The sequence below is a fragment of the Stenella coeruleoalba genome, assembly GCF_951394435.1.
Source record: "Stenella coeruleoalba genome assembly, chromosome: 20".
NCBI classification, from domain to species: Eukaryota; Metazoa; Chordata; class Mammalia; order Artiodactyla; family Delphinidae; genus Stenella; species Stenella coeruleoalba.
Window position 1 is genome coordinate 1,133,739 of NC_137166.1, and position 138,445 is coordinate 1,272,183.

Here is a 138,445-nt window from a genome sequence, read left to right on the forward strand (position 1 = left end):
ATCGGGGTGAAGCCCCACTATCCCCACCCCGGTCCCCGTGCCGCAGCCGCTCTCCCCACTGCTGGCTCGAGGCATGCCTCTGCCTCCCCGGGCAGCCTGCCTGGTGCCCCAGCGTGTGCCCTCAGCCCCCAGGCCGGCACCTGGCCCTCTGAAACATCCACCCAGGGACGGTGGTCTCGGGCCACCATCAGTGCCACGGGCCCCTGCTGTTCCCAGTCGCCACAGGCCTTTAAAAGCTGACGAGAATCACCTGCTGGGCTGTGCCCAGGTGGCAGGTCATCAGGGTAAGGCCAAGCCCCTGCCTCGCTCTCCGTGTCTGCCTCCCCACGCAGTGTTCCAGACCCTTCCTCTATGGAGAAGCTGGATCTCGTGAGCTCGACCGTGGCAGGGCTGGGCAAGCAAAAGTCTCCACGAGAGAAGAGTTGTGACCTGGGGTGCGTTACCCCGCTTTAGAACCCTTCGTAGGAGCCACTGGCCCACCCTCCCCTCTGACCACTCTGACCCCACCGGCCGAGGATGCCACCTGCCAGTCCTTTCTGCCGCCTTCCAGAAGGAGGCCCGTGACATGGTGCCTGGGGGGCCACCTGGGCCCAGCCTCAGCCTCCCTCAGGGCTAATGGGAAAGGAAGGATGTGGCTGAAGTCCCCCTCCTGCAGGAGGATGGGGGAGCTGGGACCTCGGCCACCAGGGAGGTGCACCTCCTGCCCTGCCCCGCCGACCAGCCTGCCAGCACACGGCCCCCAGCTGCAAACCCCAGGCCACATTCCCGGGCCTCACCGAGCGGGGAGAGGGATGAGGGCCCCTCAGCACCCAGGGGAGCTTCAGGGTGGCCTCGGCCAGTCCTCTGGGGCCTGGAGCCAGTGGTGGCAGCGCTGGGACAGCCAGGCTCCAGATGCCAGGTGGAGATGCCGCCCCGTCTCCTTTCCCCCACCCCCAGCTCAGCACCTCACTGCCCCATGACCCTCCCCTGCACCCGGCTGCCCTCCCCTTGTCCAGGACATGTTGCTTCTTCCCCCAGCACTGCCAGCACATCCCATCTGGGACATGCAGCGGCTGTGGTTCTGGGCTGTCACTCGGGCCCATCGCCCATCCCCAGCTAACCCTCCAGTCCTCAGAGCGCAGCTGGTACCAGCTGTCTGTCCACCACCTGGACACCAGCCAAGCCTGTCCGCTGCCCGCCCACCGCCTGGGGGAGGACGGTGCTACTCTCACACGCCCGTCACGACCCTCGGCGCCCACGGAGTCCTGGGGGCAGTTTCAGGGTTGTCTCGGCAGGTCCTGACCTCACCGGTGCCCTGAAGGAGGTGACGCCCAGTGACTGTCCCCACGCCTCACCCTGTGGAGGCCTCAGCGCCCACCACGTCACCACATCACCGAGGGCTCCTGGCCACAGTGGGGCCCCAGGGGGGGTGGAGCCAGGAGCGTCTTAAAGTTGCTGGACACCAGCACAGGCTGGTGGCTAGTCCCTTCCCCCGCCCAAGGACGCCTGCCAAGCTCAGCCCCCCCCAGGCGCCCCCAGAGGCCACGGAGGCCAAGAGCCACAGGGCAGCATCCACACATGGCCTTGACCTCATCCCTTCCACCCTGGGCCCAGGACGCACGGGGCCCTGGGCACGCGGACACGTGGTCGCTCGGTGACCCGGCGTCCAGGACGGATGCCAGGGCGGAGCAGTGGAGCGAGCCCCAACGCGGTGTGCGGCTGCGTGGGAGCTGGGTCGCGGCAGACGCCGCAGTGTCCGGCGAGGACACCTCAGGCTGAAGCCCGCGGGACGCCGCTCTGAGTCTGCATGAAAAGTGAGGTGGAGGTGGGAGGCCCGCACCCCAACCGACTCCAGGGCGTCCCTGACGGGAGGCTGCACACCCTCACCTCCCCAGTCACACAACGGCCTGGGGGGTCCGCACACACCCTGCCGCCTAGACGGCGCCGCCAGGTCCCTGGGAACCTGTGCCCTCGGCCATCAGGAAGGGGACAGGCAGCCAGCACTCCTGAAGGCAGGGTGCCCAGAGCATGAGCGCCTGCCCCAGGCCGCTCTCTTCACCAGCCTCAGGGCCCCCAAGGACTGGCCACAGGGGTCACCTCTGGGTCTTGCAGGAGCCGCGCCTCCGAGCTCTGGGCTCTGAGTAAAGAAGGGTGGACGGAGAGGCCAGGCGCGGCCATGCAGCCCCCAGCGGAGGGGCCTCCTGAAAGGCCCAGCCCCTCACAGGGGTTGCAGAGCAGCCCCGCCTTCAGGAAATACAAGTGTGCCCGGGGCCTGGCAGCCAACTGCGAACACGCGCGTCTACCCCATTTACCTCGTCCAGGGAGGCGTGGGGAGTCCACCTGCCGCAGAGGGCCAAGCCCACCCCTCACCCCTCGGGTGGGGCCTCGGGGTCCCTGTGACGCAGGGCCACCTCCTACCAGCTCGCTGCCCCCGTTCCACAGGGGAAGAACGAGGTTCTGAGCCCTTCGGACCAGTGGAGGGCCCCAGGGCCGCACCTCGACAAGTCCCCAGGCAGCCACGGGGCCTGAGGCCTGCGGTCCAGCAGGGAGGGCGCACCCTCGGGACACAGCGGACGGGCGGGCGGCGGTCCCCCGGTGCTGACGCCCAGGCCGCGGCGCCTCCTTCTGGACTCTCACACACCGGGGCTCCCCACACCTACCTGCGAAACACGCTCCCAGGAAGGATCCCTGAACTCACTCACCACAAGGCAGCAGGGACCCACAGGCCCAAAGGCGCCACCACACAAGTGGGCCTGAGGCCACGTCCCCAGCGGCGCACAATCAACCCCTGGCAGCAAAGCTTCCGCGCCCAGCGTTCGTGGTCTGTGTCTGTGCTGCTCCCACCCCGCCGCCAGGGGCCGGGACCTGACCTGGAGGTGCCGGCGGGAGCTCCGGGGACATCAGGCCCCTTCCGGTCCCGGAGAAGGGAGCTGCACGGCCCGTGACCCTCCGGGCTCTCCAACAAGTTTCTGGGAACGAGGGCCCAGGGCCACATGCGGACGGGGAAGAAGCTCCGGGAGGACGCTGTGGAGTTCGGAGCTGGGAACCGAGCTGTGCAGCAACAGACCCTCCCCTCTAGGCGCTGGGCTCACCCGCTGAAGCCTGACCGCTGTGTCGCACGGAACAGCTCCTGCGACCTCACACGCACACACAGACGCGTGCGCACACCCGTCTGCGTGTGCACACCAGGGCGCAGACCTGCACACACGCACATACCCGAGGCTGACACACATGCACACACGTACATCTCTCCTCAGCCCCCAGATCACCTTCCCGGGCTCAGCGTCTGGGACTCTACTGTGTGCCACAGCTGTGTGGGAAGGGTCAACGTCCCCTCCCTGAACCCCCATTTAAGAACCAAAATCACCTCTAACAACCAGGACCCAAGAGGGAACGGGCAGCTGTGAGCAGTTGTGAGTCCCCGTTCTGGGGGTGACCAAAGGCACACTGGCCACCAATCTGACCACGTGCTGGGAGCTGGAGTACTGGGTCCACGACCGTGGACAGCAACGGGGATGCTCCAACGCAGGATGTCCAGCCACACCCACCCTCCCACAGCAAACACACCACACACTGACAGCGGGGGCCCCTGAGTCCTGGGACGGCCGAGCGCCAGCTTCAAGGCCCAGCTCTAAGCGCTATTCCGAGTCCCAGAGCCAGGCCCACCACGGGGCCTTTGTACCTTCACCCACGTGTCTATACTCGAGAGACCCCCACGGGGGAGCGTGCCCGGGCCGCACTGTACGGGGACTCCTGACGCTTTTCCATCTGGTCCGGCAGGCACTGCTGAGCCTCTGCCACGGACCCAACCTCGTGCAGGTGCTGTGAGGGAAGGAAGGCGGTTCCCACCTGGCAGGCCCTAGGGCTGCATCTAACAGGGAAGCGGCGTCCTCGCTGGGCCATGAAACCCAATTAGTAAAAAAACCATGTATACACCGATGTGTATAAAATTGATGACTAATAAGAACCTGCAGTATAAAAACAAACAAACAAAACTACCAGACGCAAAAGGACACAGGTGCACACGTACACACTACGCGGACAGCCAAGCACGATCGCCACATAAAGCCCAGAAAAAGAGCACAAAAACACCCACAAAAAGAAAGAGGGGCTTCCCTGGTGGCGCGGCGGTTACGAATCCGCCTGCCAATGCAGGGGATACGGGTTCGAGCCCTGGTCCGGGAAGATCCCACAAGCCGCGGAGCAACAAAGCCTGTGCACCACAACTACTGAGCCTGCGCTCTAGAGCCCGCGAGCCACAACTACTGAGCCCACGTGCCACAACTATGAAGCCCGTGTGCTAGAGCCTGTGCTCCGCAACAAGAGAAGCCACCGCAATGAGAAGCCCGCGCACCGCAACGAAGAGTAGCCCCCCCTCGCCACACCTAGAGAAAGCCCTGCGCGCAGCAACAAAGACCCAACGCAGCCAAAAAAAATTAATTAAAGAAAGAAAATATCAACACAAGAGGAATTGTAACAATCTTACCTGGGCTCCGCTTGTTCAGTGTCTGATAGAGGCAGGCGGGCAGATGGCCACAAGCCGACGTCGCCAAGTGTCAAGGGGAGACCCTGGGGTTTCTGCAGGAAGCGTGGACTTTGGTCCCTGCAAGTCCTGCTCTGGTGGAGAGCCCGGTTCCAGGAGGCCGGCGGGGGGGAGCTGGTTTCCAACAGCGAGGCGCGGGGCTTAGCTGCAAGGCAAGGCGGTCGTATTGAGGACAGAGGGACGCAGAGCAGGTGGGGACAGCCCCCCGCCTCCCTGGGGCTGCACAGGTGAGAACAGGGCAGACACTCGGATTTTCCTCTGTGAGTGGTACCCTGGTCTGTCCCAGACACAACCCTGTGAGTCACAGCCCAACAGTGAGTCTGTATGACCACAGGAGGGCAGTTCTGAGCAGTTGACAAGGACCTCAAACTTCCCTTAGGGTCACTGGTTATGGCAGCCATCTCGGAAAGGAGCACCCCACCGCAGAGGTGCTCTAAGGCCCCCTGGGATCCCTGGGGCGTTTCCAGGATGAGATCAGCAGGTTCTCCACGGGAGTGCATGAGCGCCCCTCGAGAACACGAGTGTCCCTCTGGGGGTTAAGGAGGTCATCCTGGCCAGTGGCCACACCGTGGGTGGCTGGGCGAGGAAGGACAGCGTGGGTGCAGGGCTGGCCCAGGTATCTGCAAGTGTCACCTACGTCTGGGACGGGGAGAAGGAAGGGAAGGTACACGTTAAGCTTGGGAGGCCACGGAACAGGTGAACAGCAGAAGGCAGCCACGTGCACGGCGACACGTTGCCAGGCCCGGCCTGCGGGAGAGACGCGCGCCTTCCCCCGCCTGCGCACCACCTGTCTATCCTTCCGCACGCCCTAACCGAGCAGCAGACGCCCCTCGTGAGGCTGCAAGTGCCTGCCCGGGTCCCAATCCCACAGCTTCGTAACTTCTCAGAGCCTGTTTTCTCTCCCGCGAAACTGAAGGCACATAAGACCCTGTGTGACGCAGGCCTCCCTCCTCACGTCTCTCCGCGGTTCCTCTCAGACTCCCCACCACCTCCACCTTGTCTCCAGGCCCACAACTGGCAAAGAGCACCAGGCTGCACGTGGCACCTGGGCCTCTGAAGGCAGGCCTTCTGCACAGACATGGAAGCGCCTGGCGGCTCTCCGGGGCCTGGCAGTGTGTCCCCACCCCCCCACAGAGACTGACCCCTGAACTCATGAAACGTCCACATCAAAAGGGACCAGAAAAGAAAAAAAAAAAAAGAATCGGTCTGTTTATTTGGGGCTTCCCTGGTGGCGCAGTGGTTGAGAGTCCGCCTGCCGATGCAGGGGACACGGGTTCGTGCCCCGGTCCGGGAAGATCCCACATGCCGCGGAGCGGCTGGGCCCGTGAGCCATGGCCGCTGAGCCTGCGCGTCCGGAGCCTGTGCTCCGCAACGGGAGACGCCACAGCAGTGAGAGGCCCGCGTACCGTAAAAAAAAAAAAAAAAAAAAAAAAAAAGGTACCTGACACCCAGGCGTGGCTGGCTCTTGGAGGCACCGAGGACTCCAAAGGATACTGAAGGAGGTGAAGCTGCCCGGGTCATAGCCCAGGCTGCAGCAGCGGGCACATGCGCCGCCCTCTGTGATTACACTTCGCACACCGCCTGTCTGAACCCCTGGTAATTCCGGAACGCCAAGCGGTGCCCTTTCTCCCACAAATGAGCTTTCTGGAGGCCTGGGGCCAACTCCTGAAGCACGGCCTCCTCCACCAGGCCGGCCGACCCCCTGGCCACCACTCTGGCCAGTCAGACGGTTCAGGGCTAGTGCTCATCAAACCTACCGCTGCGGGTTTGCGCAGGAGGCGGGGCCGGTGTAACAGGCTAGAGCAGGGTTCTCCAAGGCTGGGCTCGGCGCACGCTCCCACCCCAGGGTGGACTGAGCCCAACTCGGCTTCCGCCCAGCCCTGACCTCCGCCCTTCAGTCCACGTCGAGTGGGCGCGCCAGGCCCCGGGGGCGGCGTGACTCGCAGTGCGCGCCAGGGAAGTCCCGTGGGGTGGACACGCAGCCACGCGCTCCCTCCCCTACGGCCCGCGCACCTGTCCTGGGCGTGGCCCGATGCCCCGCCCCGAGGCCCCGCCTCGCCCCGGCCGCGGGGCGCGCTGGTTGGCCGAGGCGGCGCGCTGTGTTAATGACCTGACCCTCCCGGCACCTGTGGGCCGCGCTGCCCGCGGGCGCCGGCGTAGGCACAGTGCGACCCGCGCGAGGGCACCATGCCGCGCTCCTTCCTGGTGAAGACGCACTCCGGCCACAGGGTCCCTAACTACGGGCAGCTGGAGAGGCAGAGAGGTAGGGGCTGCGGGCTCCCCTGCCCTGCCCAGGGCTCGACTCCCGCGGGGCAGGAGGGGCGAGAACCCCGGGAACGGGAACACCTGTCCCAGGTGGGAGGAGGGGCCCGAGACCACGAGGCTGGAGGTAGACAGGTGGCCCGCGGGCGTCTTATCCGCTTCAGGGACCCCAGCCTCGCGTCGGGCAGATTGGGTGGGGATTTTCTCTCCACTTAGAGAAGTTTCCAGGCCCCCAGTCACTCTGGGGCTCTCCCGCTATGGCCCGGCATGCCCATCCCAGCAAAGGGGACCCCAGGGCCATCTTCCTCCTGCAGGACGTTTGAGAGAGCCCCACGGATATTGCAGAGAGAGACGAAGTGAGCCCAGGCTGTTCTCCAAGAGCGCCCCAGAACATCCTGGGTTGGGTGGTGAGCAGAGAGGCCAGAGTGACCCAGGGGCCCTGTGGTGCCAGGGCCCAGCTCGCACAGCGTTCCGCTGTGCCCCCTTCAATGCCTCCTCACCCCTCCTGGGGTTTCCTTCCCTCCCGCCTCCCTCACCCCAGAGGAGGTTGCCCAGGGCAGGCTGGGCTAAGGGGCTGCAGTTGTTACCCAGGTGGGGAGACAGGTGCCCAGGAACCAGGACTGTGCACTCATTCCCACTCCCTGTCAGGGTCAGGGACACGCAGAGGTCCCGCGGCAAAGGCCTCTCTCGAGGGGTCAGAGGCGCCCCCAGCTCCACAGCTTCTTGGGGGGGGCACCCTCTGGGGGATGGCTCAGTGACTTAGAGGGGGACAGGGGAGCGACGCTACGGAGACCAGGGCACACAGTTGGTGCCCGTCCAGAGCCCTTTAGCCCTCTCAGGACTGGGAGCGGGGAGGGAGTCCAGGCTGGTGGGTCCCCGGGACTGGGCTGCCACCAGGGGGCACCTTCTAGGAACGGGATCATCAACTCCACATTTTGAAATCCAGTTCATGAGTCACCACCAGCAATTTTATAAAATAAAAAAGAACAGAAGCCATCAGAGCGCAGTGCTCGCGGTGAAGGAAACTTGTTTCAGATATACGTGTATGATAGAACATGTAATTCACACGGGTCGTGCCTTTGAACGTTTAAAAACTATTGTTTAGACTCCAGTCACACAGCGAACCCCTCTGAGCGTGCAAATCCTGGCAGCCGAGCAAGGTCCGGTGACTGTCAGGGAACAGCCTCAGGGCCATCAGTGCTCTGCTCCCCCCTCCTTGTAGCACCAGCTTCCTGAGGGCCAAATGGCCACGGCGATCCTCCTTCTGCCAGGCAGTTGCCCCAAGATAGGCCAGAGATGCTGGATTTGGGGTCCCCCACTCGTCACTTTTAAATAAGTGCCTTTTTAGGCCTCCCCAGGGAACCCCTGAAGCCAGAAAGGAACTTAAGTCTCTTCTCCCAGGAATCTGAGCTGCAGAATGAATTAAAAAAATCTAGCTAACCCAGGGGCTACGCGGAAGCATTTCAAGCTGTTAGCAGTAGCACCCGGCATATGGCCGCCTCTCCCCTGCCCTCCCACTGGAGTCGGCACTGGCCCCCTAGACAGGGTTAGGCTCGGAGGTGATGCCTGGGGTCAGGGTAGTGGCTCAGCCTCAAAGCCTTAAGGTGACTTTTTTCCCATACAAGGGCCCCTACTGGAGCTTCTGTGTGGAGTGGGGGGTCCTAGACTCTCCGGGCACCCCAGTGCTGTCTCCAGAAATTCCTTGGACTTCATCTCTTAGCTGGTCCAGCCTCCATTTCTGGGAGGACAGAAACCTGGCAAGCTGATTTTATAATTGGGAAGACTGGAGTGGAAAACGGTGAGGTCAGGAGAAAGTGGAGTGTGGGGGCTTCCCCACTCCCCTGCATCCTCATCAACACTTGTAATTGGCCTGTGTTTAATTCTAGCCATGCTAGTGGGTATGATGTGGTACCCATTACGGCTTTAATCTGCGCCTCCCTCGTGGCTCATGACGTGGTGCACCTTTTCCTGTGCTTAAGGGCTGTGTGTACATCTTCTCTGGAGAAACGTCTGTTCAGAGTCTTGGCCATTTGAAAAGTGGACCGTTTGTCTTTTTATTGTTGAGTCGCAAGGGTTCTTTATATATTCTGACACCAATTCCTTATCAGATCCCTAATTTGCAAACATTTCCCCCATTCTGTGGGTTGTCCTTCTCAACCCAAAGCCTTGGTGTGGACATAGAAATGGGGCCAGAGATTTATCTCAACACATATGCAATAAGAGATGGGTTGAGGGCTGGAGATCGGGTCTCTAGGGAAATGCAGAACTTCACTCTTGCTAACATGTTTACTTTGGGGGCTTCTGCCGTCTGGGTCAGGCGTGAGGCGTGGTGGCCCACACGTATGGGAGCAACAGCCTGACGGCGGGCCGGGCCAGGAGGCAGTGGACACCACCACAAACAGTCCCTCCTGAGCTGGGAGCGTCTGCAGGAGGCTGTGCGCACGCACGCCACGGCGGGCGAGGGGCGGTCGGGAGGTGGCCGGAGGCTGATGAGCTGTGAGTTAAAGCTGCGTGGGGTCCCAGGGTGCAGCTCCGAGCTGGCCCTGCGGCGGGTGGGGCTCAGAGAGGGCGGCTGGGGACCCTTCCTTGGCCCCTGAGGGCTCGTCTGGGACCCTGTGAGATGCTTCTCTTCCCTTGTTTGTAAGGAGGAACTGAGGTTCCTGCTTGGACGCTGTGCTCTCAGGCTGCAGCCGCCACTTCCGCAGCCCATGCCTGGCTCGTCAGACCTTCTCTTCCTTCCCGCGGGGCTATGGATGGCCTAGTGGTGGGATTCGGCCAGGAACGCGGGTTGGCGAACTCGCAGCGCTGGGACTCAGGCTTCACCGTGCATTGTCTCCCCTTCCCGCTTCTAGAAACCAATGGCGCCTGTTCTGCCTGCGGGGGGCTGGTGGTACCCCTCGTCCTCCCAGACAAGGCGGCCCCGTCCACGCCTGGCGACCCTCCCCGGCCCTGGGACTTCACCTCCGTCGTCGCCCACGTCTCCCTGCCCCTCCCCACCTTCCTGTGTAACGAGGAAGCTCGGGGGGCCTCGGGGCCAGACCCCCTGGAAGTCAGCCTGGCGGACCCTCGGGCCGGCCGGGCCCTCGGCGCACCTCTCAGAGACAGCCTGAAGCACCTCGGCCTGCCCCCGCTGCTGGCTCTGCCCACGCGCTGGCCCCCGGTCCTGGGCGCAGATGGGGCCCAGGCTCCGGGCCACCTGCCGGGGGCCGAGCGGGCCCCCTGCACCCCAGTGGGCTTCCGCACGCCGGCCGCACTGGCCAGGCACCAGCAGCTGCAGTGCCACCTGCAGGCTCAACGCTGCTTCACCTGCAAGTTCTGCGACAAGGAGTACGGCAGCCTGGGCGCCCTCAAGATGCATATCCGCACACACACGCTGCCCTGCCTCTGCGCCGTGTGCGGCAAGGCCTTCTCCAGGCCCTGGTTGCTGCAGGGCCACATCCGGACCCACACAGGTAGGCGCCGGGGCCCGTGAGGGATCTGGCTGGGGGGCGGGGGGTCCGGGCCTCAAAGGAGGGGAGGGGTTGGGTTCATAAACGAGAGGGTGGATGGGCACACACGGCGTCTTTGTCCTGGTGTCCCGAGGCTGTGGCACAAAGAGCCACACCCCGGGGGGCTCAAAACATCAGAAATGCTCACAGTCTAGAGCCGGAAGTCTGGAATCAAGGTGCCGCGGGGCCGGGCTCCCTCCAGATCTGGAGAGGGGGATCCTTCCCACCTCTGCCAGCTCCTGGGGCCCCAGGTGTTCCCTGTGGCCATGTCATGCCAGTCTCTGCCTCTGTCCTCACACGGCCTCTCCCGTGTCTGTGTCCAGATTTCCCTCTCGTTATGAGGACACCAGTCACACTGGGTTCAGGGCCCGCGTGCTCCGGTACAACTTAAACTGAACTTGATCACATCTGCAAGGACTCTCTCCAAATCAGGTCACACTCACAGGCACCCAGGTTTAGGACACGGATGTATCTTTCTGGGGGGACACGATTCAACTCGTAACACCTGGCAAAGCGTGGGATGCACAGGGCTTCCGCGGGGCCTGACTTCTCAAACAGTCCGTGGCCTTCCTCACTTCTGGAGCAGCGGGGGAGGAGGGTAGCCAGAAAGGCCTGGCTTGGGGGTGAGGACCCCAGGGCTCACACAGCCTGTCTGACGGGCTGCGGTTTACCCAGGAGCAATCCCGTCCCTGGGTGAGAGGGTGGTCACAGAGCACAGGCGATACAGGAGAGAGGAGCAGCTGCGGACAGGAGACAGGGACCGGAGGGGGGATACGGGGCAGGGAGCTCGCGGTCTTTCATTCTGTAGATTACAAACTACGGCCCAGAAAGAGTGCAAGGGCCGGCTCTGTCCAAGGGCAGCCAGGGGCTGAGCTGGACCCCACCCCAGGCCTTCCTCTTAAGTCTAGGACTTTGTCAAGCACGCGGTGAAAGGGAGACAGGAACAGGCCGGGCACTTACAACAAACACTCTCTGGAACTGGACCCTCCCTCACCCTCAGTCACGGCTCTGTGACTCACACGATAGAAGGGTTTTGCAGGAGCCTTTTTCCAGGCTGGAAATCCACCTGGTTTTCCCCGACCGCTCGCTGAGGATGTCCCCTGAGCGCCCCATCACAGCGCACAGTCAGGCGGCCAGGACGCGATGCTCTGGGCCCCGCGGGACTACAGGCTGCTGCCTCCCAGGGCCCCTAGGGCTGCAGGACTCCCCACACAGGCAGAGCTGAACAGATGACTCTCACTGACGCTTTCTTTTACACTTGGGGGGTCAGCCTGGAGGGCAAAGCCCCAACAGAAGGGCTTTGTCCAAATCCCTGGTCGCCCTGATTGGAGGTGGCCTGGAGGACACGGGAATCCTCACTGGTCCTGAGCTCCTGCCCTTGTATAGCCGCCTTCAAGGTTCCCACCATGGCTTTCGGGGGGCGGGTACAGCTGCCAGGAGGCCTGCAGCGCCGCTCCGTCCAGGGCTGGTGACAGAGCGCCCCAGGGGAGCTCCAGCAGAAGCCAAGAGCCATTTAGCCAAGATCTGTGTTTTAGCTGCTGCGGTCTCGCCCAGGTTATCAAGCACACGACCCCCTCAGCGGAGGGCAGGTGCTAAGGCCCCCGTCACTGACCCCGAGGGAGCGGGCGACACAGAGGAAGGCATCGGCCTCACTGTGAGGGCTCAGGAGCCTTGGGATGGGGGACGGCCTATGCGCTTGCAAGCCAGCGGCCACCCTCCGCAGGGCTGTCCTGGCCGCTGCAGCCGGTCGCTCACCTGTCGCCCTCCCCTCCCCCAGGTGAGAAGCCCTACACCTGCCCTCACTGCAGCAGGGCCTTCGCTGACCGCTCCAACCTGCGGGCCCACCTGCAGACGCACTCGGACACCAAGAAATACCAGTGCAAGCGCTGCGCCAAGACCTTCTCCCGCGTGGCGCTCCTGGCGCGGCACGAGGAGTCCGGCTGCTGCGCCCCCTGAGAGGCAGAGGGGCCGCGGAGCTGGGCGTCCTGGGAGGGCGCTGCCCTTCCCTGCCCACGTGAGGGACTTCTCTCCGGGCACGACTCTCGTCCGGTTGACAGCCTCGTCCACGCCGTTTCCAGCGAGCTCTGGTTCCGGTTCTGTTCCTCCCAGTGACAGCCGCTCGGGAGCCAGTCGTCAGCACGGAAGATCCCCACGTGAGGCTGACGGCGGGGCTGCCCTGGATGCCCTCCACTCCGGACCGGCAGTTTGACTTGGGCCGAGCACATCCGTGTGGGCCACCTGTGTGGGCAGAGCTACCTGGAGGCTCCCCTCCACCTGCCTTTGATGGCATCTGGGCCAAGCTGTCTCATGTCACACGTGCACAGGCGCACACACGCGACACGCACACACCCTCCCCTCCTCACTAGGCCGTCCTGAGGATGGGGCAGCGAGGGAGGCCCCGCGGCGGGTGGATCTGGGGCGATAAAGAGCCCGCACTCCTGCTGCAACATCCTCTGAGGCTATGAGGCTCACCCAGTCCCCTGGGTCCGCAGAGGAGGCCGAGCTCGGACAACCTCTGCTGAGGCAGCCGGGCTCCTGGATAACGGGACCCTGTGGCCAGACCGGGGCGGGGGGAGCTGAGGGGGAAGGGCCTCGAGCTGTGCGGTCCTTACCGGGTGGGAGCAGCAGGTGAGCAGGGCGCCTTCCCTTGGAAGGAAGGGAGCGGACGTGGGGACAGTACAGCGAGGACCAGCGGCGGGGTGAGGGTGCGAGAGGGGGACCGAGGCCGCATGTCTGTGGCAGGCGTTCATGCCCCCCCGAAGTCTAATTTAGAGGGGAGTCCCCCCTGCACCTGCAGCATCTCTACTGAACACCACGGACGCGTCGTCACTGCAGCCACCTCCCCGAGGCACTAGGCCCCTCACCCAGCGCCCCGGCCTCCTTCCTGCACGCCCTCTCCTGAGGCTGCAGCACCCCCAGCCCAGCAAGCAGCCGACCTCTGACCCCACCCAAGACACATACCTCCCCAAACCGACTCAGACGCTGAGAGCCCACTTCCTTCTCACAGGTGGCCTCCCCTCACCCCCAGGCCCCGGGCGCTCACACGCTGGGCTGGCCCTGCCCCTCGGCAGTGTCTGAGTCGTCTGCACCAGACCCCGGAGGGTGGCGTCTAGGAAGGAGGAAGGAGGCCTGAGTCTAACGGGGAAGGGCCGGATCCTCGGTGCAGGAGGGGACACCTGCTCCTCCCTGCAGCAGGGCTGGCCCCAGCCAAGGGACAGGGCTCGGCACCTTGGTCCTGCCCCCGGGATGGTGCCGCCCGGCAAGCAGCACAGGCCCCGTCTCGGCCCTGAGCCACCAGACCTGCTGGCCTCCTCCCCGTGTGACAGGATGCTGGGAGCGCCCACCAGGCCCACACAGCTGCCAGCTCTGCAGCCCCAACCCTGGGTCCCCACCCGCAGATCCCTCCTAATGCCGAAGTCGGGGGCTGAAGGTCCCTGGGTGGCTGGTTTGATAACGGCAATCAGAGGGGGCCTGGGGACATCCCAGAGGAAAACTGACCTTGACACTGGGCTTCCCTGGATCGAGGGCGACCCTGATGAAACTGACCACCCAGGAGAGCCGCTGCTCTAGCCTAGAGCAGACTGATCTACCTGCCCACAGAACAGAGAACCTCTCCAAGGAAGCCACGCTTGCACTCCCAGTCCCACTGCCACCCCCCACAGGGATCAGCCTCCCCCGAGGGACACACGGCGGGACCGGGAGGCTTAGCTAACGTGTCAGCTTGCTGGGGCGGCCGTAACAAACCCACAGAGCGGGGGCCTCAGACCACAGAGACAGACTCCTCCACAGCCCCGGAGGCCAGAAGTCTGAGACCGAGGTGCCGGCCGGGCTGGTCCCTGCCGGGGCCGAGGGAGAATCTGCCCCAGGCCTCTCCCAGCTGCCGCATCTGCTGGCGCCTCTGATGTTCTGTGGCTCGCGGAAGCGTCACGCCCTTCTCTGCTTCCATCTTCACGTGTGCGTGTCTGTGTCCGTGTCCAAATTTCCCCTTTTTATAAGGGCACCAGTCGTACTGGGTGAGGACCCACCCTGATGATCTCATCTTGACAGCGTCCGCAAAGACCCTGTTTCCAGATGAGGCCGCATTCCGAGGTACTCGGACGTTAGGACTTCAGTATGTGAATGGGGGCACCGCTCACCCTGTAACAGCTGATGAGAGCACACGGTTTGCCTAGAGAAACCTGGCGGGTCCCCGTGCTTGGACTTATGGAGAGGAGAGTGGAATGCCGTTCCCCCCAGGCCACAAAGGATCAAGGGGGCAGTGAGCCCATGACCGACTTACTAGAAACGCGTCCTCCAAACGCACTGTGACCCACCCGGACCGCCCTCCTCTCCGCTACCCTGGTCAGGGGCCCACAGCGGGTGGGAACAGGCCTCTGCCCTCCAGGGACATCCCTCCACTGTCTCCCGAATGCCGGGACCTCTGCTAAGCAGGGTGGGCAGCCCGGGGCTGGGGAGCCTCTCATCCCTGGCAAAGGCTAAGCTCCAACCGCGCTCGTGTTTGTGCCCATCGCACTGGAGGGCTTTTTATTTTAACGGCATCCAGATGCCTGAAGGAAGCTATATTGTAAATTGTGTTCTATTTCTGAGCACCAATATCTAAATGAAGCGAGGCACCTGTTGGGGATGGAGGAAGGGAATTTCACAGGCCTAAATAAAGTCCATGTTTGCCCTTCTGTGCCGGCCCATGGAAAATGCTCTTATATTTATATCTGGGCTGGCGGAGGGCAGGGGTGGCAGAGGGTGGGTTGGCAGGCGGGATGAAGAGAGGCCCGGGCACCTGCCAGGGAGTCGACGTGGAGCGAGTGGGGGAGATGTTCCCCTCCGAGGAGGGCGGCTGCAGTCAGCATGCCTCGTCCCCGCCGTGGGGCCATGTCCCCACCAGCCACTCAGGCCTCACAGCTTCCCACCCTCCGCTCCTCATTCCTCGTGACTTTGCCTGGTCGGCAGCATTGACCCGGGAGGCTCACTTAAGATCTGGGTTTTTGGAGCCCTCTGCCAACACCCACAGATGGGAATCAGGAGGGTACAAGCATCCCTCACACCGGCCCGGGTGAGGGCAGGACTGCTACCTGGGTCCCCCCAGCTACAGGCTTTCTCTACCCCAGTTTTACGCGTTACATTTCCCCTTTTCTCCGTAAAGAAGGCCTTCTGGCCGCACAGCTTCAGGCACGCTGTTGGTGCCTCTCTCCAGGGAAGGAGCCCCAGGACCAGGGGAGCTGGAGGCGGGTGTTTCAGAGGCGGCCCAGCTCAGTCTGGGCAAAAGCAGGAGCCTGAGAAAGCGCCAGGATTCTGGACGAGAATCGGAACGAGCCGAGGGCGGGGCGGCGTCAGCACCACATGAAAGTCGCTCCCAGGAGGCACGTGACGGGCAGCGGACAGAAAACCCGCGCGCGCTGCCTTCTGACTGGGATGCGAGCGCCTGGCCCCGTGGCTCGGGTCCCGGAACAGGTGTGAGAGGGACACCCAGCCTCTCGGGGGCCCAGCTCCCTGCCCCGCTCCCCGTGGAGAGACCTCTCTCCTGAAGGCCCAGGCACGCTAAGGTTATGGCTTCCCTTCCAGAAGCCCAGAGGCTTCTATAAATACCGTGCTGGGGGTTCTCTGGGAGTTCTAAAATAGGCGGCTCGTTACTATCTATACTCAGCGAGCCCACTCCTGGCCTCCACTTGGCGGCTAAGTATAGCTCCCTGGCAAAGTGCAGTGGAACAAGTTTCCAGCCGCCATCACCTTGTGGATGGCGGAGGATTCCAGGGAGAGCGCCCCGGCTGCCAGGACTCAGAGGTGCGGGGAGAGGCTGGAGCTGATGTGGGGCGAGGCGGCGCCGCTCCCCCAGCCGGGGTCTGTGGGAGTCTGCTGCGAACACAGAGCCTCCACCAGATCCAGCAGTGAGGCGTTCCGGCTCCAGCCTTTACAGTGGCTTCATTCCACTGTGAAGCCTTGGTTCCTGCTTCTGAGCACAGGGAAGTGGGCTGCCCTCTGTTCCAGAATTCAGGAGGGGCCCGGGAGACACAGCAGCAAAAGGAGACACGTGGCACACCAAACATAAAATACGATCGCTACCTCTAGGGAGACCCTCGGCCTTTAACCCCTCCTAGACTCTGCGTCCATTTCTCGACCACCAAGTTCTGGCTCCAGGAAACCTCTCCTCCCAGCTGCACCCCCCAGCCCAAGCCGAGCTGCCCAAGAGATGGTCTGGCAGCTGCCCAGGGTGTCCTCAGGTGCCAGCAGGGCGCTGGGGAGAGCTGACGGACAGGAGGGCAGAAGGTGTGAGGGCGGGGCTCCCACCAGGGTCCATCCTGCTGGGTGAGCACGGGCCATCCTTGGGTGTCACGTGGAATAGAGACCGTCCTCCCAGGCGCCAGTCAGTGCTCCCCACCACCCAGGGTTTCACAGCCAGCTGTGCCCAGGCCTCCCCCTCCCCACACCTCTGCCCCTCAGGGCTGCTTTTGCCCCCTATAAGGGTCACCTGTAACTGGTCCTCAGGCAGAGGCAGAATCACCTCAGTCTTGCTCCCAGCTCCAACACCTGCCCCCTTTCCTTCTCCCGGGAACAGGCCTGGGGCCCAGGACACAGTGACACCTGTACTTCTATAGGGAAGGCAGATCATGGAGTCACAGGGGCTCTCTGGGAATGCTGCAGCGTGACCTCTGACATGCAGCTGCTCTGAACTGGCCAGAAAGAGGCTGAGGACAGTCGAGGTGACCCTGCTGGGCATCGGGGAAGCATGGCCCGCCGTCTCACTGGCTCCGCTCACCCCAGGGGTCGTCTCCCTCCTCCTCCAGCAGAGTAGTTCTCACAGGTGGCCTGCAGACCCCTGTCCGGGGGGCCACGCGCAGGGAGACTCGTTACATTCCTCACAACATCGACGGTGCAAAAGCAGGGGGCTGCACCACTGGCGGCTCCGCACAGACCGACGCACCAAAGTTCACCACCACACACTCACGCAGAGCAGTGCAGCTTCAGGACGTCCTCCAACCTGAGTCCTGGTCCCTGCGACGTTCTGAGTGGAGATGTGGGGAGTGTGCGCGGCCCTCCACTGCCACTGGAGGGGGACCTGCCGTGTGAGGTGTGCAGGGTCCTCGCAGACGGCTTCTCAGAAAAGGACCAGTGAGCCTGCCACTTCAGGGAGGACGGACAGTATTTACTGCCAATGATAGCACTTGCGCTTTCAGGAGAAAACGGCAATTTTGGAAACGTCTGTCTTCCGTAAAAGCTTGGCAACTTCCCAATCTTAAAGACTTTTCTGATGAGGAAGTGAGTTTTTCATACTGTAAAATGAAACATGTCAGGGACTTCCCTGGTGGCGCAGTGGTTAAGAATCCGCCTGCCGGTGCAGGGCACACGGGTTCGATCCGTGGTCCGGGAAGATCCCACATGCCGCGGAGCAACTAAGCCCGTGCGCCACAACTACTGAGCCTGTGCTCTAGAGCCGGTGAGCCACAACTACTGAGCCCGGGTGCCACAACTACTGAAGCCCAAGTGCCTAGAACCCATGCTCCGCAACAAGAGAAGCCACTGCAATGAGAAGCCCACGCACCACAACGAAGAGTAGCCCCCACTCGCCGCAACCAGAGAAAGCCCGCGCGCAGCAACGAAGACCCAACACAAAAAATAAATAAATAAATTTATATATATACAAAAAAGAAACGTCAGCATTTGGAAGCTCTGTGTAGTCAGTGAAGCAATATTTTCCAAATGACGATGCGGATGTCACAAAGCCCCGCCTGGACCAAAGACACAAAGCACCAGACAGACCAGGGAAGCCAGTGGAGCAGACTGCGGGAAGCTCACTGCCGGCGCCGGGATCACAGCACAACGGGCAGAGTTCAGGTGCTTTCAAACAAGAGCCACATCGTCCGAAAGTGGTTCCAGCGCGTCCCCGCCACACGGCTAGGTTTCCTTCCCACACGTCAGCCAAAGCGTCAGAAGGAGGACGCTGAGGGGACAGCCTGGCCACAGACGTCCACGGGGCCGCACGTGGACACTCGCAAAGATGCGAACCACCACCACTGTCCACACTACAACTCTGCCTCAGAAAATGTCTATTGTTCACAAAACGTTAACACGTGATGGGTTTATCACTGATCATTTTCAATGAACTTAGTGAACGAATTCCGCAAATTGAACTTCCGAAGTGGGTAAAAACAGATGGAAGCCTCCACACAAACTAGCTCTCTGGGGCTTTAATCGTCTGGGCGGGCGTGGGAAGCCCCGACCCTACCCGGGACCCTCGAGTGTGAACGTGAGCCCTCAGGGCTGGAGTGGCAGGGGGGCCGCCCGGGGAGGAGCTGGGAGGTGGGTCCGCCGCTCCGGGGAGCCATCCACCGGTCACGGGGCAGCTCTGCCCTGACGTGTTTCTTGCTTTATCCACTGACTCCGGAAATGACTCTCCGAGGCCACGTGGTTTCCTCACACGTGCATCACGAGAGACGGGCCCTGTACTCACCCTCCCACCCCACAGTCAGCCAGCTGCACCTCTCAGGCCTTCTCAGACCAGCATCTTCACCTCGACCTTCACGGCCACCTCCCAGGCCGACAGTGGAAGGATCCTCCCGGCCCCCGCTGCCACCTCCCATTCAGCCTGCATCCTGTGCCCCAGGGGCGGCTCCACGACCTCCTCAGCTCACGCCGTTCCAGCCTCAGACAGGCTGCCTGCCCCGCAGTCTCAAGTTCAAGCCTGTCGCCCTTCGCATCGCACACGAGGCCACTTTCTCCCACGAACCCCCCACGTGGCGGCAGCCTCTGCATCCCACGTGCCTAACCTCTATCTGATCCGGGACAGGCCCTGGACAAACACCGAGGGAATGGGGGAATAAAGAGGGACCAGGGTGAGCCTTGGCCTAAACCAGACTTTCCTGCCCCTTCGATCCAGCTCTGGGGCTTGTCTCACAATCGCGGCTTTTTCCCGCCCTTGGATAAGGGGTCTGCTGTGCTTAGCACAGACGTGATAACCGTCGTCAGCCCCAGGAGGCCCGGCAAGCAGCCTCCTGGGCTTATCCAGGCTGCATGGATCAAGCCCCAGATCTAGGTACAGGGGCAGCCGGGCTGCAGGACCACATGTGCGGGTGTCTGGAAGCAGGTAAGCCGGGTGCACATGTCCCCTGATGAGAGAAATACTTTCCACGGCGGTTGGCTCGAACAGGGAGGCCAAGGAGTGTGGGCGGGATGCCAGCTGTCCACCCAGCTGGCGAGGCTTCCCAGCCTCGTGCATACAGTGGACGACGCCGGGTCTGGAGCCCTCGTTTCAGAAAACTGGAAGCTGCAGAGGCTGCGTTATTTACTCCTGATTTAATGAACAGTTTCTTCTGAAGGGCGACTGTACTCACTGAGAGCTTCTTTGGGGACCGACAGTAATCAACAGGCACTGCGGACGGACATGGCATGGCGCCGACACGACCCCTCTCACGGCTTCATCCCCGTGAGGGAGGACGTGGCACTGAGGGCCCAAGCAGCTTGTCCAGAGTGTCACGGCGGGTCCACGGCAGGGCTGGGATTTCTGGCTCCGGAGTCTGTAGTCTCGCCTCCTAAACCACGTTGCTGCTCAGTAAGCAATCCTGAGCTTTCCTTTCACTTGGAAACCACAAATAAGGCGCCAGATCAGGAGAGCAGATACGTTTTTGACGCAGGGCCAGGGCGTGGGGTGAGACGGTCAGAGGGCAGCCGGACGCGCAGGAAGGGGAGCTCTGGAATCCACATGGGAAGCGGGTCCCCTCCCACGCCTGGTGTGGGGGGGAAGATGGGCTGGAAGCAAGGAGAACGGCAGGAGACACTCACCATCTCAGAGCTGACCGGGCTTTGGGAAACAGGAGAGAGAAGCTGAGGAGAAAGAGGAAAGGGAGGTTGGAGCGCCTGGTCCACAGGAGGGCTGACGTGGGCTGCTGCGAGCCGGGCTTGGGGGCTAAAGGCAGGTAGGCAGCCCGCAGCCCCTGGTGAACAGCCCTCCGCACTCTGCCTCCGGGAGCCCAGCGCCCTGGGTCTCAGTGAGACCTTAAGCGTTTCTGTTGGAACCGTAAACGTCTCACGGGAAGCTCGGCAACAAGACGCTGGCAGACGCGGCCGGAAGGCACCTCTCAAGGTTCGCCAAACACCTGCAAGAGCGGGGATGACCCCGGGGCCGCTGAAGAGCCCACAGAGGGTCCCTGCTAACGGCTACAGTGACACACGCGGAGCAGCCTGCTCTGTGTCTTTGTCCCCAAGAGCTGGGGAACTGGTGTGTTACAACCCACGACAGAGTACACAGGCCCGCGGCCCCACACACCTTTCCTGTCTCAGCGTCCTGGAGACCGGACGTCCCAGACCCAGGGGTCGGCAGGGTGGCTCCTCCCGAGGCCGGCTTCTCCCCAGGTCCTCATGTGGTCGTCCGCCTATGTGTCTGGGTCCTATTTTCTTTTCTTTCTTTTTTTTTTTTTTGGTACGTGGGCCTCTCACTGTTGTGGCCTCTCCCGCTGTGGAGCACAGGCTCCGGGCGCGCAGGCTCAGCGGCCATGGCTCACGGGCCCAGCCGCTCCGCGGCATGTGGGATCCTCCCGGACCGGGACACGAACCCGCGTCCCCTGCATTGGCAGGCGGACTCTCAACCACTGCACCACCGGGGAAGCCCTGGGTCCTATTTCCTCATCTCTTTTCTTATCTCTGGCTTCACTTTAGTCTAATCCGCTCTGTAAAGATCCCACGTCCAAACACGGGGCCTGCAGGGTGATGCTGGCTCCCTGCCAGCTGTGTCATCTCCCAACAGGCCCCAAGAGGAAGGACTCTGTAGGGAATGGGAGCGCACAGAGGCTGGGACTGTGAGAGGCCCACTGGCCAATGGCAGAGCAGAGATCCAAACTCGGGTCAGACACAGCAGCTGGGAGTGGGATCCAGGGTAGAGTGAGCTGCTCCTGGGAAAACGTCACTCATTTCAATAGGGGGGGAGCAGGGGCCATGCAGACGGACGAGGTTAGGGCTCAGGCCATGGTGCTGGTGGAAACAGGGCCTCTGTGTCTCTTCACGATGGCATCAGGCCCCGCAGGAGGCCCTGCACTCAGGCGACGCTCCTGAAACTCATGCTTCTTGAACATGTGCATACGTGCGCTGGGCCTATACTCGAGGCCCGAGACGCAAACGTCAGACGCGAGGAACTTAGCTGGCGGTCCAGTGGTTAAGAATCTGCCTTCCAACGCAGGGGACGTGGGTTCGATCCCTGGTCAGGGAACTAAGATCCCACATGCCGTGGAGTAACTAAACCGGCGCGCTCTAGAGCTCACGCGCCACAACTAGAAAGCCTAGAGAGTCCGCACGCCACAACTACTGAGGCTGCGTGCTCTGGAGCCTGCACACCAAAACTAGAGAGAAGCCTGCATGTTGCAAAGATGGGCCCACGTACTGCAATGAAAGATCCCGCGTGCCGCAACAAAGATTCCGCGTGTTGCCACTAAGACCGGACGCAGCCAAATAAATTAATTAATTCATTTAAAATCCATACGTTAAAAGAAAAAAGAGACGCAAGCAGGAGGAGGGGAGGGGGCTCACCACCCACACCCCGCCCTCCTCCAGATGCAGCTTCATTCCCCACTTGTGGAACTTCTTCCCGCGCTGCCCTCTCGGTTCCACGACTGAAGGCAAGTACTTTTAGATGAGCAGCTGGGCAAACACAGCGCCTCTGACACCATGAGCGTGTTATCCTCAGACGACAGCGAGAGCCCTCTCCCACCCCCTCTGAGCCCTTCAGTTCAAAGTCATCCACCTGGGCCTCACAGAAAATCCTGCACAATCAAACTTGCTTCACTGAGAGGTGGCTGGCATACGCTCACTCGCACGTACGCTGGCGTCCACGTGTGATGCGCACCTGTGACACCATCGCCCCCACCGACGGAAGGGACATACCCACCCCCAGGAAGCTTGCTCCTGCCCCTTCCTCATCCGCCCACCCCACCCCCTCGGGAGCCACTGGTCTGCTTTCTGTCACTACAGATGCGATGGCGCTTTCTGGAATTTCCACGGGTGGAATTTGCCACGATTGCCCTCCCTCTGTCTCCAGCCCTGGGCCCTCGACACGCCCTGTGCTTTCTTCCCATCTCACTCCTCCAGGCCTCAGGCTCTGTTCGCTGCCACTCCCCTGCTGGTCCAGACCTTCCATTCCAGACTGGCACTGTCTGTGACACTTTATCTCTTAGCCTACGTCACAGAAGAGGACAGTGGCACAGACCACCGCGGTGACCTTTTAGAGGTCTCGCTGGCCACAGACAGCCCTCGCTCCAATGCATCCATGTCACCGACTGGCTTTGCTCTCAAGACACAGTTACAATCACATCGTTCTCCAGGCTGTCGCCACGCCCGTGGGACCACAGCATATACTTGCATCTCCCGGCGACCCACCGCTGTCACCTGTGGCCTCCCGTGCCACTCTCTCTGCTGTGCTTTTGTTCAGTCTTTTTTTAAAAAAATATTTATTTGACTGCGCCAAGCCTTAGCTGCGGCACGCGGGATCTTTAGTTGGGGCACGTGGGATCTAGCTCCCTGACTAGGGATTGAACCTGGGCCCCCTGCGTTGGGAGTGCGGAGTCTTAACCGCTGGATCACCAGGGAAGTCCCCTTTGTTCAATTTTTAGAAGCTGTCTCACCTCCACAAGGAGGTTGCCAACCTCCCCCCTCACCCGATACAGCCCCTGCTGGAGGAGGACCCCAACGAAAGTTCGTGAACGATCAGAGAAGCACGCACAACTTAGCTAAGTTTAAAAGGACTCCGAAGGCTTCAGAACTTCCCTTCTGTGATTACTAGAAAGTTACACTCTTCCCTCAAGACAGAGACAATGGAAGGTGATTTTGAAAGCCTGAAAGTATGAAGGCCGGGGTGACCTCCCACGAGTCTCCGCGCGGAGCGTGAACTGAGCTCTGTTTCTCCATTTCTGCTACCAACCCCACTACTCTGTCATCCTCACCTTCCCAGGATGTCAGCAGGTCCTCTGCAGCTGGGTCATCTTGACACTCAATTCATCCTATAAGGAAGAGTCAGGGGTCCTTAGAGACATAACTACGAGAAGAGCCAGGCTCAGACACAGGAAGTGCTGTGCAGGGACAAGACCTCACAGAAAGGAGGGCCACCCACCTCCTTGCATCTGCGAGTGGACCAGGATGGGAGATGCACCAGGTACTTGGGGAAACTGGTGGGAGTTCTCCAAGTAAGTGGTAGAGGCTAGGGCTTCATTTTTTGACGCTTTAAATGACCACGTGACCTGTATTCTTTTATGTGCATCAAACGTTCCTTAATAAACAGGAAAACTTTTACCCAGAAACAATGGCTGTGGGGGGAAAAAAGTTATCAAGAAGAAAAGGGTAGGGCGGGCGTCCCCTGCAGTGATGACCGGGACATGGTCCAGCCGACAGCCCTCAGCCCTGGGCCACTCCACCGAGATGTTTTCTCTAGATGGGGATGGCTGGTGAGCGTGGGCAGTTCCTGGATACTTACAAGGCAATGCAAAGCGGAGCACAGAATGTGACTTGGGACCGTTTTGCTTGAGAGCAGGGTCAGTGAGCCATGGCCAGGGGCCAAACCGAGCCCTCCCGACCGGTTTTGGACAGCCCAAGAGCTGGGGGTGCTCATATCAAAGAAAAGCAAAAGACGTAGCAGGGACTTCCCTGGTGGTCCAGTGGCTAAGACTCTGTGCTCCCAAAGCAGGGGGCCTGGGGTTCGATCCCTGGTCAGGGAACTAGATTCCGCATGCGTGCCGCAACTAAGAGTCCGCATGCCGCAACTAAGGAGCCCACGTGCCGCAACTAAGACCCAGCACAGCCAAATCAATCAATAAATATTAAAAAAAAAAGACATAAAAAAAAAAAAAAGACATAGCAGCATTATTCACAATGGTCAAGAGGTGGAAGAGCCCAGTGTCCACGGATGGATGAATAAAGTGTGGTCCATCTGTACAACGGAACGTCGCTCGGCAATAAAAAGGAAGGAAACCGTGACGCTCGCCACACAGGTGAACCCTGAGGACACGATGCACAGTGAAATAAACTAGACACAAAAAGGCAGGTCCTACATGATTCCACTGACATGGGGACCGAAAGGAGTCAAAGTCAGAGCGACAGAAAGTAGATGGCGGCTGTGAGGGCCGGGGAGTCGGCGTTTACTGGGGACAGAGTCTCAGTTTAAGAGGGTGAGAACGTTCTGGAGGCGGACGGTGGTGACGGCTGCACCGCAGTGTGAACGCTCTTAGAACTGAACGCTCAAACCCGGTTAAAAGGGACGTTGTGTGTCATGTGTATTTTACCACTGTAGAAAAATACCAACAAAATCAAAAGAAGACGTTGCGGCCTGAAAATTCTCTGAGATGCACACCTCCGTGTCCGTGTCACTTGCTCGTTTTCTAGCGCTGCTCTGGATCCGCCACAGCAAAGGCAGGTCGCGGCGGCCGAGCTGGAAGAGGCAGGAAGCCAATTGTGTTTGCCACCCAGTCTTCTGCAGAAAAGCCTCGAGCCAGTGCCGGGACCCACGGAGACGGGCTCGCTGTGCGGGCGCAGGGTCAGAGTCCTGGGCCTGTAGAGGTCGCCGAGTTCAAGCCCTTCAAGATGAGAAGCCCCATGGGACTCCAGAAGGTGACGGAGAGGACAATGAGAAACGAGGCGCGCAGTGAAATCCGCGGCACTGGCCCTTCTCGCTCTGAATGGGTGCTGCCGCCGGGCTGCTGGCTTGGCCTGGAGGAGAGAGGAGCTTCCTCCTATGTTCTCCCGCTCAGTGGCTCCCACCGCCTCCACTGCCAGAACGTCCCCCCCACCAGCGCCGCTCCGACCCCCCCGGCTCCGCCCCCCCCCCCCGGACTCCTCTTCCGTCCGCTTGCCCTGGACCACACCGTCTGCATCGCCCACGTGTACCACCTCGCGGTGGAGTCCACCTGCACCTCATCACCCCTGCGATGGCACCTTCTCTGTAAGTAGCGAATCCTCGCCCACCAAGGTAATCTCCCCCGGGACAGGAGACTCCCTCCCTTTCCATCTCCCACTGCCTCACTCCCTGGTGTTTCACACGTCCCCGGTTCCAGAGTAACCTCGCTGCTGAGGATCTCCAGAGTGGACTGAATTGAAACGAAAGGGCAATAAGGAAAGATCTACGTACAGACACATATCATCTTTTCAAGTCACCTCCCATCCACTAAGTCCCTTCAGGGAGCACTGCCCTGCTGTAGGAAACACGCTCTCTGCGGCTTCGAAAGTTACCCCCACGCTGGGTTGGCCTGACTGCAGGGCCTCTGTGCACTGTGTTATCTGTCTTTATTACTCACGGGGTGGTCCTCACCCAGCAGCTTCTGCCGTCGACACCTGGGGCGCTGGCTACACAGGCAGACTCCCAGGCCTCCTGACTCAGAACCTGCATTGCGGCACCCTCCCTGGGTGACGGGTACGCATGCCAACGTTTGGGATACGCCATCCCACATGCTCTCTCGTCAACACTGAGAAATCACCACAAATAAAAGGAAACCTGGGAATGCACATGAAACCGCAATGAGACACCAGGTCACACTTCACAGCCCTTGGGATGGCTACCACAGAAAAAGAACGAAAGAAAAGAACAAGGGTCAGCGGGGACACAGAGAAACGGGAAGCTCGTGACTGCTGGCGGGGATGTAAAAGGGTGCAGGCGCGGGGAGGACAGTCTGGAGGTTCCTCAAAACATTAAACACAGAACTACCACATGAGCCAGCAATCCTACCACTGGGCAATTCTACCCAAAAGAACTGAAAGCAGGAACTCGAAGGGATGTTTGACACCCACGTTCACAGCAGCATTCCTCACAACAGCCAACAGGCAGAAGCACCACAGAAATCCACTGATGGATAAATGGATAAGCAGTGGTCCGTCCACACAACGGAACAGTATTACTCAGCCTTAAAAAGGAAGGAAATCCTGGCACCTGCTACCGCGTGGATGGACCCTGAGGACATTATGCTCAGTGACATAAGCCAGACACAGAGGGACAAATCCTATAGGATTCCACTTACACGAGGCCCCTGGAGTGGACACATTCAGACACAGAGAGTAGAAGGGTGGCTGCCAGGGGCTGGAGGAGGGGTGGGCAGTCAGCATTCAGTGGGGACAGACTCTCAGTTTGGGAAGATCGGAGAGCTCTGGAGACGGTGGTGGTGATGGCCGCACAGCAACGTGAGTGCCCTTATTGCCACTGAACTGCACACTTGAAAACGGTTAAGATGGTAAATTTTACGTTACGTATATTTCACCACATTAAAAAAAAAATGCTTTGAAACAAGACAGGAAATCTGAGGACTATGGGAGATGCTCCAGGCTTCGCCGTCGCCCCTCGACCTTGACAGTTCAAGCTGACTCCGTTTTCCCTGCACCTACCACCGTGCCTGTGAAACACGTTTGAACGGAGCAAATCAGAACGTGTGGACGTGGGTCTTAAAGTTTCTCCGTCTGGTTTCTCACCCTCACCATGACCCAACAGGCATTAACCCACACCTCTCTGACAAAAAAAAAAAAGAAATGAAAAGAAAATAGAGGCCCTATGATGAGTTTATCTTATACACGCATGTAGACTGACCATTCAGGAGACCTGGGGCTCACGGTGTCAGCCTGGGGGTCTACGTCCAGCCCTCCTTCAGGGGGCTTGTTTGTTCAAGGTTCCCCACTACATAAGGGGCCCTTTGCCCACATGCACACAGTCAGGCATTTATGCCTACACGTTCAACCGTGAACATGGTTTACACCTTCGTAACACTGAGAACATTTAACTGTATGGGGGCGGAAGGACTGTGGTGGGGCTGGAAGAGAATCCCTCATTCCTACTTAGTGGTAATCAACAGACACCATCGAAAACGGAAATAAAGGAAAGAGAGAAAGAAAGAGGGAAAAGCAGCAGATTATTTAGAAACACGGAGAAATATAAGAGATTTAAAAGTGGCCGCCTTTGGTGAGCTGGAACCTGGGCGGGGGGTAGAGAAGGGGATCTGGTAATTCACTCTCTAAATCACGTCCATGTAGTACTGTCTCCGTCTGTCCCAAACACCACCACAGGCTGGCAGCTTAAACAACTACCACTGAGCTCTCACAGTTCTGGAGGCTGGAAGTCCAAGGTCAAGGTGCTGGCAGATTCAGTGTCTGGTGAGAGCCCCTTCCAGGTTCCCGGGTGGTGTCTTCCTGCTGTTTCCTCACCTGGAAGAAGGGGTGAGGGGTCCCTTTTATGAGGGCTCCATCCCCATGACCTCATCACCCCCAGAGGCCCCCCTCCTAACGCCATCACACTGGGGGGTTAGGTTTCAACATATGAATCTGGGGTGACATTCACTCTACGGTAAATACTTAAATTATAAACCATAAAACTGAAGTTACCCAGGTGAGGTAGGGTGGAGCACCTAGCGCGATACCTGGCGCAAAACAGATGTGTCATGAACGTCTGTGCCGTCCCTCACGTCACTACCACGGCAGAGCATAAATCACTGAGGTTCACGGGTGACCCTTCTTCTGTGGCTCAGAGAACACACGGCGACCGCTGGCCAGAGCAATCCACCAGCAACTCTTCAAAAAGGTTTCAGTGGCTTTGCATGAAACCGAAAAGCGATTCCAAGAAAACCTTAAAATAACCACCATCAGAAACACAGCTGTAAACGGCAGTGAGATACCATTTTTCACGCGTCAGGCAGAGGGGGGGCCGCCGTGCCGGGGAAGGTTCGGGCTCCCTTACGTTTGTGGCTGGGCTTCAATGATCAATGGAGCTTCCAGAGGGAGCTTGCCAAGAGCTATCAACATTACTTTAGGCACATCCTGCTGGGCCCAGCAATGCCAATTCCAGGGATTCCTCCCACAGAAGACCTCACACTTGAACAAAAAAGCAGCTTGTGTCCAAACATTGGTAACAACCCGACTGTCAACCAACAGGGGACACGGTGGACAAGTTACGGCAAGTCTAGACCATCGGGGATGACCTCCAAGAAACACTGAAGGGGAAGAAAGCTATTTGCTGATACTTTCAGGAACGGAACTGGGGGGGGCAGCCTCCAGAGTGGGAGAATTTATATCACATACTCCTATCTTCACTGACACCTGAATCATTTGAAAACTAAAAATAAATTTTTACAAAGGGAAGGGGGCAATTGGGAGTTACTGTGTAAGGAATACAGTTCCAGTTTAAGAAAATGAGAACGTTCCGGAGGTGGAGGGTGGGGATGGTTGCCCAGCGATAGAAAGATACTTAAGGCCACAGAACTGCACGCTTAAAAGTGGTCAAAATGGTACATTTTACAGCAATAAAAGAGTCAACATAAATGTGGCAACCCATTTCAACCAGGAAAAAAGAATCCTTGCTTAAAATGGGAGCGGGGTTTGAAAGCACCTATCTCCGAAGGAGCTCCTCCCTTAGCAGCCCGCCACCCAGGAACTGGTCGCCCAGGGGGTGGGGAGTCTATGGGAACCCCGGGCGACGGGGCCCGCGTCCTGCCGAGCTGAGTTCAGCTTTCACCTCGAGTCTTCCACCTCAGGGACCCGCGCGCTCCCGGTAGCGCCGCCGCCACGCGCCTGCGCACACCCCGCGCCTGCGCAGAGCCGGCGCCTGCGCGGACACCCCGTTGGGACAGATCCCCGCGCCTGCGCAGAGCCGGAGCGCGTCCGCTGGCCAGCGGGGGCGGGCTCAGCTTCGGCAGTCCATCGTCCGATCCCGCTCATTGGCTGAGAAGTGGAGCGTGGACAGGGCCGGCCGCTGATTGGGCGGCACGCGAGCAGGTGGGGCGACGCGGACCAATCGTGGGGCTGCCTGCGGCGCGGGTCGGAAAGGCCTGCTGCCGGGAGCTGGGATCGCGCTGTTTTTCGGCCATGGCCTCGGAGAAGCGGCTCGAGGTGGTGACCTGCACCGCGCCGGTCAACATCGCGGTCATCAAGTACTGTGAGTGGCGGGCCTCGGGGCCCGGGATGTGGGGGCCTTGCGTACGGGGAAACTGCGGCTCGGAGGGGCCGGTTTGGGCGGTGGACCGGGTCCTCCGCCCGCGGCAGGTGTACTGGGCCCTCGTCTGGATGAGATTGTGTGTCCGCGTGCAGGTATGAGGACCCGCCGCGCCCTCCATCTGGCAGGGCAGTGCGATCGCGGAGCTGGGCACCACCTGCAGCCGGGACACCTGGGGGCACTGTCCTTACGGGACGTCCGTCCCCGCGGGGCTAGACAGCGGGAGACACAGTCCATACAGAACGCGCGTCCCCGCGGGGGCTTGGCTCCCATGGTCACGCCCACTCTGCCACCTCGACCTGCTCTCCGTGTCTGTCTGGTTCTGGTCTCAGGAATGCTCTTGGGATTCGCTCTCCTTGCTCACTAGTGCAGCACCTGTGCCTAACAATGGATTTGAAATTTTGGACTTTCTGGAAGGTTTCCTGTGTTTGCTGTGATATGACAGGAGTGGAAGTGCTCAGCGGAAGTGGGGGGAATGCTGTCTCTAGGGTGTACGAACAGGGAGATTTGAAGAGTTTTCAGTAACTGGGGCTCCTGTTTGGGAGGAAAAGGCAAGGGCCTTATAATCAGAGCACTCAGCACGGCTATTTGTTGAATGAGTGAAAGAAGCAGTGAAGCAAGGGGTCCAGCACTGCTCTCGGGAGCTAAGTGAAGTGGGGGAGCAATCCAGGAGGGCTTCCTGAAGGCGGGGGCACAGCAGGAAGAGGACTTAGATTGTACAGTGAGAGAGCTGGGTCCAGGCAGCTGGAGAGCTGTGGGGTGGCAGTGGGGGTGGGGAGGGGTGGGGCGTTGGTGGGCGGGAGCAACAGTGCGCCAGTCTGCTGGGCTGGGACACTGACTGGCTTTGCCGTGGGCCATGTGTTCCAGGGGGAAAGCGAGACGAGGAGCTGATCCTGCCCATCAACTCCTCTCTGAGCGTCACGTTGCACCAGGATCAGGTGAGCCTGGGCTGGCGATACACACCGAAAAAATATCTACAAAACCTTTGTTTACAGATGGTGGCGGTAAATCCCCAGCCAACAAACGCTGCTCGACCCATCACCCGCTGTGAGGAGTGCTCAGCGCACAGGCATGCACATGCCTGGCCCCCTCCTAGGAGGTCCCTGCCCTGCATTCTCTGCCAGGAGATGGGAGTATGGGCCGTGCCTTGGGTAGTAGACGCCCATGGGGTGTTCCCACTGCCTGAGCCCGGCCCGCCTTGGCCTTCACCTCCAGCAAAGCCACTGCCCTGAGTGGGCGCCCAGGAGGGACCAGGGCCGGAAAGGCCCCTGCAGAGAGGGGTGCTTGGCCGATGCCCGCCACCCAGGAGGCCCTGCACTTTCTTTCCCAGTTAAAAACCACCACAACGGCCGCCATCAGCAGGGACTTCACAGAGGACCGGATTTGGCTAAATGGCCGGGAAGAGGACGTGGGGCAACCGCGCCTCCAGGCCTGCCTGAGGGAGAGTGAGTGGGGGCCCCGGGGATGCTGGGGTCAGGCCAGGCCCGCTCCTTCCCCTGTGCCCCTTCCTCGTGCTGGGCGGGTCCGAGTGCACAGAAGGCGCTGCCGCCACCACCCCCCACCCCACCCCCCGTACCTCCCCCACGCCCCAGGGGCCGCGGACGCCCGTCAGCACAGCTGGGTCTGGGCCTGGGGCCTGGGATCTCCCGAGAAGGAGGTCTGCATGTGGAGCTCAGACAGAGGCCGGTCCCACCATGCTTACCCATGGCACTGTCTTCTGTCCCTGCAGTCCGTCGCCTGGCCCGCAAGCGGAGGAGCGACGGCCACGAGGACCCGCTGCCCCTCAGCCTCAGCTACAAGGTGCACGTGGCCTCGGTGAACAACTTCCCCACGGCCGCGGGCCTGGCCTCCTCAGCGGCAGGCTACGCCTGCCTAGGTGGGTGCCCGGGATGGGTCCCAGTGCTGTGCCCCAGGCATAGGGCCGTGGCCTCGGCTGTGCAATATGTCTGAATGCTGAGCTCCGTGTATAGGACCGTGTGCGTGACAGAACGCTCCTCAAACTGGCTTAAACTAAGTGGGGATGATTACGTAGCAGAATCCCAAGGGCTGTGGCCAGCTCCAGGCTCTCAGACGGCCTACTGGGAACCCATCTCTCCCTCTGAATCTCTGCTCTGCCCTCCTCTCTGTTGGCTCACTCTCCAGCAGGGACCCCCACCCCCAAGCTGGGGGCAAAGGCACTTACCACAGAGGTGGGCAGTTGAGTCACGTCCTCCATGTAGCCTAAGACCAGTGAGCCAGGCTGCACTGGGGGCAGACGGCCTGCCTCGTGGACCCCCAGGTCCGCATCCTGGCATCAGACCCTTGACCAGTTCTGGCCCTATGCCCAGCGCTGCCAGCAGCCCCAGGCGTGCATGCACACTTTTTGCCCTCCGTGCTTGGGCCCTGCCTCAGTCAGCACCCCTCAGAGCTTTTCAGAGAAGCTTTCTCTGGCCCCTCGGCACACAGGCCTCCCAGTCCCCAGGGGGCTTCCCCTCCCGCCAGAGCCCCCTGCGGAGGCTGAGTGCGTGAGCATGTGGGTGCTGGATGCCAGCCGTGGAGCTGGGGGCCGAGCCTCCTTCCCCCAGGTGCCCCCCTCCCGTGGCACTGAGCACAGGCCGGCGCCCCTCCAGCCTGTCTGAGCCTCCCCGCCCCCATCACTGCCTGCAGCCTACGCCCTGGCCCGGGTCTATGGCGTGGAGAGCGACCTGTCGGAAGTGGCCCGCAGGGGCTCGGGCAGCGCCTGCCGCAGCCTGTACGGCGGCTTCGTGGAGTGGCAGATGGGGGAGCGGGCCGACGGGAAGGACAGCATCGCCCGTCAGGTGGCCCCCGAGTCACACTGGCCGGAACTCCGTGTCCTCATCCTCGTGGTGAGCTGGAGGGCCAAGCTGGGGGCGGGAGGGCCTCCGCAGCTCCCGGGGCCGTGGGCGTGGCGCACACCTCCCTCCCTCGCCACAGGTGAGCACCGAGAAGAAGCCGACAGGCAGCACGGCGGGCATGCAGACCAGCGTGGAGACCAGCGCCCTGCTCAGGGTGAGGCCGCGGCCGGCTGGGCGGGTGGCTCCCGGGGCGCTTGGAAGCCGGGCCCCGTGGCTCTGCTCAGCTCACAGAGAGGCCGCCTGCCTTGCAGTTCCGGGCTGAGGCGCTGGTGCCGGCACGCATGGCCGAGATGACCCACTGCGTCAGGGAGCGCGACTTCCAGGCCTTCGGCCAGTTGACCATGAAGGACAGCAACCAGTTCCACGCCACCTGCATGGACACCTTCCCGCCCATCTCCTACCTCAACGACACGTCCCGGCGCATCATTCAGCTGGCGCACTGCTTCAACGCGCACCACGGGCAGACCAAGGCAGGGGCGGGCGGGGCGCCCCGGGCCGCGAGCCCTCCTCCGGGGGCCGCATCTCCCTCTCGCTCTCGTTTTGGTTGCGCGGCCCCCCACCCTTGTCTCGAGCGGGTGGCCAGCAAGCACCGGGAGCTGGTCTGAGCCGGTCTGACCTCGTGGTTCCAGGTGGCGTACACATTTGACGCGGGCGCCAACGCTGTGATCTTCACCCTGGACGACACTGTGGCTGAGTTTGTGGCTGCCGTGAGGCACAGCTTCCCCCCTGAGTTGAACGGAGACAAGTGAGTTGTGGGTCCCCTCCCGGGAGGCCATAGCAGGCGGGGACCCATGGGACCGCAGGCGGTGTGTCCCACATGTGCCTCTTTGTGACCGCGGGCGCTACTCCCCTCGGTCCAGCCCCGGGGGCGCGCACGTGCCGCCCGCATCTCCTGTGACGGCGGGGCGTCTGGATTTCTTCCTCGCCGCTGTTTAAGGGACCCAGTTCTCAGTGAGGGGACGCCTGCCCGTGAGGGGCACGGGAAGTGTGGGTGGGGCCCTTTGATCTGCCACCCAGAGGGGGCGGTGCCACTTCTGGTGGGAAGAGCCGGGTGCTACCTTCCACACCACGTGGGACCGGCCCCACGACCGAGGACTCGTCGCCCTGGTCACCCTGGGGGTGGTTCGTAGGTTTAACACCAACCGAGCGTCAGCTGAGGCCTTTGCTTCCTAAGCTGTGTCCCCCAACGGGCGCAGCAGCAGCTGTGGGCCAGGGTGAGAGGCGGCAGCAAAGCCTCGCGGAGCTTTCCCGAAACCCTTCCCTCAGCAACGGCGCCAGGCCCTCGGCCTTCCCGCGCGGCGTCTGTGTGCCTGGTCAGTGCTCGTGACGTCAAGCCACCATTTAACCGCTCTGCGGTGTACAGCCCGGGGCGTTAAGAACGTGCTGGGCACCCTCGTCCGTCAGCCCCAGAGGCCCCGCCTCCGTCGATAGTCACGACCCCCCCGCCCCCAGCCGCCGCTGCGTGTTCCGTCCTGGATCTGCCTGTTCTGCACATGCCCCATCCCTGCCCTCCCCGTCCAGTGCTGCCTTGTCTCCTAGGTTTCTGAAGGGGCTGCCCGTGGAGCCTGTCCCGCTCTCGGATGAGCTTAAGGCTGCGCTGGGTACGGACCCCACCCCCGGCGGCATCAAATACATCATTGCCACTCAGGTGAGTCCTGGCCGCGCACCGCACGTGCCCTGCGGGCTCAGGCCCAGGCTGAGGGGAGGGGAGGGTGGGTCTGGAATGTGGGGACCCCCAGAACAGATCAGGGTCCCTACTCGGGTGGCAGGGTCGGGCTTTCCGCCACATCCATCCAATTCCCAGACCTGTGACCTGTGCGCCCAGGCCTTGGCCTCTACCGTCCACCCCAGGTCTGCCCGGAGGGGCCGAGGCTGTGCTGGAGGATTGGGCCCTGGGCCCGGCGTCACCAACAGGGTGTTATCTGACCGGCACTTCCTGGAAGGAAGTCGCTCCCTGTCACCTGCCCTGACGTTGATTCCTCACCCCCCTAGGTGGGACCCGGGCCTCAAGTCCTGGATGACCCTGGCGCTCACCTCCTGGGTCCCGATGGTCTGCCGAAGGCAGCCGCCTGACCGCCTCCTCAACGGAGCCGTGGCCGCCGCTGGGAGAAGAGGCCGCTTTGCTGGGACTGGGAACCGGGTGTGGCGGCTGCCCGGCCGTGCTTGTTGGGATTTGTGCGTGGCCGCCTGGCTCCGGGCTGTGGCCGAGTTGGACAGTGGGACGACGCCTGCAGGTGCCCAGGCGGTCAGGAGCGGGGCCGCCAGGTGCCTCACCTTTCCCCGACCTGCGCCCAGCACCTTGCTGAGATGGGAGCCTGGTTCCGGATCCAAGCACTGGGGGACCGAGCCGGCCAGTGGGGAGCTGCCGGCGCATCGCCAATAAAGGGCTCTGGCCCTGAACTCGGGGGTCACTCCCACTGCCCCCAACAGCAGCTTGACCACTGGAGATGACGGCGTGTCAGGGGTCCCCCCTCGGAGCTGGAGCACGGGCCACCGCACAGGGTGCGACCTCAGGACACCCCCGTGAAGTGCTCCGCCTGGCCCTGGGCCCAGGCCCCCGAGTGGGTACAGGGTGTCTTCACAGAAAGACCAGTGTTGTGTCTGTGGGGACCGGGGAGCAGCGCCAAGGCCGCAGTAAAGGCAGTTCGACGAGCATGCTTTCTCCTGGTCCAGGCAGAGCTCACCGAGAGGGCTGGGAGGGCGCGGCGGGAGATGGGGCTGGGACTCGACTTCTGCCCCCAGCTCGCCCTCTGTTGCCCAGCCACATATGGGGTGCTCAGCTGACCCTGCCCCACGGCCATGGCCACCACCGTGGTGGACGTCCAGGAAGGGAGGTGGGAAGCGGCTTTGCGGGCAGGAGCCCCTACTCAGCCCGAAGCTGTGGGTCTGCGACCAGAGCCCTCGCTCCAAGTGAGCTTCTCCATTCCTCTGAGCTGAGCGACCTCCCCTTTCGCACCCTCCCCATTGTCCTAACCAGCTGGGGGAGGAGGGGGAGGGATCTGAGCGCTCTGACCTTGACCCTGAAGGGGGGTCAGAGGAGGGAGGTGAGAGGACTGCCCAGCACCCCTGCACTCCGGATTTTCCCAGAAGCCTCCCACACGCTCAGCACCACCCCTCCCAAATTAGCCTCTGAGCAAAGGGTTGCCTGCAGAGGCCACACCTGTCCACACCCGCGCTAGCCCAGGGCCAGATGAGGCGGAGGCTGGGCCTGCGCTGACACGAGGCTCAGGGGTCCTGGCTGGAAGCCCCGCCCCCACTCGAGTCCACCGCGGCCGAGCTGGCTGGGTCTGCACGGGGGAAGGCCTGGGCCGGCTGGGTAGGGCCCCTTCCTGAGCTCCAGGTCCCAGGCTCTCGTGGCGGGGGTGGGGGACGAGGCTCCTGGGAGCACCGGGACCCCACCTGCCCCCAGGCCTGCCTGCCACCTGGGGAACCGGGGCTGGGGCGGGGCCAGCGGCGGGGCGGGGCCGGGCGGCGCCGGAACTCGGGGAACTCGGGGGACTCGGGGCGGGAGGCAGGCGGAGCTCTGGGGACGCGGGATCCGAAGTGCCTTAGCCGTGTCCGAGCCGGGTTGCCACCATGGGGCAGATCGAGTGGGCCATGTGGGCCAACGAGCAGGCGCTGGCGTCCGGCCTGAGTGAGTGGGGGGCTGCCGCGCTGGGGGCGGGTCTGCAGAGGGCGGCTGCGCCTGGGGTGAGGGGTGCCGCGGCAGTCCAGGCTGGAGCCCGGGCTGGGGAAGCGGGGGCCTGGAGGCCTCAGGCTATGGCCGAGGAAAGGGGGAGGGGCAGGCTGGAGAGGGGGCGGGAGAGGGTCCTGAGGAGCCAGAGACCCTGGGCTGCAGGCCAGGAAGTGGGAACTGAGGCCTGGGGGTGGGGGCCCCGAGACTGGAGACTCCAGCGGCAAGGAGTCTGGGGGCCTGTGTTGGGAGCAGGCAGCAGCCTCCTAGCGGAGCCTTGGAGCTGGGGAAGGGGATCCGGGGCCCTCCTGTCCCTGCAGACCCGTGCACACCCCCACCCCATCCTCTGTCCCTTCACTCTTCCACCACCCCCCCCACCCCCCCCCACCCCCCACCCCGTCACAAGAGGAAGTTACAGTCGGGGGAAGAAGCGTTAGCCCCCGGTGGTTTCCGGAGAGTCACTGCCCAGCAGGGTTGGGAAAACCTGGCCTGACCCACCCCTGCCTGGACTGGCCCCTCCTGCCCCGGGGGTCCTGGGGTGTGGAGGTGGGCTCCTTCTGCCTCCTGGCCTTGAACTTGGCCCATGGGGGGGCGACGGCTCTGTCTTTGGGGCCCAGGCCTGAGTCTGCTCAGAAGGCCATTGCACAAGGCGGCTGGAAACAGCCATGTGACCTCCTCCCACCCAGCTCCCTGCGGCTGCTTCTGGGGAGGGACGGCGCCGTCACCCCGCCGCCCTGCGCTCATGGGGCGGAAGCCCGTGCTGTAAAGACGCAGGAACCTCTCAGGAGGCGGCGAGGCGTGAAGCAAGAAGAAGCCGCTCACGGCTCTGCCCCTCCCAGGAAGGCCCCACACCTAGTCCGAGTGGGCGGGTGGGAGGACTGGGGGATACGGTGATGAGGAGGGTCTCAGCCCACCCCCGCTTACCTGGGACCCACCCCGAGGCCCCCACGCCCATCCTGGGGACTGGAGGAGCCGGCAGAGCTGGGTGCGGAGGGGAGCATTGTAAGGTTGCGTTCTGGGAGGTGGGCAGCTTTGGGGCACCAGCCCCAAGATTTGTGCCCAGGCAGACAGGCCCCCTTCTGGCGTCTCAGTGGCTGAGAACTCAGTGGGTCAGTACCTGGCTCTCCTCACTTCTGCCCAGAGCTGTGGTCTCCCCCCCCACCCCCCCTGCAATGACTATGGCTCAGCTTCCTCCACCATCAGAAGGGTCGGTTTGTCAGAAGTTCCCCCTTTTGGCTCCAAATTCCTCCTTTTGCTGACTTTTCCTCCCGATTCAGTACTAACTCCAGCCCTCCGGGCTGACCAGGCCAGGCCCGACGAGCGGCCCAGCAGCCCGTGCGCCCTTTTTATTGTAGAAAGTCCCATCTAATCAGACCATGTCCCCTCCAATTCCGACCTCTCCACCCCTGGCCCTCTAGTCCTCTGGGGCCCACCCACCCTGGCCTTTGCGGAAGCGGCTTCGGAGAAGTCTTTCCAGAGCGCACAGCCTGACGTAGCCAGCACCTCTGCCCACGTTCACCTTGCTCACCACTAGCTGAAGTTTCCGTCCCCATCGTGAGACCACAGCCCCATGGGAGCTGAGGCTCTTGCTGGTGATAGAGGCCCAGGCCAAGGAAGTTACACCCCCAGGTCGAGTGGCCATGGTGCTGCCTGAAGGCAGGGGAGGTGTCCCTTCCCTCCTGCAGCTCAGGGAGGCGCCGGCAGCGCAGCAAGCGTGAACATGAACGTAGCTGAGCCTGACACCTGCGGAAGATGATGAGCGTTCAGGGGCCGAAGGGAGGGGCGCCAGGAGTCAGGGCTTTTACCCGGTGAGATTCTGAGGCCAGAGTCGGGAAGAAACAGACCAAAAGATCATCCCCCGCAAGGAACTGTGCCATCTGCCACTGGAGCCTGGACGAAGAAAGTCTCGAACAAGACAAAACCGCTGGAAACTCAGGCCTGTACTGCGCATGGGGTGGGGGGGGGGCTGCCACAGGGCCCACTGACCAGGAAGTTCAGGTCACCGGAAAGAACTACTGAAGGATGTGCTACCGCGAGAGCGAAGCTGGGTCCAGAGAGAAGGACGGCAACGCCAGCGTGAAGACACTGGCTGTAAATCATTAATAACCGTGGGTAGTTTGGGGTGAGACTGAAGTTAAACCTTCTAAAGTCCACATGCGGTTCAGGAAGAGGAATTTTAAAATTAAAGTTTGAGCAAGTCAGCAGAAGGCAGAAGAAGCAACAGAAAAGCTACCTCAAGAGAAAACACAAGAGAGCGAAGTAAGTTACCTGCAAGCACAGTCGATAAAAGGTGTTAAATTCACTCAGATTGCTTAAACCATAAAGAATCTAGCTCTATCGGCTTATTCATTACAGCCCACGACCAGAAGCAACTGACACGTCCCAAAGACAGGAGAATGGATAAATACATCGTGGCGGATTCACACAGTAGGAAACTACCCAACAAGACAAAAAGTGAGCTGGAGCTCCATGCAAACCACCGCAGGAAGGGCCTGGACAAACCTTCAGTTCGGCAAAAAAGGGCCCTCGGGGAACTTTCTGGGGTGGCGGGAATCTTGATTCGGGTGGAGATCACGTAGGGGGTCACACATGTAAAAAGTCTGTGCACTTTATGTAATCGTTATACCTCAATGAATGACTGGAAATCCTGGGGACAGCTGGTGGTGACGGTGTCAAAACAATGTGAATGTGCTTCACGGCACTGAGCTGTTCACTGATTTTACCGCAATAGAAAAGAAAAAGATTACTGGGGAGGAAAGACAGAGATACGCTTGCTCGCGGCAGGTGCACACAGGGCTGCAGGTAAAGGGCTGGAGAGACCAAGTCCACTCAGAACTGCATGAGACAAAACACATGAATGGGGGCGTCCAGGACACCCCCAGCCGGGAGAGAACGTCCACGCAGCCGGTACAGAGTCAGCAACCAACAGTGCAGTCTTTAAATGCATCGAGCAAACACTCAGCGTGTTGAGGGTCAGGGGCCTGGGGAGTGTGTCCAGGCTGGAGCCCAGGCCTTTCCTCTCCCACACATCCCTCAGCAGCTCCTCAGGCCCCTCCCTGGCTCGAATGCTGCTTCCCAGGGGAAGGCGTCCCGACCCCCATGCCTACGGCCATTCCCCATCACCGGCCAGGGGCTGCACCCACCTGGGTCCCCTTCCTGGGCTAACATGGTGGCAGACAGAGGGCAGCTCTGTGGTGCACTGGTGGCCCCTCTGGGGGAGGGGGAGCACAGGGGCGCGGCCGGAGCCCCTGCAGGCATGGGGTGGGGCACCTGCTAACCTGCTTCTCCTCTGTCCACAGTCCTCATCACCGGGGGCATTGTGGCCACGGCCGGCCAGTTTGCCCAGTGGTACCTGGGCGCATACTCCATGTATCCTCCCGCTGCACATCCCAGGTCGGGGTGGGGGGATAGAGATGCCGCTGCCCCTGGAAGGCAGGAGGGGCTCATAGGAGGGAGGTGACAGACCACCGGGCTGGGCCCTGGCGGGGTGGGAGGTGTCAGTGCCCCCTGAGGGTGGCACTGAGGCCTCGGGAATGCTCGGGATCCCCTCCACACCCCCGTCTATCGGCCACCCTCCCTAGCCGGCCGGGCCTATCCACGAGGGGACCGGGTCCCCCCTTCCCCCCACCAGCCCAGCTGTTACAGGCTCTCTGGAGGCCAAGGCAGGCATGGGGGGAGGGAGGGCACAGGACAGCAAAGGAGGCAGCAAAGTGGCCAGAGCTATGGGAATCCCGTCCAGCTGTTTCCCAGCTGCATGACCTCAGGCAGCGGCCGCACCTCTCTCTTTTCTCATCAGCAAAGGGGGCTCACTGCGGCCCCTCAGGCTGAGCTGGGCTCTTCCTTAACCGCAGCTTCAGAGCGGCAGGTGTGTTGATCTGCCTGCTAGAGTACCCGCGGGGTAAGAGGAGCAAGGGCTCCACCATGGAGAGGTGGTGAGTGTCCCTGCCCTGCCCTGGCGGCCTCCCCAGGAGCCGTAACCACGCGGGAGCCTGGTCCTGTCCCCAGCGCCAGCCCACTGGGTGTCTGCCCAGCCGCTGAGCCCCTGGGCCCCTGGGCCCCTGGGAGGAAGAGCCGGGCGCTCTGGGCCGGGGTGGGCGGTGGGTGTGCTGAGCTGGACGCAGTCTGTCTCCCCTCCCTCCCTCTGCCTAGCGGACAGAAGTACCTGACCAGAGCGGTGAAGGTGTTCGGGCCCCTCACCAGCAATTACTACATCCGGGCCTTCCTTCACCTTGGGTGAGTCTCTGCCCACTTGGGATCACCAGCACCGCCAGCAGAGGACTGCTGGGGTCAAGTTAGGCCCCTCCCGGGCTCTGCCAGAGGTTCCCTAAACCTGTATCTGTCATTACTTACAAGGTAATGATTCACCCCAGCCTGGTAGCTTAAGTCAGGAATAATCAGTGTTCTGGGGTTGACTGGGCTCAGCTGGGCGGTTCTGCTCAGCCGTCCCACAATGAGTCTGGTGGTCGCCACCGGGGAGACCGCCACGCGCAGCGCCCCTGCGGCTGCTTGGGCCTCCTGCCTGGGTGGCGGCTGGGGGCCCAGCGCCCTGCCCCTATGTCTGCCCGGTTTGCCCTGTGCAAACCAGGCAGAGAACAGCTCCGGGGCCGAAGTTAGAAGCCCAGCCTGGGCAGCAGTGGGCATCCCCTCCGCTCAAGATCCTGGGGGCTTTGTCCTGAGATCCTGTGGTCTCTGACCAAGGCCTGGGGCTGCAGACCCCCCTTCTGACTGTCTTCCGTCCTCCACCCCCTCCCCAGGCTGTCGGTACCTGCCGGCTTCCTGCTCGCCACCATCCTGGGCACAGCCTGCTTGGCCATCGCAAGCAGCATCTACCTGCTGGTGAGTAGCGTCCTCCGTGGTCAGCCCCGCCGGTCCTTGACAGCCTTGGCCCCGTGGCTGGCCCTGCAGGCTGAGCCCGTGTCCTTGCTCACGTCGTGGGGACAGTTCCAATGTAGCCTCCATTCTGGCCCATCTAACGTGCTGGCCGTTCCCCTACGTCCTCTGTAACCTGCGCTGCAGCCCTGCGCGGTGGGAGGTGGGGCCCCCACTTCACAGACAAGCGGCGGAAGCTCAGAGAGGGGACGTGGCTGGCCCAGGTCACACGGCCGGCAGGCCCGGCCTGGACTGGGATCCGCTGCTCAAAGGTTTCTCATCCAGTTCGGGATGCCGTCAGGAGCTCGTGAGCAGGGCAGATGCCATGTGCAAAACCCTTGGGGCTGGGTTTGCCTGGAGTCCAGGTTCGTCAAGGGGCCCCTTGTCAGTGAGGCTGGACAGGGCAGGGGGCGGTAGGGATGGGGCGGGGGCCCCACCAGGCGCAGGCTGCCGGACGCTCGCTGTTCTCCCGCGCGTGGTGCCCCTGACCCTCCGAGCCGCGGTTCCAGCCCCACCACGGCCACCAGCTTCAGTCAGGCCGACAGGGCCTGATGATTTCGACTTGATTGCTCCGCTGATGACGAGCTGGCCGCCGCCTCATTCGCTTCAGCTGTCTCAGTGCTTCTGCGCTGCCTGGTCAGACCTTTTGCCCATTTTCCTATGGGGGTTTTGTCTTTTTCTTGTTAGTTTGCAGGAGTGTCATGTGTATTTTAATTGTGAATCCTTTGTAAGTTTTAGCCACTGTGGGTACTTCCTCCTTCTCTATTAAGGATCTAACTTTGTCCGTGAATTCTTCACTGAGCAGAAGTCTGTCTGTCTAATATATTTATTTGCTTTATAGTTTGTGCTTTTTAAAAATGGCTTTTCCTGCCCCTATGCCATATTTTCCTCCATTCTTTTCCTTCAACTTTCTAGTTTTACCTTCTGGGATAGAGTGTTCTAGTTTTTTTTTTTTTTTTCTCTTAATTAATTTATTTTTTGGCTGCGTCGGGTCTTCGTTGCCGCACACGGGCTTCCTGTAGTTGCAGAGAGCGGGGGCTACTCTTTGTTGTGGCTCACAGGCTCTAGGCGTGCGGGCTTCAGTAGTTGTGGTTCACGGGCTTTAGCAGTCGTGGCACGAGGGCTCAGTAGTTGTGGCACGAGGGCTCTAGAGTGCAGGCTCAGTAGTTGTGGTGCACGTGCTTAGTTGCTCCGTGGCATGTGGGATCTTGCCAGACCAGGGCCCGAACCCGTGTCCCCTGCATTGGCAGGCGGATTCTTAACCACTGCGCCACCAGGGAAGCCCCAGTGTTCTAGTTTTTAACTTAGCAGGCGTGATTCTAGAAATTCACTTTATTCTTATGCTTCATAAAGTCTATGCTGTCACATATTTTTTGTATCAACTAATGTATTAGGGGAGACAAAATGAAAGATACACGTTCTCAGGTCCACTTGGCCTCTGGCCCTGGAGTCTGCATTTCAGCAAATTCCCTGGGCTGTGCACTCTTCCTCCTCAACACACCTGGGTCCCTGGCCTCCGTGGCCACCCTCCTGGGCCTCTCCCCACCCGCCTCCCCCAGAGCTGCCGGCCTCAGTTCAGCATCATGGCCACCCAGGCCTGGGCTTCTGTCCTGCTCCTGGCCCTTAGTCCCTGGGAAGAAGGCTGGTCTTGGGCTGTGTACCTGGAAGCTGCCTCCAGGGGATCTTTCAGGAGCCCCGGGGTTCAGCACCCCTTGCCCTTGTGGGGCCCCTTGTGTTGTGGTGAAATAGCTAGGTTCTGACTGTGTGGCCTCAGGCCCATCAAATAACCTCTCTGAGCTCCAGTCCCCTCAGGTCTCACTGAATTCGGTCGTGTCCTGGCTTCTGGCGGGGGTGGGGGAGCGCAGGGGCGGGGAGGCCGTATGGCGGGGCGGGGCGGCCTGGGAGGACCCCAGCCCAGCCCCTCCATGTCCTGCAGGCGGCTATCCATGGGGAGCACTGGACCCCCATCGAGACCAAGCCCAAGGAGCGGCCGCAGGTGGGGGGCACCATCAAGCAGCCACCCAGCAACCCCCCGCCCCGGCCACCAGCCGAGGCCCGCAAGAAGCCGAGTGAGGAGGAGGTGGCAGGGGTCCCTGGGGGTGGCCCCCAGGAAAACCCCATGCCGGTGACTGATGAGGTCGTGTGACCAGGGCCTCGAGCCACTCCCGTCCCGCCAAAGCTTCGAGGGCTTCTCCTGCAGACGGGTGGGGGTGGGCAGCCCCCAGCCCAGGGCACCCCCTTTTCTGCAGACTCCTTCAGGTTCACCGGCAACAGGGCTGTCATCTTCCTCACTGGCACTGGGATCTCAGTGCATCGCCTGTTCCATGAAACACGTATCTGGAATTCCAACTGTCTGTGTTTCTACGCTGGAAAAGAACGTCTCAGGTCTGGGGGGAGGGTGTGTGTGTCCCCCCAGCTCCCTGACCTGCTAGGACTCACCTGCTGCAGCACCCCTTGGACCACCCTGGGGCCAGTGTGCCGTGGGCAAGGTGCCCACTTGGGACTTCCGCCCCAGCCAGGTCGCCAAAATCGTTAGCAAACCAAACTCGGGTCTGCTCAGCCCTGCACAGCAAAGCCAGTCTGCTGACACGCGCTGTGGTGAAGGCAGGCGCAGGGTCTACTGCGGGCACCAGCAAGGAGTCCGGGCAGCTCGTGCTCAAAAGCCCCCAACTCCCTGGTGGCTTTCAGGGAAAGGCTTTTAAAGACAGAGGGAGGGAGGGAGGGAGCGTGGGGGAGTCATCAGCGGGTGAGTGAACCCAAAGTGGGTTCGGTTAACACGTACACACCCACACACCATACATGCCCCCGCGCACACACCGCACACACACCACAGTAGCCATGGCGGGCCCAGGAGCCCCTGTGGCCCCGAAGCTTTGCCTGGCTTCAGCTCACACCCCAGCCTGGGAAGCCCCTTCCTTCCCCGGCACCCACTCCCCCGAAGTCTGGAAAAGCCCTTAAATCGCTCGCCTCCTGCTCTCACACTTTCAGAGCTGGGGGTCTCTAGGGACCTCTGGCCTGGAGGGCACACTGCGTGTCAGCCAACACTCTTCGTCTTCAGCGTAAATCCAGTCGGCCCACCGTTCCTCCGCCCCCACTCCCAGACCACTCCCAGCACTGCCCTGTCCCGCCCGGTGCCCGGCTCGGAGCCCACAGGCTCCCATAGCCCAGGACGGACACTGTCTCCGGCCCCCGCCCGCACCTGCTGTGGCCCTTGTCACCCCGTCCACTGGGCTCCAGCCACACTGCCCCCCGGGCACAGGCAGGCCACCTTCTCAGCCTCTGCACAGGCCATCCCCTCTGCCTGGAGCACTGGGCCCCGGATGGCCACTCAGGTGGTGCCCAGGTGGCCACCACTGCAGCCCCTCTCCCTTCCCTTGTCCCTTCACCACCAACCGGCCCAGGGCTTCGCTGATGGGGCCATGGTGGTCGGTCACCCACGGGGCAGGTGGGGAGCTATCCATTTTGTTCACAGCTCTGATCCCGGTCCTGGGCACAGGGCAGAAACTCTGTAAGTGCTGATTGAAGACTCCTTCCAAGCTCAAGATAAAGGTTACCTCCTCCGGGTAGCCTTCTGAGACCCCTCCCCTCTTCCTGGGCCTTACACACAGTAGGTGTCAATCAGCAGGTGAAAGTGGCAGGGGGGTGCAGACAACTGCCCTGCAGCCCCACAGCCCTTAGAGCTGACGTGCGTCACAGGTGTGGGGACTGAGGCTCCAAAGCGGGCATCGCAGCTGATCGAGAACTGCTGAGGCCACGCACTCCTGGGCCCCTAAACTCATTGCCCCGAAACGTGCTCTGAGCCAGGACCTTCTGTCGTGATAGGTCAGGTGGTTCTCAGGTGGCTGGCTGGGTGCCTGAGCTGGGAGGTGCCCGTTAGCTCGGCTGCCCCTCGTCTGGCAGGTCACCCGTGGTGGACAGAAGCCCAAGGGGGTTTCCAGAGCTGCCTGGGCCTCTGCTGGGGTTGGGGGAGCATGACTCAGCCAGGCTACAGAGACATGTCCCCCTGAGCGGACCCCCGGGAAGTCACCCCAGGACACCTGTCCATGGGGTAGGGAGGTAGTCCCCAGGGGCCACACCCACGTCTGTGGGGAGAGGGCTGGGCTTTGGGAATGAGTCCCATCGCCAGACCCGGGAGCTACTGCATGGCCAGCGGGGCACACCTGGGCTCCACTCTGTTAAAACATAACCCCGCCCTGGGTGCACCTGGGTCCATGCACAGACCTTCCTAGAAGGACACACCACGATCTGGGCCAGTGGCTGCCCCTGGGGGACCAGCTGGGTGTTAACGACCAGGCAGCGTAGAGGGTGAGAGAGTGGCTTCACCCACTGCCCTCTGTGCCAGCCAGTGTTGTGCTCTGAGATACCGTTTAGCCGTGAGACAACGCGTATTCACGTGTAAAATAAATAGCTGTTTTAGAAACACAGGGGTGCTTGTTCCTCCCGGGGGGCTGGGGTGAGGGGAGCCCAGGAGGCCAGGAAGTGGAGGTGGCCATCAGAACACCTTTTCCCTTTTCTGTAGGTGTTTTAGCAAGTTCCAGAAGAGTGAGAATGTTCCTTCTAGCCCAGCTGTTTCTGTCAAAGGATAAACTGCCTCTCCAGCTGGGGGCTGCCCAGCACAGGGTCATCCCCCAGGCACCGGGGGCTGGGCCCTTCCCAGGCCAGGTCTCAAAGCAGAGGCCTGGAGCCTCGGTACCCGCCCAGGGCCCCAGGGGGGCACATAAATACCCGATAAATACACATAAATAGGAGGGGCGTCCCTGGAGGCCAGTCCAGGAGCCGAGCCAGTGATCACCGGGCCGACCTGGGCAGGACACAGGTGCAGCCCACGGGCACTCGGATGAACTCGGTGTGGAAGGTGAAGGCCCCGGGCGTGGGCACCCCCGCCGCATCCCGGGAGCAGGGCCGACGGCGCAGCACCAGGAGGCTCTGGACCAGCGGCACCGAGTTGAGCGCAGCCGTCTCGCGGCCTGTCTTGGCGCTGATGCAGCCCCGGCACAGGCACTCGGCGAAGGCCAGCTTCTGGGGGTAGCGGCTCTCGTCCGTGTCCACGCTGAGGGACAGGCGGGGTGTAAGCGAGCCCGGGCGGGCGCCCCCTTCCCTGCCCGCGGCTGCCCCATGCTCTCAGGGCGGCTCCGGGCCGCAGGGTGGGAGGTATGGGGCGCTGGGAGGGCTTGGCACGCAGCTGGTGCCCAGGAAGTGAGACTGTGCGTGTGCCCCACGGCCCTCCCAGAGCCCAGAAGCCCCCCTCTCTCCCTGCCAGTCCCAGCCCCACCCCTGCAAGAACTCAAATGGGGGCCCCCCAAATTTTCCCGGGGGACCCTGGTGTCTGAGGTCTGGGCTGAGGTCTGAGACACTGGGCGAGGACCAGCTCGCGGGGGAGCCTTGACCTCCCAGTGGTGGGGCGGGCCGGCCGGAGGTCAGCAGGTGAGAGCGCTGAGGCTCGGGGGGCCCGGGGGGCCCAGGGCCCGTGCCCAGAGAGGCCCGCTCTCACCGGTATCTCCAGGGCGAGATGGAGCGCTGGTGGACGTCAGCTTCCAGCACCTCCTCGGGCTGCAGCACGGGGCACTGGTTCCCGGCCGGCGATCCCGCGTGCCGGCCCCTGCGGCCCGCCGCCTCCAAGCTGGACGCCAGCGCCACCGGCAACGCCTGCTCCCACTTGGCCGCTCGAGCCAGCAGGTGGGGAGGGGTGTGGCCCAGGGGCAGCTCCGCCGCCGAGTAGCAGCGCGGGGTCCCGGCTGTGTGGGTGCGGGCCCCTGGCCGGAGTGGGGGGCTGTGGAGAGCCAGGCTGGTGGGCGGCCAGAGCAGGAGCAGGAGGACACGGAGCGGCTGGTGGACCAGGTGGTGGGGGGTCAGCGGCGCCCCGGGGAGGGGCCCCGCCCTGCCCGCCGCGGGCTCTGCTCCCTGTGGAAAGCGGGCAGGGGGACGTAGCCTCCCTCTACAGGTCGGGAAACGGAGGCCCGGGGGGGTCTGGGCTCCTGGCTCCCTTTTGCCCCCAGATTTGGGCGGCTTCCTGGACCCTGCCGCCACGTCCTCAGCCTGGGTGTCGGGCGGCAGGCCGGGCGGCACCGTCCAGGCTGGAGGGCGGGGAGAGGAGCGGCTCACCATCGCAGCGGGGGCTGGGTTCCGGGCTCCGCGGCGGCGCACCTGGCAGTCGCGGCGTACCCGTGGCTGCCCTGGCTGCAGCCGGCTTGCGGCGCCCTTTATACCCCGGGCCACGCCTGGGGAAAATCCGGCACCCTCCCTCCTCGGGAAGGGCCTGGCCTTGCTTCCTCCTCCCCTCCCTGCAACTGTCCCCTCCCCTCCAGGACAGGGTGGACCCAGTCGCCCTCCTCTCCCCCATCTCCAGGGACCCTACCCCAGGCCAAGCACTTGCCGATGGGGCTCAGAACGGTCTTTCCCGTGTGACAGGAACTCTCGAACCTTCTCCAAGTGCCAAGTCCTAACCCCTTGTACGTTTTTGCTGTCTGGACCTGGTGACCTGAGGCGAGAGCGTGCTCACTTTGCGCCACTGCCCAGTCCTCCCCCAGGGCTGATTCTCCCGTCCCCTCCTCCTGCCACGTGGGGAGGTTCCAGAAGGGACCGGGCGGCTGGGGGCCAGCGAGCCCCTTCAGGATTCTCTGCTGGGCTTCTGTGGTTTCAGTCAACAGAAGTGCAAGTGTGAGGTGGAGGGGGTGGCAATGCCCTGGAACCTTTAAAGGGCAGGGTGCCCTAAGCAGCTTTCTAAGGAGGCCCCCGGAGCCCACCTGCACCAACTCCGTGCTGCTGGTGAGGGTGCTGGGGTGCCTTCATTACCCTACAAGGGAGACGGTTTAGGGCCAGATCCTGCCAAGTTTTGAACGCTGAGGTTTGGATGCCATGCTGGCGAGGGCCTCTCGAATCAGGATAAAATGTCCCGCTGAGGAGGGCCTGGGCGTGCAGGATGGAGTCAACCTGCCTTCCGGGTTTCCTCACCTGCAGGCAGGAGCCAGAATGTCCACCACCAAGGGGCCCGTCTGACACTGGAGGCGCAGACTCGGTGGACAGGAGGACCCCTGAGAGGGGCATGGAGAAGGCAGTGGGACGCCGGGGCCCTCCCGGCCTCGGTCTGGAGGAAATGTTCCCACAGCGGGCATCGTGTCACGGCTGTTCTCCCAGCTTCTTTCTGACCGATGGATGGACAGACACGTTGAGGCCCCAGGGCTGCTCCTGCCTACCACACCCCTGCCCGTGGCCATCCACCCTCTGCTTGCACACCTCCTGCGGCAGGGAGCTCACCACCTGTATTCATCTCCTGGGGCGGCCATAACAAAGTGCCCCAAAATGGGGGGCTTAAAACAACAGACGTTTATTCTCTCACAGTCTGGAAGCCAGAAGCCCCAAGTCAAAGTGTCAGCAGGGCTGGTTCCTTCTGGGGTCTCTGAGAGGGAATCCTTGCTGCCTCTCCCAGCCTCTGGCGGCTCCTGGCAATCCTTGGGGCCCCGGGCCGTAAACGCACCAGTGCAGCCTCTGCCTCACTCCCACATGGCCTCTCCCCATGTGTGTCTCTTGTCTCTGTACCTTCTACAGACATTCACCTACCCAGGGTGATCTCATCAAGAGCCTGACCTTAAGCGCAGCTGCAGACCCTTCTCCCAGATAAAGGCACATTCTTCCCAGGCACTGGGGCTAGGCCCTCAACATAGGCTAGGCCCTCAACATAGTTTTGGGGGACACAATTGAGCCCCTTCCACCTTCCACCAGGACAGATGCTCAGGTCCAGAGAAAGACCCTTCTTAGGCTGAGGTGAGGCCCGCCTTATTGCAGGGCACCCAGGGCCTCAGAAATCCCAGTCCCTCCTGCCTCGGCCCCAAAGGTAGTGTGATCCCCTCCAGGGCAGGGACACCGTGCAGTGGACCTGCCCTGTCCCCAGGCGTGGAGCTGCCCTCGCAGAGTGAGGGGAGGGGGCACCCATGCCTGGCACTGGCCCCTGGGGGGGGAATCCAAGGGGAAGTGTCCTTGCCTTCGTGGGGCTGGGGTCCCCCGCAAAGGATCTTCAGAAGTGAAAGGCTCAGGGGTCCCTACGCCAAGGGGCTGAGCTTCAGCATTTTCTATGTCTTTGGGTGGGCAAGGCGGGGACAAACCCCGGGGCCGGGCCTCGCGCCTCCTTCCTCACTACAAGCTCGAGCTGTTTTGTGTGCATTGGTGGCCCGCCCGGCGTCAGAGTCCCCGGCACCCACGGAAGGACAGGGCGGAGCCCAGCAGTGCCTCATTCCTGCGGGCGGCTGAGGCAAGCACACCGGTACAGGGTTAGGCAATACTGGAAAGGCAGCTGCAGGAGGAAGGCTGGAGGGCGTCCTGGAGGAGGCGCCCTGGATGGCTCCGCCCCTCAAAGCACAACCACCACATCTCTGCCCCCAGACCACACCCATTCGACCAAGTTCCCAAGTCCCCCTGTCTGGAGAGATGCAGAAAGGGGACGGAGGGGCACAGAGAGGGGGTGGTGGTGGATGGAGGTAGGGGAGGAGGGATGGATGGAGACAGGCACAGAGATCTAGGGAGACTCAGACAAATGCAGAGACCACAGATGGAAGGCGGGGCAGAGAGAAAAGGACAGAGCCAGGGCAGGAAGGCAGAAACACAGGAACCACAGGGACACTCACCAGGGCCAGTCCCTCAGTGCCTCTGGGGTGGCCCTGCCTGTGGCTCGGAGCCCGAGCAGCCCAAGCGGGCCTGGGCTGGGGACGTGGCCTGCAGGAGGGGTTTGCTCCAGGCCCTGCCAGCTCCAGGCTCGAAGTTCTCCCCCGTCCTAGAGGGAAGCCCAGTGGCAGGCCGCAGTCCCGTCTGAAGTGGGGGTGGCAATACCCTCTCCCCCTTCCCTCCTGTGGCGTGGCCTTTTCGACCATGGGGCCCCAGGCAGTCCTGCCCACAGTCAACCTAGGACACAGCCCAGTTTTCTCGTGCTCCCCAAACTTTGCACTGTCGGGAACGACCCCTTCGCCTCACGCTTGTCCACGGCCCCTCAAGGGTGGCTGCCCGAGGCAGGGGTCCCTGCCCGCTGACCCAGGGCCTGAGCCCCCTCCCGCCCAGCTCCTCCTCCCGGTGGGGGCTGACGGGCCCGCAGGGGCTGCGGCGCTGGCTGAGCCGTCACGGGGGGAGCTGGACGGTTGGCAGAGAGCGAGAGGAGGGTGGAGGCCCAGGCCTTGAGGGAACCGGGGGCACAGGGCTGGCGCTGCGGGGAGGGGGCTGGCAGCGGCTGTAAGTCACCAGCAGGCGTACGAAACCCACAGGAACTTGATTTTCACTGAACTGAGCTGCCCACTAGTTCAATGTACTCACTCATGACGCTGGAGACGACACTTCACATTTGAGTTAGGAAAGTTACAAACTGAAAAAATGAAATCTTTTTTTTTCACCCGTTCAAGAGCGAGAGGAGGAGAGACGGGCACACTAGAAGCTGGAGGGGGCCTTGGCCTGGGGAGGGCGGCCCGAGGGGTGTGGCTCCCCTTCCCTCAAGACGAGGAGGGTTAGTGTGAGAAAACTCAGAAGGGCCGAGGCTGGGCTTTCTGCCTGTGCTTTACACTCGGGGAAAGCACACCAGAGTTTCCCCCGAGGCGGCCAGCTGCAGGGCAGCACTGGCGCAGCAGACAGGGGAAGGCATGAGGGGCCGGGGCAGGCCTGGCCTGAGCTGGGAGAGGAAGGGTGAGGTGCAGCTGGGTCACAGTTCAGGAACAGGGAGCAGTGCGTGCAAAGGCCCGGGGTGGGAAGGAGGAATGCAAACAGGCAGGGGAGGGGCTCTGTCGGGGTCTGCAGCTGTGGAGGAGGAGGGCTGGAGGGAGGGGCAGGGGTCAGTAGGCAGAAAAGAAGCTTGAGGAACTGGGAATCACTCCCACCTTTGCATATTAACCGCCTGGCAGGGCCTCAGCCCTCACGTCCCCTGGGGGGCAAAGATGCTGAGAACCCATTATAGCACAGAGCCTCCCTTTTCCCACACGCCTGGCCTGGACTGTTCTTTCCACTAGACCTGGGGGAGAGCTGGCTCGGGGTGTGACTCTCACCCCTCCCAGGACACACCCCTGCCCCCAGATGGCAAAGGGCAAGCTGCTAGTTTAAACCCAGCTCCGGTCCAGGGAACCCAGGGCTGTAGATGCAGCCCAGCCCTTTGGCACAGGAGCTGGCTGGTCAGCCGGGCCAGGGGGGCAGCGTGCTGACAGCTGCGTGGGGGACTCGCTCACCTGCGGGCTCCTGGCTTCAGAGGCCATCACTGCTCGGCTGGCTCGTGGGGCCCAGCGGCTGGGGTGCAGAATGCAGGGACAGGCTGTCACCCACGGTGTCGTGGATTCTGGCTCTGTGTCCTTGAAGGCCGCCCTTCAGAGAATGGGAGTTCCCTCTGCACCTGGCTTTGACCCGAGGGCAAATCAGATAAGTCTTGAGAAATTGCCCAGACACAGTATTGAGGCTGGTGATGCAAGAAGCAGCCCGTGTGCTGTGCTGTGGGGCGGGCGTGGACTGCACTGCAAACAGGGCACGCAGGAGGCCCCGCGGCCTGGCACTGGCTCCTGGCCGGCTCTCCTGTCCCACAGGTCAGTGGCTATGCAGCCTTGGGACAGAGCAGCCGGTAACTGAGGTAACTGAACGTAGCCTCCTGACAGCCCACAACAGGGCTCTGGGAGGCATGTCGCCTGCAAGGACTCACAGAACTTGGTTTAAAGTAAGTCACCCGAGAGCAGAGGTGCCGATGGGGGGACTGGGCGGGGGCGCTCCCAGGCCCCAGCACCACTCTGCAAGTTCAATCCACAAGAAAGGGCCCCCCCCTCCAGTGGTCTTGGTCCTGCCGGGAGGAGGGCAGGGGCTCAGGAGGGCACTGCGGGCGGTGACGCTCAGACTCGACGACAGCCTCTCCCAGCCTGCAGTGAGTGAGACGGCACCGTGGTCCTGGCCGGGGTCTCATGCTCAGATACCTGCATGTCCGAGTGGGGTCCAACTGTGCGTTGAGGCACTGAGTGGAGAACTGGCTTTCGGGCTGGGGTCACCTCTCTGGCTCAGGGCCCGCTGCTGGGGAAGGTGGGCTCTCGCTCAGGCGGAGATCTCGGTGTTCAGGAAGCCCTGCCGGGCCAGCCCCCGCGAGGAAACCAAGGTGAGCGCTCCACGGGGTGGGGCCTCCTTCAGCCAGCAGCCCAGTGGGCATTGCCAAGCGGAGGGCCGAGGCGGGGGCCCAGGCACAGGCAAACATCACCACCAGGGCAAGACAGCTGTTTATCAAAATATTTTATTTTAGGAGACCCCTCAAAAAAAGACCCTCCACATCTGACAGATGCCCAACAATACCCTCGGCCTTTTTTTTTTGGTCTTTTCTGTATTTTTTTTTTTCCTTTTTAAATCAACTAAAACAATTTGATGCTTAAAATAAAAGACAGGAGTATTTCCCAATCAGACTTTAGTCAAGAATATATATATACTTTTTGATCCTGGGGACGCAGGGGCGGGGAGGACACTCGGCAGACTTGGTGTTCCTGGCGACAGTAGGAGGGCGGGTGCCGAGGGCGCGACCGACGGGTGGTGAGGACGCCTGACTGACGAGCAGAGGGAGGACTCATCGTTTACATAAAATCGAGCCGGTCCTCACCGCGCTGCCGCCCGCCCAGCCGGCTCGCCGGACTTCTGCTCTGGGAAGGGGCTGCTTCAGTCTGGGATTCAGCGTCATCTTCGTTACGTGTGTGGCTTCTTTTCCAGCTGAGAAACTTTTTTTTTTTTTTTTTAATTTTTAAAAAGAATCACAGCCAAAATAAGACATTAACTGCAAAATCCAAAATGGCTGCGCTTACCCTATTTATAAAAACAAGCGAGTCTCTGCCTCGGGGAGCAGAGCCCGGGCTACACCTTCCCGGGGATTTTGGCCCGCTTGCGGGCAATGGCGTCCTCCACGGCCTTCAGCTGCTTCAGCAGCTCCTCCCGCCGGGACAGCGTGCTGGCCTTCCCTGACTTGGTGCCCGTGGACGCGCCGGCGGCAGCACTGGTATCCGAGGCTTTGCCGGGCACACTGGTGACCTTGCTGGAGCTCTTGGACTGGGGGGACAACGGGCGCTTCCTGTGGGGGTGGGGAGGCAGTCAGAGGGGTGGAGGGCCTCTCTATGAGCCTCCTGCCGGGGGCCTGGACCCCAGGAGCTGTACCTACCAGGTGGAAGGCGCCCCTCCCCACTGGACGAGGCCCCCCACGATGGGTAAGCGTGTGGGGCCCAGCCTGGCCTCCTGCCCCCAGCCCGGATTCTGGCCACAGTCGAGGTGGCCTCCCCACGCCGCTCCCACGCCCCCAATCGTGGAGCAGAGACTGCGCGGGTGAAGGGGCACAGCATCAGGGCTTGCCTGGAGCCATGCTATCCCGCCCTCCTACTCTGGTCCTCGTACGCACCCTGCTCTGTGCTGACGTGAAACCCCACACTGCTGACCCCGGCCTCAAGCCGCGCTGTGGGCCGAGGGCCGGGGGCTGTGCCCACCCTCCCCGCGGCCCCTCCCACCTGGCCCTCGACCCAAAGCCAGGGGTGCAGGTGTGCAGAGGCTCAGCCCACTTCCTGGGAAAAGGGGATCCGTGCCCCTACTTCCTGTGCCTGACGTGGGAGGGAGGGGAAGGGGTACCACCATCTGGGTCCTGGTCCCCTGGCCGGGGCCGCGCGCTCAGGGCCGCTCCTCACTCTAGGACCCACTGGTGGGGCAGAGTTCAGACACGGGCCGGACCGCCCTCTTGCCTCTGGATCTGAGCCACGGGCCACAGCCCCGCTGCCTCTGAGCCTGCCCTGGCTAGTGGTGCTGGCCTCCACCTGGGGAGGGAGACTGCGCCAGCCTCTGTGTGGCGAAGGAGCCGGCGCGCTGTGCCCAGGGCACGGGGGCCGGGGGAGGCACCCACCTGTCTGTCGGGGCCGCAGGGGCCTTGGAATTCTGGCCCCTCTGCCGCTCTGGCTTCGGGGAGCTGAGTCTCCCACCTGACTTCCGGTCCCGAGAACCTGGGTGACAGAGGACAGGTAAGACAAGGGTCCCAGTTCCACACGGGGCCAGCTGCGCAGGGGCTGGTGTGCTTAGACAGGGATGGGGTGGCCCCTCTGGCCCCCGGTGACCCCATGCCACAAAGCTCAGTTCGGCTTCCTCATTTTCACAGAAAGACGTAAGGAGCAGAGCCAGTGAGAAAAGGAAAAGGGGAGGATGGATTACACTGGAAAATGAAGCCCCAGAAAAACATGGAAGCCGAGGTCTAATTTCGGTTCTGGTTTCCCGAGCCAGCATCAAAACAGGCCACCGAGCTCTGAGCGTCCGACTCCAAGCAGACAAAAACCTCCTTCCGTGCCTTGAAGAAACTCACGGTGAGGGGCTTCAAATGGGGAACAAAAAGGCACAGCAGCTTAAAAACTACAAGCAAAACCAGGAACGGGAAGGAGTGCTTCCTGTCGTGCGAGTGCGGGGCCCTGAGCGAGGGCAGGCGGAGGGGATCCCGCCCCGCAGAGGCGTGCAGGCGGCCCCGGGGGGTGTGCTTCAGGGGCCGGGCGGTGTCCACCTCCTGCTCCTGGTGGGGTTCACGGGACCTCTCCATTTTAAGGGGGAAAGACGGCTTGGAAACACTCAGGCTTTTGCTTTACTAGTTAGAGCCAGTCAGGAAGAGGCTCTGCCTGGGCCAGCGGTTCTCTAGGTGCGGCCGAGCACCGCCGGGGCAGCAGTCAGGTGCGCCCCGCGACATCGAGATGCTGCCCGCCCTCCGCATGCTCACGGCCTCACAAGCCCGGGTGGGGTTTTCCAGAGGCCGAGTGATTTGTGTGACCAGAAGAGATGGGATCCCAGCCATAAGAGGGTTGTAAAAAACCAAAGACCAATGCCACTCCTACTAACGTCTGTTTTGGAAGATACAGTTTTTTTCTATGAAAAATCTTACCCATGTTATATTTAAAGGTAAGTATTATATATAGTTTTAACTTCCAAAACTATCAATGTCGATAGACACGACCCACTCAGTCAGAAGTCCCTGAGGCCCTCGAGACTTTTCAAGGGTGAATGGGGCACCGGCTCCAGACGTGGGAGGCTCACCTCGGTCCGGGGAGAGGTTGGCCCGCTTGGCTGGAGGTGGGCTCTGCCTGTCCTTGTCCGAGGGCTCGTAGCGCTTCCTGCCCCCTTTATCAGCAGCCTGGAACGACGGGGTGTTTGTGAGGAGGACCAGGGCCTGAGCGAACACAGGCCCTGCAGCAGGCGGCCACCTGCTCTCCGCCGCTGCAGGCACTCCTCTGGGGCTCCTGCGCCACGTGGCCCCAAGGGGGGCAGGGCCCACGGTCTCGAGGCCTCCACGCCAGGGGTGGGACTCAGGCCTTCCGGTCTCTCAGGGCATCGCGGATGTCAACTTAGAGGCCAAGTCTGCTTTGCTCCCTGCCCCAGGTCCCAGGGCTGCCGTGTGGGAACCGGCCCGTCTCCCATCTACCCTGTGCCCACAGGCACTGCCCACAGGGCTGGCCACGAGGGCAGGACGAAACGGGTGATGTGGAGAGCCGCCTGCTGGCCCGGCCCTGGGCCTCAGAGCCCCAGCAGCACCGCCCACGGCCTCACCTTGTTCAGCAGAGTCAACTTGATCTCCTTGTGGGCGATGAACGTGGCCGGTGGGGGCTGGCCGGGCGGCGCCTGCTGGGGGGTCGTGGGCTGCTGGGAGGACCTGCCGCCCGCGGGGGTTCTCGAGGGTTTGGGCGGCTGCGTGGACGGATCCCGCTTCCGCTTATCTGCTTTCACACCGTCTTCTTTCTTAGACTTTCCTGCCCGTGAGAAACGCCCATCAGAGCCTCTGTTCCGCTGAGGCGGCCGCCCGCGTGCCGTCTGGGGGAGGCGTCATCACTGGCAGCGTGGGGCCGCTGCACGCCCCCTCCCCTGCACACAGGCTCTACCTTTCTCCTTCTTGGTCTGGGCTGGGGTGGGGGACCGCGAGCTAGCCGAGGACACGGGGCTTGCCAGGTCCGCATACATGTCGTCCGAGTCCACGCTGTGCGCTGAGCTGCTGCTCGACGTGGCGCTGGACACGGAGGAGACGCTGCTCACGCTCAGGGACCTGCACGCACAAGCACGTCTGCACCGCGGCCCCAGCCCGAGACCCGATTCCTGTTCCCAGGGAAGGGGAACCCACCCAGCCCGAGATGTGGGGGGCTCTGGGCACTCTATAGGTGCCGCCCAGGGAGGGGACGCCCACGTGGCTGTGGCCAGGCCCTCGTGCTCACAGGCGACTGTGCTGTTAGCTGGGCAGGGACACACGGCTGACTGTGACCAAGAGCTGGACACCCACCCTGGCGGCGGGGCACAACAGAGGGCGGACATGGGCCACAGCGCGAGCAGACGCTGTGCCAGACAACCCAACGGGCCGCTCAGGAGGCGCCGAACGTGGCCGATCTCCTGGGCCCTCACAGGCCAGGCTCCACAGGGACTCCCGCCCTCTGAGAAAACCGGCAGCACTGCGTCCTAAGGTGTGTGGAGGCTGCAACAGGGAAGGGAAGAGCCCAGCCTTTTGGAAAGGTTTGCTCTTAACACACCCCAGACCTACTCTGCCAGCTCTGGGCAAATGTATATACCCCACCTGCTGCCTGCAAATGAAGGAGGAAAGCGGCTTCAAGGACCCTAAGGACTGACCCGATGCCGCCTGCTCTCTGAACAACTAGACGGCAGCATTCTCTTCTGCTCGCTCTTTCCTCAGATCTTTTCGATCGGCCGCCCCCAGCTGCCTCAGCCCGTTACCCCCTCCTCGCCGGAGCGGCTCGGGAACAGCTCCTCGGACCCACGGTGCCGCCACCCGAGGGAGGAGGGTGCTCACACCTAACGTGGCCTCTCCCGGGGTTCCCTGGACCCTGACTGGGGGGACAGAGGCAGATGCCGATGGGACTGGGGCCAGAGAGACGTGATAATGACCTGGATCTGGAACTAGAACCGCTGTAGCTGCTGCCGCTGCCGCTGCCGCTGACAGTCCGCCTACAACACAACCAAGAGCCCGGCTGCTCACGTTTCTGTGGCCTTGACACGCGGGTGCTCCTCCAAGCCGGGGCTCGCTGGCCTGAGACCAACGCGCCCCCAGTGACTCGCCACCGACCGGGCAGTGGGCGGGGCTCTGATTCCCTCAAAGTGAGCCAACCACAGCCCTGGCCAGCTCCGCTCACGCTGTGCATCCCGCACGGGGGAGCTTGGCACCGAGGGAGCACCCGGGCCCCTCGCAGCCATCGAGCTGCTGGGGACACCGAGGCTCGGCGACGTGCCGCGGTCCTTGGCCTCCGCTGCCTGCGAGCACCCCTCCGCCAGCCCTGGAAGGCCGGGGCACTCACCTCCTGGGCGGGCTCCTGGCCTGCCGCTCCCTCCTCCTGGCTTCCCGAAGGTCTCCGGGCTTGGTGGGCTCGGGGGCAGGAGCGGTGGCTTTGGGGGCCTGCGGTGGGGCTGGAGGTGGGGCTGGCTTCTTCAGCAGCTTCTCTCTGTGACGTGGGACAGAAGGAGGGTCAGACCCGGCTGGGCAGGCGGAGGCGGCCCTGCCGGCCGACCTCGGGGCGCGTGCAGTGCATGCGCACACTCCCCTGTGAGGAGCTGTTTCCCGCGGACCCCCACCCCACACTGAGCATCCCATGGCCTCCCCCTCCAAGAAAGGACAGGGAGGAAGACGGGGCCGGCTGAAGAGTCCCGGAGCGGTGCCGAGAGCTGGGCTGTGCTCCCTCAGTAATTGGGGACCCCAGGGGAGTCGGGAAAATGGCCCCCAAGCTGTTCTTCACCGTTGCGTGGGGAAGATACCCTGCCAGTTTGTTAAGCGCCCTGAACACGCACAGTGCAGATGGGCCACAGAGCAGACCCTGCCAGCAACGCTGACGCCAGCAGGAAGCAGAGTCTGCGTTAGAGGAAGCTGCTCAGCACAGCAGCAGGGCTGAATCCAAGCCCGTGCCGACCAGGAGGCAGACCCGCACTTACCCTGCCCGACGCCATCTGCGTGAAGCCTGGGGACCCGAAGCGCCTGCACTGTGCTCGGGGTCCCCCCACAACAGTACAGTTCAGGTGGGTGCGGTGCCTGGGGCCTAAGTCATATGCCAACACCGTTCCCTTTCTAACAGTGAGCCGCCCAGGACTCCCTAAGCCTGAGGCCCGGCAGCCGACCCCGTTCAGGAGGAAAACCTGCCATGGGGGCTGGGGCCAGACGCGCGTGGGGACGGCCAACATCAGGACGGGCCTCGCGCCTGGCAGAGCCGCAGGAGCGGAGCGTGCTCTCACCCGGCGGACCGTGCACCCCAACCCTGCACGCCAGGTATCGTGAGGTTTGTGTGCTAAGTCCTAGATGCTTCTACCCCTCCCGTCGCCACATCTGTTGAGAGGGATCGACGTGACCAGTCCCAGGAGCAGCAGAGAAGGTGAGGACGGCAGGGCTGAGGCTGCCACGGACACAGCCAGGGCCGAGCACAGCAGGTCCCCAGGGCGAGGGGCCCTCACGTGCCGCACTGGCTCCTGACAAGTGAGGCTCCAGCACCAGAGTGAGCATGCTGGAGCACGGATGTCCTGGCCCACAGCCAGGAAGCGCGAGGTCAGGCCTACGCCCTGCGCCCCTGCCCACTTCCCGGGGCGCCGCAGCACTCACCCTGCTTTTGCGGGAGGCGGAGCCGGCTCCCCCTTGGTTCTGACAGGTCTGTGCGGCGAGGGCGTCGGGGACGGGGACGGGGACGAGGAGAAGGACCGGGACCTATAGGGAGTGAACCGAGGTGAGAGGAGGCGCTCCGCCCGGCCGCACCCCCGCAGGGGCTACCGCTCAGCCTCGGACAGGTCTCGGTCATCTCCTCAGATGCATGTCACGGGGAAAAGAGGTGCCAAGCGGCAGGCAGCACCCCATCAGCCATCACCTGGGAGCCGGCGGGGAGGCCCTGGGACAGTCGGCGGGGCTCGCAAACACAACCTGAGGGGAAGGTTAAGTAGCGAAGAAAGCGCCCCCGACTTTGTGAGAACGGCTCAGCCGTATACAGACCACACACAGGGCCTTCTTCCGTCTGTCTCCGTGTCACCCAGTGCTCACAGAGGGGAGACTCAGGTAAGCCCCCCACACCCTGGATTTCCAGAACCCCCCAATTTATCAGCGGGGTTCCAGGCTTCTTCCCCACAGCTCAACAGCCTTATCTTTCACGTGAAACCACAGAAGGCTTCTCCTGCCACTGATGATCGGTATCTTCGCTGCCTCCCTCTCAGCCTCCTACAGGCAGCCTTCCCCTGGACACCAGGCACTGCTTACACTCCTGGCAGGACGGCCGTGAGGCCCAGTGCCCACAGCTGGCCCTCTGGATACCCTTAGCAAAAGGCTGGCTTTCCTTTCTCACAGCTGTCACTCAGCACAAGATGACATGCAGCAAAGGCAGGCCCAGCTGTCATCTAAGTCCACGAACGCAAGAACGTGGCCTTCAGACGCGACAGCTTCAACGATCTCCTTGTGCTGCTCCCACCCGCTCTACGCTGTCCTAGGGTGAGACAGCCTGCCAGGAAGGGGCGCCACTGGGGGCCACAGACCCCGCAGGAGGACCCATCAGTTTACCCAAGAACACTTCGTGACGTGCTCCCCAGGGAAGCGGGGGGCACGTGTGTCTGTGTGGGTCTGTGCGTGGTGGGCATGTGAGCGCGTAGGGGTGGGTCCACGCCCTGCTGCGGCCCCTGGGAGAGCTGCGCCTGTCTGCGACCGCGGAGACAGAGCCACACAGGCGGCCCCCTCCACTCGCAGCCTCCCTCTGGTCCCAGACCTGTCCTGGGTGCGGCCCCACCTGCGCGTCTCAGGCTGGCAGGAGGCAGAGAGGGCGGGGGAGTGACTCTGGGTCCGTGTGCAGGTGGCACCGGGGGCGGAGGCGCACACGGCAGCCTGCACTTGTTGAAAAGGCTGAAGAGGCAAAAACGGGGTCAGTGTTTCCTATTCCTCATGCGAACCAGTGACTCCTCCCACCCAGGCGATGACCAGAAATTCTCTAACGTTCCAAGCAGTCTGCCTATTTTCAGTGGGGAATACTCCCGACCCTTCTGGAATAGGGCAGAAGCACCTTCTGTGAAGATGCAAACATTCTGCATCTGAGCCCCCCAAACAGGCGTTGCGCACACTCCAAAATTCTAGTGTGCTGGAACGTGACCCACCACGTTGGCCAGTGCAGGTCCACAGGAGGTCAGCCGAGCTGGCGCTGGCCCCGCGGCTGCCTCGTCTGTGCTATGAGCACAGCCCAGCATCGGTGTGGCCTGTGAGCCCTGACGTGCACCCGTGTTGGTTCCTCAGCCCCTCGCTGTGTGTTCTCCAGAATTCACCAGACACCTAACCTAGCGAGACTCCTCCTCAAGCAATGAGGACCTGGAGGCCCCCGTCAAAGCAGAAAGCTGCCGTCACGCAGGAACCCGGATGAGCCGGCATTGTCCACACCTGCTGGGCCCCAGGGACGCACCTGGAGCGGCTGCCTGAGAACGAGCTGTGTCTGGAAGAGCGGCTGGAGTAGGAGCTGTAGGACGAGGACCGGGACCGGGACCGGGAGGAGCCGGAGCCAGAGTAGGAGGACGACCGCGATGACGACCTGCAGCCCAGGAGAGAAGAGAAGGCGAGGTCTCCTTCCGCCCGCCCCGGCTCGCACACACATGCCCGCCCTCTGGCTGCCTCGCGGACAGACGCTGCTCTCCAGTCCCCTGGCTCGTGGGAATGGTGCTTAGAAAGTAAGACCTGGGTGCTGGGTGTGCTCATTGTCACCGGTGACACAGCTCCCAGGCCCTCGGGGGACAGAGCCAGGATACGTGTGCCCGTGTGTGTAGGTGAGTGTGTCTGACCCGGGCGGACACGCGTGTGCATCTGTGTGTCCACCAGTGCAGGCAGTGGAAACCCTGAGTCCACAGACACGTCCAGGCCCCGTCCACCTCCGCAGGCCCCTCCTGGCCCTCTTAAGGGAGAGCCCCCGCTCTCACCGCCCGCAGCATCCTCACTTGTTTGTGCGGACCTACTACACACACAGATTTCACAGCTGCTGACCCAAACTCAGAGGCGACAGGTGGACCGACTAGACACTGGGGCCAGGCTGCTCTTCTGGTCTTCCGCCCAGCAGCGTCTCTCCCCACGCTGCCCCCTGCCCAGGTCTGTGCTCCACTCTGGGCGGCCTGCACCCGGCTGACACGGCTCCGGGGGGTATGAGAAGCCCCACCAGGGTGAAGTGTCAGTCCTGTCAGCCAGCGAGGCTCTGGAACCCAGCCACGCCACAGCCCCGCGGAGCACAGACGCCGCTCGGTCCTGCTGGCCTCCCTGCCTCCTTACCTGGAGGAATTAGACGCAGAGGCCGACGAGGCTGACGTTTTTCGACGTCGTCGTGCCCGGCTAGGGGAGACCGATACCCCAAGTTTCTTCTTGGGAGACTTGGACCGGCGCCAGGGGTCCTTCCACTCGTCGGCTCTCTTCACCTGGGGCCCGGCAGAGGCCGTCTCCTTCTTTGGTGGCTCAGCCTGACGGCTGAAATCACAGAGGGGTTAGCAGGTCTAGGGCCACCTCCCGGCAGACAGCAATGCCGTTTGGTGAAAGAAACTGAGTCAGAGGAGAGACTGTGACCTAACGGCTCACTCCAGGAACGCCGGACACACAGGGCAGCAGGTGCTCTGTCTATGGGAGACCTCACCTGGAACCAGACACGCGGGGCTCTCTCCACGAGCGGTGCCTTCCAGGGCAGCAGGGTAGCTGGCCATCCGGCGCCATCCTCCCCCAGAACCCCCGCCTTCCCCGCTGCATGGGCTCCGGGAGCACAGGGAGGAAGGGGCCTGGCACGTTCTCTCTAGAGCTGGTGCACAGTGGCCGCACACCAGCACTTAGGAAGCTCAAGGGATTGAGGAACTCCTTGTCTGCAAACGAGTTAAACCCAAGCCTTACACATTTCCTTTGTGTAATGTGTCACCAGCGGGCTGGTGACAGCGGGACCTGTTGGGCCCCGTGAGCAAGCCACCGCCACGCGGACTCCCCACGTGCTCACCACCAGCCGGGAACGCAACAAGGCCAAACTGCGCAGGGGAGTGGGAGCAGGGGCCCGGCAGCAGCTCAGCACTGGAGACAAGGCTCAGCTCCAAGCCAGGGTGCCCTGCACCCCACACCAAAGCACCCCTGCTCTACGGGGAGCCAGAGCACAGGGTCCCAGAACAGTTCAGTATGAAGGTTATCTGCTGGCCCTGTGATGTTCACTAATTAAAAAGTCACACAGAAAGTAAAAACAGAGAAATAAAAACCCCAGGATCTCGCTCTGTGGGGTCAGCCACCATTTAGCACCTCTGAATTTCCTCTCTGCCTCTATTTCATTCCCCGCGATGAACCCTGGAAGCACAGCTGAGACCACCTGGGGACTGCTCCACCCGGAGCTGGCCTCCCTGATGGTGCAGGAGTTCACTGTCAGGTGCTATGTAATTTAGACATTTCTCTACGGTTAGCTGTTTCTGTGTTTAAAAAACACAAAGAACAAGAAAATCACCCTTTATATAAATCTTTATGGGCATCATGTTTCTCCAAGGGCAAACTCCTAAGAAGGGGAATCAGTGGGCCAAAGGAGGAGAGCGTTTAACAGGTTCTTGGTAAACTGTCACACGCTCCCTGCACGTGAAGCAGCTTGCACTCAGCACGGCGGGGGTGCCTGCTTTCCCTCCCTCTCATCAATTCTGGGCTCCCGTGTAACCGGTGGGGGGCGCCACAGCGCAGCCGACGCAAAAGTAAACCTGAGCCCTGGCTGCTCCGCGCACAGAAATGGGCTCCCATCTGTGCAGCGGCACCTGGCGGCGGGGAGGCCACCTGAGCTCTGGTTGTGTCTTGTTCTTGGCCAGTTTCCTGGGATCGCTCTTGCGTCCTGTATTTCTCCCAGGCCATTGGCTTTCACTTGCGCCGGTGGTGCTAACGCTTGTTACAAGTGTAACAGCTTCTTCCAGGCTCACAGAGCTTTCTCCATTCTAAGCCACACTCGCTTCTACCTGCTCTAGACCTGCTGTCTATTTTAACCCCCTGGTGCACATTCCTGCCCACTATCCCGCAGGCCAGTGGACCCACTTCCGTTCCAGAATGGCTTGTGGGCGATGCCGTCTCTGGGGCATATAAATTCTTACTCCGAGGGGCTGTGCTCTCCCATTACTCTGTCTTCTATTCTAGAATCTTGTCTGCACACAGGACCACAGCGTTGTCACAATTCTAGATACTCTCAATTTTCAGAGGGCTCTGGGCGTGTCCTGTCCGTTGACCTAAAGAACAAGGTGGCGGTGCCTGTCAGCCCTGCCCCCAAGCTGCTGGGCTCTGGGTTAGAGCACTGTCAGACTTAAGAACTGTGTCTTGCCTTCGACTCCCACCTTCTATGGGTGCCAACAAAACATCACAGTTTTATTCAAGAATGGTCCTGCCTCTTGGGACTAGACTTTTAGAATTACATACATTTTGTATCACCAGCATCTACTTACATTACGTCATAACATACAACAACCAACACCTGTTGATATTTTCAGCACTTTTCAATCAATCCACCAACGAGCAAGCTCTACGCCTACTATTTGCTACGAGTCCCACCCCAGGAACAACACCCAACATTTAAAATCGCCCCAAGGACACACGAAACTGCGGCATAAGATCCCTATAGCCTCAGCCGCAAATGCTGAGCGCCACTGCCCCATCCGCTCCTCAGTGAGTCCTCCTGGAAGTGTCCAGGAAGGGAGTGAAACCCGCCTGATGACTGGCCTGGCCCGGGCCATCCCAAGCAGCTTTCACCCTTACACTTCCTGTGTTGTTCTCATTCTAAAAATGCAACAGAAAGCGGAACACCTTGATCACTAGGTTTTTCATAAGTCATCAGAATGGCCCAGCTCTGTCAACCTGTGGCTCTTCTAACACAGGGAGAAACAGACAGAAGCCAACGGTGTGATTCACGATGCAGCCAGGTCAGTTCGGAGTGTCAACAGAGTTCATGAACAATCCTGTTTTGGGAAACTGTTCCTATACTACTGGGGAAGGGCGGGGAAGAGGCAGAGCAGGTCAGCTCCCAACTCAGGCATCGGGGGAGCCGTGACAGAGGATGGGGCCTAGGTCGGTACCCATGACACGCAGCCTGTCCCTCTGCTTTCTGACAACACCCCAGAGGAGAGCCAAAAGAAACCTGGAAAGCCTGGCAGCCAGACAAGCAACTATACTGGACTGCAGTAAAGAGCAGGCGTGCCAGGCTCTCCCCACGGGCCAGCCACCGAAGGCCGGCGCACGGGCCGCTCCACGACGGGAAGCTGGGGATGCACGGGAGGAAACCCGAGGGAGTGGGGACAGCTGGGAGGGGGACGACTGCCAGCCACGCTGGCATCGAAAACTGACAGAACAGATCTGGAATTTGCATTCTGAACAGAGAGGGGGAAACACCCTCTAGGGATCTCCGAGCAGCCCACCCCACCATGGCCACACAACAATCTTATCTTCCAGGCACCTGACCCTTTGTTCAAGGCCACAAGAGAGGGACTCTGAGGAGAAAGGGCCCCCGAGGCCCCGTGCGATGCCAGGGCAGAGGTGAGAGGCACGGCAGGCCACAGCGAGGGTGTCTGCAGACTCCAGCCTGAGCAGCAAGCCCAGTTTGGGGTCAAAGATAAGAAAAGATAAAAAGGAGGAAGGTTCTCTTCTAAGATGGAAGGGTGAAAGAGCGGGAGAGGCACAGGGAGAGGGAACGGGCAGCACCCAGGTGGCTTCTTCCCGACTGGACTCGCTCACGCCTCCCGAGGGCCTTCTCTCAGCCCTTCCCCTCGAAGCTGCTGGCCTCCCAAGCGCTGGACGATGTCGCCCCGGGGCCCGGTGGACGTGGAGCCGGCTCCCAGGGCCCCAGCCAGGACGGCCATCAGCCTGCATGACCTGCCCGGCTGTCAGCAGCCCTCCTCCAGCCTCCGCCAGGCTGGCGGCACCCAGGGTCCCGCACGCAGATGAAAAGGGGACGGAAGAGGCCCCGTTACTCACGCTCCTGCCCCCTCACTCCTACTCAGTTTCCCCAGGGGGCCTGGGAAGGTGAGGGCAGTGCCCAGTGAGTGGCACCTGGGACCACAGGCCTCTTGCTTTAATCCTCAGATATTGAAAACATACTTCAACTCCAACGCGAGGTTGGACTTCAATTTGTGGGCGGGGTCGTGAAAACTTTGTTTCCAAGGTGAGGCCCCATCATTCCCAAGCCCACTTCCAAGCCGCCTTCCGTTCTGTGCTGACCCCAGGCCCCATGGCGTTCCCACTGTGAAGTGCAGCCACGGCCTGACTGCTTTCATATCCACCTGCAACCTGCACGTCTGTAGTTAGGTCAGAACACGTGAGAGACCATGAGTCTTTCCACCTTCTCAGTCGGGCAGTCTCTGTAATTCAGTGCGTTAGGCACGAAGTTAAAACACAGGTACACCTTTCCTCGAAAACACCCCGGGCACGGTGACTTTCTCAGAGCAGGTCAGCAGGTAAGCCGTGACCAGGATAGATTGGGATGAGATGAGAACGATAAAGAAAGGTTTCCTGAGCTCTCAGGGAGCGTCTTTCTTGCTAACAGAAAGGTCAGTGCCGGGGACCTAATCCTTAAGCACGAGGCCCGAGACAGAGTGGAGTGGGAGGTGCCGGGGGACAGCGCGGCAGGGGTCCAGAGCGAGCGTCTGACACCCTCGAGTTAGCAAAGGCAGGCGACACCACCACGGGGGTCTACACAGATCACAGCTCGTGGTGTTCAAATTCCTGAAAGCCACGAATTGCACACATGAGACGGACGGCCCTGAAGGCGGAGCCAGCGCGGCAGGAGCTGAAGCCGGAGCGGGAACAGCGGCATCCAGGGGAACGGAGGGAAGAGCGCCCAAAGCAGAGCGAACCTGACATGCACTTTTGTGCAAAGACAACAGAGTCCCACGGACCGGTCAGAGCAGACCGCAGAGACCATAACCCTTGTCTCCAGAGCAGCGGAAGGCCAGGCGGCCTCGGCCCACGGGCCAGCGTGAGCCGAACGGAGACGCACGGGCAGGGGTCCAGCCGCTGCTCGGTCAACCGCACAGTAGCCTCCCCGCCCCCAGGGCCTTCGAGCACAGTGGCTCCTGGCCTGCCCCCAGATCCCCAGGTGGGCACGCTTGAGCAGGGCACCTCCCTGCTTTTGAAGTGACAGCCTGCCGGGCTCCAGCGAGTGTGAGGAAGCGGGGACAGCGCTCCCTCACGAGGACTACTGGTGTTCCGGGAAATGAGAAGCAGGCCGTTTCAACCAAGAGGCACCAAACCTCACACTACACCCAAACGTTCAGTAGACAGCTTTAGAGCTAACAGGCAGTCTGGGCAATCCCCGCAGGAAGGTCCTGGTTACCGTTTCTGTCTGGAATGAAACCCCTCTGCCTGTGCCGAGAACATCCTAACCACCGCCGGCGCCCCACCCGGCAGAGCACAGCCCCTGGCCTGGCTGGAAAGATCAGGAGGGACTTCCCCACCACAGAGCTGGCTGAAAGGTTCTGCTCTAGTCTAGAAACAGCCCAGCCACAGAGTGCGCAAAACGTCTCCAAAGGCCTAATTACGAAGGCAAACCTGGACGAAAGGAGTAGCGCCATCTCCAAACAGCGGCACGGCGTCCGGCCCGGGGGTCTGGAGAAGAGCCAAAAGGAAGAAGGCAGCTCACCAACCACGTGTCTCAGGGCGACAGCTCGGGCAGGTGAGGGGCAGGGGTCGGAGGTGGTGTAAGAAGGGAGCCCTGGGTCCTGCCGGCGCCGGGCGGAGGCAGTGCCCACCCTGCTGTGCGCCCGCCTCCCTCCCTCTCCCGGCCCCAAGGCGGGTTTAGGGAGCTTGTGCTGTTGCAGATGAAACGGAAGACCCATCACCACGCTCACTCTGTCATCATCTTCCCCCACGTACATCCGCAGGACCCACAAGTGAGATCCCGGCACAGACTATGCCCCACTGTCCAGAGCCCCTCACACAGAGGCTGGAGACAAGAGCTTCCCGAGTGGTCTTTCTGGATGAAGCTTTGTCAGTCTCTTGTCTCAGGTGAGAAAAGTTCTTTCTATTCAGCTGTTGATGAAAAATTCCCGGGGGCTTCCCTGGGGAAGGTGGTTGAGAATCCACCTGCCAATGCAGGGGACACGGGTTCAAGCCCTGGTCCGGGAAGATCCCACATGCTGCAGAGCAACTAAGCCCGTGCGCCACAACTACTGAGCCTGCGCTCTAGAGCCCACGAGCCACAACTACTGACCCCACGTGCCACAACTACCGAAGCCCACGCTCCTAGAGCCCGTGCTCCACAATGAGAGAAGCCACCGCAACGAGAAGCCCGCACACCGCAACGAAGAGCAGCCCCCGCTCGCCGCAACTAGAGAAAGCCCATGCGCAGCAACGAAAACCCAACACAGCCAAAAATAAATAAATAAAATAAATAAATTTATTAAAAAAAGAAAAATTCCCAACCTGTCGAAGGCTAAATAAACAAGCTCTTCTATAAAAGGGAGGTCATATAAAGGAAGCACAGCAGGGCATCTGGCCACCTCCTAAAGAAGTGGTCACTCAGCTATGGCTGATCAAGGGAAAGGAAACAGGAGGCCATGTTGGAAATTGTGCTCTGGTGAAACCCCACCCTCCAGACTGGTCACCGGGCTGGCGGGGCCCCAGCCAGGGTGATCAAAGATGGAATTCAAGACTCCAGAGACCAGTGAGCCAGCCTAACCCAAGTGATGGAGTGCCCCCCGCACCCGCCCCGAGGGTAGTAGGTGCTGGGAGTGGAGACCCATGGGAGCAGAGCTGAGCCCAACAGAAGGAAGCAAACCAGGTCAGAGGCCGGCAGCAGAGCGGATCGGCCCATGAGAAAAGCTGCATCTGATTTTAGGAAGAATTCACGAAGTTTCCTGAACCCTGACCCGATAGGTCAGCCACTTTCTCACTGAGCCCTGCCTCATGGGAGACCCTGCGGCTGCGTAAACGTCAGATCTGGAGGCTGTTCTCACTGTGTTCTGCTGCTTGGGGGCCAGGCCAAGACATGCTACCGCCTTTAAAAAAACCCTCCTTTTGGATCTGCTTGTACTTCCCTGTGGAGAGGCCAGGCAGCCCTGGAATGTGAACACAGGCGCCTGTCCCATGAGCTACAGATGGTCCCTGAGTTACGATGGCTTGACTACAATTTTTTTGACTTTCAGTGGTGCGAAAGTGTCATGCCCTCAGTAGGAGCTATTCTTTGAATTCTGCATTTGGATCCCTGCCCGGGCAACAAGCCACAGTGTCTCCATCGGCCACGTGACCACAAGGGCAGACAACCGCTACACCAAACAACCCTTCTGGACCTAGACAGCCATTCTGCTTCCACCTTCGGTACAGTGTTCAATAAATTACAGGAGCTCTTCCACACTTTACAACATCTGGCAGGTTAGATGCATTTTCAACGTACAACGGGTCCATCGCGACGTGACCCCTCGTAAGTTGGGTGGATCTGTGGTCACACGCAGACGCAGCTGGCCTGCCCTTCCCCAGGGTCCCTAAAGCCACACTCGTGTAGAGATGCCCCTGAGCTGGAAATACAGACATCAACCCGGGAAGAGTCAGCCGGCTCCTTGGAAACGAGCAGGACGTCCCAGTAGGGCTGGGGAAGGCGGCCTGTAGCCGGAGGAAACATGCTCAGGAACTGTGAAAGCACAGGAGTGGACTTGCTCGTGTGGTTCAGGAATCCACAGAGCCACACGCAGTGACACCCGAGCCATCACCTGGAAAGCAGAACGCTCTCCTGTGTCACATGAACCCAAAACTCACGACAGCATCTGTCAAGTGCTCATGAGCGCTCCCACTGTGCCGGGCCCTGAGACTGCAGTGCCCTCTGGGGGTTCCATTCTACGAGGGCCACAGATGACAACAGATAAATAAGCGAGTAATATGAGGTCAGGGGGTGATAAGAGCTGTGAGAACAATAAAGCAGGGTGAGAAGACAGGAATGAGTGGGGTGACCCCTCTGAGCAGTGGGTAAAGCCCTGGAGTCAGGGGCAATGGCAGAGCAAAGATTGGGGCAGAACGCTCACGGTGAACGGTGCAGAGGTGGAACAGCTGGCGGGTACGAACAGAAGGGCAAAGGGCTTCTACCAAAAAGGGGCTTCAAAGGGACCAACAACAGAAAGATCAAAATAAAGCTCTTCAAACACTCAAACGGATATATAAATTTCAGATAACTTAAAGAGCGATTACTGTAATGTAAAAAGATTCATCAAAGTAGCCTTTTAAAGAAAGAACTCTCTCTGGGTTTCCCTGGTGGCGCAGTGGTTAAGAATCCGCCTGCCAATGCAGGGGACATGGGTTCGAGCCCTGGTCTGGGAAGATCCCACATGCCACGGAGCAACTAAGCCCGTGCCCCGCAACTACTGAACCTGCGCTCTAAGGCCCGCGAGCCACAACTACTGAAGCCCGTGTGCCACGACTACTGAAGCCCACGTGCCACAACTACTGACGCCTGCACGCCTAGATCCCGTGCTCTGCAACAAGAGAAGGCACCGCACTGAGAAGCCCGCGCATGGCAACAAAGAGTAGCTCCCGCACACTGCAACTAGAGAGAGCCCGCGTGCAGCAACGAAGACCCAACGCAGCCAAAAATAAACTAATTAAACGAAAGAAAGAACTCTCTCAATGCGTCTAAAATATGACCTACTCTGAGTGTTCTGTAAAACCTCACTTTGCCCAACGTTAGGAAAAAATACAGTAAGTTCAAGGAGGTCAGCTCATTGTAATCCAGAGGATGAAAACCGTGAGATCTGGCGCTGACCGCAAACTAAAATGGAAGATTACAGTCCTGGCATTTACTTTCAGAAACAGAACTGCACACAGGACGGAAGTTTGTCCAAACGAATGGACAAGAATTAGGGATGAGAGCCTTGTTTCATCCACCAAAAAACTGTTAGAACTGATAAATGTATTCAGTACAATTGCAGGATACAAAATCAACATACAAAAATCAGTTGTGTTTTTATACACTAAACAACAAACTATCTGAAAGAGAAATAATCCTATTGATAATCGAAAATAATAAAATACCTAGGAATAAATCTAATGAATGCGGTGAAAGATCTGTACACTGAAAATTATTAACACTGATGAAAGAAACCGAAGAAGACACAAAATTTTGAAAGATGTTCCACGTTCATGGATTGGAAGAACTAATATTGTTAAAATGTTTGTAACACCCAAAGCAATCTATAGATTCAATGCAAACCTTACCAAAATTCCAATGGCATTTTTCATAGAAATAGAAAAAACAATCCTAAAATTTAGGATTTAGTTATTCTAGTTATTACTTTAAAATGTATATCTCAGAAATAACTAAATTTCCTTGTCAATTGAATTATTATGACCTTTCATCAAATCTTTACCCGTGGTCATTTTTAAGGCTTTTGTCATTTACAGACAGTTCTGGGTGTACTCTGACGCTTTTGCAAATACGTTCCTATAAAAGGGTTTCATCTTCAAGGAACTCATGGAAAAGACTCTGACAAGTACAGGCTTCTGGTAACTGACTATACTGCTGAACTGAATGAATAAGCATTTTCAGAACTCTAATGGAAAACTGATGAACTCATAAAAGTGCTAACAAAAGAGCAAGATAAAAAAAATTAATTAGATGGGACTGAGTGAACTGATGAGGATGATTATAATTTTTGTGACTTTCTGTTTGAATAATAATAAAAAAAATCCCACAAGGACTCAGAGGCAAAAAATATACAAATCAATTTTCACTGCAAAGTAAAGGAGCTGTTGCAGTGGGGGATTCCTGGACTGAATGTCAATATGATGACATAGTGTGAGTGTGTTTCGTGTTTTGTAATCGCAACATTGTTGCTTTTGTTGTGGCCATCCATTTACAATGCTCGGTGTCAGTGTATTAAAAAAAAAAATTTGTATGGAACCACAAAAGACCCCAAACAGCCAAAGCAATCCTGAGAAAGAAGAACAAAGCTGGAGGCATCGCATTTCCTGATTTTAAGCTGTACTGTAAAGCCGTAGTAATCAAACCAGTATGGTATTGGCGTAAAAACAGACACACAGACCAATGGGAGGAATACAGGGCCCAGAAACAAACCCCTGCATACCCGGTCAATTAATATTTGACAAAGAAAAGGCAATTATGTGAGGCTCGTGATAACAAGCCATATTGTGGGAACTGTCCTGCAATGTGTAATTATATCAACTCACCACATCACACACCTGTAACTCACACAATGTTATATGTCAGCTGTATCTCAATAAAGCTGGAAAAAATAAGAGGTCTTCCTTAAAAAAAAAAAAAAGAAGAAAAGGGACATCATCAAGAAAGTGAAATGACAACCTACAGAATGGGAGAATGTAGCTGTAAAGTAGATATCTGATAAAGGATTTGTCCCTAGAAAATATAAAGAACTCTTACAACTCAAATTAAAAACCAAGCGAAGTATCTAAATAGACATTTCTCCAAAGAAGATATACAAACAGGCAACAAGCACATGAAAAGATGCTCCACGCTGTTAGTCATCAGGGAAATGCAAATCAAACCACAATGAGATACGTCCCACAACCTCTAGGATGGCTAGGACCTAAAAAATGGGTAATAGTAAGTGTTGACAAGGGTGAGGAAGAAATCCAAGCCCTCACGTATATCTGGTGGGAACGTGAAATAGTGCGGCTGCTGTGGAAGTTTAGTGGCTCCTCAAACAGTTAAGCATGTTTAGCACGTGACCCAGGAATTCTACTCCTAGATACATAGATATCTAAGAGAAAGGAAAACTATGTCCACACAAAGACCTGTACATAAATGTCCACATTCACCGTCGCCAAAATGTCCGGACAGTCCAAGTGTCCGTCAACGGACGAATGGATAGACAAAACGTGGTCCATCCACGTGGGACAGTATTTGGCTATAATGAGGAACAAGGTATTGATAAATGCCACAAAGTGGCTGACGCTTGGAAAACATTATGCTAAGTGAAAGGAGCCAATCACAGAAGACCACACATCGTATGTCCCCATTCATATGACACAGAGACAGAAGCGGCTGAGGGGCTGCCAGGGGCTGGAAAATGGGGAATGGCAGCTAATGGGTGTGAGTTTCCTCCTGGGAGACAAAAGTGTTCTAAGATTGTGGTGACTATGGTATAAACCACCGACATCGGACACTTCACATGGGTGCACCGAATGATATGGGACTTACATCTCAACAAAGTTGTAAGACACACAGGACACACACACTTCAGCCAGTGCTATGATCTTCTGGTGAGGACCACGTCCTGGGCTGGCACTCAAACACGTGTTTGCGCCGTTGTTGCCAAAAGGCTGCCCGAAACCCCAGAGCCGGGCCCCCCCTCCGGCCCTGGGCCCAGCGCCTCCTGCCAGCGCACAGCCCAGAGCCAGCAGGGAGGACCAGCCCTCCACCCGGGCCTCCAGCTCCAGCATCCCAGCTCCTGGAGCGCCACACCGTGGCCGCACCCGCCCCGCAGCCCCCGTCCCTGCCCCCAGGCCCGGGGACGGCGAAGGTACGCGCCTCACCTTGGTGGCTGCGGGGAGCGGGCCTTGGGCTTCTCCTTCTCCTTCTCGCGCTCCTTGTCGCGTTCGCGGTGCTGTCTGTCCTTCTCGTCCCGCTTGGCGCGCTCCCGCTCCCACTCCTCCTTCCGCCGCTGCCGCTCCTTGTCCCGCTCGCGCTCCCGCTCGCGCTCGCGCTCCCGCTGCCGCCGCTCCCGCTCCCGATCCCGCTCCCGTTCGCGCTCCCGCTCCCGCTGTCTGTTCTCTCGCTCTCGTTCCCGCTCCCTTTCCTTCGTGGAAAAGCCAAACATACGCACATGCCGCGATTAGCCACTCGGAAGGGGAGGCGCGGGGAGGACACACGAGAGCAGGAGGAGACAGAACCGCCGGGGTGCGGGCTTGTTTCAGCGCTGGAAACGGACTTGAGGCCACATGGGGGGGGTGCCCTGCAGAGCCTGCCCTTCCAACATCAGCACCCAGGCCGCTGGGAGCTGAGCGCCCTCTCTGGCCTTAGCTCTTGTCGAGGGACGGAGATGACTGGGCTCTGCACAGGCAGCCTGGCCCTGGGGCACCGGGGGACGTGGTGGCAGGGACCCCAGCAGGTCCTGCTCCCTTCGAGGCTGCCCCGGCTGTCACGAGGCGCCTGGAACCGCAGGCCGGCCCCAGCGAGGAGTCTGCTTTGCCTGCCGGGGAGAGGGCACAGCGTGGTCAACCAGGGGCCCCTTCTCACCACAAGCTCACCATCTGATGGGTTCCCCGACAGTCAGCTCCCTTTGCTCCAAAAAACTCACGAATGTGACTTAAGTCGTGGCACAAAAACTGCTAACCTGTTTTTTGTTTTGTTTTTTTTAAAAAAAATTTATTTATTTATTTTTGGCTGCACTGGGTCTTTGTTGCTGCGCGCGGGCTTTCACTAGTTGCGGCGAGCGGGGGCTACTCTTCATTGTGGTGCGCAGGCTTCTCATTGCGGTGGCTTCTCTTGTTGCGGAGCACAGGCTCTAGAGTGCGGGCTCAGGAGTTGTGGCACACGGGCTTAGTTGCTCCGCAGCATGTGGGACCTTCCCGGACCAGGGCTCGAACCCAAGTCCCCCGCATTGGCAGGCGGATTCTTAATCACTGCGCCACCAGGGAAGTCCTGCTAACCTGCTTTTAACAGATCTCTTCCAAGTGGCAGCTTCACGCCAAAAGCATACAGTCAGAGACTCAGAGACGGAAGCACATATATTCACAAATCTACTACATCTCAGAGAAGCACCAACAGCAACGGCTGGAAGTGGCCCAGGCAGCCAGCGCATGAGGCGCCACGACCCGTCAAGGGTGCTCCTAAGGAGCCTGAAAGAGTGATGTGCTCAGGAGGGCGGGACACACCCCTTGCCGCTGGCAGCAGCCACCCAACCAGCAGCTCCGGTGAAAAACAGGGCAAGAGCACAGACTAACCCAAGGAAGAATCTGTTCAAATCACCACAAAGTTAGTCCATGGGCCCGAATTAGTTCTCCACGAACAGTCAACCGGGGCTTGAAATGAGTACACCACGCCCACACAATTAAGCTCATATAAAGTCCTATAAATAAAAAAGGAATGATTTTAGGGCTTCCCTGGTGGCGCAGTGGTTGAGAGTCCGCCTGCCGACGCAGGGGACACGGGTTCGTGCCCCGGTCCGGGAAGATCCCACATGCCGCGGAGCGGCTGGGCCCGTGAGCCATGGCCGCTGAGCCTGCGCTCCGCAACGGGAGAGGCCACAACAGTGAGAGGCCCGCGTACCGCAAAAAAAAAAAAAAAAAAAAAAAAGGGATGATTTTGACGGGCCCATCAGTGAAGTTCTGACCCGCACACGCCAGCCCACGTACCCGGTAGCTATGGTACGGCTCCGCTTCTGTGTACTGCACCCGGAAATTCTCGTACTGCCCGCCACGCCAGAACCGCTCTATCTCATAGTCGTAATAAGGGTCTGCATAAGGCTCAAGTCTGGAAAAAGAGCAAGTAAAAGTCAAGCTTATCACGTAGGAATATTAATGCAAAAACATTACATAAGATATATGCAAAGATTCAGACACCACATTAAAAAAAATAACACACCACCATTGCAAGGCTGAGTCAATATTAGAAAATGAATATACTAAAAAAAATCACACACCTACAGAGAAAAGTCACAGGATTACACCTACAGATGATGAAAACGTTTGTGACAAAAATCCAGTACCCCTTTCTCAATGAAAATAGGAAGTGATCCTTTCTTAACGTGATAACATGTTTTTATGCACTTTAGAACTAAAGCCAGCACCTTACTTATCGGGAACAGGGAGGCATTCCCGTTAAGATCCGGACGGGCTGAGGAAGCCCAGTGCCTCTCAGGCAGCCCACCCGTGTGCTGCAGGCACCGCCGTGGTCAGACTACAAGGAGACCCCAGAACCACCTCAATCTGCACATCAAATGATGCTGTACACGAAAAGCCAAGACACGACGGTGAAGCCGATTCAAGTGGCAAGAGGAGCCCAGTAAGGCAGATGCGGAGAACTTAACATACAGAAACCAACACCCTTATGTACAAAGATAATCACCAGTCAGGAGACAGAGGGTACAGAAAACCCCTCCTACCCTAGCAAAAAGAAGGAAACATATTTAGGAACAAAATTCATTTAATCAGAAACGTGCAGAACCTATTTGCAGAAAACTTCAGCACTCTTGAAAGACACGAAAGCACGTGTGAATAAATGAGACCACGTCCTTTGTCTCTGGAAAGGACAACTGAACATCACCAAGAAGGCAGTTAATTTACAAAGCCCTTTGTTAATTTACACATTTAGGGCAATCCCTGTAAAAATGCTGATGAGATTTCTTTATGCAGCTAGACGACTGATCCTCAGGTTCACAAGGACACCGAAACAGGTAAGACTAGCCAAGAAACCATGGGAAAAGAAGAGACACACCCTCCGAGGGACTTCTCTGGCAGAACAGTTGTTAAAGACACTGCGCTTCCACTGTAGGGGGCACGGGTTCCATCCCTGGCAGGGGAACTAAGATCCTGCGTGCTGCACGGCGTGGCCAAATGATAGAAAAGGAAAAAAAGGAAAAAAAGACACACCCTCCGCGACCTCACAACATCACAGATGGCCCGGCCCGTGAAGAAACAGACCCGCTGAATAAAACAGGAGGTCTGGGAGCAGACCCCTGTGCGGGTGATAAAGGTGGGCCTTCAATCACAAGGACAGGACAGCTGACTAAGCCCTGGGAAGACGCAAGAGGAGGCCGCAGCTCCCACACACACAGACCCAGAGGACCTGCACGGGTCCCTGACTCAAACCCTGGGTGGGGCGCAGGGAAGGGAAGTGTACACCCGGCAGCAGATGGCCCTGGAGGCTGTTCCAGGGACTCCTTGGCTCCAGACTGACCCTTCCCGTTGGGTAAACTGCTGGGGGAAACAGATGCCCAGAGCTTGCAGAGGTCCGAGGCCCCCACCAGGCCACGCTGCGTCTGTGTGGCCTGCAGCGGCTGCTTTCTGGGAAATTTCTCCCCCAGCACTTGCGGGGTGCTGGCGGGGTGACCCGGGCTGCTCTACCAAGTGACACAGCTGTTTCTCATTCCCAACAGCCAGACGCCTTCCTGACGCTCCCAGCCTCACACTGCTCAGGCAAGCACTGGTGATCTTGGGAACGCAGAGCCAACCCTAGGGTCTCTTTCTCAGCCTCTGACTGTCGTTTCGCTCAGAAATCGGTGGTTGTGCTTTGTAGCAGCAAACCTCCATGCACGGCGTCACTGTGAGGTAAGATGATGCTGGGCCGGCCTGCTCAGGAGAGGCCTGGCCCGCTCGGTCCTGAGGTGAGCGCGACAAAGCGGCACCTGCCCCGGAGCAGACGTGCTGGGAGCCGAGGGCTGCACCTGGGACGCTACACAGCTCCTCAAGAGCTGACAGGTGTTTCAACCGCATGTACTTCTGCAATTTGTTTTAAAAGACCAGTGATAGGGCTTCCCTGGTGGCGCAGTGGTTGAGAGTCCGCCTGCCGACGCAGGGGACGTGGGTTCGTGCCCCAGTCTGGGAAGATCCCACATGCCGCGGAGCGGCTGGGCCCGTGAGCCATGGCCACTGAGCCTGAGCGTCCGGAGCCTGTGCTCCGCAACGGGAGAGGCCGCAACAGTGAGAGGCCCGCGTACCGCCAAAAAAAAAAAAAAAAAGACCAGTGATAAAATGCCTGGAGGAAACAATGAAGAAACCTGCCATACTCCCGGATTTTAGTGACAAATTTCACAGCTTTTCCTGATTCCTGGGGAACTTGGGGAAAAGTGGGGAGGACATTCACGGGGCCCCAGGGGCTTTAGGAGCAGCTGTAAAACCTCTCCAAGCCACGGAGCTAAAGCATGTCCTCCCCAGAAGCAAAACAACAAGGAAAGTCAGCTGCAAACTGCCTGAAACGCTCCTGGGGAGGCCATCCTCAGGCTGGCGGGTGGACAGGCCCCAGCGCGCCCTGGGTCACCTCGGCACTGCCGCTGTCCAGAGTCCAAGCCCCACGCAGCTGGGGACACCAAATTCTCTCTCAACAGGGAAGGAAGAGGCAGAGCCGTTCCTTACGCTGTGTCTCTGACATCTCTCGTGATCCGATAGTTCCAATCTCGGAAAACTTCGTTTTCTTTGTCAAACTCCCGTTCATCTTCACCAATGGTCACCGTAAACCTCTTCTCTTCAAAGTCAGGCTCTTGTTCTTTTCGAATAGTTGCTTTTTTTAAAACCTACCATTTTAAGAAGAGAGAAGCCAACACCAGTTACTGTTAGGAAAACAAAGGGGATCCTGTCCCGACTGACCCCGGAAGCCTGGGCTGGAGTGGCAGGAGAGCACGACCGAGCACTCATTGGGGACATGCCTAAGCTCCGTGCTGGGGGTGGACACGGGACCCCACGCACCCTTCTGGGGAACGGGAGTGCCCCGTCCCTGCAGACACAGTGAACCCTGCACTCCAGAGCTCACCCAGGTCTGGGAAGAGGTGACAGAGTGGTGACTCCCTGTTCCCAGTACTGGCACTGAACCAGGGGGCTCCAGACGTGCCCTCAGTGGGGAGGCAGGTAGGTGCGCTCCGGCCAGGAGAGGCACCGGGAGCGCGTCAGGGCTGGGGGCGGGGAGCGTGTGCCGAGGGCAGGGACAGCTTTGCTTCAGTCTGCCATCGCCCTGAAGGGAAGGCAGCCCCAGAGCCAAGAAGGGTAAGCCCGGGCACCCGGGCCGGGTGCGGCCTAGAGTGCGGGGGGAGAGGGGAGGCCGGCATAGCACCGCTTCTCCAGGGACAGGACAGCTTCTCCAGACGCAGAGGCCGCAGCGGGAGCACTAACTCTCTGGGGAGTGCTGCCAAGGGGCCGGGGGCTGCAGCCCTGGCTCCGGCACGGCTCGATGCACTGCAAGCCCCAGGAAGACCGTGGGCCGTGTTCCTGGTGGGGCCTCCCTGGCCGCCTGGGCTCGGTCATGCCCTAGCAGGCCTCGGAGAGACAGAAATGCTAGTTGTGCGCAAGGACCGCCACTAGTTTTCTTCTCGGGTTTTCTGCTGATTCCGTTACCTCCTTTGCATGCCGGAGTCCTCGTTCCCAAGCACTCTCTGTAGGGGGCTCTGGAGGGGGTGGAGGCAAAATTTCATCAACTACTGGCCCACCCTGTTAAAAAATGAGAAGGGAAAAGTTAAGAGAGCAAGCAAACTTTAAAATCTATACAGAAACGGGGGAGCAAACACACCAAGTAGAACACCAGCCGGCTACTGCCTGCTCTCTCCTCCAAGCCTCCCTCCGCCCAACCCAGCTGCCCTGAGCCTGGGGGAACCCTACCTGGAGACCCCAGAGCAGCTAGAAGGCGGAAACGCCTGCCATACAAGGCGTATTAGCGTGTTTTGAGTCAGAGGGTCACAGAGCTTAGGTGTGATTTGCTAGCAATGAAAGAGGTGTTCACGCACCCACGGGTTGGCAGGCATCAGAGGGTGAGGTCCGAGAGGCGGGGCACCGTTGGGCGGGAAAGGTTCGGCTTTGGTGATGAGGGAGTAGTTGCCCTTGTCGTTGACTCCAGGGTGTATAAACCTGCAGTTCATGCCCCAGGTACAGTTCCCTACGGAAATAAAAGCCAGGTCAGAAGGGGCGCCCGGCCCAAGCGCCCAGGTCAGCTTCCCCCTGCTCCCCCGGTGCTGGGCCAGGCAGCCAGGCAGCGGGCCGAGCGCGGTCGCGGCCACCCCATGAGGCCACAGCAGGCAGGCCTGGAAGGTCTGGGACTGTCCTGCGAGCGGCACCTTCTAAAGGGCTCCCGCAGGGCCCCTGTCCCACAGTCACCATAGGAACACTTCATTTCCCCTGAAACAGAGAAGCCCGAGAGCGCCCTGATGATTGGGATGGCCCTGCCTTGGGGTTTGCTGCTCAGGACACAGGCGCCCTGGGGAACCTGCAGGCGCACCGACAGGGTCGTTATTCTGACTCAAGTCTGTCCGCACTGAAACGGAAATCAAGCAGAAGCACGAAAATGACCAGAATTCTGCGCGTTCATGCCAGGGTGGCCTTCACCAGCCCTGCACATTGCATTCCTCCCACCAAACCACTTCAGGCTATTTCTGGTACTTAAAAAAATGCGTTAGAGAGCACGGCCAGCACCAGCCTGGGGGCCTGAGGCCATTACCCCCGACTGGGAAAACCGAGAAGTCTCAACAGGGACCACTAGCATGGCCGTGCAATTTGAAGGGGGCGTGGTTCTAGGAGCCGACTCCAGAGCAACCACTGGGTCGTGCATCGCCAATCGAGTGACTGACGAGCTGACCCCTATTCACGACCATATTTTTTGCTGCCGCTCAGGCTCAGCAGCTGATACCCAGGCAGTAGCTGACGCAGCCACTTATCAGCTTGGTTTCCACAGCATCGAGCTGAATGAGCCTCCGCTGGTACACACGGCAGCCAGCCTCTTTAAGGAGATGTGTTACCGATGCCGAGAAGACCTGATGGCAGGAATCATCATTGCGGGCTGGGACCCCCAAGAAGGGGGGCAGGTGTATTCGGTACCCATGGCGGGTATGATGGTAAGACAGTCCTTTGCCATCGGGGGCTCCGGGAGTTCCTATATCTATGGCTATGTCGATGCTACCTACCGGGAGGGCATGACCAAGGAAGAACGTCTGCAATTCACTGCCAATGCTCTCGCTTTGGCCATGGAGCGGGATGGCTCCAGCGGAGGGGTGATCCGCCTGGCAGCCACTGCGGAATCAGGGGTAGAGCGGCAGGTACTTTTGGGAGACCAGATTCCCAAATTCACCACTGCCACTTCACCACCTCCCTGAATCCTAGGATTCTAAGATACGACAAGAGACATCCCACACTGATGACAAAATTCAATAAATAGTTTGTCAGTGAGGAAAAAAAAAAATGCGTTAGAGAGAAAACACATAGACAGCAGTGATAAATTGGGTGTTTATACTTTATAACAAAGAATTAAGAAGGTCAACTTTTAGCATTATTCAGCAACAGAACACCAAGATTATTCAAGAAAACCACTTGACTTTCCAGCACGGGAGGCAAGAAGTCTACATTTTCAAATCAATTAGTGAGTGAATCACTTTTTTAAAATTTAATTTTTTGAATAGGTAATATGTATATAGGCTTAAAAAATAAATATGGCATACAATATCTAAGTGGTTTTAAAAACATTTTCAATTGGTTAGCATGAGTTAAACTGTAAGCCATCTTTTAATGTATATTCACTTCTAAACATGATATTCCATTTGAATGTTTCTGTCAACAAAATACGTTTTTTCTTGTATCATGTAAATTAAAGAGAAATAATCACTTGGTATTTAAAGAAACACTAAATTTTACCTTTTAAACATTATGAATATTTAAACTTGTATTAAAACCAACTTAATAATACAATGCTCCAAATTAAATATGAAATAAAGTATGCTTAAAAAAATTGCTTCTCTGAGAATGCAAAAATAACCAACTAACTTTTTAATTTCTAATAGTGTTTGAGAGATCACATATAAGTCAGAGCCTGGGACATATATACTACAGGGGGTTCAAAATCCCAGAGACTCAGAGAGTTTCAAAGAAAAAAGACTATGCAGTCATATCTCTAAATAAAGAATTCCAAAACATCATATACTTCTTCAACGCTTGACTCTTATAAACTCATGGCATAGTCCACACTGCTTATGTAGTTAAAAAGTAACAAAAGCTCATTGTAGAAAACTGTAAGCACAGAAAAGTATTAACAATTTAAACCACAGCATTTCTATAATTTTTTAAAATCTAAAATAAATATGTGGGTAGCAGATAAATGAGTATTTGTGATTCTCTGTTCTTTTTGCATTTAAAAAATTTTCAAAACAAAACAAAAACATCACCCCTGAGCCCACTGACAAAAAGAGCTCCTTCGTTTGTCATGCTGGCAGGGGAGCGAGGAGCCGCAGGTGGATGAGCAGAGCTGAGACAGGAGGGCGAGAGGCAAGGGCAGGGGCATCGCCCTCGAGACGCCCGCCCCCGGGCGCCCGCTCCCAGAGTGCTAAGGTCCACACTGCATGTGTCTGGGCCCCTGGCCTCCAAAGGGAAGGAGGAGACTACTCCAGGAAGAAGTGTGGGCAGTCTACACATGGGCAAGGACAGATGTCCCACACCTGCAGGCAGGAAGAGCAGCAAGAATAGTGTAATCCCACCAGCCTTTTGGAAAGTGAATTTTTAATTGTGCAGAAAAAAGCCTGGAAGGATACACCCCAAACTGTTAGTTTTGACTCTGTCAGCACATATTACTTTCATAATATTTTTTTTTCTTTTGCGGTACACGGGCCTCTCACTGTTGCGGCCTCTCCCGTTGCGGAGCACAGGCTCCAGACGCACAGGCTCAGCGGCCATGGCTCACGGGCCCAGCCACTCCGCGGCATGTGGGATCTTCCCAGACCGGGGCATGAACCCGCGTCCCCTGCATCGGCAGGCGGACTCTCAACCACTGCGCCACCGGGGAAGCCCAACTTTCATAATTTTAAAAAGCAATTTGTTTGGAAAAAAAAATTCTCCAGGAAATGGAAGCAAAAATAGATCTACTGGTTTAAAAATTGTATAGTCTTCTGCTTCTAAATGAAACTTCACAAACACAAAATTTATGTGGATTGCAATTGTGACTGGATGACTAAAGAGTCTTACTATTCTGTAAGGACTCTGCGTGGACAGGGATATGAGCCCAAAGGGAACAAGGAGAAAGGATCTGGGAGTTCCCTGGTGGTCCAGTGGTTAAGGACTCGGCGCTCTCACTGCCGGGGCTCGGGTTCAATCCCTGGTCCGGGAACTAAGATCCTGAAAGCCTCGTGGCACGGCCAAAAAACACAAAAAGGATGCAGCGTGGCAGTATGGTGCGGGGCGTGGTGAGGCACGGGCATGCAGGTCAGCAAAGGCATCCAAGTGCTCAGAAAGGTACTCAGTGATGTTCCCCCATCTCCAGGGCCCTGCACCAAAGGCAGTGGTCCATTTGTGGGGATCGATCGATCAGTCAATCAGTATATCCAGACCCATTTTTTTCCTGGTTGTATGATACGCTCTGCGTTGAGCCCTGCTTTTCTTCACTACACAATAAATATACCTACAAAAAAGGAACCTGCAAGCTCAAAAGTAACAAACCCAAACTCTACCAGTGAAACAGACACATCCACAGAGAAAGCCTACCTGAGTCTCAGCAGAAACCAAGGACCGGAACACAGAGACGACAGGAAAGGAAAACACACCACACACAGCAGCCCAAGGAGCCCAGCTCGCTCATGGTGTGAGGGGAGCAGGAAGTGCCTGTTTCTGCGGGCCCATGTGCGAGCGTGGCTGCCGGTGGGTCCAGAAACACTACAGACCTTAAAATTCTGACTGCTGGTCTGACCGGCGTCAGCGTGGCGCCTCCAGATGGCATTCTAAGCCGCATGTCACCACATCTGCAATGCGTCCCACTGCGACAGTGGAAATAATTTTACTCTCTCTCTAGTTCGCATACAAAATGCTCGCTTCACACTAGAATTTTAAACAAAGACTTTCTTATTTCTAAATAAGACATAGTGGTCTTACTTAAGTATTCTTTGGTCCCATTTCCTGTTAGTCTGAACAACTCAGAATAAGTAACAAATATAGGGATTGTCGAAATAAAATAAAGAAGTTTAAAGTGCTTCATGGTTTTTAAAAATTACTTCCTAAAAGGAAGGCAGAATATATAAAAATCAAATAATTAAATCTTAAAGACCAACCCAAGATCTAGAAACGCTTATTCTAACAGGCATAAAATCCAATGAACTGTCGCATACAAACTTTTAATGAAAGAACACAAAAAACTCAAGTACTTTCCTATTTCACAGAGAACGGTGACAGACAATTACAGTCATACTGAGCAGTATTCTGAGATATTTTAACTTCTTAAGGAAGACAGTCATTACGGTAGCTGAAAGAATTAAAATAATTTCTGCGCTGCTTCTCTGTGAACAACACAGGCCAGTGGTTCTTGTAACCTTTTGGTCTCAGGACCCCCAAAGAGCCTCTGTAATGATTAGATTTATCGATATCTAATAACTGATTATATTAATTGATATATTTATATTGGAAATTAAAACAGAAAATTTAAAGACATAAAATATAATGTATGTAATTTTATGTTAACAATAGTTGTGAACATAAAAGTTTTATGAAAACATTTTGAGAATACGTAGCGATAGGACTAGCATTATTTTCCTTTTTGCAAATCTCTTTAATTGGACATGAGAATGAAAGCCAGCTGGGTTCTCACAGACAACTGTGCTCTGCACCCCATCTGCTGTGCTGGGTGGCTTCAGAGAAGGAGGTGCAGCCGGCCTGGGGACACCCATGACAACCTCTCCAGACACTGTGTGTCCTCTGAGGCTCTGTTACAGCGAGCTGCGGTCCTATCACTGAACTTCTCCGACTCCTGGGCGGAGGTCCACCAGTCCACCTTGAACTGTGAATGGCTTTCTACCCAGGTATGCTTTTGTGACATCACGTGACGGTCACCTGGAAACGTCAGCAAACCCTGCGAAGCCGTCAAGTTCTCCAAAATTCTGATTTTCACTTGAGAGCCCGAACCTTACCATTAGCACAGTCACTGCCTTGGTCTCTTGGGTGTCCTGGAGGAGACTTGGCCGTCTGGGCTCACAGCCACCCCTGGCACACCCTCCCTGGAGGCTCCCCTCATGCCTCAGTGTCAGCAGAGGAGCTCCGTGAGCACTTGTAGTTTCGAAAAGACACACACTGAGGGGCCGTGGTGGGGTGATGGAAATATTCTACATCTGGACTGTGGTGCTGGGTGCACAACTTGGTAAATTAATAAAAATCACTGGACATTTAAAACAGGCAAATTTTATGGCATTTAAATTATACTTCGATAAAGTTATTAAAAAAAAAAAGGGGGCGGCTTCCCTGGTGGCGCAGTGGTTGAGAATCCGCCTGCCAGTGCAGGGGACATGGGTCCGATCCCTGGTCCGGGAAGATCCTACATGCTGCAGAGCAACTAAGCCCCGTGTGCCACAACTACTGAGCCTGCGCTCTAGAGCCCGCAAGCCACAACTACTGAGCCTGTGTGCTACAACTACTGAAGCCTGCGTGCCTAGAGCCGGTGCTCTGCAACAAGAGAAGCCACCGCAGTAAGAAGCCAGTGCACCTCAACGAAGAGTAGTCCCGCTCGCCGCAACTAGACAAACCCTGTGCGCAGCAATAAAGACCCAACACAGACAAAAATAAATAAATAAAATAAATAAATATATTTAAAAAAAGACCTAGACCCAAAAATAAAGTTTAACTATGAATCTTCCTGCTCTACCCCGGATGTCATTTCTCGGTGCACATACAGGGGGCGACACCTGCCGACTGGCGCAGTGTTAGTGTCATTAGAGCACTGACCTCAGGGCGGCCCTGGGTCTCAAGAACACACCTTGAGACCTGCTGCTTTAAACACAAGAGGATGCAGGGATTAAAAAATGGGCAGTAGGGACTTCCCTGGTGCTGCAGTGGTTAAGAATCCACCTGTCAATGCAGGGGACACGGGTTCGAGCCCTGGTCTGGGAAGATTCCACATCCCGCGGGGCAACTAAGCCCGTGCACTACAACTACTGAGTCTGCGCTCTGGAGCCCGCGAGCCACAACTACTGAGCCCGCGAGCCACAACTATTGAAGCCCGTGCGCCTAGAGCCCGTGCCCCGCAACAAGAGAAGCCACCGCAATGAGAAGGCTGCGCACTGCAACGAAGAGTAGCCCCCACTCGCCGCAACTAGAGGAAGCCAGTGCGCAGCAACGAAGACCCAACGCAGCCCAAAATAAATTAACAACAAAAAAAGGGCAGTAAACATTTCTCAAAAGAAGATACACAAATGACCAAAAAGCACATGAAAACATGCTCCACATCACTAATCATGGTGAAACGTAAATCAGAACCCCACCTCACACCCACGATGATACTATCACAAAATCGGAAAACAAGCGTTGACGAGAAGAACCAGAACCCTGTGCTCAGTGGTGGGATGCAAAGCGATGCAGCCAATGTGGACAACAGCAGAGTGGTTCTTCAAAATGTTAAAAACACAACTACCACCTGACCAGCCATCCCACTTCCAAGTATATACTGAAAAGATGTGAAAGCAGGGTGTCAAAGAGATGTTTGCACACCCACGTTCACAGCAGCATCATTCATAATGGCTAAGAAATGGAAGCAACCCAAATGTCCACTGATGGATGCTGGGTAAGCACACTGTGGTTCATCCACACAGCAGAATGTTATTCACTCTTGAAAAGGAAGGAAATCCTGACACCTGCTACAGCCTGGATTACTCTCGAGGACGCTGTGCTGAGTGAAATACGCCGGGCACAAATGGACAGATCCTGTGAGACTGTACTTCCATTAGGCACACGGCGCAGTCAAATTCACAGAGACAGAAGGGAGAAGGCAGAGGCCAAGGGCTGGCGAGCTAGTGTTTAATGGAGACAGTTTCAGTTTTACATGATGAAAGGAGTTCTGAAGATGGATGGTGGTGATGGCCACAACGTGAATGTACTGAATGCCAATGAAATGTACACTTAAAAACGGCTAAGATGGTACATTTTATATTGTGTATTTTACCACAATTTAAAAAAGGGAAAGAAAGAGGGAGGGAGAGGAAAAGAGAGCAGGAAGGAGAGGATACAGGAGGCCTGGCCCACAGAACGGGCTGGGTGCTACTGACGGCTAGGTAATCAGAGACCCAAAGCAGAAGACTGTTTAAAGAAAATGCTATTTATGCCTTTGTGGATAGAACTTTATGTCCTGATGACTCAACCTAAATATAAGACAGGTAAAAATACACCATAAACAAAGTATTGGTGTTTTAAAACATTTCAGTTTGTATTCCTAAGTACATTTTGTTGTCAATGGTCACAAATATCAACGTGTCCATCTGGGCAATTTAACAATAAACCTGCAGATCACAATAACAACAGAAATATAGCTGACAAACATTTTTTAAAAAGCATTTTCAAAGATATAATATACATATCATAAAACACCCCCATTTAAACGGCCAGTTCAGTGGGTTTTAGTACATTCACAAAGTGGTGCAACCGTTGCCACTACCTAATTCTAGAACATTCCATCCCCCAAAAGGAAACCCTGTACTCAAGGGCGACCCATCCCTCTCTGGCCTAGACAATAACTAACCTTTCAGTCTCTATGGCTCTGCCCACTCTGGACAGTTCCTGTAAGTGGAACTGTACAATATGGGGCCTTTCGTGACCGACTTCTTTTACTTGGCAGTGGCCTCAAGGTTCAACCGCGTTGTAGTATCAGGATGGACCACATTTTGTTTATCCGTTCACGAGCTGATGGACACTGGGGTTGTTTCCACATAGTCACGTAGCTGTTTTGTCTATGCTGCTAGTACGAGTCTTTGCGTGGCTTATGCCTTCATTTCTCCTGGATAGACACCAGGAGGGCAGTGGCCGGCTCAGAGAGCAGCTCCGCCCATCACACTGAGCAGGCTGTGCCCAGGGCAGCCACACCGGTTCACGTTCCCACCAGCTGGATATGAGGTTCCATTTCCCCACATCCTCCCCAAACACGAAAAACTTCGTTTTATTTTTAAAGTGACTCTCTTGCTACTGGAGAGAACTGAAACACGTTCATCTCAATTCAACACCAATCTTACAAACTGCAGGTAAGCAAAAACATTTACATCCAAAACCTTCTCATAACTAAGAAAAAGCAGGATATATTCCAGAACACCCTCCTTCTGTACTCTATCGCATTATTCTGTAGAATAAACAAACAGTATGGGGAAAGGTGACTAAATATTACAAAAATACATTCCTGAAACAAGCTACGGAACAGGCCCAATTAAACTGCCAAAAAGGCCACTTACCACTAGCTTCAGACTTTCCCACTGCAAAATGCCTGACCCACTGGTCTCACTCCCCGAAACCCCAACTGGGCGCTCGGTGTGACCTGGAGGCACCTCCCCTCCTACTGTGACCTGACCCCCCCGACGTCCCTGGAGAGGGCACCCTGTCCTCGCCTGTCCAGGCACCTCCCGGTGATGCTGACCTGCAGTACCACCACCAACTTCGCTTCATGGTGTGTGCGCTTCTGGGGCTAAATTCCGGGAAGTACTTCAGCAGTGGGACCCCAAGCACCTGGACCAGAGCCTCTGTGGCCTCAACAGTGGACGCTGCTGCCTCCTGCCCTTGCTGCCACGGGGGCCTCCGGCTGGTCGTGACCGATGGCCAGATTCCTGAACCACACGGTTTGTGGACAGCGCTAACTGGAAATGACTGCAGGACATACACGGGTATGCATGCGTGCTTGTCTCCATCATTTTACTCCAGAAATCCCAGAGATGGGCTGACGTCATTAGGAAAAAGAAGTCTTCGTCTTAAGTTTAAATTTTCTGAAATAATGACACTTAAAATACCAAAGTCTTTGAAGACCTGTAACAATTTACTCTCTACAAGGTACTGCACACGTATCTGCATCCCGAGGGCGGCCACGCTCCCGTGCCACGGGCACAGTGCACACGGAGCCATCGCGTGGCCGTCTAACTCAGACGAGCCGGACTCCCCCACTCGGCAGAAACCAGCAGCACAGAACTGGCACGGCCAGGAGGACACGGCCCCAGCACGCGCTGGCCGGGGTCCCGACTGTTCCTGTGCACCCGCATCCTTGGTCACCTCGGGACAAGGGACAGGATTGTTCGAGGCCACTCGTAGGACGGGGCTCCACCGCCCCCACGCCCCCACCCCCCGTGCAGGCAGCACGCAGCTCCCGTGGGCCTTGCCATGGCCGCGCTCTGCCCTCAGCGTCTCCCCCTTCCCCTGGCTTCACAGCAGTATTCTGGATCCAGGAGCAAGGAGTCTGGCCTCCGGGGCAGGGGGACTGTGAGGTACTGAAGAGATGAATATGGTATATTTTGTACCTTTAACCTGGCCTCTGAATGGTATGGAATTTGATATTGGTGAAGGAGGAGTGGACAATGGTGTCACAACATCTGGAAAAGAAGTACAGGAAGCTCTTGTGAACGTTAGGCTGCATGGGTGGGCTGGGTCACTGTGCGAGGCATCTAGGGTCAGCACAAAACCCAGGGCAGGAGAAGAACACCTTCCTGCCATGCGAGGGAAACGTGCGATCACAGAGGCACAGCAGACGGTGCCGTGACACATGTCTTCCCGGGCTTGAGGGCCCACTGCTCACCAGCCTTGTCACACTGCCACTGTCACAGCTACTGGACTCACTCCGTCCACTTTTCAGGAGGGAGGGGCCTTGCTGCCTTCAGAGGCCGACCCTCTCTATTTAGAAGTCCATTCCAAATGAAAGGTATGCCTCCGAGACACCCTGCAGAAAGTGGCAACTCCCCTTACAGAGGTGGGAAAATGTCACAAATGGTGGCTGGGGCATTTGGCCTTATAAGAAGGACCACTTAGAGAGAGTTAATATTGTCTACAGTGAAGATACAGGTCTGTGCTAGGCAGGTGGGCCTGGCATTCCAGGGTGAAACGAGCAGGCTGGCTCCCCTCCGAGAGAGGCGTTAGAGTGACCAGGAAAGGCCCACAGCTGACATCGATGCACTGCCACTGCCGCCACAGACCGTCACTGCCAGCCCTGAGAACTGCCCTGCACGGGCCCAGGGCTGAACCACCACCGCAGTCCCAGGAAAAGCCGAGGCCACACAAGCGGGCCGCGCAAAGGCCCCTCACTCAGACAGTTACCTTTCATGAAGAATCGGCAGGTGGGACGAGGCCTCACCTTCCTGTCACTGGGGTCCTTCACTTCACCCTCCTCCAGGTCATCATCCTGAAACAGAGGACAACGTGACTTGAAGAGAGACTTGTCTTCATGAGGGGAAGAGGCAGGAGGGCCATCTACCACCACGCATGGCCTTCACTAAACCAGAAAAGGTACTGTCACAAGACTCAGGTCCTGGCCCCTCACGTGGCCAAGTTCACGTACATTTTCCAAACCTTAGGCTGCTCATCCACACAATGGGGGTCTCTCAAAGCTTCACCCACAAAAGTGCAGCATCACACAAGACAAAGAACATTCTGTGAAGCACGTGATGCACGATGAAAAGCAGGGCGTCAGTCATCATGTTTCTCTTAATTAGCAATTCTGGGCAGGAAATGGCTACACTTCAGGTTTTTAAGATTTTTTACATTTAAACAAAATTTATGCCCTTTAAATGAGACACTTTCTCTAATTTAAAAGTCTGGGGTCAAGGAGGAGGGAATTTAGGCGACTCAGGTCAGCGAGCGTATCCACCTTTAGCTTAGACCTGGGCCCTTCTCTTCTGGTTCTTGGTCCAGAGATCCTAACCTTGGCTTTAGAATAATGCAGGAGGGTTTAAAGACCACAGCCCGGGTGGGTCTCTCCCCCAGGGATTCCAAAGAGCAGCCTCGACTTGGACCACTGCTCTGCACCCTCCTCAGTCCCCACCTGTGCCCCTGAGACCCCACTCCGGAATCGCCTCCAGCTTGGGCGGGTATCCAGCGCCCTGCTAACATAGTTAAGTAGGTAAGTCCAAGATGGAGCTCCTCACTGCCCCCCACCCCGCCCCTCGGGTCCCAGCCCACTCCAGAGCGCCCTCATGTGGTCAAAGCAAGGGATCACAAGCAGGGCAGAGGTCTGGGAGTCACCTGGACCTTTCTCTCCCCACCTCCTGCAGCGCCACTCTCGTCCAAACTACTGCCCAGTCCCACCTGGCCTGGGGACTGCTTCCTGATGGGTGTCCACACTCCTGAACCCTTCCACATGCTCCCCACAGTGCCGTGACCTTTGCAAGTCTGGCCTGACCATACTCTTGCCTCTCTTCCCCGGCATGTAACTCATCTCATGTCCAGATCGCAGCTCGAGTCCCCTTCCTCAGGGGCCCCCATCTCCCTTCACAACCGGTTCCACAGCCCCCTGCCCCTGGAGCACGGGTCCCAGCCGTCGTGGCTGCCCAACCGGACCCTGCTTTCTGCTCACCACGGGTCACTGCTCCAAGCACAGCGTCAGGCTCAGAGTAAACAGCAAGTATTGATATTTACCGAATGAAGAAATACTGAAGGCAAACCCTAGATTTATGATGACTTATTTTAAAGCTTAAATATTGGTAAAATTTTTGCCTTAAAAATACCAAGTTATTAAAAGGCATTTTATAACAAAAAAGAACAGATGCCTCAGAGTTATATCTCTTAAAAGAGAGAGTCAACAGAATCTTTTAGAGAGAAAAATTAAATAAGTTATTCCAGGATTTTTTTTTAAAGGTCCCGAGAATTTATTCATCTTATAACTGAAAACCTGTACCCTGTGAACAACACCTCCCCATTTTCCCGACCCCGAAAATGATTTCAGCTTGAGGAAAATATGCTGATTTTATGCCATCTGGCAGAAGCCCCCGCCCTTCTGGTCTCCCAGCCGTGCTGTCCTCTCACTACTTCCCTCCCGGCATAAGCGCAGTGTGCTATTACCTATTACACAGGAGCTCACATCTAAGGTGAGGCAGGTTCTGTTTGTTCTCATTAGAAAAACAAAACTCTCTTGAGAGGTCAGAACTCATTCAAATCTTCTGCTTCGTTTGGAAATCAATGCACAGGAGTTGAAATGATGAGTACAGAGTGACTGCTTTTCAGAAATGAAGATTCAGTCAGTGCACTAGATCGGGTTAAAGAGGTGTCTGCAAAGATGTCACTCTCAACATGCACAAGAGCAAGGAGGAGCCAGCTCCCTCGATCAGACGGGGAGCGCTCACCTGAACCACGAGCCACGAGGGAGCCCTCTGCGGCTTCTCAGAGGCCAAGCAGACGAAAACATCCACAAATCGCTCAGCAATCGAACACCCGCAAATGCCAACTAACCACTCACTTAGTACAATGGCCTTTCAAGTGCTGGACAAACAAAAGGAGTTCTTAAATCTTATGAAGAGTTCCCCGCAATTATGGCTCAAGAAGGTCTCTGAAGCCAGACTCCCAGTGCTCAGCGGCTGGACAGCCGTCCTGTCAGGTCGTGGCTGTACCTGTCAGGTGGGAATTGTGACGGGCAGCCCCTGATCCCGGAGCCAGCAGAGAGCAGAGGTCCAGCAAGAAGCAAACTGGCGCGTATAAACAGCTAAAACGGCACCAACAACTCACTCAGGGGGTGAGTACCAGGCCCTCCACAGTTTACAAATCTAGGAGAACCACGGCAGCGTGTCCTTGGGGTGAGTGTGCACAGGGCGTGGGGCGCAGGGCAGCGTGGATCACGCCTGCCGCCATGACCATGGACACGGCCCTCCGCCCCAGCCGTGCTCTCCCCCGCTGACCTTCCGAGCACCCAGAGCTCCCAGCCGGGGCGCGAGTGTCATCGTGACAGAAAAACCCCTCAGAGGCGACGCGTCAAGACGTCGGGTGAGGGGGGCATGGGTGACTTTCACTCTCTCCTTTGTGCAGGTTTTTATTTTCCTTAAAATGAAAACAAAACCACAAAGCCTACATATGACCTAAATAACAAAAAGAAGTCATTTCCCACCCATCAGCTCCGTAGTCTCGGCAGGCAAGGAAGCAAGATGCGGCACGTGCCCTGGAGCAGAGGCCCAGGCACCCTCCGGGCCAACCAGGGGCTCCCCGAACCCTCAATTCTGTACCTGTGAAGTGGGCTAGCAATTCGGGTCTATAATCCCGCATTCACACCCTTTGGGGCCAGAGGTCATGTTCTGGCCTCAGAAAGGCGATCGGGTGGGTGGAGCGGCGCCTGGGACGGACAGTCTTCCTCCTGTGAGGGGACCAGCTCACAGCGGGTAAATACAAAACCACAAACGGCCTCCACGGGCTCTGGCCAGGTGAGCTGGCAGAAGGAGAGCTCTCCCACCCCAGAGCTCTGGGCTGCTCTGCTGAGCAGGGACAGTGGCCCGGGCCCCTCAACCGCCCCGAGGGAGGCGGCAGGCCTTACTTAGTCCCTTGCGGCCAGGCCGCCATGGCTGCTTCCCCGGCTCCCACCAGGGGACAGCGCTGTGGACGTCCCCAGATCCCTAAGCCCGAGGGCTCACCTGCCTGGAAGCCCTTTGGCAGAAGATACTGTGTGTCCAGACGCGAAAGGAGCAGGCAGATGTGAACAGGAGAAAAGACAAAAGACCGCCTGCAAAGAAAATGCCTCCAAGTATATCTGTCTGTGGCTGGGCCCAAGGAGTCATGTGGCCCGTCCACTCGGGGCGCGCCCACCCCGCCCCATCTCTGAGCGCGCACCCTATCAGTGTGACAGTCACTGACGAAAGGAGGAAGGGAACAAACTACGCCACGCTTTCCCAAGGGGATGGCACACTCCAGGCGGCTGAAGTTCTGTCAACCAGATGACAAGAGAGATATAAAAGAGAACCAAGTCCATAAGCGGAGGAGGCAAAGGATGGACCAAAGATGGAAGGCCCTGAGTCTGTCAAGGTGAATCACAGAGCCACGAAGGAAGGGGTCTGTGTGCAGAACTCAGCAGGGCTGCGGGAGTGAGCCAGGCAGGCCTCACACGGCCGCGTGCTCTGTCTGCCTGTCCTAAGCGTGGCTTCCTGCACAGGTGAGACCGCTGACGAAGTCGAACTCACCCGCACTTCAGCTGTCGGTTGTCGGGGACCCTCGGCCCCCCTCCACAAATAAACCAGGTGCTGTAAATAGTGGGCCCACGATCCTGTTTGCAAAATCGCATCCCCACTGCAGCAGGGCGTGGCACTTCCAGAAAGGCCTTTGTATCTGAAGGCAGCACACCAAGACATATAAAAGGAATTCAAGGCCTGAGTTATAAACTACGTGCTTCAGACAAAAGAATGTCAAAGGTTTATTGTACAAACTGATGTCACTATCAAGGAAACCACTAACAGAGCAGGAAAGCTGGGGAGGGTGGGGGTGACTCCCCCCAAATCAATTCACCTGTCCCAGTGACCCAAAATCTACAAGGGAAAAAAGAGGGACAGTGTACCCCAACAGGAGAGAAGAGTGCTTCTCAGTTAAAAGGAGGATAAATCACAGGGCCTTTGAGACGCTTCCACTCCGCTGGCCGCTCCCAGCAATTCAGGCCTGGAGGCTGAGGGGAGACGGGCAGCGAAGTGCAGGAGGGGCCCTGGAAACGGTGAGCCTCTTCAAAGAGTCAGCGGGGCTGCGAGACCCCTGCCAGACGTGGAAAAGCTCAGGGGCCTCAGTGAACGCACTTTTGAGGTGTGAGCCAAACTGCCCTTTTCTTCTGCATAATAACATCCAGGTAGCTCACTTCTGATACCAAAAATGTGCTTGAAAGCAATGGGGAAAAGGCCCCCTGGGATGGATACTTTCCACTTGGACCAGAGGCTACTTGGCACGGATTTAAACTGAAGGGGACCAGGCCAAAGTCCTGTCAGAAGCAGGCTGCTCATGGACCCAAGTGCACACCTCTGGCTCCCTGTCCATCTCGGGAGAGAAAGATACAGGAGTGTGTGCTTGCGGGAACGTGGGGCGAACTCTCTAGCCGAGATTCTGACGACGAAGGACGGACGGAAACTGGGATGCAGAGAGCAGAAGCGAAGCAGCAGTAGTTTTTCAATACGAGCTAATGTGTGTCTACACTGGGTTCTTCCAACAGCGGCTAGTGTGGGTGCTGGTCACCCACACGCAGTGCCTGAACTGCCTCTTTATGCGAATGGCTCTCTGGTGTAGACCTTCCACCCACTGCCACCCCCATCTCAACGGCACTCGACTTCAACGTGCCCCAAAGCAGCTGGAGTTCGCCCGTCTGCTGAGAGGGCAGTTACTGGCTGCCTCCAAAGTGCCAGGTCCTGGGAACAGAGGGGCAAAGCCACGCAGGTCCCAGACTTAGGGAACTTGTGTCCTTGGAGGTGTGGGCACGGAAGAGCAAGAGAAACAAACACACTAAGGACCCAGTCAATTCAGACTGTGGAGGCCCAGCAGAGGCACCGAGCCAGGTGTAACAGAGTCGGGGGCAGGAGGCAGGGCCTGCAGAAGGGAGCAGACATGGAAGGAAGCCAATGGTTAAAGGATGGGGAGGAGCCTGGAACACAGGTGCGCTCCCATGAGGGCCCAAGTCTCCATTCATAGTGCCCACTCCCGTCTAGGCCTGCCTATCCCTGGGGGGCGATGGGCTCTGCCCTTCCCAGTTACACCCCCAGCGTGTTACAATGAGCCTGACACACTGCAGGGTCCGTGGGGCTGTGTGTGGGAAGGGCAGTGCCACCCCGTGGCTGAACGAAGCTGTGCTCTGGTCCCAGCAGCTTGCGGGTCCAGTAGGGCTGTGAGGCCCTTGCGAGAGGTGCCAGGCAGGCACAAGGCAAACCAAGCAGCCATCTAGGATCAAGTGGGCAAGAAAGTCAAACTGGATTTCTAGTTCACCTGCTGTTTCTGGGGGAAACCAGCAAACCTCCAGACGATGGGTGCTTTCCCGGGCCAGCTCAGTCAACCCAATGTCCCATGCCGCCACATCTAAGTGCGGCAGGAAAGCCCGGGGGTGCGATGACGGCAAGGTCCCCCGGGACCTGCAGGGAGACACCTACCTGTCCACATATGATCATGGAAAGGCAGGAAGGTAGATGAATTTTGCCGTACAGCTTATTCAACAGTTGAAGCAAGAAGAGCTTGCAACTGGTCCTTTCTTAATGGGAAACAGACTGCCCAGAACGCCGGCCACAGCACCCCAGTCATCAGGAGCCCCTCAATCCTTGGTGGCAGGATGCAGACGTGGCTTTTCTCTTTGTAAACTGAAAAACCAAACTCACGGGCAACCTCAACCAATGATTTCATCTTCTGCCCAAAATGTCGTCCAAACTGATTAACTGGAGTCTCATGGCATCTCCTTTTCCTCTGGTAACCCTGTGGTCAAGGTGAACTTTCCAGATGGGAAAGGAAGCATAGCTGGCGAAACCTAAGAGCGTTTATAGATAATGTCCCGACAATACCCTTTTAAATGAGTACGGTATTAATAAGTAACGGCTGCTAATTTAGGAGACCATCTCCTACACTTAGTTGTGAGAAGATAAAAGATCTAAAATTCTAAGCTTGTAACTACATACACGATCTCGGAACGCCCCACAAAGTTCTGCTCTCGTGAACCAGAGTTTGAGAAGCACGGTCTTTGCGACGCAGCGTCCATACCAGCTGTCACAGGAGCCTGGCACTTCGGGCGAGCCTGGGTTATGCACTTGACCAGCCCCTCCTCTCTCGGCGACCCAGAGCGGTTCCGAGGCACTCCTCACACCTCTCGCCACAGCGACTCTCCAGTGAGCAGAATCTCCTTTGCGGGATATTAAAAGCCCCAGATCTCGTCAGTCTGCTCCGTCCCTCTCTCAACCCCTTTTAGTAAAAGCATTTCTCAGCAGGACCTCAGGCTCTGCCCCCCACAGACTCAACTTCTTAAAAGATCGTGACAGAAATTCTTTCAACAGAATCATCTGTCATAAAAACCCAACCTGCGCACAAATAAGATGATTATTACTGGGTTCCTTGTCCTTAATCTGAAGGCCAGATTAATTTAAATAAGTTATAACAATGTGATGGCTTGGTCAAAAGCCAAAGCGTTCTGACACACAACCCCATTTTATCCAGTCCTGAGGGTCTTTTTAGGGACACTCCCAAAGAAGTCTGGCCTAGCTGTGACCCTCAGCAGAGAAGAAGGGCAAAGATAAAAATGCCTAAAGTAATAGAGGAAGCTGGAAGGAAGTTTTTTCAGGCTCAAGAACCTAACAGGGGACCTCCCTGGTGGCGCAGTGGTTAAGAATCCACCTGCCAATGCAGGGGACACGGGTTCAAGCCCTGGTCTGGGAAAATCCCACATGTCGTGGAGCAACTAAGCCCACGCACCACAACTACTGAGCCTGCGCTCTGGAGCCCGCGAGCCACAACTACTGAGCCCACGTGCCACAACTACTGAAGCCCACAGGCCTAGAGCCCGTGCTCCACAGCAAGAGAAGCCACCACAATAAGAAGCCCATGCACGGCCACTTGCCGCAACTACTGAGTCCGCACACCTAGAGCCCATGCTCCGCAACGAGAGAGCCAGGGAATGAGAAGCCCATGCACTGCAACAAGAGTAGTCCCCGCTCGCCGCAACTAGAGAAAGCCCGCGTGCAGCAACTAAGACCCAGTACAGCCAAAATAAATAAATTTATACATATAAATAAAAGAACCTAACAGGAACTGAAATCCACAATGGTTCTAGTTGAATACTAACTCAAATATTACTTACAGACAGCAAAGAAAAAAGCAGAAAATTACTGCTTGTTTAAAAAAGAAACATCTAGAATTTTAACGCAATCCAACCAACAGCACCAGATGAGTGAGGGTCCACAGGACTTCTGCCAGCTACCGAATGGAAGACAGTTTTCTGACTGTAGCCCACATCCCCTGATTTCGGCGCTCCCTCATCACCACGGCGATGGCTCCCAGCACACGCCTCCTGTCCCCCTCCTCCGGGGTCGCTGCCGGCTCCGCTGGGCATACTCACGTCGATCTCTCCGTCGTCGATCTCTCCGTCGTCATCCTCTTTTCTTTTCTCCTTGGCGGCCTCCACGGGCTCCCTGTCCTCCACGCCGTGGACGCCCGCCTTCCCGTCCTCCCCGGGAGCCCCTTCTCCCCTCTCCTCATCATCCTCAGGCCCGGCCTTCTCGGTGTCGTCCTCGTGCGTGGCGGGGGCAGGCTCCTCGGGGACCTCCTCGTCGTAGTCTAACTCGTGCTCGTCCAGGTCCCTGGTGACCGACGAGGCCTCGTCCCTCAGGTCGCTGGTGCGGTCTTCCTCCCCCCGGTCCCCCTCGGCCCGCGGGGGGCTGGCCGGGCCCCCGCTCAGCTCCGGAGCCTCAGAGTCCCGGTCCTCCTCGTCGGAGCGGCTCTCCTCTTCCTCCTGGCTCAGTCCCGGGGCGACGTTCTCCTCGTCCTCCGCGTCGGAAGCCCTCCCCCCAGCTCCATCCAGATCCTGCTCAGACCCACTTTCCCTCAGGATGTCATCGTCCGAGAGCCCCTGCTGCTCCTCTTCTTCGTCCTCTGGAGAGCGAGGGTCCCGGTCAGGGCTCTCGGCCACATCCATCGGTACCCACGGTTCTGCAAAACAAAGAGAACACACACTCACAGCATCCAGAAAGGGGCCAGTCAATCTCGCGCCGGTCTGCTGGGCCCCATGCTTGCCTCCAGCCTGCAGGAGGGCTCGGCCCCGCCCGGCTCCTCCACACCCCAGATCCCAGGCCGCAGACCACCGGCACCGCACCCGAGGCCCCCGCGGAGCCGGGCCGAGCGCGCGGAGCTGTGTGCCGGGAGCCTCACGTCTGGAGCCACCGGGTAGCGAGAGAGCCGGCGTGCCCACCTCCATACGGGGCACCCCGACTGGTTATCAGACAGTGGGCAAGAAGACGGGCATTGCAAGCGACAGCTTTTTGGGTTCGTAAAGTAATTACTTGTGAAATTCAGGAAAACGTGCATTCGGAAGGAGGTGGCAACAGTGAAGGCAGCGCCTGGCCTCTTCCGGAGTCACCCGCAGGGTCTGGAACAGAAACCCGGCCTGCCTTTTGAGAGCCCCCAGGACATGGGCCATCTCCCGTTCCTGCACGTCTCTCCAGGTCAGGCCGTGAAGGCCGCCCGGAAGGCCTTCGTGCACTCTGATTCTCGAGAACCACTGTTCCAGGACAGGCAGGTCGTGGGAAAGAACTCTGGCAGAAAATCTTACATATTTAAGGAGTTTCTTATATAAAAAGACCAACAGTGTCATTTTAGAAGATTTCATTTCTATTTTTACTCACTAGATTTAATTACAAAGTGACTATTTTCTGGTTTTCCCACCCCAACGTGCAAAGATAGGACATTGTTCCATTGGTTCTAAACGCAGGTTGCAGAAGGTGGGTTGAGACGGTGTGTGCATAAAGTCGACACCAAACAGCCTACAAGCAAACATTTACCGTCCGCCACGCGACAGGTAGCGAGTAACCACTAAGCTGGTGTGAGACAGCAGGGACAGTGAAGGGTTTCATGTTCACTCGATTCTTCAAAATTTTTTATTTAAAATAATGTATGCCCCAGTCATGCTACTTGGTACCTCAGTGAGATCTGGAAACGCACAGTATATTTACATACTTTATATAAAATTACTTTATGCATTTAGATAACTAAAAATTTAAAGTGTATCTTTTAAATTTATACCTTCAAAAGGAGAACCTATGTTTAAAGGTGCACATACCAAGAGTTGGTATCTGAACCCACAGTTAAAAACAGTTTTGTTTTGTTTTTTTGCTGTTAATGGAAATTGTTAAAATTCAGCAAACATGAGGACAAGTTACTTAAAATTCATCACTTTATAAATAAAAAAAATGGTTAGCAGTAAAAGAAATTTACAAACCAACCAATCCATTCAAAGTCACTTAAAAGTAGACAGCTTTGAAAATGATTCACTTTTCAGTCTTCTAACTACGCTATCCAGAGGTAGGACTACTGGAAAGAATTATTAAAAAGTTAGCCCTAAAATGGTGCATTTTGCTGCCCCGTGGCTTCCTGGCTTCCCTGTGCAGGGCAGAGCCTGTCACCACACACATCACCCCTGCAGCCCAGGGCAACGCGCAAGGCGAGAAGGCGACCGCGGACAGGGCCCGGCACCCGCACCTCTTCCAGACAGAGCGCGGGGGCCTTGGGGCAGCCAGTCAGGGGCCAGTGGCAAACCGGCAGCCTCCCCGCTCCTTGGCTAATGACATCAGTAAAAACTGGAGATTTTCCCTTGTGTATGACGCCCTATGCCTACCCTTGTACAGTTCTGATTGCATTGTATATAACGAAACCTCCCCACAGAAGGGCAGGGACTTTCATTCCCCAGCTGCTCAGGCTGGCACCTGGGACCCTGTAGGCAGGCCGTCACGTGCAGCTGGTCGCTGAGCCTCAGACATATCCCTACTGGAAACCTGACAAATTCTGATTCGCACATCATACAGGCTAATGGCAACCTTGGGAACCAAGTCACCTCTGAAATCAATCAACTGGTAATCAAAATTAAGTGTCCCCTTACACTAGTTTAAAATCCACAAAACTGATACTCTAGCTTTGCAACATATTATCCTGTTCACGGCACAGAGGCTCCCTCACTAGTAACTTGATAGCAGCCCCTTCTTGGGGCCCAGGTGCCAAAAGGTTTCATTGTCATGATTAGGTCCAACCAAACTGCTCTTCTATTCTGGCAAACTTCGATTTAAATCCTAGGGGAAGAAATGGGAGAGAGAATACCTAACTTCAACTATATGATCAAGCAAGTGGGCCATGTCTTTCTGGGACACATGGAACAGGGCACACAGTGTGGGCTTCTGAGTCAGAACCTGAATCCCGGCGCTGCTGCTCCCCAGCTTTAGGGTCTTGGGCAAATTATGTAAACTTGCCAGACCCCAGTTTCTTCATCTGAAATACGGGGAAACAGCACCCGCTGTAGAAGTCGTTGCGACACCTAAATGAGATCAGCCTGTTGGCTTCCAATACCCACACCCCTCTCCCCACCAGCCTGCGGTCAGCCTCCTGGGTGCTCAGGAAACAGCCATCCAGCACACGCCGGATAGTCACCTGTGCACGACCACGTGAGCGATAAGATCAAGTCCCCCACCTGCTGAGAGACCACTACTCCACCAGGCACTCGACCCAGCTCCTCGCATCAACCCTGCAAACAGGCGCTGCCCCGCTCACAGAGAAGGAAACCAAGGCCACATGGCCACGGGGCGCAATCGGGGCTTGCATCTCTGAGCGGCTGCCGGAGCAGGTGCCCAGGGCTGGCGCCGGCCCGATGCATGAAACCAGCTCCTGCTACCTGCCCAGGGACTAATCCCCACCTACCGCCCTTGTTTCGACAGGAAGATGGGACCCAAGCTCTCACTGGCTTTACACGTTCTTTTTTGGAACAGAGCCCTCACATAAGTCGGGGACTTCTACTGAAGCAGTACCTTTTGCCTGTCGTTCTTTTCTCCCTTCTAAAGGTCTGTGCTGATCCGCCTAGGTTGCTATCTTAGCCCTTCTAGAACCAAAAAGACACATTTTCACGGAGATGGAAAAGTAACTATATGATCCATACAGACTATTAAAGAACAGTGATGACCATATGGGATCAACCTGTGACACCAGCCACTTATTTATTTTCAATGTGTCTAAAGCTTGAAGCTTAGGCACTTACGCTAAAGGTGGATTTCATAAAGAAGCCCTCACAAAGGTGTACACTTCTACACCGACACCACGGGAAATGCTGCCTCCGATTCAAACCCTGAGGCTGCTGCACTGCGTGTAAACAAGAAGTACTTGCGGAGCCTGCACGCCCCCCGAAGTTTGTATTATGGAATTCACTTCAACCTTCCAAGCACACAGCTAACTCCCCTCCTCTCACCGGCCGTTTTCAGTGCTGACCAGAAGGTGGTAGAGTGAAAGGCCCTGCGTGCACCTGTTCTTACCGGGGAGGACTAGCGCTGTCAGCCTTCTGGGCAGCACGGATTGCTCCGAGAATCTGAGGAAGGGGATGGCTCCTCTCCCTAGAAAAACCTGGACATACACAATTTATCCCCCACTTTCAGAGTTCAAAACCTCCTGAGGTCCACCCACTGAGCACTCCTGCCCTAAGTACGCTGTACATTATTCCACTACATACCCAAACTCGCCACACCGTATACCCCAACTATCTGTTTGCAAAGTCTGTTGGGAGACCCCCCACCCCCGGCCCCATGAAGGTCCTGAGTGGAAGGGCTCAGAATCACCTGGGTTCTCCGAGCTCAGCAAATGGCTGGCACTTGGTAGCAGAGCTACCATGTAACTTATTGTCTGAACTTGGGGGCGTGTTTGAGACTGAAAGGGGGCACTGTTAACCATTACAGCAGGCATGAGCCTGGCTGTCCTAAGCATACTGGGACACACAGTCACCCTTAGGAGGCTCTGACAATCTCCTGAGCAAAGGGGTCCCATCTCTTCTTTCCCTGTGGAACCTCCTGGGATTTTCCAATCTGAGGCTACACACAGGTGAACAGCTTGCAGAGGAAAACATGCCAAAGAATCTTCTTGCTTATCAGAAGCAACCTGAGTCACACCCTGCTGCACAGAAGGGGTGTGTCCCTGGGGGTCAGAAGACGGTGTGTGTTCCGGGCCCCGCTCTGGGCGAGTTAACTGGCTCTCTGGGCGTCGGTGTCCTGTTTTGAGATTAATTCAATTTGGCCAGTATCTGAGTACGTGCTCTGTGTCAGGAGCCAAGAAAACCATGTGGTCTATTAAATGCACACAGTGAAACAGAGGGTCGTCTGCACGTCTTCACAACCCCCAGGCTCACTATTCTTACTCAGTCTTTTCTTCTCACACAATCAATCACCCGTCATCGAGCGTTCTTGGCAAAGTTTAGAACTCTTCAGTCCTTTGACCCACAAGACAGTGAACTTGCCTGGAGAACAGAATGACAGTGTCCATCACTGTGTCTCCACAGCGTACTACACTGGCAGACGGGGACTGAGAGATGCTGCTTGAATACATCACAAAGTCTCATTACTTGATAAACTACCTGTTGCACGCCAGAAAGAAACTTGAAGTAACTGCCTACTTTTTAGAAGACTATTCTAGAACTGAGACAGAGTGGGTGCTGCCTTGTTTCCCAGCGGTCATTCTGGAAGGCTGCGCCCTGACTGCAAGGACACTGGTACAGTACACAACAGGTGGGAGCTTTTCCTTCTCAGCAACCTTTAGAACCTGCAGAACACTCCCCTGGCACTCTCAGTGGCAGCAAGTCTTCCCTCTCTCACGGTGGGTCACTTTGACAAACGGCAGGAAGCTGTTCAGAGCCTGGTCTGGTAAGTGAGGTGAGTTCCCAAGCCAGGTAAGATGGGTTTTGGTCAAACATGGGGTGTGAGTATTGAATGAGACTGACTTTTCTCCTATGGCTTGTATATTTACTACGGCTTGTATATTTACTACCAAAACAGCAGTTCCAAAGAGGTTTTGGCAAAGGAGCACCAATGAAATACAAGCCTAACCTTCCAGGATAACGATTTTTAACAGAGCAGTCCCTATCTGAATGCCCAAGTTCTGGTACATCTGGTTAAAATTCAGACTCATAATTTCATGGATTTACAACATCCAAAGGAAAGATGTCAAGGTTGGTGATAGACACCATCCCCAAACTGACTAAACTTGACATCAAACGACTCCTCAGGGAGGAAGCACTCACCTTGAGATGATCTGTGAAAAAGGAAAAAACCTCTTCAGTGTTTGATCGTTTCCCACCCAGAACCGGAGACAAGTTCCAGCCTCTGGGACACACCTGATTGGTTTCCAGAGCTGGCTGGGCTCCACACATGTGCTCAGATTGTAAAATCATCAGGCAAAGACTCCCCTGCCTGGGAAGCGGGAATCAGCCTGGGTCCAGGCTCACCCTGAGAATCCCAACCTCTGCTCTGGGACAGGACCACTCCACAGGCAACACGAAGGAGATGAGAATCAAAGGAGAAAAGATGACAGCACTGCTATGTCTCTAAATGCTCCCTTCGTCCATTCTCCCCAAATTGATCTGGAGAACTGACCTGCTCTCACAGATAGAGAGCTGAACAGCTCATTTAAGATGATCAACCACTCTAGCCGGCAAACTCAGCTGTCATGAAGTAGTCAGTAACACTGAAGTCTTAGCAGGAGTAAGGCTGAAAGTCTTTAAGTCTTAGGTTCTCCCAGCAATGAGCCGGCATCCTTTGGGCTCTTAACCAAAGGGGCACAAGGAATTTTATTCCAAAGAGTGGCTCGCGTCTTGGGACACAGCCAATAGGTCCTACCTGTGCCTCCGGGAAGCCGAGGGAGCAAGTTCCAGGAGGCTCCGGGGAGCTCAAAGCTCCGGAAGAGCCTATCCCCAATCCGGAGGGCGAACCCGTGTGCCTCCTTCCGCCCCCCACCCCATCCTTGTGGGCGGAAAGCAATGCCACGCGAATATCCCGGAAGAGAAATGACAGCTTCGGGAGATCAACCCCACTGCAGGGAGCGGAAGCAGCTGTCGGGCGCTCGACCTGAGGGGGTCCAGGACCCCCAGGCCGGCTCGCCCGGAAGGAACATGGGATCGTGCCTAGCTCAGCTTCCCCTTCCCGGGGCCCGAGAGCCACGCTTCGGCTGGAGGTAGCCTGGAGCGCTCCCCGGAGGCGGAGGCGGAGGCGGCGGGGCTCCTGGGCCTCGGCTCCGCGCCGCCGCCACGCTCCCCGCCCGGCCGCCTCGGCCTCCTCCTCCCGCCGGCCCGGCCTCCCGCCATCGCCATCACTTACCTCAGCGCAAGGGCAGAGAGGGGGCCACGGCTTCGCAGGTGTCGGGGCGGCGCGGAGATGAGGTCCCTCAGCCCTTCCGCTCCTCACAGGCTCCGGCTTGAGGCGCGACGCGGGCGGAACAAACGGGCTCCACTACCCGCGGGGGCCGGCCATTGTGCGACGTCATCAGGCCGCGACGGTTGTCTGCGGCCCGGCGGGCTTCCCTCGCTTGCCACGCCCTCCGTCCGCTTCCTTCCGGCCTCCGCGCGGCCGCGCGCCCCGCGGCGCGCGCCCGCCCGAGATAGCAACGGCGCAGGCGCGGCCGGGGCACCGCCCCTGGGGCGGATCTCCCAGCCGGCGCTCCGCCCGCCTAGGCGCAGGGAGGGCCTCGCGAGCCGAGCGGTCTCGTGACCCGCGAGCGCCGGTTCGCACCTGGCAGTGCGCTCTGCTGGCGGTAGCGGACCCGCGGAGGTGGGTCCTGCGACCTCGGGGCTCGGAACTTACCTGCTAAGTTCTGGCTGAAGAGGTCCCAGCCAAAGTTAATCCTTTCCGGGAAATGAGTTTAAATAGCAAACCTTAAACATATTAAACTTCTTCCCGGGGACTAAATAGCTCCCTCTCTGTTAAATATAATCAATGCAACGCAAAATTAATCATTTTCGAGAAACTGAGTTTAAACGTCAAAGACTAAACATTTTTTTTACAAAGAAACTATTTTTATTTGTATAACAAATATTCTAAGAAATGACGACATAATAAAATTAACAGAGTTGATGTGATGTCGAGACACAAATAAGTACGTGATGCTATTGATGATTAATCATTTTGTTTCATCCAACCTCCCACCGATTATTTTAGAGAGCATCTCTGGTGTATTTCTGACTGAATTTTAAGCATGATGTATCCAGGTGATTCAATTAGGAAATCTTTGAAAGAATGAAGCCTAAACATTTTTTAAAAACTATTTCTGTGCGACTAAATAGTTCCTGCTTTATCAAGTATAATCAGTCCAACACAAAATTTAATCATTTTTTTTGAGATATTGAGTTTAAATGTCAAAGCTTAAACATTTAATTTTTATTATTTTTTTGTAGGCAATCCAGTGTTGAAAAGTTTGCTTCATCATTTTGTGGTGTTATCTTTGGGTTAAGAAACAGGATCAACTAAAAAGAAAATTTCATAGAGTCCTGGTGGATTTTACCACACTGTGGCTTGTAACCTATTTGCTGGAAGCACCATAAAGTTCTCAGTAGTAAAAATCAACCTTAATTAGCTTATAAATTGAAAAGCAAATTTTTTTTGTGTGCTGTCTTAAAATGAGAGTTCCAGGGTGGGATTTTCCCCATAGCAAATAATAAAAATAGGACTCCCGGCTGGCAAAAGGACATAGACCACTGAAAGCTTAAGCATTTAAAACTATTCCCAATGTTGTTAAAAAGTAGCAACAGGTCCAAAATGGAGTCACTTATGCTAAGCCTATCAAGACTTAATACCTAATTTAATTGAAGTTGTAGCCTCTCCCTAGAGTGGTAATTTAAACCCATCAGTCAGCACTAGGGAGGTGATCTGCCTAAGACCCCTGCATCCCTTAAGAGAAGGAAGGTGCCCTTGCTGGAAGTAACCCACCCTTTTAACTTCCTTGTCCCACCCTCCTGTGCCTATAACAACCTCCATTTTGTACAGCTTTTAGAAGCCTTTCTGCTTGCTAGATGGCATGCAGCCTGATTCATAAATTGTTGAATAAAGCTAATTAGATCTTCAAGTTTACTCAGTTGAATTTTTAACACTGATTTCTTAAAAATAATCAGCTCAAAAAACAGAAACAAAAACAAAATAATAATCAGCTCAACACAAACGTTAATCATTTTGTAAAGATACTGCGTTTAGGGGCTTCCCTGGTGGCACAGTGGTTGAGAGTCCGCCTGCCGATGCAGGGGACACGGGTTCGTGCCCCGGTCCGGAAAGATCCCACATGCTGCGGAGCGGCTGGGCCCGTGAGCCATGGCTGCTGAGCCTGTGCGTCCGGAGCCTGTGCTCCGCAACGGGAGAGGCCACAGCAGTGAGAGGCCCGCGTACTGCAACAACAACAACAAAAAAAAAAGATACTGCGTTTAAATATCAGAGCTTAAAATTTTACACTCTTTCCACGTGGATAAACAGCTCTGTATCTTATTAAATGCAATCAGCTTAATGTCCTTGATCAGAAGGACATCATGTGGCATTGGGAGTATTTTTACAGCTTACCAACTGCCTTCACAACCATCAGGGTGGAGCCACACCGAGCCTACTGCAGAGCATCAAACTGTCCATGTTACAATAGGAACCTGCCCTTAGAGGGACCCTGGGCTTGGTCGAATGCTCTGCTGTCCTCGCCTTAAGACTCTTAATCATTTTTCAACAAGGGGCCCACGTTTTCACTTTGCAGTGGACCATGTGTGAATGCATGAGCGAGAGAAGAAATTGAGGGCATTGACATGGAGCTACCATTTGACCCGGTGATGTCACTCCCAGAGAAATGAAATGTGTGCACAAAAACCTGTACACGAATGTTCCAGCAGTGTTATTCACAACAGCCCCAGAGTGGAAACAACCTAGGTGTCCATCAACTGATGATGGCTCAGTAAAATGTGGTCCAGGGAATTCCCTGGGGGTCTGGTGGTTAGGACTTGGCCCTTTCACTGACAAAGGCCCAGGTTCGATCCCTGGTCCAGAAACTAAGATCCTACAAGCCGTGTGGCACGGCCAAAAAAAAGATGTGGCCCATCCGTACGGTAGAGCACTACTCAGCCATACAGAAGACTGAACTCTGTCTAAGAAGAGATGCCGTAGCCCAACCGTGAGAGGACACAAGAAGGTGGAAGGGGGCTCTCGCCAGAGCCCGGAGCCTGGACTTCCAGGTTCGAGAGAGCTGTGAGAGATAAATGTCTGTAGTTGAAGCCCTCCAGTCTGCGGTATCTGTTATGGTCGTCTGAGCTGACTAATGCGTTCTATTTACATGGAATATCAGAAGACGCAAATCCACAGAGTCAGAAAGTAGCTGAGAGGTTACCAGGGGCTGGGGGTGGGGGATGGGGAATGACCACTTAATGGGGACAAAAGTTCTTTCAGGGGTGATGAAAATATTCCAGAGTCAGGCAGTTGTGCTGGTTGTACAACTTCGTGAATATACTAAAAACCATTGAATTGTGTACTTTAAAAGGGTAGATTTTGGGGGGTGGGAGGAATTGGGAGATTAGGTTTGACACATATACACTATTGACAGTAGGTATAAAATAGACGACTGTCGAGAACCTACTGTACAGCACAGGGAACTCTACTTAATGCTCTGTGGTGACCTAGATGGGAAGGAAGTCCAAAAAACAGGGGATATATGTATATGTATAGCTGATTCATTTTGCTGTACAGTAGAAACTAACACAACATTGTAAAGCAACTATACTCCAATAAAAATTAATTTAAAAAAGGGTAGATTTTATGTCATATGAATTATACTTCAATAAAGCTATTCTTTTTTTAAGAATCTCTTTAAGAAATAAAGCTATTTAAGAAATAAATAAATAAAGCTCTTTAAGAGATAAAGCTCTTTAAGAAATAAAGCTCTTTAAGAAATAAATCTCTTTAAGAATAAAGCTATTCTTTTTTTAAGAATCTCTTTAAGAAAAGAGCAACTAAGCCTGTGCACAACTACTGAGCTTGCGCTCTAGAGCCCGCGAGCCACAACTACCGAGCCCTCATACTACAACTACTGAAGCCTGCCCTCCTAGAGCCCGTGCTCCACAACTAGAGAAGCCACCGCAATGAGAAACCCACGCACCGCAACGAAGAGTAGCCCCTGCTCACCGCAACTAGAGAAAGCCCGTGCGCGGCAACAAAGACCCAACGCAGCCAAAAATCAATCAATAAATAAATGAAAATTAAAAAACAAAAGGAAAGAAATGAAGGGAGATGGTAGAGGACAGGAGGTGGGTGGGAGCTGAGAGGCGGTGGGAGAGGCTTGGGGGAGGGGACTCCTCATAGGTGAATCTCTGAGTGTCCTCCCGTTTCTCCCTCCCCTCGCCTCTGGATCCAGCCACATTCACCACCTGCCAGGATTAAGACCACAGCTCCAGCTCCTCCCCCCGTTTCCCACTCTGACACTGCCCCAGCCCTACCCTCTCCTGGCACTCAGAGCCACGTGTCTAAATCTCGGATTGGTTCCAATCTCATCACTCCGGCCTGAGACCCCTCCAGCAGCTCCCTCTGCCCCCAGATAAAACCCAACCCTGAGTGCGCTGCCCCGGCTCCGTACCCCCGGGCCGCTGCCGGCCCCCCAACGTCCCCCCAACGTCCCCCCACCTGGGGTTACTAATCACAGTGTTTTCAACATCTGGAGTGTGTGTGTGTGCGTGTGTGTATGGGGGAGGGCGGGGAGGTGCATTTAGAAAGACAGAAAATGGCCAAGGTGGGATTAGAACCCAGGTCTCTCTGAATCTAAATCCTCGACTTTGAGCCACTGACTCCCCAAGTATAACGATGCAAGCAGTGCTCTCTAGGCCTCAGTGTTCCGGCTCTGCGAAGTGGGGCTATTCACCCCTGCTGCCTCCCTCTCAGGAGGGAAGGAAGAGACAGGAGGTGACAGGCACAAACATCTGTCCTTATATGGACTCACAGCAGGTCTGGTGCCCAGCGATCTCGTGGAATCCTGGGAGGCAGCCCCACCATTCTCTCCGTTTTATAGTCAGGGAAATAGAAACTGTAACATCTAAGAGCTGGGATCCCACCCCAGGCAGTCGGACCACAAAACCCAAGTGACCTAGTGAACGAGGCTGTCTCCAGATTAAGGTACTCTGGCTGTGGCTGTTACAAAAGAGAAACGTAAACATCTGTTTCATCCAGCCCTGGTCATTTGGGGTCACTGTCACCGGCAGCCACTGTGATATTAACTGGCATATCCCCCCACATTCTGTGGGACAATACGTGTGGTCCCATCAGGCAAGGGCCTTTGGGTCAGCTGAGCCAATGGGCCTACATTAACATTACTTATCGTATAAAATAGCTGTGGCCATGGGCTGTGACAGACATCTGCACGGCCATAATCGTGGAATGCTGGATGGGAACTTAAAGGTGTGGTAATCTGCATTGGGCCACGGCCACCTTGGGAAACAGCCTGGCATTAGTGAGAGCAGTGCCCGGGATCAGCAGCTCCACCCTAGACAGCAGGGTCCCTGGATCGTCAACAGCAACAGCACCTGGGGATTTGTTAGAAATGCACATTCTCAGGCCCTGCCCCACTCCTGCTGCTTGAGAATCTCTGGCTGTGGGCCAGCGGCCTGCAGGTTAACAGGCCCCGGGAAAGAGTAAGAACCACTGGCCTGGGACTCTCTTGCCCATCCCAGCAACGATGTTCATAGGTCTCTTCGTAATAATCAAAAGAACAAAGGCAAAACCCAGAAATGGCCCAAATGTCTACAGGTGATTGTAATATCACACAATACTTACAAGATTGTAATTGTTTTTTTTTTTTTTGTTTGCGGTACGCGGGCCTCTCACTGCTGTGGCCTCTCCCGTTGCGGAGCACAGGCTCCGGACGCGCAGGCTCAGCGGCCATGGCTCACGGGCGCAGCCGCTCCGCGGCATGTGGGATCTTCCCGGACCGGGGCACGAACCCGCGTCCCCCGCATCGGCGGGCGGACTCCCAACCACAGCGCCACCGGGGAAGCCCAAGATTGTAATTGTTTAGCATTGTAACATATGGATCCCAAGCTTCTGTGTAGAAATCTATACATAAATCTATACAGGGGTGAAGCGAAGCTGCTTCCGAGGTGGGAGGGGGCGCTGGGTGCCCCGCTGAGGAGCCATGGGGCCACGGGAGGCTCCTAAGCAAGGCAGTGACAAGAAGGGCGCGGCAGGCGGTTATTTGAAAACCCCCGTCTGACAGCTCTTGCGTCTGGATCACCCGGGGGTCTGCCGCGTTTCCCCTGGTTTTCAGCGAGCTGGCCCTTTTTCAGCACACGCCTTGTATTTTCAATTTGCTGTGGGACATTGTGGATGAATTATCTACTCCCAAAGAAGGCGAGGCTTCATGCTTCCCGGCAGGTGGTTTCAGCAGATCACTGGGCCCTGTTAAGATTTGCTTCTAGTCACCAGGGCTGGTCCGTGCTCCCGGGGAGGAGGCCTTCTACGCCCACCTCCCCGTCCGCAGGCTCCATCTGCAACCTGTCTCTCCCAGTGCCGCACACTGTTGGCTCCGCGCCGCGGCCCTTCCCCCCAGGTGCTTTCCGCTGGTTCCTGAGGTTCTCCCCAGGGTGGGAGCTTCCCCTCGAGCCCCAGCCGGCGTGTCCCGCCTCCTCAGCTCAGCACGGCTGTGCTTGCTCCTTTCTGTGCCCCGACGCCACGGTGGGTGCAGGGCTCACGTTGCCCTCTGCCTTCGCTCAGGGCTCATCCCCTCGACCCCGCCCCAAATGCCTCAGCGTATGCGTGTGTGTCTTTATGAGTTTGTCCGGGGGCGAGGGTGAGCCCCGCACGAGGGCTTCTGTCTGAAAGCCCCATATGCAAAAATGAATCTGCTGGACGGATCCACCGGGAGGAGGGAACCAGGAGTCCTCGCCTCTCCAAGCGACCGGATGCCAGTCAGCCACCAGAGGGCGCGCCAGTCCGGGCATTTGGGGTCCCATGCTGGGAGGGTCTCAGGCTCCTGGACGTTCAAATGCTGTCCATCCCCTGCACTAGCTCACGGTCACGTGGTGAAGGGCACAGGTGGGCGCAGGCTCATGTGCGGGCCCTGACGTGCACACACGTGCACACTCCCCCATCTTCATCCAGACCCCACTCACATCGCAGCAGCCCCTACGCAGACGCAGTGAGAGGGCTCCACTCTCAGGAAAGGATGGGCTCCACCGTCAGGGGTGCTGACCCCGTGGGACCCCTCGTCCCTCCAGGCTCCATCCTGGTCTCATGGGGGTCCCGGCACTGACCCCACCTGGCTTCCTTCCCTCCCTGGAGACATCCAGGGGCAACCCTGAAACCCAGCCAACGGGTGGCTGCCTGCCCCTGTCTCATGAGGTTCACAGGCCCCGGGGAGGTTAGGGGAAAGGGGTCCTGGGACCTCCTCGCCTGAAGCTGTGTTGTTTCTGTGGCCCCAGGGCCCCTCGCACGGCAGGGCCTGGGCAGGCTGGTTCTGGTGAATGAATGAATGATTTTTTTCTTTTGGCCTCGCCGCACGGCTTGTGGGATCTTAGTTCCCCCACCAGGGGTCGAACTGATGCTCTCAGCAGTGAAAGTGCAGCGTCTTAACCGCTGGGCCGCCAGCGAGGTCCTGATGAGTGAATACTGAGCTAAGGGATGAAGGTCAGCTCAGTTCCCACCTCAAGGCCTTTATCGAGGACCCTGGGTTCCCTCCCACGGTGGACAACCCGGGTGCGGCACTTTCACACCCCAACACCCTCCTCCACTTCGGCCACCAACAGAGCCCATGTGAACCCGCAGGCCATGCTGTGGTCCAGCTGGCAGCTTCCTATGCTGAAGACAAGTGGACTGTGGTGGCCGGGCTCCAGGACGGCCCCAAGGGATCCTGCCTGCCTGCGGGGACTGAGCTCCCCAGCAGCCCCTCAATCTGGCTGGGCCTTGGCGACGCAGGGGACAGGGTGCTGAGCTGTCGTGTCGGGAGCCCGGTTGTCTGCTGGTCTGGCTGCAGGGAGAGGCAGAGGCCCCGTCCAGCCGGCCCATCCTCCCTGTGGGCACTAGACAGGCAGCCGGACACCGTCCCAGCCATCCTCACGTGCAGAAGAGCCGCCGGCAGAAAGGCGGGATAACAAGCAAGCTGTAGTGTCAGTCCTGCGCTGGGGGTGGCCAGTCACCTGGCACCAGACGACCAAGGCGGCAGGGGCAGTGCCATGGCGGGGACCAGGCGCCCCACCCACAGGTGCCCAGCCTCTGTGTGAGCTCACTGCCTGAGTGTGACTTTTCCCCTTTCAAGCACCTGCCTGCCTAGTCCCTTTACACCTACAGCCTCTGTCTCTGCCTCCGTCTTCTTTGACACAGACATCACGTCACTCTCCGGGAGCACCTCCCACCCCACCCCTTCCTCACCTGGCCTGGAGCCATCCACTCCTCTCTGCCCAGATTCCAGCAGAGCCCATGGCCAAAATACCCTGGCGTGCTGCTCAAATAGTCATTAATAACCAGACAGCGTGGCCATCGACCAGCCAGAAGGGCCTCCGACATAGGACCAGACATTTACGCTTTGGATCCTGGGCCGTGGAGACGTCCAGATGGTTCCAGGGAGTAGCAGGGCATCAAGGTGGAGGGCCTTGGGACCAAATGCAGGAAGGATCCCATGAGACAGGCAGCCTTTCAGTGGGGCATTTCATCTCCTTTTCTTTCTTTCTTTTTACAATATATTAAAAAAATATTTATTTATTTGGTTGCACGTGGTCTTAAGTTGCGGCAGGCTGGCTCCTTAGTTGCAGCTCACTGGCTCCTTAGCTGCGGCATGTGAACTCTTAGTTGTGGCACGCATGTGGGGTCTAGTTCCCTGACCAGGGATTGAACCCAGGCCCCCCGCAGTGGTGGCTCGGAGTCTTATCCACTGCGCCACCAGGGAAATCCCTCGTCTCTTTTCCTAACTACAGAATCAACCCACGTTTATTGATGCAGACAGAGAAACAAGGTGACCCAGGTGCTGGGTGTCCCTTTTCTCCAGACATTTCTGGAGCCTGTGGCCTAGGACACCAACTTTGTAGAAGGAGAGATTTGGGTTCAGATACCAGCTTTACCATTGACTAGCTCTGTGGCTTTGAGCTAACCAACTTGTGCCTGTGAGGCTCTGCTTTCTCTTCTGAAAAACGGCGACAATAACAGTCGTCACCATGAGGGGATAGTTGTGATGGCCACACAAGATGCCCAGGGCTGGGCCCCACGCCTGGCACATGCCAAGCTCCTGGACGATGGCTGCTACTAGACACGAATACATTTTGCAAACGGGTGGGAGCGCTCACCTACGATCTGCAGCCCACCCTTTAACTCAACGGATCGCGGGCCAATCAGTTTTTCTCAACCACATCTGTTTTAACTGCCAGACATCCAGCTGTGGGGACACAGCATCAAGTCCTTACCACTCTGAGTGGATATCTAAGTTGTCAGCGAGTTGCCTTACTGTGAACAAGAGCTCCGTAACTGCGTCATACCTGGGAGAAGCCACCGAGGGTCTCTGGGCTGCTCGGGCGGGGTGTTGCTGGCTGCAGGACTCCAGGGGCACCCGGCGGGTGGAGACGCGGGCAAGTCTGCGGGTTGTGGTCTGTCCACAGGTGAGCTAGTGGGTGAGAACTCAGGGCGGGTGAGGCATTCTATACATAGGTGCCGGGCGGCGATGCCTCTGCCCCTCTGGCACCTTTTTCCTGTCCGAGAGAGAGAAAGAGGAGTCTTGCGCCCGAGAGCCAGGCGAGTGGTGTAGCGCGAGGGCCGAATGTGAGGCTGGAGACAGATTGTGGTCCAGCCTGGTGATTTCAGCACCAGACAGCAGGAGAGCAGTCGAGAGCGGTCCTGGGAGTGGAATTCCCAGGGGAGGGCCATTCTGGAGGAGAGGGGAGAGGTGCAGGAGGTGGGCTAGGGGTGGCAGGGAGAGCCAGGGAGATCCCCTGCCTACCGGGTACTGCGGAGCCCTCCGTGTGGCCCTCCCAGTGTTCCAGGCAGCCCCAGTGGGGAGCTGGGCTGCCATGTTTGGGGCAGTGGGACCACAGCCTGCCCGCCCGGCATGCTGTCGCTTCTGCCGCCCTTTCTCCTCCCCAGCGGCCCTCCCCCCGCCTCCACTCATCTCTGTGTCCAGCCAGGTCCTGGGAATCACATCTTAGGGACCAAGCAGATGAAAATGCACTCAGCGAGGATTCACGTACAGGAGTGTTCACCACAGTGGCGTCTGATTCCCCCAAACTGGAAACAACCCAGAAGTCCACTGAGAGTCCATCCTGAGTGGACATGCTGCAGCCCAGCCCTACGGCAGAGAATCACACAGCAGGGGAAATGGATGAGCTGGTTAACACAGCCAGGTGAGTCCCCACCCGCCGGTGTCAGCGGAATAAGCAGGACACAGTTGCAGTGGCTCTGGTTATAGAAAGCTCCGAGGCGGGCACGACACAAGACAGTGATGGGGACGCCCCCAGGGTGGGGGCGGGCGGTGGCAGCCTTGTGCTCGCTTTACTCATTCAACCGTGGTTTCATGTTTCGTGCACCTTTCTCTGAGTATGCTGTGCTCCAAAATCAAGACGTGAAGAAACAAGACAAGACACTAGGTGTCGCTGGTCTTTCTGGGAGACGTATTCAAGGTCACTTCGCCTGGACGCTCCATTTGGGGGCCAGGGACCGCACGCTACCCAGGTCCCTCCAGCCTGAGGCATCCGGGCCTGGCACCGGAATCTGCACTTTAAATGCCTTGGAAGAGCCAGGCCGCTGGCCAGCTGCGATTCCTGCTTTCTGAGCCAGCGGAGGGGCCCCTTCAGGCTAAAAGAAGGTGTGCCAGCCGTGGGGTGCACAGCGGCAGCCCCAGCCCGGCAGGAAGGGCGGGGCACCCCTGCTCCCTGGAGCCCCCAAGCCAGGCCCCCAGTCCCGCTCCTGCACCCCTGCCCGGGCCTCAGCCTCCCAGCCAGCACGGCGCTCCGCTCAGGGTCCCCTCCGCCTCTCCAGATCACAGTGGAAGGCCCTCGGGGGGCGGTCCCCACACCAGACTCACCTTCAGATTCCAGACATCGGAGCCCCCCGCCCCCCGCCCCGGTAATCCCAGCCTCCCAGGTAAGGGGACCAGCCCACGCCCTCCCCACCTCCTCCCCGGGTCTCCGCCTCTTCCTGTCAGGCTCTAGGGGCTCAGCGGGCTAGCGGGGTCCTTCCCAGCCTGGCGAACCTGTGGCCTGGGGAAGGCAGGGGGTTGGGCTTTCTTCTCACAGGTGTCCCTGCGCGGGAAGCCGCCTCGGTTGCCTCCAGCCCCGCCAGGGCGGCAGGCGGGGGGGCGGGGAGAGGTTGGCGGGGGCGCATGCGTGTGACCACGCAGCACGTCTGTGGGCGGCACTGCAGCCTGCAGAACCAGAAGCCCTGCTGTGGGATCGGCTCTCTTCTGCTTCTGTCCCGCTCTGGCAGGAGCAAGGTGCTGAGGCTCTTCGCTGGGTAAGTTCTCAGCTGGGAGACGGTGGTCCCGTCTGCTCGCCTGGTGGAAGGCTTTGTTCAGACAGGCTCGCGCAGGCAGGAGGGGGATGGAGGTGAGCAGGAGGGGGGCCCCGAGACACCGAGGCGGCAGGGACCGCCGGATGAGCGCCGGGCCGCAGGGGCCCCTGCACACGGGGGTGGGGGGCTGCTGGGAGAGCTCTGGGCCTGTCCTGACCCCGGGCCGCCGGCTTTGGGGTCGCGGCGGCTGCTGTGACCCTGGGGCCATCGTCTCCTCCAGCTAAACGGGAGAGAGGCTCTTTTCCGGGAGAGCGAGGGGCCTCAGGCCGCGTGGATCCGTGTGTGGGAGTGTCTGCAGACGCTTGTGGGCACAGGTGTGTGGCGTGTGTTCTGGTGCTTGTGCACCTGGTGTGTGAGCGTGGACGGTGTGTGTCTTTAGCTGCAGCACAGATGCCTGGGTTGTGATGTGCATTTGTGTACTTGTGTGTGCTTTTGGTCCCCGTGTTGTGGGTACAGGTGTGCGTGGGTAAGCGTGTGCATGCAGAAGTGGGTGCGTGTGTGTGTGTGTCGTTGTGTGTGGCGGGTATGCTGTGCAGGGGGGTTTGGTTCGCGTGTGTTGTGTGTGTCTGCATTTCTGCGTGTTGCTGTGCACAGGGGCAGTTGGGCTGTCTGTGTGGGCAGCATTTGTATGCGCGTGTGTGAACACCATGTGACTGTTGCACGCGTGTGCGGTGCAGGTGTGCTGTGTGTATTGCATGTGTGCGCGGGCGTGTGGCCGGCATCCTGGGGCCACCAGGTCTCTCCCAGCCCCGCCCTAACTCTGCACCCTGGGCCCTGCCCCGTGGCCACAGCGGGGGGCCCCCCTGTGAAGCTCTGGTGGGGTCAGCCTTGGATCCGTCTGCTCAGCAGAGCTCCGGCTCCGCTCTGGTCCTGGGTCGCCTGTCCAGCGGGGAGGCGGGGCTGCCAGGGGCGAGGCTGCGCTCTGAGGGAGCTGGCACGCGGCACTGCTGGCTGGTGACACCTACGGGGTTAAAGGCTGGAGGTGCGTGGTGCGTGGTGTGCGTGTGTACGTGTGCTGTGTATCGTGTGGCATCAGTGTTGCGTGTGCCCTGGGCCTTCACGCGTTTGCCTGAGTCCCAGCTGTGACTTCACCCCTCAATCCGCTCACGATACAAACCCTTTTTGCCATCACTCCAGGAGCTGAGAAGGGAGAGAGGGGCGCCTATGAACCCCGATGGGTGGAGGGGGGCTGGCTGACCCTGGCGTTTCCAGAGCAAGAGGGAGCAGAGCCCGCGTAGCCGCGGCTGGGGCCCTGCGGACGCCCTGGGTGTTCCCGTCTCATCCACTCCGCACAGCCCACCCGGGATTGAGCTAGGACCCCCTGAAGGATGGGGAGACTGAGGCCCAGGGTGATTAAAGCCTCAATTTTAACATTAGTAACGGACATGCGACAGGTGCCAGGCTCCGGGCCCCAAAATTTCCGTGCCTGCCGTTTTGTGGGACTCTCACCGTGTCCCTGAGAAGCAGGTGTCTTGATTCCCCCAGGTTCACAGACGAGCTGGCTGGGGCTTGGACGTGCCGTGTGGCTTCCTAGTGACAGGGGGCAGCTGGCCGCTGGGCGCTCCGGAGGCGCGTCCTCCCAGGTAACCTCCGCTCCGTCTCGCATCTTAGGTATGACGGTCGTCTGCATTTACGTTCCAGGGGACTGAGGCTGGCAGAGCGAGCGGCTCACTGACTGTACTGTGGCACAGGCCAGAAGGAGCATCCCTGTTCGGTCCCTCGCCTGGCCAAGCAGTCACGTCACGGGCGCCCGGTCCCTGCGTGTCCGTGGGGCCAGGCTCTCTGGAGAGGCAGCGTGAGGCCCGGCCGCTGGTGTGGACGCCTCCCGGAGTCCCCTCCCCCTCCTGCGCCTGCGCAGCCTCCCGGAGTCCCCTCCCCCTCCAGCGCCTGCGCAGCCATCATGGAGGACGGGAGCGGGCCGGGCAGCCCCAGCGCCGCGGCCCCGGTTCCCACGATGCCGTCCCCAGCCCCGAGTACACGATGGTCTCGGTCTTCCTGGTTCCTTGTGTGCGCCGTGGGCATTGTGGGCAACGCCGTGGTGGTGCTGACCACACGGGACGTGCACACGCCCACCAACTGCTCCCTGGTCGGCCTGGCCCTGGCAGACCTTACTGTGCTGGCGGCTGCCGGGCTGCCCACCGTCTCCCAAAGCTTGGCTGGGCAGTGGGTCTGCGGCCACGCCGGCTGCCTGGGCATCCGTGCCTCCAACTCCTCTGTCCCGCGTTCGCCGCGGAGCGGGAGGTGCACCCCAACCCCTCCTGCAGGCCAGGACTTCCTGGCCACGAGCCTTGGTAAACTGAGTCTGCTCCCCATTTATGGAGGGGACGCTGTGTGGGACCCTGCAGGAAACCGGCAAGGGCGGGGGCAGGCGCCGGGAAGCGGGCTTCTCATCTCACCTCTGCTACTGACTTGCTGCGGGATGCCAAGGCAACCCTGCACTTCTCTGGACTTGGTGTCCCCACCGGGAACGTGGGCACTGGGACTGGACAGTCTCTTGGGCCTCTTCCAGCTATGAAATTAACACCTGAGAGGCCATCTAGCCTCTAAGCACGTGGACGCTGAAACCCACTGACCGGGTTCAAGCCCAGCTCTGCCTCTTCCCAGCTGCGTGGCCTTCAGCACATTGGCCCAGAGGGTTAGGATGGCTCGTCCAGGGCTACACAGAACGGGGACATAAGCGAGGCCTTCTGACATCCATACACTGGCCCGGTCCTGGTTCTCCCCTGCTGTGCCCATCTAGGGTAGCAATGTCCTTGACCCCTCAGCCTGTGACCTTTGGCGGTGGACAGTAGAAAACCCACCCTGGGATTTGCACAAAGGTCAAGGTCTTCGCAAGGGTACTCTGAACCTTGTGGGCCTGGCCGGACCTCGAGGGGCTGCACCTTCTGACTCGGCCCTGCCCTCCCCTCAAGACTGGCACCTTTGCTCTGCCAGTCCCCGAAGCTGCCTCATCACGGCGTCCCAGGTCCCCTATGAAAGGGGCAGTTCCACCGTTGCGCCCACATTTGGTTCTCCATCGGGGAATCTGATTAGCTGAGTGGACCACCCTCCATGGCCCCATCCCAGGGGTCGGCAGGTGGGTCACGTGACTGCCCTGTGGCCTACAAGTGCCTCGCCATCTGACACCCAAAGCGGCCACAGGCCGTGTGCATCGTGGCGCGGGCCAAGTGCATCGTGGCTGGCGTCTGGGGGACCACGTCCGTCTACTGCCTGCTCTGGTTCTTCCTGGTGGCCTTGGACGCTGACGGGCACCGTCTTCTTTGTTACGCCCTGCTGGAGGCCACCGTCCTCTGCAGTCTCATAGGGAGGGTCTTGTTCCAGAGCTCCCCGGCCCACCTGCCACAGCTCGGGGACCAGCTCGGGGGCCAGCACGGGGGTGATGAGGACCGGCCAGAGCCTGGAACCCAGGGGAGGCAGCTCCGTGGGCCAGGCGGGGTGCAGCGGGCAGCTGCTCCGGGGCCAGAGGCTCCCCTTCTTCCAGGAAGCAGGTGGGCAGGAGTGGCCAGTGGGGAGCAGGGGTGGGCGGGGTCGGTTTGCAGAGAGGCAGGGAGATGCGGCAGAGGCGTGAATGGACAGAGAGGGGGTGCTGGCTCCTCGTTCGTCCACCCACTCACTCGGCAGGTGTCCCCTGGGCACTGACTGTGTGCCAGCCCAGTCTCTAGGTGCAGGGACACAGGGGAGAACAGAACAAGATACACACCCCGCCCCCGGGGCTCACAGCAGGACAAGTAAACATGGACCCTGTCAGAGGAAGAAATGGAGCCCGGGGGAGTGGGAGTTTAGGGGAAAGTTCGGGAAGACCTTGCTGAGGTGATGACTGAATAAAGATATGAGGTGACCAAGCAGACACCCGGGAAGTGGGCCAGGTGGCGGGGGAGGGGGGCAGGGGAGGGTCAGCAAGGATGGGGGGCCCCAGAAGCACTTGGCTCTGAGTGGAGGGAGCCGGGGTTCTGAGCAGAGGGGCTGCACCCTCTCCAGTTTCAGGGGGATCCCCATACGTTTGGAGCCCGAGACAGGTGTGCACAGGTCCTACATGTAAGCACACGGGCACTCGGAGAGGCTGAGGCAGGGGGAAGGCTGAGCAGAGAGGGCCCCTGTGGATGAGCAGCAGAGATGTGAGTGGAGGGGGAGAGACAGAGAGGGAGACACAGAGACAGAGACAGAAACAGAGACAGACAGAGGGAGAGATGGAGAGACAGAGGGAGAGAGACAGAGAGAGAGAGACGGAAGGAGAAGGAGAGACAGAGGCAGAGAGAGAGATGGAGAGACAGAGGGAGAGCCAGAAGCACAGAGCGGCCAAGGCCTCTGGCACTCGGGGTGTAGCATGGCCCCAGCACAAAGCTATGGACAGAGAGATGTCAAACTTCCTGGGGCAAAAGAGTGACGACTTCATGGGGACCCCTCTCCCCACTACCCCTCCACAGACCCGTGAAGGACACTGCTATTCTCCTGATGCCACAAGTGGAAGAGGGAGGCTCAGAGAGGTTAAGTGGGCTGCCCAAGGTCACACAGCTTATGCCTGCCGGCTCCAGCACCCATGCTCCCACCCGCTGCCCCTGCATCCTGAAGGTGGCAGCGGGGAGGGCCCAAGCCTAGAGCAGATGACAGGCCCCCCTGAGACCTCCCCTCAGTTCTGGGGCCCATAGGAAGCTCCTTGTGTGGGTCAGTGGAGGCTGCCCTCGGAGGTGGCCAGGACATGTGCCCCTTCCCCTCCCATTGACCCTCCTCCCTCACAGAGAAGCCGGGACCCTGGGCTGGCAGCTGGAAGTGAGGTGGAAGAGCCCAGAGTGTCCCTGTCCTCAGCCCCCCTCCTGACAGGATTGTCTTCTGGGCCTGGCGACTCACTCCTGGGCTGAAAGAACAGATTGGGGTGTAGAATGGGGATATGACCGTGGCTGGCTGGGCCACTCGGGACAGTGGTGAGCACAGGCGGGCTGCAGGAGAAGCTGGTTCATGGTGCGTGTGCCGTGTCATCCTTGACTCTGAGCCTCCGCTTCCTCTCCTCCTTTTTTTTGTCTGTGTGGCTTGCGGGATCTTAGTTCCCAGACCAGGGATTGAACCTGGGTCTGGCAGTGAAAGTGCCGAGTCCTAACCACTGGACCACCAGGGAACTCCCTGCTTCCTCGTCCTTCGTGTGGAGATGAAAACAGAACCACTGGAGGGCCCGGTGCAGGGGACGCAGCCCCAGCGTCCACCTGGGGCCTTCCTGTGTCGCCCTGGGCCCGAGGCCCCGCTCCAGGCGTCCGGTCTTCACTTGCTGGGCGTCTGAGAGGTCTGGGGGATAGGGTGCGCCAGGGGGCTCAGGGCAGTGAGTATGTACCACCTGAAGTGGGGCTATTTCACGAGCTATCAACCAGCGCAGCTCTGAATGCCGGCCGCGGGCTCCTGCACAGGAAACGTTTAGCACAGAGCCATACGCAGTGGTAGTTTGAGTGATTATTGTAGTAACGTTCTCATCGCTTAGCAAACGTGCCCTGAGGCAGGAGCCATGTCCCTCGGTCACTTGGTGTGCCGGGTGCCAGGGCCTTCCCACCCCTGCCCTCCCGCCCTGCAGGTCACCCCGATGCTGGTGGTAGTCATGCCACTCTTTGCCGTCCGTGGATGCCCTACCGCTCACTGGTGCTCCTCTACTCCTTTGTGGCCCGGCCTTTCCTGGACCCCTGGGGGCTCCTCTTCTGCCGCACCTGTGTCTACACCAACAGCGCCATCAGCCCCGTCATCTACAGCCTCAAGTCCCCGAAGTTCCGGCTGCCTTCCAGCGGCTGTGCGGGGGCGGGATGGAGGAGCCAGAGAGGCGCACGGCTGGCCTCAGCTCCACCAGCTACGGCGTGGACCCCAGAAGACGCAGACCCGCAGGAGTGAGGTCACGGGCCCTCAGGCAGCTAGGCCCCCACTCCAGGAGCAGGGGCCTGGTTTCAGCACCGTCTGAGGGCTGCCCTCCCCCTGCCCAGCCCCTCTCGCCTCCCTCGGTTTGCTCCTGTGCTGGGTCCTGTCCTCTGGTGGCTGGCAGGGCCAGGAGAGGGGAGACACTCCTTTGTCAACGGCTCTTCTGGGTCCCCGGTGCCTTCCCTCCCCATGAACGAGGACTGGTCACGTGTCCTAGTTCTGGCCCGGTGGCTGGACTCCATTTGGGTAGCTCCCTCCCCTCCTCTGGAAGTGGGGGGGGGGGGGTAGGAGCAGGAAGAAGCTGGGAGGGTGCCAGCCTTCACTGGTGTAAAGTTGGGACCTTCCATCTGTTATTATTCATTCGTTTAAGCACTCTGTTTTCCACCTGATGGGTATTACAGCAATGCATTTCCAGTCTCTCACGATAGCCTGTGTCAGTCTGGCTGTGGGCAGAGCCCGTGTTCTGACGTTTTCCAAGCGGGACGGTGCCACCTGGTGCCACATAGAAAGGGTACCCAGCTCTACCGCTGACACCCAGACACCGCTGGCAGACTCGCCACTCACATGTGCTGAGGCTGGCCGGTACCCGGGCCTCCGGCCTCCTCCCCTTGAGCTCTGTCCCTGGACCACAAGCCCCGAGTGGTGCTGCCTTGGGTCACAGACAGAGCAGAGCGCTGTGTTTCTTCGGGGCCCCTGAGCCAGAAACAGGAAGCCTTCCTGAACCCCCTCGCCCGAGGTGTTCAAGCTCTGCTCTCGTGGGGCCCGCTTTGCTGACCACCGCCCTCTACACCCAGCACCGGAGGGGCAGGTCCGGGCGTGGGACGGCCAGGCCCCAGGCTTCTTCCTCTCGGACTCCATCTCTTTTGTGGGCGGAACACTGCAGCCAAAGGCATTGACAATCCAGGCGTCAGGTGGCAGAAGAAGCCCTCCGCGGGGGAGCCAGATGTGTTTCTGGGCCAGCTGGGGTGTGGGACCGTTGCCTGGCCCGGTTCTCAGAACCTCAGGCCTCAGTTTCTTCCCGCCACTTCCCAGGCGAGACTCTGTATGGAAAGTGCTTTCAAAGTCGCGGGCGGGGACACAGATCAGCGGTTGTCACCTCTCCTGTGACTCCAAGCGCCAGCAGAGCCTGGGCCGAGGGCCACATGCCAGCGGCCAGGACCTGGGACCCCAGAGCCAGCCCTCAGGTCAAGGGCCCGGCGGGCGGCCTGCTATGCGTTGAGCCGTCCGGGCCCCGGGGGAGGACGCGGCCTATTTACAGGGGCCGGATAGTGTCGGCCAAGCAGTACTTACTGATGCCCGGCCTTCCATTGGTGCTCGCGGCTGTCCATCCTGCTGATCCACCAATGAGGGGAGAGCGCGGGTGTGAGTGGGTGTGGCCGTGGTCACGTGACAGTCGCAGCCGGCGGCCCCTGCTGGCTCCTTGCCTGCCGCCTGTCCACGCCGCACCCTCCTCCTGGTGGTCCTTACCGACGGTCAGGGGCTCCAGGCCAGCCCGCTACAAGCAGCCGTTCTAACGCAGCAATGACTCTGTGAAGGGGGACCTCCAGTTCTCCCGGTTTTACTGGTGAGGAAACAGGCCAGGAGACCTTCAGGCGGTCACCTGTCCCCTGTGGGTGAGCCGCTGAACTCCTGACCGCAAAGCTCGTTAGGCCAAAGGCACAGGACCCTGACCCCATCCCCATTCTCTCCGAAGTTATTTTCCTCTTGGGCCCCGGTGATGCTCATTAAAGCAGATTTTCCGTGGACGCTTGTTTGGGAGGACGTCTGTGTGTCCAGAGGTCGCCCAAATGTGACTTCCAGGATGGAAGGAGGTGGGAATGGGGAATTACTTTGGTCAGGGAGGAAGGGCGTCCTGAAAGCTGGGGCCGTGGTGGGGTCTGTCCCCAGAGAGAGCCGAGGGACAGATGGGGGACGATGAGAAGACGGGGCCTCACTGGACGGAGGGCGCCCTCACCTTGACCTTGTGGCTGAGCTCGAGGGATGGAGGCTGCCTGCACGTGAGCATCTCCTGTGGCCACTGAGGGTGTGCGGGGCCCAGGTCTGGGCACTGGCGTTAAGAGGCCAGCCCCGGCCGCGTTACTTGCTGTCCCGAGACCTGAGCCGTGGCCCCTTCTTCCTTCATCTGTGAAATGGAGGCGAGCTCTGCAGGCCTTCCTGCGTGGGCGCCGACGGACGCAGCACAGCTGGGACAGCTTTTCCTGCTTCCTCTGTTCCTGGCTTCAAGCTTTGTTTCTGGTACCTTCTGGACGGTCTCCTGACGCTGAGGTTACCTCTCCGGCCAAACCGAGCCCCCGCTGTGAGCCTTCGGGTCTCCTCCTGGCCTTTCTTGATACTCTTCCCGTCGCTCCGTCACACACCTGGGCTCGGGTGCCCCTGCACGCAGTTAAGACCGGGCCGAGGGAGGGTACTTGTCACGGGGGTCCGGCCTCACCGCTGTGCCGGTCCCGCTGTCTGAACCGCTCTGCTCCTTTCTTTTGGCATCGGGACATGTCCCTGCCAGGGAGGGTGACTGCTTTATTGTCCCTTACCCAGGACATGGGCGCAAATCAGGAAATAAGTGAATTTGGGCACCCCACGCCCCTGCAAAGGAAAAAAGGGAACTTCTGAAAGTCAGAGAGGACCCCAAAGCGCTGCCCCGCTGCCCAGGAGTAAGCCTGTGCTGTGGCTTCGCTTTACACACAGCTCTCAGGAGCGCTGCTGGGTGGTCCAGGGCTCCCCAGACCTGGTGTGCGTCAGGCCCTCCCCCTGAAGCCCCTCGCTCAGTCGCTCGGACTTCTATTTCCCGGTTCTCACAATAGCCGTTCTCACGTTCCACCCCCTGGGGAGCCTCAAAAACACCAGCGCTGGGCCTGGGCCCGGGGTTCTGGGCGCCTGCAGGAGAGGGGCCAGAGCTGCTCGGCGGGAGCACTGCCCTGGGTGGGAAACAAATCCGCGACAACCCGCTCCGCGCTACGGGACGCGCCAGGACAGGCAGACAGCCCCAGCCCCCCCGCTGGGCGCCCCAGCCCTTAACTGTGACAGCACCTGTGACAGGCAGCACCCCCAGTTTAAGGCGACACGGGCCAGCACTGTACTCTGGGTGGATTTCCCACCCCGAGGGGCTAAAAGCGAGGCAGCTTTGGTGTGTGGAGGGTGACACCAGGGGTTCACTCCCAGCTGGGCTGGGAGGCCCGCGGGGACGTGTGTGAAGCCTGACCTGCGGCGGCTCAGAACTCAAGCTGTCCTGGACGACGCAGAGGAGCTGTCGCCACGTGGGAGTAGATGCAGCAGTTAGAGGTTCGAGCGGGTGCTGCCTGGGAACAGGCCCACAAAACGGTGCTCGGAAAAGGGACGGTGCCAGGGCCCCGGGCGGGGTGTGCCGTGCAGCGCCCTTGGGCCATCGGGACAGCACGTCTGGTGCTGGCTTACTCGGTGCCATTCGGAGCCCCCCCCCCCCCCCCCCCGGGCTCTGCTCTGTGATGAGTGTGTGTGGCCCTCGGGGTGGATGCCAAAGGGCTGCCGCGGGCGCGGGGCCCGGTGCTGGCCCAGCGCGGGCGGAGCCAGCGACTCCTGCTGCCCCCTCTCCGGGAGCCTGTGTGGGTCACCCACTCCCCCCACCTCCAGCAGGGGCCGCCGTGGGTGCAGGGACATCGCCACACTCCCCAGTTCAGCGCTGGGCCCTGGGGGCAGTGGGCTCCCCTGGGAAATGCTGGAGCAGCCAAGGTGTCTGGGCGGCGTCCCCTCTGAGCCTGTGCTCCCAGAAAACAGGGGCAAGTAAGAAGCCTCACAAACGCCTTGTTTCTCGAAGCGCCCTGGGAGACGGCTTACTGCAGAGACTCCCCCGAATGAAGTGAAGTTGATTCACTCTTCCTCAGGACCCCCTTGAGGACCCCAGATACCCCCGGGGTTACCTACGACTAGGCCAGACCCTGAGCCTCCAGCTCCCCGATCTTCATCTCGCGGTTGATTCGCTGAGATTAGAGCCACTTGTTCCCCTGAAACTAGCTACGGAGAAAACCATTTCCAGTTGAGCTGACCGAGATTCCCCTGATTGCCAAACAAGCCCAGCTGGAGACCACCCCCTGTCACCCGCAGGCCACCCCCGTCACACCTCTCCTCCCCCCACAGGAGCCCAGGGCAGGGCCGCCTGCCGGGACGTCTGGTCTTCGGCCCCGGGGAGCCCCCCGCTTGCTCTGGGTCTGCGGTTTGGCTGTCACTGCGGGCTGAGCGGACCCCACGGCGGCCCACGTGTCTCTTGTGAAGGCCGCAGGCCGCAGGGGCGCAGGTGTGCTGAGTTAGTATCCACTCAATTGCTCACGTGTTCGCCGCCTCCTCCCGACATCCCAGCAGGCACCGGGCCCAGAGCTTGTTTTCCCTCGATTTGCGCGGTGCTGGTCTCCTCCGGCGCGGCTCTCACCCACCTCACCAGCCTGCGAGGCGGTTTTTCGGTTGTCACAGGGCTGGGTGGAGCCAGCGGCACTCAGTGGTCGGCCCAGGGGTACCTGAAGTCACCATCGTGGAGGTAAGAAGCCTGTTTGCAGTTCCTTGAGCTTTGTGCGTGGACACGAAGGGCTCTTTGTACTTTTTGAAGCCGCGCTGGCCGTTCCACCGGGTAGCTGAGGAGACGCTGTGCTCGGCTTCACGTGGAGCCCGAGCGGGCGGTTCCCTGTTTGGGGCATCGCGTCATTACAGCCAGTCAGTCGGGTTTGCGCCTGGGGCAGTGCCTCTTCAGCCACTGCCTTCACCGGGAGCCTCCCCCTCCAGGAAGCCCTCAGGTAGCCCCCAGCTGGTGGCACCCCCAGCCCTCCCACATCTCACGCCTCCCTCCCCTCCCCACTCCTCCCTCCCATTCCTCCCCACCGCTCCTTCCTCTCCCCAAAACTCCCGACACCCTAGCACTTTTCCCTAGGTGCTCAGCGTTGATTTATGGGCCCTGGGGTAGTGAGTGCGTTGCGTGCGGCTTTGAATTCTAGTCTCCAGCGCTCCTGGGCTACTGGCTCTTGTCCAGTGGCTGGCTGGTCAGGCCGTCCAGGTGCGGCAGGTCTCGCCTAGCGCGGTGCGCACGGCTGGGTGACCCCGGAGAGCCCCTCCCTCAGGGCTCTGGTGTCTCAGACCGAGCTCACGGTCTGAGCTGGTTCTGGAGGATCAAGGGGACTGAGAATCATGCATGAAAGAAATTGCAGAGAAAAATGCCAGGGAAGAAGGTTCACCAGAGACACGAGTAAGGACAGGCAGATGTGTGTGGACGCAGGTGCCTTTCCGCTCCTCTAACTGCAGGCGGGGCTGGGCTGGCCTGGGGCGATGGGACGCCCACTCCCCTGCTGGGTTCTGGCACGTTCTCAGGCAGTAGGTGCCTGGTGTCAGCGCCACACAGATGCACAGCACTTTGTCTTCCTCCGACCCCAGGACGCTTCAGGCCTGCCGCCCAGGGCGCTTGGCGCCCCCTCTGGTCCTTCAGGGTCTTGCACCCTCGGGAGGCTCAGGTCCCCCAAGCCCGCATCTCCCTTGTCCTCCTCGCGAGGCCAGGGGCCCTGTCAGGCTCTCCCACCCCCGCCTGACTGAGGAGCTGGGGACCCCGGCCCAGACCACAGGCGCCTGCTGGCTCGGTGGGAAGGAGGGTGCCAGGGGGCGTGGTTGGCTCTGGGCAGGGCTGCTCTGCTTGGCCTGGGCCCCGGGTTCCAGGTGCTCAGTCCAGCCACGTGAGGATGCCCGTGTCAGGACCCTGGCTCAGAAGGGGTTTGGTGACTGAGAAGGAATTGTCCGGGAGGCGTGGCAGCTGGCGCTGGGCGGGGCGACTGATGCCGCCAGGGTGGTCCTCAGGGGAGGGCCTGGGGCCAGCAGGCACGGGGAGAGGTGTCCGTGGCCCATGTGAGCCCCCCAGCTCTCTCTGGACTCCCCGAGGTGGCTCCTGACTTTGAGCTCGGGCAGCAGGGCCGGGGAGAAGTTGGGGAGGTGGCAGGTGCGCGGGGGCGTGAGGGTCAGGAGAGCCGTGCTCTGGTGCGAACAGCCCCAGAGCTTGGGAGACGAGGCCTCCGCCTCTCATCGGCCACTTGGAACAGTCCTCACGCTGGTCCTGAGGGTGAAAGAGGGTGAATTGCGCTTGGTCGGTGGTGAAGTGTTTTTGTTCTGGGGCCTCCACGGACACCTGGGTCGTCGCTGGGCTGCAGGGGGGCCGGGGGGAGGGGGAGTTACCCGGGGGCTTGGCCATCTGAGGTCCCCAGTGGAGGGGAGGGGGCCTTAACAGAGGCTGGGGGGGGCAGAGAGCTGGGCTGCGTGTGGTGGGAGTAGGGGCCACGCACAGATTCCTGTCCCGCTAGAGACAAGTGGCAGGGCTGGGGCCCTGCACTGACATCACCGAGCCTCCAGTTTCTTCTTCAGGAAACAGAGCTCGCCCCCGTGAGCCGGGTGGAGGGGTGATGAGTGGTTACTCTCGCAGTTCTCAGAGTTTGGTCCGTGGAACCCTCAAGGTCTGTGACGTCAAAGCCCCTCAGACGCCACTTGCCTTTGTCACAAGGTGACGTCTGCTCTGATGGCCTCGGCCCGGGCTGTGCTCACGGTGTCCCCACAGCTGACGCTGTCCTTGATGAGGCCCCAGCCCTTAACTGTGACAGCACCTGTGACAGGCAGCACCCCCAGTTTAAGGGGACACGGGACAGCACTGTGCTCTGGGTGGATTTCCCACCCTGAGGGGCTAAAAGCGAGGCAGCTTTGGTGTGTGGAGGGTGACACCAGGGGTTCACTCCCAGCTGGGCTGGGAGGCCCGCGGGCACGTGTGTGAAGCCTGACCTGCGGCGGCTCAGAACTCAAGCTGTCCTGGACGACGCAGAGGAGCTGTTGCCACGTGGGAGTAGATGCAGCAGTTAGAGGTTCGAGCGGGTGCTGCCTGGGAACAGGCCCACAAAACGGTGCTCGGAAAAGGGATGGTGCCAGGGCCCCGGGCGGGGTGTGCCGTGCAGCGCCCTTGGGCCATCGGGACAGCACGTCTGGTGCTGGCTTACTCGGTGCCATTCGGAGCCCCCCCCCCCCCCCCCCCCGGGCTCTGCTCTGTGATGAGTGTGTGTGGCCCTCGGGGTGGATGCCAAAGGGCTGCCGCGGGCGCGGGGCCCGGTGCTGGCCCAGCGCGGGCGGAGCCAGCGACTCCTGCTGCCCCCTCTCCGGGAGCCTGTGTGGGTCACCCACTCCCCCCACCTCCAGCAGGGGCCGCCGTGGGTGCAGGGACATCGCCACACTCCCCAGCTCAGCGCTGGGCCCTGGGGGCAGTGGGCTCCCCTGGAAATGCTGGAGCAGCCAGGGTGTCTGGGCGGGGCGTCCCCTCTGAGCCTGTGCTCCCAGAAAACAGGGGCAAGTAAGAAGCCTCACAAACGCCTTGTTTCTCGAAGCGCCCTGGGAGACGGCTTACTGCAGAGACTCCCCCGAATGAAGTGAAGTTGATTCACTCTTCCTCAGGACCCCCTTGAGGACCCCAGATACCCCCGGGGTTACCTACGACTAGGCCAGACCCTGAGCCTCCAGCTCCCCGATCTTCATCTCGTGGTTGATTCGCTGAGATTAGAGCCACTTGTTCCCCTGAAACTAGCTACGGAGAAAACCATTTCCAGTTCAGCTGACCGAGATTCCCCTGATTGCCAAACAAGCCCAGCTGGAGACCACCCCCTGTCACCCGCAGGCCACCCCCGTCACACCTCTCCTCCCCCCCACAGGAGCCCAGGGCAGGGCCGCCTGCCGGGACGTCTGGTCTTCGGCCCCGGGGAGCCCCCCGCTTGCTCTGGGTCTGCGGTTTGGCTGTCACTGCGGGCTGAGCGGACCCCACGGCGGCCCACGTGTCTCTTGTGAAGGCCGCAGGCCGCAGGGGCGCAGGTGTGCTGAGTTAGTATCCACTCAATTGCTCACGTGTTCGCCGCCTCCTCCCGACATCCCAGCAGGCACCGGGCCCAGAGCTTGTTTTCCCTCGATTTGCGCGGTGCTGGTCTCCTCCGGCGCGGCTCTCACCCACCTCACCGGCCTGCAAGACGGTTTTTCGGTTGTCACAGGGCTGGGTGGAGCCAGCGGCACTCAGTGGTCGGCCCAGGGGTACCTGAAGTCACCATCGTGGAGGTAAGAAGCCTGTTTGCAGTTCCTTGAGCTTTGTGCGTGGACACGAAGGGCTCTTTGCACTTTTTGAAGCCGCGCTGGCCGTTCCACCGGGTAGCTGAGGAGACGCTGTGCTCGGCTTCACGTGGAGCCCGAGCGGGCGGTTCCCTGTTTGGGGGCATCGCGTCATTACAGCCAGTCAGTCGGGTTTGCGCCTGGGGCAGTGCCTCTTCAGCCACTGCCTTCACCGGGAGCCTCCCCCTCCAGGAAGCCCTCAGGTAGCCCCCAGCTGGTGGCACCCCCTGCCCTCCCACATCTCACGCCTCCCTCCCCTCCCCACTCCTCCCTCCCCTTCCTCCCCACCGCTCCTTCCTCTCCCCAAAACTCCCGACACCCTAGCACTTTTCCCTAGGTGCTCAGCGTTGATTTATGGGCCCTGGGGTAGTGAGTGCGTCGCGAGCGGCTTTGAATTCTAGTCTCCAGCGCTCCTAGACTAGTGGCACGTGTCCAGTGGCTGGCTGGTCAGGCCGTCCAGGTGCGGCAGGTCTCGCCTAGCGCGGTGCGCACGGCTGGGTGACCCCGGAGAGCCCCTCCCTCAGGGCTCTGGTGTCTCAGACCGAGCTCACGGTCTGAGCTGGTTCTGGAGGATCAAGGGGACTGAGAATCCTGCATGAAAGAAATTGCAGAGCAAAATGCCAGGGAAGAAGGTTCACCAGAGAGACGAGTAAGGACAGGCGGATGTGTGTGGACGCAGGTGCCTTTCCGCTCCTTTAACTGCAGGCGGGGCTGGGCTGGCCTGGGGCGATGGGACGCCCACTCCCCTGCTGGGTTCTGGCGTGTTCTCAGGCAGTAGGTGCCTGGTGTCAGCGCCACACAGATGCACAGCACTTTGTCTTCCTCCGACCCCAGGACGCTTCAGACCCGCCGCCCAGGGCGCTTGGCGCCCCCTCTGGTCCTTCAGGGTCTTGCACCCTCGGGAGACTCGGGTCCCCCAAGCCCGCGTCTCCCTTGTCCTCCTCGCGAGGCAAGGGGCCCTGTCAGGCTCTCCCACCCCCGCCTGACTGAGGAGCTGGGGACCCCGGCCCAGACCACAGGCGCCTGCTGGCTCGGTGGGAAGGAGGGTGCCAGGGGGCGTGGTTGGCTCTGGGCAGGGTTGCTGTGCTTGGCCTGGGCCCCGGGTTCCAGGTGCTCAGTAGAGCCACGTGAGGATGCCCGTGTCAGGACCCTGGCTCAGAAGGGGTTTGGTGACTGAGAAGGAATTGTCCGGGAGGCGTGGCAGCTGCCACCTGGCGCTGGGCGGGGCGACTGATGCCGCCAGGGTGGTCCTCAGGGGAGGGCCTGGGGCCAGCAGGCACGGGGAGAGCTGTCCGTGGCCCATGTGAGCCCCCCAGCTCTCTCTTGACTCCCGGAGGTGGCTCCTGACTTTGAGCTCGGGCAGCAGGGCCGGGGAGAAGTTGGGGAGGCGGCAGGTGCGCGGGGGCGTGAGGGTTAGGAGAGCCATGCTCTGGTGGGAACAGCCCCAGAGCTTGGGAGACGAGGCCCCCGCCTCTCAGCGGCCACTTGGAACAATCCTCACGCTGGTCCTGAGGGTGAAAGAGGGTGAATTGCGCTTTGTCGGTGGTGAAGTGTTCTTGTTCTGGGGCCTCCACGGACACCTGGGTCGTCGCTGGGCTGCGGGGGGGCCGGGGGGAGGGGGAGTTACCTGGAGGCTTGGCCATCTGAGGTCCCCAGTGGAGGGGAGGGGGCCTTAACAGAGGCTGGACGGGGCAGAGAGCTGGGCTGCGTGGGGTAGGAGTAGGGGCCACGGACGAGCCTCCAGTTTCTTCTTCAGGAAACAGAGCTCGCCCCCCTGAGCCGGGTGGAGAGGTGATGAGTGGTTACTCTCGCAGTTCTCAGAGTTTGGTCCGTGGAACCCTCAAGGTCTGTGACGTCAAAGCCCCTCAGACGCCACTTGCCTTTGTCACAAGGTGACGTCTGCTCTGATGGCCTTGCCCGGGCTGTGCTCACGGTGTCCCCACAGCTGACGCTGTCCTCGATGAGGCAGCAACAAGATACTAATCGTACTGAATCTCAGCTCTTGAGTTTTGTCTTTTTAATGGTCTTGGTGATGAAACGGGAGGAGCAGGTGTGTGAGCCGAGGTGCACCGCACGGGGCCAAGTCTCCTGCAGGACGCGCCCACGAGGCCAGCTCAGAGTCTGTGCTGGTGATTAATCTGGGGCTCTCGCGTGGAATCAGAATTGTGCACAGCTTGACAGCTTCACTCGGTTTGCCTTTGCTGACAATTGGTGGTGACGGGGCGGAGTGCCGTGTCTGTGCTTGATGTTGTGGGAGGTGCGTCTCCACTGGGAGGTCCACTGGACCCCGTGAACTTAGATTTTTTTTTTTTTTTTTTTTGTGGTACACGGGCCTCTCACCGTTGTGGCCTCTCCCGTTGCGGAGCACAGGCTCCGGATGCGCAGGCCCAGCGGCCACGGCTCACGGGCCCAGCCGCTCCGCAGCATGTGGGATCCTCCCGGACCGGGGCACGAACCCGCGTCCCCTGCATCGGCAGGCGGACTCCCAACCACTGCGCCACCAGGGAAGCCCCGTGAACTTAGATTTTTCCAAACAGCCCGATCATGCCTGGGTAAAAATCCTTTCAGTGTGCAAAACAGACCAACGGATTTTAATGTAACAGCGGAGGAAAGGGTCGGGGATACGGTAGCAGAGTCCACCTCGAAGCTAGTCTCTAGGGCCTGCTGGGGGGTCCGACAGGGCTACTACAATGCCTCTGCGTTTCCAGCCACACATGTATGGGGCCAGATTTTCGTCGCGTACTTCAGCCAAGATAGTGTATTGACACAGGTGCGAATCCCACTGTCTGCCGTTAAATAGCCAACAGTAAAGCAATTGAAGCACTACAGTGTTCTTCTCCTTACTTTGGAAACTATTATTTTTCATGAAAACATTATCTCTGTTAACATGTAATGGGTTTATTACTGTTATTTTTAAATAACGTGAATGTTTAAAAAATTCTCAATTTTTTTTATGTTGAGCCTTCTTTTAATTTATTTTCTTTATTTTTGGCTGTGTTGGGTCTTCGTTTCTGTGCGAGGGCCTTCTCCAGCTGTGGCAAGCGGGGGCCACTCTTCATCACGGTGCGCGGGCGTCTCACTGTCGCGGCCTCTCTCGTTGCGGAGCACAGGCTCCAGACGCGCAGGCTCAGTAGTTGTGGCTCACGGGCCCAGCCGCTCCGCGGCATGTGGGATCCTCCCAGACCTGGGCTCGCACCTGTGTCCCCTGCATCAGCAGGGAGATTTTCAACCACTGCGCAACCAGGGAAGCTCTCAAGTGTTTCTTTATTTTTGGCTGTGTTGGGTCTTTGCTGCTGTGCGCGGGCTTTCTCTAGTTGCGGCGAGCGGGGACTACTCTTGTTGCGGTGCGCAGGCTTCTCATTGTGGTGGCTTCTTTTGTTGTGGAGCACGGGCTCTAGGCGTGTGGGCTCAGTAGTTGTGGTGCACGGGCTTCGTTGCTCCGCGGCATGTGGGATCTTCCCAGACCAGGGCTCAAACCCGTATCCCCTGCATTGGCAGGCAGATTCTTACCCACTGCGCCACCAGGGAAGCCCCTCAGGTATTTCTAATACGGTAAATACCTATAGATACAACCTACATGGATCAAAGCTCTTTGGGGTCCTCAGTAATTTAAGAACATAAATGGGGTCCTGAGATGAAAAGATTTCAAGTTACTTAGACGGGAGGTGTGGATTAACGTAGTACCTGGCGAGCCCTGTTCTTGATAAATGGTCAGTGTCCTTTCTTTGGGTTTACTTTTGGGGAAACTGACGTTCAGAGAGGAAAGCTTCACCCGTGACACAGGCAGGGCCAGGTGCCTGCCTTACTCCCGCCCGGCGATGCCCCCCCTCCCTCCTCCTTCCTGCTGGTGACTCCTGAGCCAGAGCAGGGGTGCAGCGTGGAGCCCTCCGTCAGAATCAGCCCCCGCCCCTCAGGCGGCCCGCATCTGTGAGCCCCGCGAGAGGAGAGGGCAGCTCACTGCAGTGCCTGCAGAGGTGGAAGGAGCCCTGCCTGCCTGCAAGGGACCTGCATCCATGTCCCTAATCACAGAAAATCACTGCCGGTGCTTGATTCTAAACAGTGAGTGTCCGCTGCAGAAACCTAAGAAGGTGGAGAAAAGGGAAAAGAGCTCCTTTTCCCGCACAAACTACCTTCAACGCCATCACCTGCCTGAGTTTCCCGGACGGCCTCAGAGACAGCTGCTGGTACTGTCCTGGGAGAGTGAGGACCTGTGCGGGGCTGTCCTGGGCCACAAGTGCCCGGCGGGTCCAGACCAAGGCTCCATCCTCACCTACACCAGCTGTCAGGAAACCCAGGCAGAGCTCGCTTTATGGCGCTGCCAGTTGCAGGTCTGTGGTGACCCTGTGTCGAGCACGTCTATTGGCGCCGTTTCCCCAACAGCATTTGCTCACTTTGTGTCTCTGTGTCACATTTTGGTAATCCTCGTGATATTTCAAACTTCTTCATGATTATAGTTGTCATGGGGATCTGTGATCAGGGATCTTTGATGTTACTCTTGCACAAAAGATTACAACTGGCTGAAGGCTTAGAGGATGGTTAGCGTTTCTTATTAAATTTTTTCCTTTTCTTTTTTTTGAATTTTTAAATTTTATTTTTTATACAACATGTTCTTATTATCCATTTTATACATATTAGTGTATACATGTCAATCCCAACCTCCAATTCATCACAGCACCCCCTCCCTCGCCCCCCTCGCCATTTTCCCCCCTTGGTGTCCATATGTTTGTTCTCTACATCTGTCTCAATTTCTGCCCTGCAAACCGGTTCATCTGTACCATTTTCTAGGTTCCACATACATGCGTTAATATACGATATTTGTTTGTCTCTTTCTGCCTTACTTCACTTTGTATGACAGTCTCAGATCCATCCACGTCTCTACAAATGAGCCAATTTCGTTCCTTTTTATGGCTGAGTAACATTCCATTGTATATATGTGCCACATCTTCTTTAGCCATTCATCTGTCGATGGACACTTAGGTTGCTTCCATGACCTGGCTATTGTAAATAGTGCTGCAGTGAACATTGGGGTGCATGTGTCTTTTTGAACTATGGTTTTCTCTGGGTATATGCCCAGTAGTGGGACTGCTGGATCAAATGGTAATTCTATTCTTAGTATTTTAAGGAACCTCCATACTGTTCTCCATAGTGGCTGTATCAATTTACATTCCCCCCAGCAGTGCAGGAGGGTTCCCTTTTCTCCACACCCTCTCCAGCATTTGTTGTTTGTAGATTTTCTGATGATGCCCATTCTAACTGGTGTGAAGTGATACCTCATTGTAGTTTTTTTTTCAATTTTATTTTATTTTTTTTAACATCTTTATTGGAGTATAATTGCTTTACAATGATATGTTAGTTTCTGCTTTATAACAAAGTGAATCAGCTATACATATACATATGTCCCCATATCTCTTCCCTCTTGCATCTCCCTCCCTCCCACCCTCCCTATCCCACCCCTCTAGGTGCTCACAAAGCACCGAGCTGATCTCCCTGTGCTATGCAGCTGCTTCCCACTAGCTATCCATTTTACGTTTGGCAGTGTATATATGTCCATGCCACTCTCTCACTTTGTCCCAGCTTACCCTTCCCCCTCCCTGTATTCTCAAGTCCATTCTCTAGTAGGTCTGCGTCTTTATTCCCGTCCTGCCCCTGGGTTCTTCATGACCATTTTTTTTTTTAATTCCATATATATGTGTTAGCATATGGTATTTGTTTTTCTCTTTCTGACGTACTTCACTCTGTATGACAGACTCTAGGTCCATCCACCTCACTGCAAATAACTCAATTTCGTTTCTTTTTATGGCTGAGTAACATTCCATTGTATATATGTGCCACATCTTCTTTATCCATTCATCTGTCGATGAACACTTAGGTTGCTTCCATGTCCTGGCTATTGTAAATAGAGCTGCATTGAGCATTGTGGTACATGACTTTTTTTTTTTTTAAACATCATTATTGGAGTATAATTGCTTTACAATGGTGTGTTAGTTTCTGCTTTATAACAAAGTGAATCAGCTATACATATACATATATCCCCATATCTCTTCCCTCTTGCGTCTCCCTCCCTCCCACCCTCCCTATCCCACCCCTCTAGGTGGTCACAAAGCACCGAGCTGATCTCCCTGTGCTATGCGGCTGCTTCCCACTAGCTATCTGTTTTACATTTGGTAGTGTATATATGTCCATGCCACTCTCTCACTTTGTCCCAGCTTACCCTTTCCCCTCCCCATGTCCTCAGGTCCATTCTCTAGTAGGTCTGTGTCTTTATTCCCGTCCTTCCCCTGGGTTCTTCATGACTTTTTTTTTTTATTCCATATGTGTGTGTTAGCATACGGTATTTGTTTTTCTCTTTCTGACTTACTTCACTCTGTATGACAGACTCTACGTCCATCCACCTCACTACAAGTAACTCAATTTGGTTTCTTTTTATGGCTGACTAATAGTCCATTATATATATGTGCCACATCTTCTTTATCCATTCATCTGTCGATGGACACTTAGGTTGCTTCCATGTCCTGGCTACTGTAAATAGAGGTGCAATGAACATTTTGGTACATGACTCTTTTTGAATTATGGTTTTCTCAGGGTATATGCCCAGTAGTGGGATTGCTAGGTTGTATGCTAGTTCTATTTTTAGTTTTTTAAGGAACCTCCATACTGTTCTCCATAGTGGCTGTATCAATTTACATTCCCACCAACAGTGCAAGAAGGTTCTCTTGTCTCCACACCCTCTCCAGCATTTATTGTTTGCAGATTTTTTGATGATGGCCATTCTGACTGGTGTGAGATGATATCTCATTGTAGTTTTGATTTGCATTTCTCTAATGATTAGTGATGTTGAGCATCCTTTCATGTGTTTGTTGGCCATCTGTATGTCTTCTTTGGAGAAATGTCTATTTAGGTCTTCTGCCCGTGTTTTGATTGGATTGTTTGTTTTTTTGATATTGAGCTGCATGAGCTGCTTGTAAATTTTGGAGATTAATCCTTTGTCCATTGATTCATTTGCAAATATTTTCTCCCATTCTGAGGGTTATCTTTTTGTCGTGTTTGTAGTTTCTTTTGCTGTACAAAAACTTTTAAGTGTTATTAGGTCCCATTTTTTTATTTTTGTTTTTATTTCCATTACTCTAGGAGGTGGATCAAAAAAGATCTTGCTGTGATTTATGTCAAAGAGTGTTCTTCCTATGTTTTCCTCTAAGAGTTTTATAGTGTCTGGTCTTACATTTAGGTCTCTAGTCCATTTTGAGTTTATATTTGTGTATGGTGTTAGGGAGTGTTCTGATTTCATTTTTTTCCATGTAGCTGTCCAGTTTTCCCAGCAGCACTCATTGAAGAGACTGTCTTTTCTCCATGGTATATCCTTGCCTCCTTTGTCATAGATTAGTTGACCATAGGTGCGTGGGTTTATCTCTGGGCTTTCTATCCTGTTCCATTGATCTATATTTCTGTTTATGTGCCAGTACCGTACTGTCTTGATTACTCTAGCTTTGTAGTATAGTCTGAATTCAGGGAGTCTGATTCCTCCAGCTCCGTTTTTTTCCCTCAAGACTGCTTTGGCTATCCGGGGTCTTTTGTGTCTCCATACACATTTTAAGGTTTTTTTGTTCTAGTTCTGTAATAAATGCCATTGGTAATTTGATAGGGATTGCATTGAATCTGTAGATTGCTTTGGGTAGTAGAGTCATTTTCACAGTATTGAGTCTTCCAATCCAAGAACATGGTATATCTCTCCATCTGTTGGTATCATCTTTAATTTCTTTCATCAGGGTCTTATAGTTTTCTGCATACAGGTCTTTTGTCTCCCTAGGTAGGTTTATTCCTAGGTATTTTATTCTTTTTGTTGCAATGGTAAATGGGAGTGTTTCCATAATTTCTCTTTCAGATTTTTATCATTAGTGTATAGGAATACCAGAGATTTCTGTGCATCAATTTTGTATCCTGCAGCTTCACCAAACTCATTGATTAGCTCTAGTAGTTTTCTGGTGGCATCTTTAGGGTTCTCTATGTATAGTATCATGTCATCTGCAAAGAGTGACCGTTTTACTTCTTCTTTTCCAATTTGTATTCCTTTTATTTCTTTTTCTTCTCTGCTTGCCATGGCTAAAACTTCCAAAACAATGTTGAATAAAAGTGGTGAGAGTGGACATCCTTGTCTCGTTCCTGATCTTGGAGGAAATGCTTTCAGTTTTTCACCATTGAGAATGATGTTTGCTGTGGATTTCTCATATGTGGCCTTTATTATGTTGAGGTAGGTTCCCTCTGTGCCCTCTTTCTGGAGAGTTTTTATCATAAATGGTGTTGAATTTTGTCAAAAGCTTTTTCTGCATCTATTGAGATGATCATATGGTTTTTATTCTTCAATTTGTTAATATGGTGTATCACATTGACTGATTTGCGTATATTGAAGAATCCTTGCATCCCTGGGATAAGTCCCACTTGATCATGGTGTATGATCCTTTTAATGTGTTGTTGGATCCTGTTTGCTAGTATTTTGTTGAGGATTTTTGCATCTATATTCATCAGTGATATTGGTCTGTAATTTTCTTTTTTTGTAGTATCTTTGTCTGGTTTTGGTATCAGGGTGATGGTGGCCTCGTAGAATGCGTGTGGGAGCGTTCCTTCCTGTGAAATTTTTTGGAAGAGTTTGAGAAATATAGATGTTCACTCTTCTCTAAATGTTTGATAGAATTCACATGTGAAGCCATCTGGTCCTGGACTTTTGTTTGTTGGAAGATTTTGAATCACAGTTTCAAATTCATTACTTGTGATTGGTCTGTTCATATTTTCTGTTTCTTCCTGGTTTGGTCTTGGAAGGTTATACGTTTCTAAGAATTTGTCCATTTCTTCCAGGTTGTCCATTTTATTGGCATAGAGTTGCCTGTAGTAGTCTCTTAGGATGCTTTGTATTTCTGTGGTGTCTGTTGTAACTTCTCCTTTTTCATTTCTAATTGTATTGATTTGAGTTCTCTTCCTCTTTTTCCTGAGTCTGGCTAAAGGTTTATCATTTTTGTTTATCTTCTTAAGGAACCAGCTTTTAGTTTTATTGACGTTTGCTATTGCCTTCTTTGTTTCTATTTCATTTATTTCTGCTCTGATCTTTATGATTTCTTTCCTTCTACTAACTTTGGGTTTTGTGTGTTCTTCTTTCTCTAGTTCCTTTAGGTGTGAGGTTAGATTGTTTATTTGAGATTTTTCTTGTTTCTTGAGGTAAGATTGTATTGCTATAAACTTCCCTCTTAGAACTGCTTTTGCTGTATCCCATAGGTTTTGGATCATCGTGCTTTCATTGTCATTTGTCTCTAGGTATTTTTTGATTTCCTCTTTGATTTCGTCAGTGATCTCTTGGTTATTTAGTAACGTATTGTTTAGCCTCCATGTGTTTGTGTTTTTTACGTTTTTTTCCCTGTAATTCATTTCTAATCTCATAGCGTTGTGGTCAGAAAGGATGCTTGATATGATTTAGATTTTCTTAAATTTCCTGAGGCTTGATTTGTGACCCAAGATGTGATCTATCCTGGAGAATGTTCCATGCACACTTGAGAAGAAAGTGTAATCTGCTGTTTTCGGATGGAATGTGCTATAAATATCCATTAAATCTCTCTGGCCTATTGTGTCATTTAAAGCTTGTGTTTCCTTATTAATTTTCTGTCTGGATGATTTCCATTGGTGTAAGTGAGGTGTTAAAGTCCCCCACTATTATTGTGTTACTGTTGATTTCCTCTTTTATAGCTGTTAGCAGTTGCCTTATGTATTGAGGTGCTCCTATGTTGAGTGCATATATATTTATAATTGTTATATCTTCTTCTTGGATTGATCCCTTGATCATTATGTAGTGTCCTTCCTTGTCTCTTGTAACATTCTTTATTTTAAAGTCTGTTTTATCTGATATGAGTATTGCTACTCCAGCTTTCTTTTGATTTCCATTTGCATGGAATATCTTTTTCCGTCCCCTCACCTTCAGTCTGTATGTGTCCCTAAGTCTGAAGTGGGTCTCTTGTAGACAGCATATATATGGGTCTTGTTTTTGTATCCATTCAGCGAGCCTGTGTCTTTTGGTTGGAGCATTTAATCCATTCACGTTTAAGGTAATTATTGATATGTATGTTCCTATTAACCTTTTTCTTAATTGTTTTGGGTTTGTTTTTGTATCCTGCAGCTTGTCCTTTTCTTCTCTTATGTTTCCCACTTAGAGAAGTTCCTTTAGCATTTGTTGTAGAGCTGGTTTGGTGGTGCTGAATTCTCTTAGCTTTTGCTTGTCTGTAAAGCTTTTTATTTCTCCATCAAATCTGAATGAGATCCTTGCCAGGTAGAATAATCTTAGTTGTAGGTTCTTCCCTTTCATCACTTTAAATATGTCATGCTACTCCCTTCTGGCTTGTAGAGTTTCTGCTGAGAAATCAGCTGTTAACCTTATGGGAGTTCCCTTGTATGTTATTTGTTGTTTTTCCCTTGCTGCTTTCAATAATTTTTCTTTGTCTTTAATTTTTGCCAGTTTGATTACTGTGTGTCTCGGCGTGTTTCTCCTTGGGTTTATCCTTTATGGGACTCTCTGTGCTTCCTGGAGTTGGGTGGCTATTTCCTTTC

General features: G+C 57.6%; 7 protein-coding genes and 1 long non-coding RNA gene across 10 annotated transcripts; 5 read left to right on the plus strand and 3 right to left on the minus strand.

The window, feature by feature from the left end:
- Positions 1-6,709: 6,709 nt before the first annotated feature.
- SNAI3 (snail family transcriptional repressor 3) lies at positions 6,710-12,560 on the plus strand (the record flags this gene model as incomplete). Its single annotated transcript, XM_079908203.1, has 3 exons — positions 6,710-6,785; positions 9,637-10,236; positions 12,050-12,560. The coding sequence occupies 3 exons, from the start codon at positions 6,710-6,712 to the stop codon at positions 12,226-12,228; spliced, it is 855 nt and encodes a 284-aa protein (XP_079764329.1). The 3' UTR covers positions 12,229-12,560.
- A 12,601-nt stretch (positions 12,561-25,161) lies between these two features.
- LOC307178932 lies at positions 25,162-28,784 on the minus strand. The gene is made up of 3 exons (XR_013825311.1): positions 28,721-28,784; positions 27,630-27,835; positions 25,162-27,417 (listed from the first exon to the last, which is right to left on the minus strand). It is a non-coding gene; the product is annotated as an uncharacterized lncRNA (long non-coding RNA).
- Positions 28,785-29,004: 220 nt separating this feature from the next.
- MVD (mevalonate diphosphate decarboxylase) lies at positions 29,005-34,716 on the plus strand. The gene is made up of 10 exons (XM_079906986.1): positions 29,005-29,140; positions 30,065-30,135; positions 30,528-30,642; positions 30,927-31,073; positions 31,844-32,043; positions 32,132-32,206; positions 32,304-32,522; positions 32,682-32,797; positions 33,592-33,700; positions 34,045-34,716. The coding sequence occupies exons 1-10, from the start codon at positions 29,071-29,073 to the stop codon at positions 34,123-34,125; spliced, it is 1,203 nt and encodes a 400-aa protein (XP_079763112.1). The 5' UTR covers positions 29,005-29,070; the 3' UTR covers positions 34,126-34,716.
- Positions 34,717-35,552: 836 nt separating this feature from the next.
- On the plus strand, positions 35,553-43,086 carry CYBA (cytochrome b-245 alpha chain). The gene is made up of 6 exons (XM_079907649.1): positions 35,553-35,686; positions 39,025-39,094; positions 39,583-39,657; positions 39,875-39,958; positions 40,480-40,561; positions 42,531-43,086. The coding sequence occupies exons 1-6, from the start codon at positions 35,629-35,631 to the stop codon at positions 42,738-42,740; spliced, it is 579 nt and encodes a 192-aa protein (XP_079763775.1). The 5' UTR covers positions 35,553-35,628; the 3' UTR covers positions 42,741-43,086.
- A 2,250-nt stretch (positions 43,087-45,336) lies between these two features.
- Positions 45,337-46,699, minus strand: IL17C (interleukin 17C; the record flags this gene model as incomplete). The annotated part of the gene is made up of 2 exons (XM_079907879.1): positions 45,337-45,644; positions 46,086-46,699. 2 exons carry the CDS (start codon positions 46,697-46,699, stop codon positions 45,383-45,385), a joined length of 876 nt encoding a protein of 291 aa, XP_079764005.1. The 3' UTR covers positions 45,337-45,382.
- Positions 46,700-51,800: 5,101 nt separating this feature from the next.
- ZC3H18 (zinc finger CCCH-type containing 18) lies at positions 51,801-103,416 on the minus strand. Of its 3 annotated transcripts, XM_079906771.1 has the most exons (20): positions 102,689-103,416; positions 96,860-96,945; positions 95,920-96,509; positions 88,206-88,290; positions 87,416-87,487; positions 77,930-78,078; positions 77,544-77,636; positions 76,572-76,729; positions 73,854-73,971; positions 72,033-72,295; positions 60,831-61,022; positions 59,980-60,105; positions 58,158-58,259; positions 56,872-57,015; positions 56,465-56,524; positions 55,456-55,616; positions 55,127-55,326; positions 54,617-54,713; positions 53,451-53,547; positions 51,801-52,637 (listed from the first exon to the last, which is right to left on the minus strand). In XM_079906771.1, the coding sequence occupies exons 2-20, from the start codon at positions 96,882-96,884 to the stop codon at positions 52,424-52,426; spliced, it is 2,946 nt and encodes a 981-aa protein (XP_079762897.1). In that variant the 5' UTR covers positions 96,885-96,945; positions 102,689-103,416; the 3' UTR covers positions 51,801-52,423. The 3 variants fall into 3 exon arrangements, with proteins under 3 accessions (XP_079762897.1, XP_079762895.1, XP_079762896.1); XM_079906769.1 differs by lacking the exon at positions 87,416-87,487; XM_079906770.1 differs by lacking the exons at positions 87,416-87,487; positions 96,860-96,945.
- On the plus strand, positions 78,484-79,310 carry LOC307178697 (proteasome subunit beta type-6-like; the record flags this gene model as incomplete). Its single annotated transcript, XM_079907150.1, has 2 exons — positions 78,484-78,513; positions 78,596-79,310. The coding sequence occupies 2 exons, from the start codon at positions 78,484-78,486 to the stop codon at positions 79,286-79,288; spliced, it is 723 nt and encodes a 240-aa protein (XP_079763276.1). The 3' UTR covers positions 79,289-79,310.
- Positions 103,417-113,666: 10,250 nt separating the features above from the next.
- LOC307179106 (uncharacterized protein) lies at positions 113,667-121,073 on the plus strand (the record flags this gene model as incomplete). The annotated part of the gene is given in 9 exon segments (XM_079907880.1): positions 113,667-113,797; positions 114,646-114,836; positions 115,713-115,854; positions 115,856-116,343; positions 116,931-116,974; positions 116,978-117,342; positions 118,591-118,621; positions 119,409-119,448; positions 119,451-121,073. Coding segments are annotated over 9 exon segments (1,698 nt in total). The 3' UTR covers positions 119,717-121,073.
- Positions 121,074-138,445: the final 17,372 nt, after the last annotated feature.

Excerpts from the sequence above, each read along its gene's own strand:
- CYBA (XM_079907649.1), top strand. The coding sequence starts at position 35,629 with ATGGGGCAGATCGAGTGGGCCATGTGGGCCAACGAGCAGGCGCTGGCG. Across the intron at positions 39,095-39,582 it reads TACCTGGGCGCATACTCCAT|AGCGGCAGGTGTGTTGATCT; the intron begins GTATCCTCCCGC and ends CCGCAGCTTCAG. Across the intron at positions 39,658-39,874 it reads GGCTCCACCATGGAGAGGTG|CGGACAGAAGTACCTGACCA; the intron begins GTGAGTGTCCCT and ends CCCTCTGCCTAG.
- ZC3H18 (XM_079906771.1), bottom strand. The coding sequence starts at position 96,884 with ATGCACGTTTTCCTGAATTTCACAA. Across the intron at positions 96,510-96,859 it reads CGTTTTCCTGAATTTCACAA|AACCGTGGGTACCGATGGAT; the intron begins GTAATTACTTTA and ends TTTGTTTTGCAG. Across the intron at positions 56,525-56,871 it reads GCCAGGAGCCCGCCCAGGAG|GCGGACTGTCAGCGGCAGCG; the intron begins GTGAGTGCCCCG and ends GTTGTGTTGTAG.
- MVD (XM_079906986.1), top strand. The coding sequence starts at position 29,071 with ATGGCCTCGGAGAAGCGGCTCGAGGTGGTGACCTGCACCGCGCCGGTC. Across the intron at positions 31,074-31,843 it reads GGCAGGCTACGCCTGCCTAG|CCTACGCCCTGGCCCGGGTC; the intron begins GTGGGTGCCCGG and ends CACTGCCTGCAG. Across the intron at positions 32,207-32,303 it reads AGACCAGCGCCCTGCTCAGG|TTCCGGGCTGAGGCGCTGGT; the intron begins GTGAGGCCGCGG and ends CCTGCCTTGCAG.